General features: G+C 37.0%; 7 protein-coding genes across 9 annotated transcripts; 2 read left to right on the top strand and 5 right to left on the bottom strand.

Annotated features, from left to right (window-relative positions):
- Positions 1-52,186: 52,186 nt before the first annotated feature.
- Positions 52,187-63,348, top strand: LOC144363589 (uncharacterized). Its single transcript, XM_085502682.1, has 5 exons — positions 52,187-52,433; positions 53,094-54,833; positions 55,865-55,928; positions 56,127-56,255; positions 56,360-63,348. The coding sequence occupies exons 1-5, from the start codon at positions 52,187-52,189 to the stop codon at positions 61,665-61,667; spliced, it is 7,488 nt and encodes a 2,495-aa protein (XP_085358808.1). The 3' UTR covers positions 61,668-63,348.
- A 4,861-nt stretch (positions 63,349-68,209) lies between these two features.
- Positions 68,210-80,212, bottom strand: LOC100374346 (E3 ubiquitin-protein ligase CHIP-like). The gene is made up of 7 exons (XM_085502151.1): positions 79,986-80,212; positions 77,433-77,631; positions 73,765-73,930; positions 73,511-73,583; positions 69,172-69,228; positions 68,582-68,698; positions 68,210-68,460 (listed from the first exon to the last, which is right to left on the bottom strand). The coding sequence occupies exons 1-7, from the start codon at positions 80,154-80,156 to the stop codon at positions 68,335-68,337; spliced, it is 909 nt and encodes a 302-aa protein (XP_085358277.1). The 5' UTR covers positions 80,157-80,212; the 3' UTR covers positions 68,210-68,334.
- Positions 80,213-83,724: 3,512 nt separating this feature from the next.
- Positions 83,725-98,323, bottom strand: LOC100374198 (ATP-binding cassette sub-family C member 5-like). Its single transcript, XM_085502681.1, has 24 exons — positions 98,164-98,323; positions 97,555-97,714; positions 97,225-97,372; positions 96,002-96,232; positions 94,979-95,152; positions 94,629-94,776; positions 93,931-94,079; positions 93,606-93,713; positions 93,224-93,445; positions 92,007-92,288; positions 91,252-91,455; positions 89,765-90,059; positions 89,406-89,611; positions 89,156-89,293; positions 88,790-88,919; positions 88,363-88,645; positions 87,725-87,911; positions 87,359-87,448; positions 86,983-87,169; positions 86,508-86,667; positions 85,964-86,042; positions 85,513-85,626; positions 84,518-84,682; positions 83,725-83,883 (listed from the first exon to the last, which is right to left on the bottom strand). Exons 1-24 carry the CDS (start codon positions 98,321-98,323, stop codon positions 83,797-83,799), a joined length of 4,107 nt encoding a protein of 1,368 aa, XP_085358807.1. The 3' UTR covers positions 83,725-83,796.
- A 7,022-nt stretch (positions 98,324-105,345) lies between these two features.
- On the top strand, positions 105,346-114,245 carry LOC102809074 (uncharacterized). Of its 2 annotated transcripts, XM_078014214.2 has the most exons (3): positions 105,346-105,483; positions 106,584-106,706; positions 110,076-114,245. In XM_078014214.2, exon 3 carries the CDS (start codon positions 110,098-110,100, stop codon positions 112,849-112,851), a length of 2,754 nt encoding a protein of 917 aa, XP_077870340.2. In that variant the 5' UTR covers positions 105,346-105,483; positions 106,584-106,706; positions 110,076-110,097; the 3' UTR covers positions 112,852-114,245. The 2 variants fall into 2 exon arrangements, with proteins under 2 accessions (XP_077870340.2, XP_006823842.2); XM_006823779.3 differs by lacking the exons at positions 105,346-105,483; positions 106,584-106,706 and adding an exon at positions 107,342-107,555.
- An 857-nt stretch (positions 114,246-115,102) lies between these two features.
- Positions 115,103-119,167, bottom strand: LOC146739300 (uncharacterized). 2 transcript variants are annotated; one of them, XM_085502150.1, is made up of 6 exons: positions 118,981-119,167; positions 118,236-118,291; positions 117,357-117,407; positions 116,867-116,981; positions 116,466-116,496; positions 115,103-115,689 (listed from the first exon to the last, which is right to left on the bottom strand). In XM_085502150.1, the coding sequence occupies exons 3-6, from the start codon at positions 117,391-117,393 to the stop codon at positions 115,636-115,638; spliced, it is 237 nt and encodes a 78-aa protein (XP_085358276.1). In that variant the 5' UTR covers positions 117,394-117,407; positions 118,236-118,291; positions 118,981-119,167; the 3' UTR covers positions 115,103-115,635. The 2 variants fall into 2 exon arrangements, with proteins under 2 accessions (XP_085358276.1, XP_085358275.1); XM_085502149.1 differs by lacking the exon at positions 116,466-116,496 and having other exon boundaries at positions 115,449-115,689.
- A 16,130-nt stretch (positions 119,168-135,297) lies between these two features.
- On the bottom strand, positions 135,298-135,720 carry LOC102804101 (fatty acid-binding protein-like). Its single transcript, XM_006821501.1, has one exon. The coding sequence runs from the start codon at positions 135,718-135,720 to the stop codon at positions 135,298-135,300; it is 423 nt and encodes a 140-aa protein (XP_006821564.1).
- A 6,572-nt stretch (positions 135,721-142,292) lies between these two features.
- Positions 142,293-143,635, bottom strand: LOC102802630 (fatty acid-binding protein-like). Its single transcript, XM_006818932.3, has one exon. It carries the CDS (start codon positions 143,399-143,401, stop codon positions 142,994-142,996), a length of 408 nt encoding a protein of 135 aa, XP_006818995.1. The 5' UTR covers positions 143,402-143,635; the 3' UTR covers positions 142,293-142,993.
- Positions 143,636-144,179: the final 544 nt, after the last annotated feature.

Below are 144,179 nucleotides of genomic sequence, written 5' to 3'. Positions count from 1 at the left end.
TATGGTTGAGAGGTATGTGTCATCAGAGCATAGTGACATGGTATACAACACATTACATAACATATGGTTGAGAGTTATGTGTCATCCGTGCATAGTGACATGGAATACAACAGATTACACAGCATATGGTTGAGAGTTATGTGTCATCCGTGCATAGTGATAAAGTATACAACACATTACACACGTAGAGCATATGGTTAAAAGGTATGTGTCATCAGTGCATAGTGACGTGGTATACAACACATCATACAGCATATGGTTGAAAAGTATGTGTCATCAGTGTACAGTGACACGGTATACAACACATTACACAGCATATGGTTGAGAGTTATGTGTCATTAGTGAATAGTGACATGGTATACAATACATTACACAGCACATTGTTGAGAGTTATGTGTCATTTGTACATAGTGATATGGTATACAACACATTACACAGAATATGGTTGAGAGGTATGTGTCATTAGTGAATAGTGACATAGTATACAATACATTACAGGGAATATGATTGAAAGGTATGTCATCAGTGTATAGTGACACGGTATACAACACGTTACACAGCATATGGTTGAGAGTTGTGTCATCAGTGCATAGTGACATGGTATACAACACATTACACAACATATGGTTGAGAGTTATGTGTCATCCGTGCATAGTGACATGGTATACAACACATTACACAGCATATGGTTGAGAGTTATGTGTCATCCGTGCATAGTGACATAGTATACAACACATTACACACGTACAGCATATGGGTGAAAGGTATGTGTCATCAGTGCACAGTGACATGGTATACAACACATTACACAGCATACGGTTGAGTTATGTGTCATCAGTGAATAGTGACATGGTATACAATACATTACACAGCACATGGTTGAGAGTTATGTGTCATTAGTACATAGTGATATGGTATACAACACATTACACAGCATATGGTTGAGAGGTATGTCTCATTAGTGAATAGTGACATGGTATACAACACATTACACAACATATGGTTGAGAGGTATGTATCATCAGAGCATAGTGACATGGTATGAAACACATTACACACGTACAGCATATGGTTGAAAGGTATGTGTCATCAGTATACAGTCACACGGTATACAACACATTACACAGCATATGGTTGAGAGGTATGTGTCAGTGAGTAGTGACATGGTATACAATACATTACACAGCATATGGTTGAAAGGTATGTGTCATTAGTACATAGTGATATGGTATACAACACATTACACATCACATGGTTGAGAGGTATGTGTCATCAGTGTATAGTGACACGGTATACAACACATTACACAGCATATGGTTGAGAGGTATGTGTCATTAGTACATACTGATATTATATACAACACATTACACAGCATATGGTTGAGAGGTATGTGTCATTAGTGAATAGTGACATGGTATACAACACATTATACAGCATATGGTTGAGAGTTATGTGTCATCCGTGCATAGTGACATAGTATACAATACATTACACACGTACAGCATATGGTTGAAAGGTATGTGTCATCAGTGTATAGTGACATGGTATACAACACATTACACAGCATATGGTTGAGAGTTATGTGTCATTAGTGAATAGTGACAGGGTATACAATACATTACACACCACATGGTTGAGAGTTATGTGTCATTAGTACATAGTGATATGGTATACAATACATTACACACGTACAGTATATGCTTGAAAGGTATGTGTCATTAGTGAATAGTGACATGGTATACAATACATTACACAGAATTTGGTTGAAAGGTATGTGTCATCAGTGTATAGTGACACGGTATACAACACATTACACAGCATATGGTTGAGAGTTATGTGTCATCCGTGCATAGTGACATGGTATACAACACATTACACAGCATATGGTTGAGAGTTATGTGTCATCCGTGCATAGTGATATAGTATACAACACATTACACACGTAGAGCATATGGTTGAAAGGTATGTGTCATCAGTGTATAGTGACACGGTATACAACACATTACACATAATATGGTTGAAAAGTATGTGTCATCAGTGTACAGTGACACGGTATACAACACATTACACAGCATATGGTTGAGAGGTATGTGTCATCAGTGCATAGTGACATGGTATACATTACATTACACAGCACATTGTTGAGAGTTATGTGTCATTAGTACATAGTGATATGGTATACAACACATTACACAGAATATGGTTGAGAGGTATGTGTCATTAGTGAATAGTGACATAGTATACAATTCATTACAGGGAATATGGTTGAAAGGTATGTCATCAGTGTATAGTGACACGGTATACAACACGTTACACAGCATATGGTTGAGAGGTATGTGTCATCAGTGCATAGTGACGTGGTATACAATACATTATACAGCATATGGTTGAGAGGTATGTGTCATCAGAGCATAGTGACATGGTATACAACACATTACACAGCATATGGTTGAGAGTTATGTGTCATACAACAAATTACACAGCATATGTTTGAGAGGTATGTGTCATTAGTGAATAGTGACATGGTATACAATACATTACACAGAATATGGTTGAAAGGTATGTGTCATCAGTGTATAGTGACACGGTATACAACACATTACACAGCATATGGTTGATAGGTATGTGTCATCAGTGCATAGTGACATGGTATACAACACATTACATAACATATGGTTGAGAGTTATGTGTCATCCGTGCATAGTGACATGGTATACAACAGATTACACAGCATATGGTTGAGAGTTATGTGTCATCCGTGCATAGTGATATAGTATACAACACATTACACACGTAGAGCATATGGTTAAAAGGTATGTGTCATCAGTGCATAGTGACGTGGTATACAACACATCATACAGCATATGGTTGAAAAGTATGTGTCATCAGTGTACAGTGACACGGTATACAACACATTACACAGCATATGGTTGAGAGGTATGTGTCATCAGTGCATAGTGACATGGTATACAACACATTACACAGCATATGGTTGAGAGTTATGTGTCATTAGTGAATAGTGACATGGTATACAATACATTACACAGCACATTGTTGAGAGTTATGTGTCATTAGTATATAGTGATATGGTATACAACACATTACACAGAATATGGTTGAGAGGTATGTGTCATTAGTGAATAGTGACATAGTATACAATACATTACAGGGAATATGGTTGAAAGGTATGTCATCAGTGTATAGTGACACGGTATACAACACGTTACACAGCATATGGTTGAGAGTTGTGTCATCAGTGCATAGTGACATGGTATACAACACATTACACAACATATGGTTGAGAGTTATGTGTCATCCGTGCATAGTGACATGGTATACAACACATTACACAGCATATGGTTGAGAGTTATGTGTCATCCGTGCATAGTGACATAGTATACAACACATTACACACGTACAGCATATGGGTGAAAGGTATGTGTCATCAGTGCATAGTGACATGGTATACAACACATTACACAGCATACGGTTGAGTTATGTGTCATCAGTGAATAGTGACATGGTATACAATACATTACACAGCACATGGTTGAGAGTTATGTGTCATTAGTACATAGTGATATGGTATACAACACATTACACAGCATATGGTTGAGAGGTATGTCTCATTAGTGAATAGTGACATGGTATACAACACATTACACAGCATATGGTTGAGAGTTATGTGTCATCCGTGCATAGTGACATAGTATACAACACATTACACACGTACAGCATATGGTTGAAAGGTATGTGTCATCAGTGTATAGTGACATGGTATACAACACATTACACAGCATATGGTTGAGAGTTATGTGTCATTAGTGAATAGTGACATGGTATACAATACATTACACAGCTCATGGTTGAGAGTTATGTGTCATTAGTACGTAGTGATATGGTATACAACACATTACACACGTACAGCATATGGTTGAAGGGTATGTGTCATTAGTGAATAGTGACATGGTATACAATACATTACACAGAATATGGTTGAAAGGTATGTGTCACCAGTGTATAGTGACACGGTATACAACACATTACACAGCGTATGGTTGAGAGTTATGTGTCATCCGTGCATAGTGACATGGTATACAACACATTACACAGCATATGGTTGAGAGGTATGTGTCAGTGAGTAGTGACATGGTATACAATACATTACACAGAATATGGTTGAAAGGTATGTGTCATTAGTACATAGTGATATGGTATACAACACATTACACAGCATATGGTTGAGAGTTATGCGTCATCCGTGCATAGTGACATAGTATACAACACATTACACACGTACAGCATATGGTTGAAAGGTATGTGTCATCAGTGTACAGTGACACGGTATACAACACATTACACAGCATATGGTTGAGAGGTATGTATCATCAGAGTATAGTGACATGGTATACAACACATTACACAGCATATGGTTGAGAGGTATGCGTCATTCGTGCATAGTGACATAGTATACAACACATTACACACGTACAGCATATGGTTGAAAGGTATGTGTCATCAGTGTACAGTGACACGGTATACAACACATTACACAGCATATGGTTGAGAGGTATGTGTCATCAGTGCATAGTGACGTGGTATACAACACATTATACAGCATATGGTTGAGAGGTATGTGTCATCAGAGCATAGTGACATGGTATACAACACATTACACAGCATATGGTTGTGAGTTATGTGTCATACAACAAATTACACAGCATATGTTTGAGAGGTATGTGTCATTAGTGAATAGTGACATGGTATACAATACATTACACAGAATATGGTTGAAAGGTATGTGTCATCAGTGTATAGTGACACGGTATACAACACATTACACAGCATATGGTTGATAGGTATGTGTCATCAGTGCATAGTGACATGGTATACAACACATTACATAACATATGGTTGAGAGTTATGTGTCATCCGTGCATAGTGACATGGTATACAACACATTACACAGCATATGGTTGAGAGTTATGTGTCATCCGTGCATAGTGACATAGTATACAACACATTACACAGCATATGGTTGAGAGATATGTGTCATCAGAGCATAGTGACATGGTATACAACACATTACACAGCATATGGTTGAGAGTTATGTGTCATCCGTGCATAGTGACATAGTATACAACACATTACACACGTACAGCATATGGTTGAAAGGTATGTGTCATCAGTGTACAGTGACACGGTATACAACACATTACACAGCATATGGTTGAGAGGTATGTGTCATCAGTGCATAGTGACGTGGTATACAACACATTACACAGCATATGGTTGAGAGGTATGTATCATCAGAGCATAGTGACATGGTATGCAACACATTACACACGTACAGCATATGGTTGAAAGGTATGTGTCATCAGTATACAGTCACACGGTATACAACACATTACACAGCATATGGTTGAGAGGTATGTGTCAGTGAGTAGTGACATGGTATACAATACATTACACAGCATATGGTTGAAAGGTATGTGTCATTGGTACATAGTGATATGGTATACAACACATTACACATCACATGGTTGAGAGGTATGTGTCATCAGTGTATAGTGACACGGTATACAACACATTACACAGCATATGGTTGAGAGGTATGTGTCATTAGTACATACTGATATGGTATACAACACATTACACAGCATATGGTTGAGAGGTATGTGTCATTAGTGAATAGTGACATGGTATACAACACATTATACAGCATATGGTTGAGAGTTATGTGTCATCCGTGCATAGTGACATAGTATACAATACATTACACACGTACAGCATATGGTTGAAAGGTATGTGTCATCAGTGTATAGTGACATGGTATACAACACATTACACAGCATATGGTTGAGAGTTATGTGTCATTAGTGAATAGTGACATGGTATACAATACATTACACACCACATGGTTGAGAGTTATGTGTCATTAGTACATAGTGATATGGTATACAACACATTACACACGTACAGTATATGCTTGAAAGGTATGTGTCATTAGTGAATAGTGACATGGTATACAATACATTACACAGAATTTGGTTGAAAGGTATGTGTCATCAGAGTATAGTGACACGGTATACAACACATTACACAGCATATGGTTGAGAGTTATGTGTCATCCGTGCATAGTGACATGGTATACAACACATTACACAGCATATGGTTGAGAGTTATGTGTCATCCGTGCATAGTGATATAGTATACAACACATTACACACGTAGAGCATATGGTTGAAAGGTATGTGTCATCAGTGTATAGTGATACGGTATACAACACATTACACATAATATGGTTGAAAAGTATGTGTCATCAGTGTACAGTGACACGGTATACAACACATTACACAGCATATGGTTGAGAGGTATGTGTCATCAGTGCATAGTGACATGGTATAGAACACATTACACAGCATATGGTTGAGAGGTATGTGTCATCAGAGCATAGTGACATGGTATACAACACATTACACAGAATATGGTTGAGAGGTATGTGTCATTAGTGAATAATGACATAGTATACAATACATTACAGGGAATATGGTTGAAAGGTATGTGTCATCAGTATACAGTGACACGGTATACAACACGTTACACAGCATATGGTTGAGAGTTATGTGTCATCAGTGCATAGTGACATAGTATACAACACATTACACAACATATGGTTGAGAGTTATGTGTCATCCGTGCATAGTGACATGGTATACAACACATTACACAGCATATGGTTGAGAGGTATGTATCATCAGAGTATAGTGACATGGTATACAACACATTACACAGCATATGGTTGAGAGGTATGCGTCATTCGTGCATAGTGACATAGTATACAACACATTACACACGTACAGCATATGGTTGAAAGGTATGTGTCATCAGTGTACAGTGACACGGTATACAACACATTACACAGCATATGGTTGAGAGGTATGTGTCATCAGTGCATAGTGACGTGGTATACAACACATTATACAGCATATGGTTGAGAGGTATGTGTCATCAGAGCATAGTGACATGGTATACAACACATTACACAGCATATGGTTGTGAGTTATGTGTCATACAACAAATTACACAGCATATGTTTGAGAGGTATGTGTCATTAGTGAATAGTGACATGGTATACAATACATTACACAGAATATGGTTGAAAGGTATGTGTCATCTGTGTATAGTGACACGGTATACAACACATTACACAGCATATGGTTGATAGGTATGTGTCATCAGTGCATAGTGACATGGTATACAACACATTACATAACATATGGTTGAGAGTTATGTGTCATCCGTGCATAGTGACATGGTATACAACACATTACACAGCATATGGTTGAGAGTTATGTGTCATCCGTGCATAGTGACATAGTATACAACACATTACACAGCATATGGTTGAGAGATATGTGTCATCAGAGCATAGTGACATGGTATACAACACATTACACAGCATATGGTTGAGAGTTATGTGTCATCCGTGCATAGTGACATAGTATACAACACATTACACACGTACAGCATATGGTTGAAAGGTATGTGTCATCAGTGTACAGTGACACGGTATACAACACATTACACAGCATATGGTTGAGAGGTATGTGTCATCAGTGCATAGTGACGTGGTATACAACACATTACACAGCATATGGTTGAGAGGTATGTATCATCAGAGCATAGTGACATGGTATGCAACACATTACACACGTACAGCATATGGTTGAAAGGTATGTGTCATCAGTATACAGTCACACGGTATACAACACATTACACAGCATATGGTTGAGAGGTATGTGTCAGTGAGTAGTGACATGGTATACAATACATTACACAGCATATGGTTGAAAGGTATGTGTCATTGGTACATAGTGATATGGTATACAACACATTACACATCACATGGTTGAGAGGTATGTGTCATCAGTGTATAGTGACACGGTATACAACACATTACACAGCATATGGTTGAGAGGTATGTGTCATTATTACATACTGATATGGTATACAACACATTACACAGCATATGGTTGAGAGGTATGTGTCATTAGTGAATCGTGACATGGTATACAACACATTATACAGCATATGGTTGAGAGTTATGTGTCATCCGTGCATAGTGACATAGTATACAATACATTACACACGTACAGCATATGGTTGAAAGGTATGTGTCATCAGTGTATAGTGACATGGTATACAACACATTACACAGCATATGGTTGAGAGTTATGTGTCATTAGTGAATAGTGACATGGTATACAATACATTACACACCACATGGTTGAGAGTTATGTGTCATTAGTACATAGTGATATGGTATACAACACATTACACACGTACAGTATATGCTTGAAAGGTATGTGTCATTAGTGAATAGTGACATGGTATACAATACATTACACAGAATTTGGTTGAAAGGTATGTGTCATCAGTGTATAGTGACACGGTATACAACACATTACACAGCATATGGTTGAGAGTTATGTGTCATCCGTGCATAGTGACATGGTATACAACACATTACACAGCATATGGTTGAGAGTTATGTGTCATCCGTGCATAGTGATATAGTATACAACACATTACACACGTAGAGCATATGGTTGAAAGGTATGTGTCATCAGTGTATAGTGATACGGTATACAACACATTACACATAATATGGTTGAAAAGTATGTGTCATCAGTGTACAGTGACACGGTATACAACACATTACACAGCATATGGTTGAGAGGTATGTGTCATCAGTGCATAGTGACATGGTATAGAACACATTACACAGCATATGGTTGAGAGGTATGTGTCATCAGAGCATAGTGACATGGTATACAACACATTACACAGAATATGGTTGAGAGGTATGTGTCATTAGTGAATAATGACATAGTATACAATACATTACAGGGAATATGGTTGAAAGGTATGTGTCATCAGTATACAGTGACACGGTATACAACACGTTACACAGCATATGGTTGAGAGTTATGTGTCATCAGTGCATAGTGACATAGTATACAACACATTACACAACATATGGTTGAGAGTTATGTGTCATCCGTGCATAGTGACATGGTATACAACACATTACACAGCATATGGTTGAGAATTATGTGTCATCCGTGCATAGTGACATAGTATACAACACATTACACACGTACAGCATATGGTTGAAAGGTATGTGTTATCAGTGCACAGTGACACGGTATACAACACATTACACAGCATACGGTTGAGAGTTATGTGTCATCAGTGAATAGTGACATAGTATACAACACATTACACACGTACAGCATATGGTTGAAAGGTATGTGTCATCAGTGCATAGTGACATGGTATACAATACATTACACAGCACAAGGTTGAGAGTTATGTGTCATTAGTACATAGTGATATGGTATACAACACATTACACAGCATATGGTTGAGAGGTATGTCTCATTAGTGAATAGTGACATGGTATACAACACATTACACAGCATATGGTTGAGAGTTATGTGTCATCCGTGCATAGCGACATAGTATACAACACATTACACACGTACAGCATATGGTTGAAAGGTATGTGTCATCAGTGTATAGTGGCATGGTATACAACACATTACACAGCATATGGTTGAGAGTTATGTGTCATTAGTGAATAGTGACATGGTATACAATACATTACACAGCTCATGGTTGAGAGTTATGTGTCATTAGTACGTAGTGATATGGTATACAACACATTACACACGTACAGCATATGGTGGAAGGGTATGTGTCATTAGTGAATAGTGACATGGTATACAATACATTACACAGAATATGGTTGAAAGGTATGTGTCATCAGTGTATAGTGACACGGCATACAACACATTACACAGCGTATGGTTGAGAGTTATGTGTCATCCGTGCATAGTGACATGGTATACAACACAGTACACAGCATATGGTTGAGAGCTATGTGTCATCCGTGCATAGTGACATAGGATACAACACATTACACACGTACAGCATATGGTTGAAAGGTATGTGTCATCAGTGTATAGTGACACGGTATACAACACATTACACAGCATATGGTTGAGAGGTATGTGTCATTCGTGCATAGTGACATAGTATACAACACATTACACACGTACAGCATATGGTTGAAAGGTATGTGTTATCAGTGTATAGTGACACGGTATACAACACATTACACAGAATATGGTTGAGCGGTATGTGTCATTCGTGCATAGTGACATAGTATACAACACATTATACACGTACAGCATATGGTTGAAAGATATTTGTCATCAGTGTACAGTGACACGGTATACATGACATTACACAGCATATGGTTGATAGGTATGTGTCATCCGTGCATAGTGACATGGTATACAACACATTACACAGCATATGGTTGAGAGGTATGTGTCATTAGTGCATAGTGACAAGGTACACAACACATTACACAGCATATGGTTGAGAGATATGTGTCAGTGAGTAGTGACATGGTATACAATACATTACACAGAATATGGTTGAAAGGTATGTGTCATTAGTACATAGTGATATGGTATACAACACATTACACAGCATATGGTTGAGAGTTATGCGTCATCCGTGCATAGTGACATAGTATACAACACATTACACACGTACAGCATATGGTTGAAAGGTGTGTGTCATCAGTGTACAGTGACACGGTATACAACACATTACACAGCATATGGTTGAGAGGTATGTATCATCAGAACATAGTGACATGGTATACAACACATTCCACAGAATATGGTTGGAAGGTATGTGTCATTAGTACATAGTGATATGGTATACAACACATTACACATCACATGGTTGAGAGGTATGTGTCATCAGTGCATAGTGACACGGTATACAACACATTACACAGCATATTGTTGAGAGGTATGTGTCATTCGTGCATAGTGACATAGTATACAACACATTACACACGTACAGCATATGGTTGAAAGGTATGTGTCATCAGTGTATAGTGACACGGTATACAACACATTACACAGCATATGGTTGAGAGGTATGTGTCATCAGTGCATAGTGACGTGGTATACAACACATTACACAGCATATGGTTGAGAGGTATGTATCATCATAGCATAGTGACATGGTATACAATACATTACACATCACATGCTTGAGAGTTATGTGTCATTAGTAAATTGTGATATGGTATACAACACATTACACAGCATATGTTTGAAAGGTATGTGTCATTAGTGAATAGTGACATGGTATACAATACATTACACAGAATATGGTTGAAAGGTATGTGTCATCAGTGTATAGTGACACGGTATACAACACATTACACAGCATATGGTTGATAGGTATGTGTCATCAGTGCATAGTGACATGGTATACAACACATTACACACGTAAAGCATATGGTTGAAAGGTATGTATCATCAGTGCATAGTGACATGTTATACAACACATTACACAGCATATGGTTGAGAGTTATGTGTCATTAGTGAATAGTGACATGGTATACAATACATTACACAGCACATGGTTGAGAGTTATGTGTCATTAGTACATAGTGATATGGTATACAATAAATTACACAGAATATGGTTGAAAGGTATGTGTCATCAGTGTATAGTGACACGGTATACAACACATTACAGGGCATATGGTTGAGAGTTATGTGTCATCCGTGCATAGTGACATGGTATACAACACATTACACTGCATATGGTTGAGAGTTATGTGTCATCCGTGCATAGTGACATGGTATACAACACATTACACTGCATATGGTTGAGAGTTATGTGTCATCCGTGCATAGTGACATGGTATACAACACATTACACATAATATGGTTGAAAGGTATGTGTCATCAGTGTACAGTGACACGGTATACAACACATTACACAGCGTATGGTTGAGAGGTATGTGTCATTCGTGCATAGTGACATAGTATACAGCACATTACACACGTACAGCATATGGTTGAAAGGTATGTGTCATCAGTGTATAGTGACACGGTATACAACACATTACACAGAATATGGTTGAAAGGTATGTGTCATCAGTGTATAGTGACACGGTATACAACACATTACACAGAATATGTTTGAAAGGTATGTGTCATCAGTGTATAGTGACACGGTATACAACACATTACACAGCATATGGTTGAGAGGTATGTGTCATCAGTGCATAGTGACATGGTATACAACACATTACACAGCATATGGTTGAGAGGTATGTGTCATCAGTGCATAGTGACATGGTATACAAGACATTACACAGCATATGGTTGATAGGTATGTGTCATTAGTGCATAGTGACATGGAAGACGATACATTACACACGTACAGCATATGGTTGGAAGGTATGTGTCATCAGTATACAGTCACACGGTATACAACACATTACACAGCATATGGTTGAGAGTTATGTGTCAGTGAGTAGTGACATGGTATACAATACATTACACAGAATATTGTTGGAAGGTATGTGTCATTAGTACATAGTGATATGGTATACAACACATTACACATCACATGGTTGAGAGGTATGTGTCATCAGTGCATAGTGACACGGTATACAACACATTACACAGCATATTGTTGAGAGGTATGTGTCATTCGTGCATAGTGACATAGTATACAACACATTACACACGTACAGCATATGGTTGAAAGGTATGTGTCATCAGTGTATAGTGACACGGTATACAACACATTACACAGCATATGGTTGAGAGGTATGTGTCATCAGTGCATAGTGACGTGGTATACAACACATTACACAGCATATGGTTGAGAGGTATGTATCATCATAGCATAGTGACATGGTATACAATACATTACACATCACATGCTTGAGAGTTATGTGTCATTAGTAAATTGTGATATGGTATACAACACATTACACAGCATATGTTTGAAAGGTATGTGTCATTAGTGAATAGTGACATGGTATACAATACATTACACAGAATATGGTTGAAAGGTATGTGTCATCAGTGTATAGTGACACGGTATACAACACATTACACAGCATATGGTTGATAGGTATGTGTCATCAGTGCATAGTGACATGGTATACAACACATTACACACGTACAGCATATGGTTGAAAGGTATGTATCATCAGTGCATAGTGACATGTTATACAACACATTACACAGCATATGGTTGAGAGTTATGTGTCATTAGTGAATAGTGACATGGTATACAATACATTACACAGCACATGGTTGAGAGTTATGTGTCATTAGTACATAGTGATATGGTATACAATAAATTACACAGAATATGGTTGAAAGGTATGTGTCATCAGTGTATAGTGACACGGTATACAACACATTACAGGGCATATGGTTGAGAGTTATGTGTCATCCGTGCATAGTGACATGGTATACAACACATTACACTGCATATGGTTGAGAGTTATGTGTCATCCGTGCATAGTGACATGGTATACAACACATTACACTGCATATGGTTGAGAGTTATGTGTCATCCGTGCATAGTGACATGGTATACAACACATTACACATAATATGGTTGAAAGGTATGTGTCATCAGTGTACAGTGACACGGTATACAACACATTACACAGCGTATGGTTGAGAGGTATGTGTCATTCGTGCATAGTGACATAGTATACAGCACATTACACACGTACAGCATATGGTTGAAAGGTATGTGTCATCAGTGTATAGTGACACGGTATACAACACATTACACAGAATATGGTTGAAAGGTATGTGTCATCAGTGTATAGTGACACGGTATACAACACATTACACAGAATATGTTTGAAAGGTATGTGTCATCAGTGTATAGTGACACGGTATACAACACATTACACAGCATATGGTTGAGAGGTATGTGTCATCAGTGCATAGTGACATGGTATACAACACATTACACAGCATATGGTTGAGAGGTATGTGTCATCAGTGCATAGTGACATGGTATACAAGACATTACACAGCATATGGTTGATAGGTATGTGTCATTAGTGCATAGTGACATGGAAGACGATACATTACACACGTACAGCATATGGTTGGAAGGTATGTGTCATCAGTATACAGTCACACGGTATACAACACATTACACAGCATATGGTTGAGAGTTATGTGTCAGTGAGTAGTGACATGGTATACAATACATTACACAGAATATTGTTGGAAGGTATGTGTCATTAGTACATAGTGATATGGTATACAACACATTACACATCACATGGTTGAGAGGTATGTGTCATCAGTGCATAGTGACGCGGTATACAACACATTACACAGCATATTGTTGAGAGGTATGTGTCATTCGTGCATAGTGACATAGTATACAACACATTACACACGTACAGCATATAGTTGAAAGGTATGTGTCACCAGTGTACAGTGACACGGTATACAACACATTACACAGCATATGGTTGAGAGGTATGTGTCATCAGTGCATAGTGACGTGGTATACAACACATTACACAGCATATGGTTGAGAAGTATGTATCATCAGAGCATAGTGACATGGTATACAACACATTACACAGCATATGGCTGAGAGGTATTTGTCATTCGTGCATAGTGACATAGTATACAACACATTACACACGTACAGCATATGGTTGGAAGGTATGTGTCATCAGTATACAGTCACACGGTATACAACACATTACACAGCATATGGTTGAGAGTTATGTGTCAGTGAGTAGTGACATGGTATACAATACATTACACAGAATATGGTTGGAAGGTATGTGTCATTAGTACATAGTGATATGGTATACAACACATTACACATCACATGGTTGAGAGGTATGTGTCATCAGTGCATAGTGACACGGTATACAACACATTACACAGCATATTGTTGAGAGGTATGTGTCATTCGTGCATAGTGACATAGTATACAACACATTACACACGTACAGCATATGGTTGAAAGATATGTGTCATCAGTGTACAGTGACACGGTATACAACACATTACACAGCATATGGTTGAGAGGTATGTGTCATCAGTGCATAGTGACGTGGTATACAACACATTACACAGCATATGGTTGAGAGGTATGTATCATCATAGCATAGTGACATGGTATACAATACATTACACATCACATGCTTGAGAGTTATGTGTCATTAGTAAATTGTGATATGGTATACAACACATTACACAGCATATGTTTGAAAGGTATGTGTCATTAGTGAATAGTGACATGGTATACAATACATTACACAGAATATGGTTGAAAGGTATGTGTCATCAGTGTATAGTGACACGGTATACAACACATTACACAGCATATGGTTGATAGGTATGTGTCATCAGTGCATAGTGACATGGTATACAACACATTACACACGTACAGCATATGGTTGAAAGGTATGTATCATCAGTGCATAGTGACATGTTATACAACACATTACACAGCATATGGTTGAGAGTTATGTGTCATTAGTGAATAGTGACATGGTATACAATACATTACACAGCACATGGTTGAGAGTTATGTGTCATTAGTACATAGTGATATGGTATACAATAAATTACACAGAATATGGTTGAAAGGTATGTGTCATCAGTGTATAGTGACACGGTATACAACACATTACAGGGCATATGGTTGAGAGTTATGTGTCATCCGTGCATAGTGACATGGTATACAACACATTACACTGCATATGGTTGAGAGTTATGTGTCATCCGTGCATAGTGACATGGTATACAACACATTACACTGCATATGGTTGAGAGTTATGTGTCATCCGTGCATAGTGACATGGTATACAACACATTACACATAATATGGTTGAAAGGTATGTGTCATCAGTGTACAGTGACACGGTATACAACACATTACACAGCATATGGTTGAGAGGTATGTGTCATCAGTGCATAGTGACGTGGTATACAACACATTACACAGCATATGGTTGAGAAGTATGTATCATCAGAGCATAGTGACATGGTATACAACACATTACACAGCATATGGCTGAGAGGTATTTGTCATTCGTGCATAGTGACATAGTATACAACACATTACACACGTACAGCATATGGTTGGAAGGTATGTGTCATCAGTATACAGTCACACGGTATACAACACATTACACAGCATATGGTTGAGAGTTATGTGTCAGTGAGTAGTGACATGGTATACAATACATTACACAGAATATGGTTGGAAGGTATGTGTCATTAGTACATAGTGATATGGTATACAACACATTACACATCACATGGTTGAGAGGTATGTGTCATCAGTGCATAGTGACACGGTATACAACACATTACACAGCATATTGTTGAGAGGTATGTGTCATTCGTGCATAGTGACATAGTATACAACACATTACACACGTACAGCATATGGTTGAAAGATATGTGTCATCAGTGTACAGTGACACGGTATACAACACATTACACAGCATATGGTTGAGAGGTATGTGTCATCAGTGCATAGTGACGTGGTATACAACACATTACACAGCATATGGTTAAGAGGTATGTATCATCAGAGCATAGTGACATGGTATACAATACATTACACATCACATGCTTGAGAGTTATGTGTCATTAGTACATTGTGATATGGTATACAACACATTACACAGCATATGTTTGAGAGGTATGTGTCATTAGTGAATAGTGACATGGTATACAATACATTACACAGAATATGGTTGAAAGGTATGTGTCATCAGTGTATAGTGACACGGTATACAACACATTACACAGCATATGGTTGATAGGTATGTGTCATCAGTGCATAGTGACATGGTATACAACACATTACACACGTACAGCATATGGTTGAAAGGTATGTATCATCAGTGCATAGTGACATGTTATACAACACATTACACAGCATATGGTTGAGAGTTATGTGTCATTAGTGAATAGTGACATGGTATACAATACATTACACAGCACATGGTTGAGAGTTATGTGTCATTAGTACATAGTGATATGGTATACAATAAATTACACAGAATATGGTTGAGAGTTATGTGTCATCCGTGCATAGTGACATGGTATACAACACATTACACTGCATATGGTTGAGAGTTATGTGTCATCCGTGCATAGTGACATGGTATACAACACATTACACTGCATATGGTTGAGAGTTATGTGTCATCCGTGCATAGTGACATGGTATACAACACATTACACATAATATGGTTGAAAGGTATGTGTCATCAGTGTACAGTGACACGGTATACAACACATTACACAGCGTATGGTTGAGAGGTATGTGTCATCAGTGTATAGTGACACGGTATACAACACATTACACAGCATATGGTTGAGAGGTATGTGTCATCAGTGCATAGTGACATGGTATACAAGACATTACACAGCATATGGTTGAGAGGTATGTGACATCAGTGCATAGTGACATGGAAGACGACACATTACACAGCATATGGTTGAGAGGTATGTGTTATCAGTACATTGTGACATGGTATACAACACATTACACATAATATGGTTGAAAGGTATGTGTCATTCGTGGATAGTGACAAGGTATACAACACATTACACAGCATATGATTGAGAGGTATGTGTCATCAGTGCATAGTGACATGGTATACAAGACATTACACAGCATATGGTTGAGAGGTATGTGACATCAGTGCATAGTGACATGGAAGACGACACATTACACAGCATATGGTTGAGAGGTATGTGTTATCAGTACATTGTGACATGGTATACAACACATTACACATAATATGGTTGAAAGGGATGTGTCATTAGTGCACAGTGACATGGTATACAACACATTATACAGCATATGGTTGAGAGTTATGTGTCATCCGTGCATAGTGACATAGTATACAACACATTACACACGCACAGCATATGGTTGAAAGGTATGTGCCATCAGTGTATAGTGACATGGTATACAACATATTACACAGCATATGGTTGAGAGTTATGTGTCATTAGTGAATAGTGACATGGTATACAATACATTACACAGCACATGGTTGAGAGTAATGTGTCATTAGTACAGCATATGGTATACAACACATTACACAGCATATGGTTGAAAGGTATGTGTCATAATTGTATAGTGACATTGTATACAACACATGACACAGCATATGGTTGAGAGTTATGTGTCATTAGTGAATATTGACATGGTATACAATACATTACACAGCACATGGTTCAGAGTTATGTGTCATTAGTACATAGTGATAAGGTATACAACACATTACACACGTACAGCATATGGTTGAAGGGTATGTGTCATTAGTGAATAGTGAAATGGTATACAATAAATTACACAGAATATGGTTGAAAGGTACGTGTATTCAGTGTATAGTGACACGGTATACAACACATTATACAGCACATGGTTCAGAGTTATGTGTCATCCGTGCATAGTGACATAGTATACAGCACATTACACACGTACAGCATATGGTTGAAAGGTATGTGTCATCAGTGTATAGTGACACGGTATACAACACATTACACAGAATATGGTTGAAAGGTATGTGTCATCAGTGCATAGTGACATGGTATACAACACGTGGTGTACAATGACACGGTATACAACACATTACACAGCATATGGTTGAGAGGTATGTGTCATTAGTGCATTGTGACATGGTATACAATACATTTCACAGCATATGGTTGAGAGGTATGTGTCATCAGTGCATAGTGACATGGTATACAACACATTATACAGCATATGGTTGAGAGGTATGTGTCATTCGTGCAGAGTGATAAGGTATACAACACATTACACAGCATATGGTTGAGAGGTATGTGTCATCAGTGCATAGTGACATGGTATACAAGACATTACACAGCATATGGTTGAGAGGTATGTGACATCAGTGCATAGTGACATGGAAGACGACACATTACACAGCATATGGTTGAGAGGTATGTGTTATCAGTACATTGTGACATGGTATACAACACATTACACATAATATGGTTGAAAGGTATGTGTCATTCGTGGATAGTGACAAGGTATACAACACATTACACAGCATATGATTGAGAGGTATGTGTCATCAGTGCATAGTGACATGGTATACAAGACATTACACAGCATATGGTTGAGAGGTATGTGACATCAGTGCATAGTGACATGGAAGACGACACATTACACAGCATATGGTTGAGAGGTATGTGTTATCAGTACATTGTGACATGGTATACAACACATTACACATAATATGGTTGAAAGGGATGTGTCATTAGTGCACAGTGACATGGTATACAACACATTATACAGCATATGGTTGAGAGTTATGTGTCATCCGTGCATAGTGACATAGTATACAACACATTACACACGCACAGCATATGGTTGAAAGGTATGTGTCATCAGTGTATAGTGACATGGTATACAACATATTACACAGCATATGGTTGAGAGTTATGTGTCATTAGTGAATAGTGACATGGTATACAATACATTACACAGCACATGGTTGAGAGTTATGTGTCATTAGTACAGCATATGGTATACAACACATTACACAGCATATGGTTGAAAGGTATGTGTCATAATTGTATAGTGACATTGTATACAACACATGACACAGCATATGGTTGAGAGTTATGTGTCATTAGTGAATATTGACATGGTATACAATACATTACACAACACATGGTTCAGAGTTATGTGTCATTAGTACATAGTGATAAGGTATACAACACATTACACACGTACAGCATATGGTTGAAGGGTATGTGTCATTAGTGAATAGTGAAATGGTATACAATAAATTACACAGAATATGGTTGAAAGGTACGTGTATTCAGTGTATAGTGACACGGTATACAACACATTATACAGCACATGGTTCAGAGTTATGTGTCATCCGTGCATAGTGACATAGTATACAACACATTACACACGTAAAGTATATGGTTGAAAGGTATGTGTCATCAGTGTATAGTGACATGGTATACAACACATTACACAGCATATGGTTGAGAGTTATGTATCATTAGTGAATAGTGACATGGTATACAATACATTACACAGCACATGGTTGAGGGTTATGTGTCATTAGTACATAGTGATATGGTATACAACACATTACACAGCATATGGTTGAGAGGTATGTGTCATTAGTGAATAGTGACATGGTATACAACACATTACACAGCATATGGTTGAGAGTTATGTTTCATTAGTGAATAGTGACATGGTATACAATACATTACACAGCACATGGTTGAGAGTTATGTGTCATTAGTACATAGTGATGTGGTATACAACACATTACACACGTACAGCATATGGTTGAAGGGTATGTGTCATTAGTGAATAGTGACATGGTATACAATAAATTACACAGAATATGGTTGAGAGGTATGTGTCATCAGTGTATAGTGACACGGTATACAACACATTACAGAGCGTATGGTTGAGAGGTATGTGTCATTCCTGCATAGTGACATAGTATACAACACATTACACACGTACAGCATATGGTTGAAAGGTATGTGTCATCAGTGTATAGTGACACAGTATACAACACATTACACAGAATATGGTTGAAAGGTATGTGTCATCAGTGTATATTGACACGGTATACAACACATTACACAGAATATGTTTGAAAGGTATGTGTTATCAGTGTATAGTGACACGGTATACAACACATTACACAGCATATGGTTGAGAGGTATGTGTCATCAGTGCATAGTGACATGGTATACAACACATTACACAGCATATGGTTGAGAGGTATGTGTCATCAGTGCATAGTGACATGGTATACAGCACATTACACAGCATATGGTTGAGAGGTATGTGTCATTCGTGTATAGTGACATGGTATACAACACATTACACACGTACAGCATATGGTTGAAAGGTATGTGTCATCAGTGTATAGTGACACGGTATACAACACATTACACAGAATATGGTTGAAAGGTATGTGTCATCAGTGTATAGTGACATGGTATACAACACATTATACAGCATATGGTTGAGAGGTATGTGTCATTCGTGCATAGTGACATAGTATACAACACATTACACACGTACAGCATATGGTTGAAAGGTATGTGTCATCAGTGTATAGTGACACGGTATACAACACATTACACAGAATATGGTTGAAAGGTATGTGTCATCAGTGTATAGTGACATGGTATACAACACATTATACAGTATATGGTTGAGAGGTATGTGTCATCAGTGTATACTGACACGGTATACAACACATTACACACGTACAGCATATGGTTGAGAGGTATGTGTCATCAGTACATTGTGACATGGTATACAGTACATTACACAGCATATGGTTGAGAGGTATGTGTCATCCGTGCATAGTGATATGGTATACAACACATTACACAGCATATGGTTGAGAGTTATGTGTCATCCGTGCCAAGTGACATAGTATACAACACATTACACACGTACAGCATATGGTTGAAAGGTATGTGTCATCAGTGTACAGTGACACGGTATACAACACATTACACAGCATATGGTTGAGAGGTATGTGTCATCAGTGCATCGTGACATGGTATACAACATTACACAGCATATGGTTGAGAGGTATGTGTCATCAGTGTATAGTGACAAGGTATACAACACATTACACAGCATATGGTTGAGAGGTATGTGTCATCAGTGCATAGTGACATGGTATAGGACATTACACAGCATATGGTTGAGAGGTATGTGTCATCAGTGTATAGTGACAAGGTATACAATACATTACACAGAATATGGTTGAAAAGTATGTCTCATCAGTGTATAGTGACACGGTATACAACACATTACACAGCATATGGTTGATAGGTATGTGTCATCAGTGCATAGTGACATGGTATACAATACATTACACAGCATATGGTTGAGAGTTATGTGTCATCCGTGCATAGCGACATGGTATACAATACATTACACAGCATATGGTTGAGAAGTATGTGTCATCAGAGCATAGTGACATGGTATACAACACATTACACAGCATATGGTTGAGAATTATGTGTCATTAGTGAATAGTGACATGGTATACAATACATTACACAGCACATGGTTGAGAGTTATGTGTCATTAGCACATAGTGATATGGTATACAACACATTACACAGCATATGGTTGATAGGAAGGTGTCATCAGTACATTGTGACATGGTATACAACACATTGCACATAATATGGTTGAAAGGTATGTGTCATTAGTACATAGTGATATGGTATACAACACATTACACAGCACATGGTTGAGAGGTGGCATCAGTGCATAGTGACATGGTATACAACACATTACACAGCATATGGTTGAGAGTTATGTTTCATTAGTGAATAGTGACATGGTATACAATACATTACACAGCACATGGTTAAGAGGTATGTGTCATCAGTGCATAGTGACGCGGTATACAACACATTACACTGCATATGGTTGAGAGTTATGTGTCATCCGTGCATAGTGACATGGTATACAACACATTACACATAATATGGTTGAAAGGTATGTGTCATCAGTGTACAGTGACACGGTATACAACACATTACACAGCGTATGGTTGAGAGGTATGTGTCATTCGTGCATAGTGACATAGTATACAGCACATTACACACGTACAGCATATGGTTGAAAGGTATGTGTCATCAGTGTATAGTGACACGGTATACAACACATTACACAGAATATGGTTGAAAGGTATGTGTCATCAGTGTATAGTGACACGGTATACAACACATTACACAGAATATGTTTGAAAGGTATGTGTCATCAGTGTATAGTGACACGGTATACAACACATTACACAGCATATGGTTGAGAGGTATGTGTCATCAGTGCATAGTGACATGGTATACAACACATTACACAGCATATGGTTGAGAGGTATGTGTCATCAGTGCATAGTGACATGGTATACAAGACATTACACAGCATATGGTTGATAGGTATGTGTCATTAGTGCATAGTGACATGGAAGACGATACATTACACACGTACAGCATATGGTTGGAAGGTATGTGTCATCAGTATACAGTCACACGGTATACAACACATTACACAGCATATGGTTGAGAGTTATGTGTCAGTGAGTAGTGACATGGTATACAATACATTACACAGAATATTGTTGGAAGGTATGTGTCATTAGTACATAGTGATATGGTATACAACACTTTACACATCACATGGTTGAGAGGTATGTGTCATCAGTGCATAGTGACGCGGTATACAACACATTACACAGCATATTGTTGAGAGGTATGTGTCATTCGTGCATAGTGACATAGTATACAACACATTACACACGTACAGCATATAGTTGAAAGGTATGTGTCACCAGTGTACAGTGACACGGTATACAACACATTACACAGCATATGGTTGAGAGGTATGTGTCATCAGTGCATAGTGACGTGGTATACAACACATTACACAGCATATGGTTGAGAAGTATGTATCATCAGAGCATAGTGACATGGTATACAACACATTACACAGCATATGGCTGAGAGGTATTTGTCATTCGTGCATAGTGACATAGTATACAACACATTACACACGTACAGCATATGGTTGGAAGGTATGTGTCATCAGTATACAGTCACACGGTATACAACACATTACACAGCATATGGTTGAGAGTTATGTGTCAGTGAGTAGTGACATGGTATACAATACATTACACAGAATATGGTTGGAAGGTATGTGTCATTAGTACATAGTGATATGGTATACAACACATTACACATCACATGGTTGAGAGGTATGTGTCATCAGTGCATAGTGACACGGTATACAACACATTACACAGCATATTGTTGAGAGGTATGTGTCATTCGTGCATAGTGACATAGTATACAACACATTACACACGTACAGCATATGGTTGAAAGATATGTGTCATCAGTGTACAGTGACACGGTATACAACACATTACACAGCATATGGTTGAGAGGTATGTGTCATCAGTGCATAGTGACGTGGTATACAACACATTACACAGCATATGGTTGAGAGGTATGTATCATCATAGCATAGTGACATGGTATACAATACATTACACATCACATGCTTGAGAGTTATGTGTCATTAGTAAATTGTGATATGGTATACAACACATTACACAGCATATGTTTGAAAGGTATGTGTCATTAGTGAATAGTGACATGGTATACAATACATTACACAGAATATGGTTGAAAGGTATGTGTCATCAGTGTATAGTGACACGGTATACAACACATTACACAGCATATGGTTGATAGGTATGTGTCATCAGTGCATAGTGACATGGTATACAACACATTACACACGTACAGCATATGGTTGAAAGGTATGTATCATCAGTGCATAGTGACATGTTATACAACACATTACACAGCATATGGTTGAGAGTTATGTGTCATTAGTGAATAGTGACATGGTATACAATACATTACACAGCACATGGTTGAGAGTTATGTGTCATTAGTACATAGTGATATGGTATACAATAAATTACACAGAATATGGTTGAAAGGTATGTGTCATCAGTGTATAGTGACACGGTATACAACACATTACAGGGCATATGGTTGAGAGTTATGTGTCATCCGTGCATAGTGACATGGTATACAACACATTACACTGCATATGGTTGAGAGTTATGTGTCATCCGTGCATAGTGACATGGTATACAACACATTACACTGCATATGGTTGAGAGTTATGTGTCATCCGTGCATAGTGACATGGTATACAACACATTACACATAATATGGTTGAAAGGTATGTGTCATCAGTGTACAGTGACACGGTATACAACACATTACACAGCATATGGTTGAGAGGTATGTGTCATCAGTGCATAGTGACGTGGTATACAACACATTACACAGCATATGGTTGAGAAGTATGTATCATCAGAGCATAGTGACATGGTATACAACACATTACACAGCATATGGCTGAGAGGTATTTGTCATTCGTGCATAGTGACATAGTATACAACACATTACACACGTACAGCATATGGTTGGAAGGTATGTGTCATCAGTATACAGTCACACGGTATACAACACATTACACAGCATATGGTTGAGAGTTATGTGTCAGTGAGTAGTGACATGGTATACAATACATTACACAGAATATGGTTGGAAGGTATGTGTCATTAGTACATAGTGATATGGTATACAACACATTACACATCACATGGTTGAGAGGTATGTGTCATCAGTGCATAGTGACACGGTATACAACACATTACACAGCATATTGTTGAGAGGTATGTGTCATTCGTGCATAGTGACATAGTATACAACACATTACACACGTACAGCATATGGTTGAAAGATATGTGTCATCAGTGTACAGTGACACGGTATACAACACATTACACAGCATATGGTTGAGAGGTATGTGTCATCAGTGCATAGTGACGTGGTATACAACACATTACACAGCATATGGTTAAGAGGTATGTATCATCAGAGCATAGTGACATGGTATACAATACATTACACATCACATGCTTGAGAGTTATGTGTCATTAGTACATTGTGATATGGTATACAACACATTACACAGCATATGTTTGAGAGGTATGTGTCATTAGTGAATAGTGACATGGTATACAATACATTACACAGAATATGGTTGAAAGGTATGTGTCATCAGTGTATAGTGACACGGTATACAACACATTACACAGCATATGGTTGATAGGTATGTGTCATCAGTGCATAGTGACATGGTATACAACACATTACACACGTACAGCATATGGTTGAAAGGTATGTATCATCAGTGCATAGTGACATGTTATACAACACATTACACAGCATATGGTTGAGAGTTATGTGTCATTAGTGAATAGTGACATGGTATACAATACATTACACAGCACATGGTTGAGAGTTATGTGTCATTAGTACATAGTGATATGGTATACAATAAATTACACAGAATATGGTTGAGAGTTATGTGTCATCCGTGCATAGTGACATGGTATACAACACATTACACTGCATATGGTTGAGAGTTATGTGTCATCCGTGCATAGTGACATGGTATACAACACATTACACTGCATATGGTTGAGAGTTATGTGTCATCCGTGCATAGTGACATGGTATACAACACATTACACATAATATGGTTGAAAGGTATGTGTCATCAGTGTACAGTGACACGGTATACAACACATTACACAGCGTATGGTTGAGAGGTATGTGTCATCAGTGTATAGTGACACGGTATACAACACATTACACAGCATATGGTTGAGAGGTATGTGTCATCAGTGCATAGTGACATGGTATACAAGACATTACACAGCATATGGTTGAGAGGTATGTGACATCAGTGCATAGTGACATGGAAGACGACACATTACACAGCATATGGTTGAGAGGTATGTGTTATCAGTACATTGTGACATGGTATACAACACATTACACATAATATGGTTGAAAGGTATGTGTCATTCGTGGATAGTGACAAGGTATACAACACATTACACAGCATATGATTGAGAGGTATGTGTCATCAGTGCATAGTGACATGGTATACAAGACATTACACAGCATATGGTTGAGAGGTATGTGACATCAGTGCATAGTGACATGGAAGACGACACATTACACAGCATATGGTTGAGAGGTATGTGTTATCAGTACATTGTGACATGGTATACAACACATTACACATAATATGGTTGAAAGGGATGTGTCATTAGTGCACAGTGACATGGTATACAACACATTATACAGCATATGGTTGAGAGTTATGTGTCATCCGTGCATAGTGACATAGTATACAACACATTACACACGCACAGCATATGGTTGAAAGGTATGTGCCATCAGTGTATAGTGACATGGTATACAACATATTACACAGCATATGGTTGAGAGTTATGTGTCATTAGTGAATAGTGACATGGTATACAATACATTACACAGCACATGGTTGAGAGTAATGTGTCATTAGTACAGCATATGGTATACAACACATTACACAGCATATGGTTGAAAGGTATGTGTCATAATTGTATAGTGACATTGTATACAACACATGACACAGCATATGGTTGAGAGTTATGTGTCATTAGTGAATATTGACATGGTATACAATACATTACACAGCACATGGTTCAGAGTTATGTGTCATTAGTACATAGTGATAAGGTATACAACACATTACACACGTACAGCATATGGTTGAAGGGTATGTGTCATTAGTGAATAGTGAAATGGTATACAATAAATTACACAGAATATGGTTGAAAGGTACGTGTATTCAGTGTATAGTGACACGGTATACAACACATTATACAGCACATGGTTCAGAGTTATGTGTCATCCGTGCATAGTGACATAGTATACAGCACATTACACACGTACAGCATATGGTTGAAAGGTATGTGTCATCAGTGTATAGTGACACGGTATACAACACATTACACAGAATATGGTTGAAAGGTATGTGTCATCAGTGCATAGTGACATGGTATACAACACGTGGTGTACAATGACACGGTATACAACACATTACACAGCATATGGTTGAGAGGTATGTGTCATTAGTGCATTGTGACATGGTATACAATACATTTCACAGCATATGGTTGAGAGGTATGTGTCATCAGTGCATAGTGACATGGTATACAACACATTATACAGCATATGGTTGAGAGGTATGTGTCATTCGTGCAGAGTGATAAGGTATACAACACATTACACAGCATATGGTTGAGAGGTATGTGTCATCAGTGCATAGTGACATGGTATACAAGACATTACACAGCATATGGTTGAGAGGTATGTGACATCAGTGCATAGTGACATGGAAGACGACACATTACACAGCATATGGTTGAGAGGTATGTGTTATCAGTACATTGTGACATGGTATACAACACATTACACATAATATGGTTGAAAGGTATGTGTCATTCGTGGATAGTGACAAGGTATACAACACATTACACAGCATATGATTGAGAGGTATGTGTCATCAGTGCATAGTGACATGGTATACAAGACATTACACAGCATATGGTTGAGAGGTATGTGACATCAGTGCATAGTGACATGGAAGACGACACATTACACAGCATATGGTTGAGAGGTATGTGTTATCAGTACATTGTGACATGGTATACAACACATTACACATAATATGGTTGAAAGGGATGTGTCATTAGTGCACAGTGACATGGTATACAACACATTATACAGCATATGGTTGAGAGTTATGTGTCATCCGTGCATAGTGACATAGTATACAACACATTACACACGCACAGCATATGGTTGAAAGGTATGTGTCATCAGTGTATAGTGACATGGTATACAACATATTACACAGCATATGGTTGAGAGTTATGTGTCATTAGTGAATAGTGACATGGTATACAATACATTACACAGCACATGGTTGAGAGTTATGTGTCATTAGTACAGCATATGGTATACAACACATTACACAGCATATGGTTGAAAGGTATGTGTCATAATTGTATAGTGACATTGTATACAACACATGACACAGCATATGGTTGAGAGTTATGTGTCATTAGTGAATATTGACATGGTATACAATACATTACACAACACATGGTTCAGAGTTATGTGTCATTAGTACATAGTGATAAGGTATACAACACATTACACACGTACAGCATATGGTTGAAGGGTATGTGTCATTAGTGAATAGTGAAATGGTATACAATAAATTACACAGAATATGGTTGAAAGGTACGTGTATTCAGTGTATAGTGACACGGTATACAACACATTATACAGCACATGGTTCAGAGTTATGTGTCATCCGTGCATAGTGACATAGTATACAACACATTACACACGTAAAGTATATGGTTGAAAGGTATGTGTCATCAGTGTATAGTGACATGGTATACAACACATTACACAGCATATGGTTGAGAGTTATGTATCATTAGTGAATAGTGACATGGTATACAATACATTACACAGCACATGGTTGAGGGTTATGTGTCATTAGTACATAGTGATATGGTATACAACACATTACACAGCATATGGTTGAGAGGTATGTGTCATTAGTGAATAGTGACATGGTATACAACACATTACACAGCATATGGTTGAGAGTTATGTTTCATTAGTGAATAGTGACATGGTATACAATACATTACACAGCACATGGTTGAGAGTTATGTGTCATTAGTACATAGTGATGTGGTATACAACACATTACACACGTACAGCATATGGTTGAAGGGTATGTGTCATTAGTGAATAGTGACATGGTATACAATAAATTACACAGAATATGGTTGAGAGGTATGTGTCATCAGTGTATAGTGACACGGTATACAACACATTACAGAGCGTATGGTTGAGAGGTATGTGTCATTCCTGCATAGTGACATAGTATACAACACATTACACACGTACAGCATATGGTTGAAAGGTATGTGTCATCAGTGTATAGTGACACAGTATACAACACATTACACAGAATATGGTTGAAAGGTATGTGTCATCAGTGTATATTGACACGGTATACAACACATTACACAGAATATGTTTGAAAGGTATGTGTTATCAGTGTATAGTGACACGGTATACAACACATTACACAGCATATGGTTGAGAGGTATGTGTCATCAGTGCATAGTGACATGGTATACAACACATTACACAGCATATGGTTGAGAGGTATGTGTCATCAGTGCATAGTGACATGGTATACAGCACATTACACAGCATATGGTTGAGAGGTATGTGTCATTCGTGTATAGTGACATGGTATACAACACATTACACACGTACAGCATATGGTTGAAAGGTATGTGTCATCAGTGTATAGTGACACGGTATACAACACATTACACAGAATATGGTTGAAAGGTATGTGTCATCAGTGTATAGTGACATGGTATACAACACATTATACAGCATATGGTTGAGAGGTATGTGTCATTCGTGCATAGTGACATAGTATACAACACATTACACACGTACAGCATATGGTTGAAAGGTATGTGTCATCAGTGTATAGTGACACGGTATACAACACATTACACAGAATATGGTTGAAAGGTATGTGTCATCAGTGTATAGTGACATGGTATACAACACATTATACAGTATATGGTTGAGAGGTATGTGTCATCAGTGTATACTGACACGGTATACAACACATTACACACGTACAGCATATGGTTGAGAGGTATGTGTCATCAGTACATTGTGACATGGTATACAGTACATTACACAGCATATGGTTGAGAGGTATGTGTCATCCGTGCATAGTGATATGGTATACAACACATTACACAGCATATGGTTGAGAGTTATGTGTCATCCGTGCCAAGTGACATAGTATACAACACATTACACACGTACAGCATATGGTTGAAAGGTATGTGTCATCAGTGTACAGTGACACGGTATACAACACATTACACAGCATATGGTTGAGAGGTATGTGTCATCAGTGCATCGTGACATGGTATACAACATTACACAGCATATGGTTGAGAGGTATGTGTCATCAGTGTATAGTGACAAGGTATACAACACATTACACAGCATATGGTTGAGAGGTATGTGTCATCAGTGCATAGTGACATGGTATAGGACATTACACAGCATATGGTTGAGAGGTATGTGTCATCAGTGTATAGTGACAAGGTATACAATACATTACACAGAATATGGTTGAAAAGTATGTGTCATCAGTGTATAGTGACACGGTATACAACACATTACACAGCATATGGTTGATAGGTATGTGTCATCAGTGCATAGTGACATGGTATACAATACATTACACAGCATATGGTTGAGAGTTATGTGTCATCCGTGCATAGCGACATGGTATACAATACATTACACAGCATATGGTTGAGAAGTATGTGTCATCAGAGCATAGTGACATGGTATACAACACATTACACAGCATATGGTTGAGAATTATGTGTCATTAGTGAATAGTGACATGGTATACAATACATTACACAGCACATGGTTGAGAGTTATGTGTCATTAGCACATAGTGATATGGTATACAACACATTACACAGCATATGGTTGATAGGAAGGTGTCATCAGTACATTGTGACATGGTATACAACACATTGCACATAATATGGTTGAAAGGTATGTGTCATTAGTACATAGTGATATGGTATACAACACATTACACAGCACATGGTTGAGAGGTGGCATCAGTGCATAGTGACATGGTATACAACACATTACACAGCATATGGTTGAGAGTTATGTTTCATTAGTGAATAGTGACATGGTATACAATACATTACACAGCACATGGTTGAGAGTTATGTGTCATTAGTACATAGTGATGTGGTATACAACACATTACACACGTACAGCATATGGTTGAAGGGTATGTGTCATTAGTGCATAGTGACAAGGTATACAACACTTTACACAGCATATGGTTGAGAGGTATGTGACATCAGTGCATAGTGACATGGAAGACGACACATTACACAGCATATGGTTGAGAGGTACGTGTTATCAGTACATTGTGACATGGTATACAACACATTGCACATAATATGGTTGAAAGGTATGTGTCATTAGTGCACAGTGACATGGTATACAACACATTATACAGCATATGGTTGAGAGTTATGTGTCATCCGTGCATAGTGACATAGTATACAACACATTACACACGTACAGCATATGGTTGAGAGGTATGTGTCATCAGTGTATAGTGACAAGGTATACAATACACAGCACATGGTTGAGAGTTATGTGTCATTAGTACATAGTGATATGGTATACAACACATTATACAGCATATGGTTGAGAGGTATGTGTCATTAGTGAATAGTGACATGGTATACAACACATTACACAGCATATGGTTGAGAATTATGTGTCATCCGTGCATAGTGACATAGTATACAGCACATTACACACGTACAGCATATGGTTGAAAGGTATGTGTCATCAGTGTATAGTGACATTGTATACAACACATTACACAGCATATGGTTGAGAGTTATGTGTCATTAGTGAATAGTGACATGGTATACAATACATTACACAGCACATGGTTGAGAGTTATGTGTCATTAGTACACAGTGATATGGTATACAACACATTACACATGTACAACATATGGTTGAAGGGTATGTGTCATTAGTGAATAGTGACATGATATACAATAAATTACACAGAATATGGTTGAAAGGTATGTGTCATAGGGGTATAGTGACACGGTATACAACACATTACAGAGCATATGGTTGAGAGTTATGTGTCATCCGTGCATAGTGACATGGTATACAACACATTACACAGCATATGGTTGAGAGGTATGTGTCATCAGTGTATAGTAACACGGTATACAACATTACACAGCATATGGTTGAGAGGTATGTGCCATCAGTGTATAGTGACAAGGCATACAACACATTACACAGCATATGGTTGAGAGGTATGTGTCATCAGTGCATAGTGACATGGTATACAATACATTACACAGCACATGGTTGAGAGTTATGTGTCATTAGTACATAGTGACATAGTATACAAAACATTACACACGTACAACATATGGTTGAAAGGTATGTGTCATCAGTGTATAGTGACACGGTATACAACACATTACATAGCATATGGTTGAGAGGTATGTGTCATTCGTGCACAGTGACATAGTATACAACACATTACAGACGTACAGCATATGGTTGAAAGGTATGTGTCATCAGTGTATAGTGACACGGTATACAACACATTACACAGAATATGGTTGAAAGGTATGTGTCATCAGTGTATAGTGACACGGTATACAACACATTACACAGAATATGGTTGAAAGCTATGTGTCATCAGTGTATAGTGACACGGTATACAACACATTACACAGCATATGGTTGAGAGGTATGTGTTATCAGTGCATAGTGACATGGTATACAACACATTATACAGCATATGGTTGAGAGTTATGTGTCATCAGTGTATAGTGACAAGGTATACAACACATTACACAGCATATGGTTGAGAGGTATATGTCATTAGTACATAGTGACATGGTATACAACACACTACACAGCATATGGTTGAGAGGTATGTGTCATCAGTGCATAGTGACATGGTATACAACATTACACAGCAAATGGTTGAGAGTTATGTGTCAATAGTGAATAGTGACACGATATACAACACATTACATAGCATATGGTTGAGAGGTATGTGTCATCAGTGCATAGTGACATGGCATACAATACATTACACAGCATATGGTTGAGAGGTATGTGTCATCCGTGCATAGTGACATGGTAGACGACTCATTACACAGCATATGGTTGAGAGGTATGTGTCATCAGTGCATAGTGACATGGTGTACAACACATTACACAGCAAATGGTTGAGAGTTATGTGTCAATAGTGAATAGTGACACGATATACAACACATTACATAGCATATGGTTGAGAGGTATGTGTCATCAGTGCATAGTGACATGGCATACAATACATTACACAGCATATGGTTGAGAGGTATGTGTCATCAGTGCATAGTGACATGGTGTACAACACATTACACAACATATGGTTGAGAGGTATGTGTAATTAGTGCATAGTGACATGGTATACAACACATTACACAGCATATGGTTGACAGATATGTGTCATCAGTGCATAGTGACATGGTATACAACACACTACACAGCATATAGTTGAGGGTTGTGTGTCATTCTAAATAGACACGCAATGCCCCCCCCCCAAAAGACTAAATTACATGCACTCTTACATATATGAAATAGCCTCAGATGCAATCAGATCATGGTGTAGATTGGAATAGAATATGTGTCAACACCGCATAATGGCATAGTATGGATCACCATTGTACTCCATATAGTTGAATGGTATATGACATCAGTTCAAATTTCAAATGCGTGTATCATATAAGTGGATGATGATATATCACAGAGACATTACAAACCTACACGCGCACCACATCATTCTGTATACATCATCAATTCATGAAGGAATGATATAGGTCACCAGAGCGCACACATCACGTGAGAAAGTGGTATGCCGTATGGGAATGGTATGACACAAGTGAATAGTGTATGATGAAAGCATATTTGTTATCAATAATATCATCTACGAGTGTGCAGATAAGTACAAATGCATAGTAATGCAGAATTGATGTATATTATCCGTGTAAGGTGGAATAGATGAGCTCGAGGTTACCAGTGTCCAGTGTATGATGCAATATACCATGGGACGATATATGCCATATATAGAGGATCGAAATAAAGTTCGACGTTTGACACTCTTTTCAAAATACTGTGCACGTGCAGGTTCACATAATATTTTTGTGAGGGCGCAATTCTGTGTTATAACCATTAGTCTCCGCGCATGCGCACTTCTTTCGTTTTCCGCCATATTTGTTTACCAAAAGATTTTACTAACTTTATTGCAAGATTATATCCGCTGTAATCTGATTGTCATCTTTGCCATCCAGCCGTATTATTGTTGAATTTGTATCTGGTAAGATTTGATTCTTTTGTATATTAAGTATACTTGTCATTTTGTATACATTTTTGTATTTCGTGTATTGAGCTGACGACTGTATTTATGATCACAAATTTCTTTGTTCGGTATTTTATGCGTTACTGCTTACAAAAAATTGAGTCGATTGCTCATGAAATGACACCCTGTCATAGTGATTCTGTGTGTGATATTTTCGTGACATTTTGCAAATTGTAAAGAGGTATTTTCACTTATTTCATTTCATGCACTGTTTATCTGTAAAAGTCATACTTATCTGCACTTAAGTTTACAATACACTAAGATTCTTACACTACTGCTTTATTACTAAACAGGTGTTAAGATCTGATATGTTCTGATATTTTGAAGCTAGAAATTGTGAATTTAGAACAGAAATTTCTTTGTTGCGTCCTGTCGGGGTGAGTGATATACATTTATAGTACATGAGCCTGTTTAAATATAATACAACAAATCTTTGCAAATGTTTCTTCATACTGTAGTGTATATAAACACCTCGTTTGTGCATTATTTCAGTATTTTATCTCTCTGATATGACATTGTATTGATTTTGTATAGTTTGACAATAATAATGTGCAATTTGGGTTGCTTGAGTGTATTTGACTGTTAACTCGAAATGTTTCAGTTATTAATAGAAATGTATTTTGTATCCCACGAACGATGTCATCATTTTAAGGCCAACTGATATTATTTATTTTTAACAGTGTTTTCTATACTTCTGTATGCAGGTTTCTGTAGTATATCTTTGTTATATGCACACAGAATTAGGAAATAAAAAGAACCGGATATGTGATTGGACTCGATACCGTTGTCTATGTGTCATATATTCCAAGCGTTACACATGGCGTAGTCGGCAGGATTTCCTTATCAAAGTTCTCCATTGAAACCCTGACTGTTCCAAGATGCTGATCTGGATGAATTTTTGTGGACAGAATTCTCGAAGTTGTGATGTGTCTTCTTGTATGCAGACAAAGATTCAAGTCAGAATTAAATTACTGAGACTTTTCCTTTGAACATTTTCCCAGTATTTAAGCAATAATTAATATTTTTAGTGGTGGTATTAGGCATTTTTGTAGCTCTAGTTGTATACATTTGTAGCCTTGTATAGTTGTGTATGCTACTTTAGGTTGTATCTGTCTACTGTTTTGATATATATTGCTACCTTAGTGTACTTTTCAGGTCACACTGGTATCCAACATGTCTGGCACTGAAGGAAATGCAGTTGTCACTGAACAGGAAGTGGAAGAGATGCGTCAGGCTATGGCTATTCTAAAAGCAACAGTAGCTAGGAAAGAAGAGGAGACTGAAACAGCATTGGCCAACACTAGGGAAGCAGAGAAGGAGATAAAGAGTTTGATATCAGAGCAGAGGTTGTCCAAGGCTGAACCCCCTTCAATCAGTCCACCTGGTCGTATGGTATATGTGTCTCCCAATAGAAAACATGACAGATTCACCGGTAAGCTTGATAGTTCTGAACCTTTGATTGTAGATTGGATAGAAGATGCGAAAGCAGTCATGGCATGAAGAGGTCTTAGTTCTCAAGAGCAAGCCACCTTTCTTATAGAAAATCTGTCTGGTAAAGCTCGACGTGAGATACTTGGTAGAAGTGAAAATGTGAGTACTGATGCCAGTCAGATATTCACTGTATTAACTAAAGTGTTTGGGGATGGCGATGGATTGCCACAATTGCAACAGCGCTTTTTTGCATACCGTCAAAGGGAAAATGAAGATTTAATATCATGCTCGTTGGAGTTGGTGAGTTTGTATGACAGTATTATTCGCCTGGATTCATCATTCAAAGCAGGACGAGAGGTCCAGTTAAAAAACCGCTTAGCTGAGGCAGTCATCGATGACAACTTAAGAACATAGTTCAGATGACTAAATGCTGATCAGCCTGGGCTGATGAGGTCAGGTGAAAGGCGACCAAAACCTAAACATGCTGCCACAGTATGTGAAGTAGCAGTTGATAAGGACTTGCGTGAATTGATTTCGAAACAGAGTGAGCAGATAGCAGCACAACAAAAGCAGTTGGAATTACTGACATCAATGATGCAGACCCGGCCTAGAGAAAGAAAACCCACGATATCCAAAGATGGTAAAAAGCGATGCTGGAATTGTGATGCAGTGGGACATTTCAGACATGACTGTCCTAAAAGAAATTGTGGTGATGCTAACAAAACATCTGAGAAGACGAAGACTGAAAATTTAAACTAGAATGGCCTGCTGCAGAGAGCCATGTGGTAGGCAAGACCATGAATAATGGAGGCTCAATAATAAGGCTGTAGGAGATTGTCCAGAAGCTGTTGTGAAATTAGGGGATAAAGATATAGTGTGTTTGATTGACACTGGAGCTGAAGTGTCAACCATTACTGAGAGATTTTTCAATGAGCATTTCGCTTGTGATGGAGGCCTTGTTGATGTATCTTCGTTTATCCGCATTTCTGCTTCACAGGGATTAGAAATCCCCTACATTGGTTATGTTGAGCTTTCAGTGACAGCATTTAACATGAGGTTTAATGGTCTTGGTTTTCTGGTTGTGAAAGATCCTGTCAATACCCTAGTTGAAGATAGAAAAAAGAGAATTCCTGGTGTTCTTGGATCAAATGTATTTAGAGACATTAGGGAAAAACTTGTTTGTCAGTATGGCGATAGTTACAGAGAGAAATTGTCAAAGTCTTTAAGTTTTAGTGATGTTAGACTCCTGCATGCTGTTGAGTTGTATCGACCAGTGGTGATAAATCAAGAAGCGTTTGCTACTATTCCTGAGGTTAGGTGTGTACGTGTTGCTGGTAGAAAACCTATTTTGATACCAGCTCGCTCACTTAATGTTGTTGAAGGTTCTGTTCATCCTGCTGCCATAGGGCAAGTATACCATGCTTTACTAGAGAGACATCAGGCTAATGTTGCTGAGTTGCAATCGGGAGTCACACTCGGAGCGACATATGTGTCGATAGACCATAAAGGCAGAGTTCCCATGCAAGTTGCTAACTTCAGTGACATTGATATTTACTTACAACCTCGTACACCAGTTGGCATAGTTCAGTCTGCCACATTAAAGCCTACAGTTGAATTTCATACAATCAGCGAAAATTCTGTGCATGTACAAATGGTGCTTGAAAGCGAGACAAATCCCTCTATAGTAAAAGACATAGTATCAAAGATAGATATCGGTGAACTCAATGATTCAGAACAGCGAGACTTGTATGATGTGATAGGGAGATATAGCCATGCGTTTAGTAAGCATGAAAACGATATTGGGTCATGTGATTTGGTTGAACATAGATTAGCCACAGTAGATGATGTGCCAGTAAAGATACCTTACCGTAGGGTACCACCACATCAGTGGGACGAGGTGAGAGAGTACCTACACAAGTCTTGGAACTTGGTATAATAAGAGAGTCATGCAGTCCTTATGCCTCTCCTGTGGTTCTTGTGAAGAAAAAAGATGAAAGTTTGCGCTTGTGTGTTGACTATCGTGCATTGAATGCTAAAACCCATAAAGATGCATATCCTCTGCCCAGAATCGATGAAGCGTTAGACGTATTGAGTGGTGCTAGGTACTTTTGCAGCCTTGATCTGGCTCATGGTTTTCATCAGTTACCAGTCACAGAGAAAGATATAGAAAAAACGGCTTTTCTCTCAGGCACGGGTGGTCACTACGAGTATGTAAAGATGCCTATGAGCTTATCAGGAGCTTCAGCAACTTTCATGAAATTAATGGATAGGGTGTTTGGTGATCAGAATTTCCAGACTCTACTTGTTTATTTGGATGATATTCTGGTGCTTGGGTCGACATTTGAAGAAACACTGCAACGACTAGAAATGGTTCTTTCATGCCTGACAAAACTCAATCTGAAATTAAAACCAAGCAAGTGTCAATTATTTCGCTCTTCTGTTCGTTACCTTGGTCACATCGTTAGTGCTGATGGCACTTCTCCTTTACCTGAGAAAGTACAAGCAGTACAGAATTGGCCAAGACCACAAACTGAGCGTGAAATACGTGGTTTCCTAGGTCTTTCCGGATATTACAGGAGATTTATACCGAATTACGCTAAATTAGCTGCATCCTTGCAGAACCTACTCAGAAAACCTGATAACATATCCAGTCAGAAAAAAGGCAAGCAGAAGCATTACGTCAAGTCTAACCTGCATCGCCAGATCACAGAATCATGGGATCAGTGGTGTGAGAATTCTTTTCTCTGTTTAAAACAAGCTCTTGTATCGCCACCTGTGTTAAGTTATCCAAATTTTAAATCACCTTTTATTTTGGAGACTGATGCCAGTTATAAAGGGTTAGGGGCAGTATTATCACAGAAACAGGGTGACAAAGTAGTAGTCTTGGGTTATGCTAGTAGAGGTCTTAAACCGAATGAGCGAGATATGCAAAATTACTCTAGTATGAAATTAGAATTGTTAGCATTGTATTGGGGAATTACTCGGAAATACCGTGACATTCTAATAGGTGCTGAATTTACTGTTTTCACAGACAACAACCCTTTAAGTTATTTGTTAACAACTGCTAAGTTAGGAGCCATAGAAACTAAGTGGGCAGCCAATTTAGCCCAGTTTAACTTTTCTATAAAGTATAGGTCTGGTAGAAGTAACCAAAATGCAGACGCGTTGAGTAGAAAGGAGAGTCACAGTGACAAGGCAAAGTATGCTAGACTTGAGGAGACCTCAGTAGACATTCTTACTCACAAATTTCCAATTCAAAAACTCTCTACTTCGTTACCTAAACCAACTTGCATCCAAGCACAAGCAACTGCAAAAGTGTTACTAAATGAGATACGAGCAAAATCAAGTAAAATCGAACCACAAGCAATTTCAACATTTCCATCTATTTCAAAAAGAGACTTGAAACAGATGCAGTTAGCTGACAAAACAACTGCTAAGTTATGAGCCATATAAACTAGGTGGGCAGCCAATTTAGCCCAGTTTAACTTTTCTATAAAGTATAGGTCTGGTAGAAGTAACCAAAATGCAGACGCGTTGAGTAGAAAGGAGAGTCACAGTGACAAGGCAAAGTATGCTATACTTGAGGAGACCTCAGTAGACATTCTTGCTCACAAATTTCCAATTCAAAAACTCTCTACTTCGTTATCTAAACCAACTTGCATCCAAGCACAAGCAACTGCAAAAGTGTTACTAAATGAGATACGAGCAAAATCAAGTAAAATCGAACCACAAGCAATTTCAACATTTCCATCTATTTCAAAAACAGACTTGAAACAGATGCAGTTAGCTGACAAAACAACTGCTAAGTTAGGAGCCATAGAAACTAGGTGGGCAGCCAATTTAGCCCAGTTTAACTTTTCTATAAAGTATAGGTCTGGTAGAAGTAACCAAAATGCAGACGCGTTGAGTAGAAAGGAGAGTCACAGTAACAAGGCAAAGTATGCTAGACTTGAGGAAACCTCAGTAGACATTCTTACTCACAAATTTCCAATTCAAAAACTCTCTACTTCGTTACCTAAACCAACTTGCATCCAAGCACAACAAGCAACTGCAAAAGTGTTACTAAATGAGATACAAGCAAAATCAAGTAAAATCGAACCACAAGCAATTTCAACATTTCCATTTATTTCAAAAACAGACTTGAAACAGATGCAGTTAGCTGACGAAACAACTGCTAAGTTAGGAGCCATAGAAACTAGGTGGGCAGCCAATTTAGCCCAGTTTAACTTTTCTATAAAGTAAAGGTCTGGTAGAAGTAACCAAAATGCAGACGCGTTGAGTAGAAAGGAGAGTCACAGTGACAAGGCAAAGTATGCTAGACTTGAGGAGACCTCAGTAGACATTCTTACTCACAAATTTCCAATTCAAAAACTCTCTACTTCGTTACCTAAACCAACTACTTGCATCCAAGCACAACAAGCAACTGCAAAAGTGTTACTAAATGAGATACGAGCAAAATCAAGTAAAATCGAACCACAAGCAATTTCAACATTTCCATCTATTTCAAAAACAGACTTGAAACAGATGCAGTTAGCTGACAAAACAACTGCTAAGTTAGGAGCCATAGAAACTAGGTGGGCAGCCAATTTAGCCCAGTTTAACTTTTCTATAAAGTATAGGTCTGGTAGAAGTAACCAAAATGCAGACGCGTTGAGTAGAAAGGAGAGTCACAGTAACAAGGCAAAGTATGCTAGACTTGAGGAGACCTCAGTAGACATTCTTACTCACAAATTTCCAATTCAAAAACAAAATCAAGTAAAATCGAACCACAAGCAATTTCAACATTTCCATCTATTTCAAAAACAGACTTGAAACAGATGCAGTTAGCTGACAAAACTGTAGGAAGGCTTTGGTACTACTGGTATTCTACTCACCCGCCCACTAATCATCAACTGATGAAAGAAACTAAGTCGGTGCGCAAACTACTTCGCAATTGGAAACGGATCCATGAAGAAGATGGTGTCCTGTATTGTGTTGTATATGATGCAGGAAATAAAATTAAGCAACTGATCCTTCCAAGTATGTTGAAAGAGAAAGTCTTGAATGCTGTACATGACCAAGTGGGTCATCAAGGTGCCGAGAAAACTACTGCGCTAGTTAGAAGTCGATGTTATTGGCCAAGTATGCTAACTGAAGTCGCTGCCTGTTGTAAATCATGTCAGAGATGTACAATAGCCAAAGCAGGGAAGCGATTACATCCAACAATGGGTTCCCTAGTTGCTTCCAGACCACTTGAGATACTAGCCATGGATTTTACATTTCTGGAACCCAGCTCAAACGGTACTGAAAATGTTCTTGTTATGACGGATATGTTCACTAAATTTACTCAGGCTATTCCCACAAAAGACCAAAAAGCTATTACAGTTGCCCGTGTACTTGTCCGTGATTGGTTCACACGATTTGGTGTACCTCAGCGCATTCACTCTGATCAAGGACGCAACTTTGAGAGCAAAATGATTCAAGAACTCTGCAAAATTCACGGTGTAAGAAAGAGTCATACCACACCCACAGTCAGCTGGCGCACACGTGATAATAAAATAAATACGATATTTAGTATATGGGGGCCGCCATCTTGAATGACGCATAAAACTAAATAAGAGACAAGTTGTGAAACGCGTTTTTCAGATTCCTACAAATCAGGACATAAATACCAATCTTTCACAAAAATACGGTCCGTTGGGGTTATATTAAGCCAACCGATAACAAAATTCGGCCGAATTCGTCGTTTTTGTGTGGAAAAATCCCTTGCATACAAACACCTAATTACGCGAAGAACATAGAACACTAAGCCGGGGTATTTTTCTATACTTCTGTGTGCAGGTTTCTGTAGTATATCTTTGTTATATACACACAGAATTAGGAAATAAAAAAAAACGGATATGTGATTGGACTCGATACCGTTGTCTATGTGTCATATATTCCAAGCGTTACATTTTGAACTGTATAATAATAACACAATTGGAACTATTTTGGGATAATTGGATTCGCTTAAAATGTGCTACTGTAGGGTAGTATTGTTCTTAATTTCCTCATTTCTGATATCAATGCAAGAAATTATCAGAAAAAAATCTAAAACGAACAAATAAAATATTTTGGTGAAAACAAACCATTACAGTAGCACATATTAAGCGAATCCAATTATCCCGAAATAGTTCCAATTGTGTTATATATAAATTACATAGATGAATGTACACACTCCCGTCAATTCAGTTACTATATGAACTACCTTACAAGTTAGAAAAAATATTGATAAAGTGCGAAAACTTGTACTTTGTAGTCCTGTATTATATCTGTCATTATGAATCAATACATGAGTACACCAGAAGACAAAGTGCAATATATAATGTTAGCTATTCTAAAGTGGATAAATAACGATAGGCTTTGTATAAAAATATACATGTCCAGGTGTATATTATGCCTATAAATCAATCATCATATACACTCGCCATAACCATAAACGAACTTATATTTTTAAGCACATATTGCATGGCCATGAGGGCCTGCGACCTGGTGAAATAGCAGGTATTGTTGGTACCTCTTAACCCCTCGGGGAAATAGACTTATACTAGTGCCCGAATGAGATCATGCAATATGTGTTTTATAACACATTACACGTTCTTACTGTACCAGTAATGGTAAACACACTGCATGTCTTCTTCTCGACGTCTGCTAGCGGTGTCCCGATTTCTTCACACAACTATGTAAAGACGCTTCTAGAAAACCTGATTGCGTCCTTCGTTTTTCTGTGCATCTTTATTTTCTACTAGTGCGTCAAGTTCTTCTTCTGAACTGAAGCTAAATCGTCCAGTCTTTCGAGGCGGACCATCGATATCAGCGACCGAACTAGCAGACGACATATTGGAAATCACACGACCAGGTGACGAGTGACATCATCCCCCGGGCACCAGTTGATGTACTTGTCTCCCTAGGAAACTAGTAGTTTGCCTGGCGCTACTATGGTAATTTAGCCGATAACACGTGATCATGTTTTGACCAATTGCAGTACAGTATTAACGAGTGATGTGTTATAATATAATTTAGGACCAACAAATATTTGTTGAAAAGATGAAGTCGATAATCTCAGTTAAATTTGTCGTTGCATATATTACAGAATAAATTTGCTTCCTGAAAATCACATATTAAAATGTGCATTAAAGGAAATACAAAATAATTCTACCTGGATTACTCAAATAAAAACAATTTTTGGAGAAAAAAACTTGTCTAAAATAAAAGAAACTAACAAGATCAATAATATTAATCAACTAACTAATGTTGTAAAAACAAAGCTATCAAATGGAGAAATCATGGAGAAAACAAATAAATAAAAAAGAGAGGAACAAACTTAGAACATATAGTATATTTAAACAAAAATTTGAATTAGAAAACTATCTAAATGAAATGAAAAACTTCAGCCAACGTAGAGTTTTAGTAAAGTTTAGGCTCAGTGACCACAACCTTGAAATTGAATTGGGAAGGAAGAGTAAACCAAAAACCCAAGAAAATGAAAGAACGTGCAAAAAATGAAGATGAAATGCATTTCATCTTAGATTGCAATTTCTATGAAGTAGAGAGAAAACATGTCTTGGAGTATTTTAAAATAAAAATTAATGACTTGTCCAGAATGGAAAGCTTTGTGAAAATAATGGGAAATAATATGGCTTTGTCATATTATTTAAAAAATACAATTTTCTAAAAGATAAATATGTAACTGTAGTCTGGGAGAACCTTGCTTTTGTTTAATCAATTTTTCAGAGATTTTCTAATTTGTATTTCTTTCTTTGTTGAATTTCAGTGTATTTTAATTTTAGTGTGTCTTATTTTATTTGTCTTTTGTATTCATTTTTGTGTTATTATTATAAAGTTATTATTATTATTATTATTATTAAAGTCATTTGTGGAATATTTTTTTCATTGCAATAGATAGTAAGATCTACTAGTTTATTAATCACAGTTAAGGCAGACAGCGAAATATTATTGTTTTTTGTGTGCACAAAAGATGTAATTATGTGTTTAATTATTCTCGTAGTGTAAAATGCTAACAGCCCAGAGGTAGAATTGATAGCCCCGAATTCGGCGCATTTAACACTATATATACAAATAGGTGGGGTCGGGCTACGTGAATTAGATGACGTCTCTGGATTTCACTGAATAAATATATGGGTGATGAATGTAACAATGGTTGAAGACAAAATATCGAACGGAATTCTTAAATATGGACGTCTTACCCCAGTAATGCTTTATATAAATTTTTCAACATTTTTATCGATCTCAAAAGGTGCAAAAGAATGATCAACAAATTCCAAAAATGTCAACAAAGAGAAACATATTATCAACTCGTACAGGTAGGCCAACTAGTGGCATGTCAAGAATTACTATTTTGATTAACTTACTTCATAAGGATGACATATACCACTCACCTAGAGCACACAAAAGATGGTAAATGGGGTTAAATGTCATCACAGAGAAACCCACACGTTGTGAAATACGCCATCACAAGTAAACTCAGTAAAACTTTTGTTTTTGTTAAATACAATAATTTCAAATAGATAACAAGGTTGTGTACCGTGAACTTTTGTCACACAAGAGGTAATTAATAAGGAACATTCAATCATAAAACTAATGTATTACATGAACATTGGTCACATTATAATTGTATTTGTTGTTATTGTTCGTATATTATTCGTTATTGTTCGTAAATTGTTGTGAGTTTTGTTAGTTAGTGTTTATTTTGTTGAGTAATTATTTTAATTCTTTTCGAGGACATTTAAACGTTCTTAATAATTTGGTAAATTGGTAAAGCGCCGTCCGCCAATTTGTACTAATCCAGTAAGTCCGCGATTTCCGGTTTCTGGTGTATGGTCATGAATATGCACGCAATAATTAATATCAATATTCCCTTATTTGTAGATGCATCGAATTCGATATTCGGGATAATACAGTTTACTCCACTCCAAGGACTCGCCAAACTCCAACTCCGTCAGTGTTTCGCGCGAAAGACTATGGAGGCAGTATCGACTAAGAGAACCCTCTATGCGAAAGTTATTTCTTCGGCAGACTCTTCGTACATCAGCTGGATGTATGTTTCCAAACATGTAGAATCTTTGCACAAAAATGTTCGCCTCATCTGAGCTTGTATATCTTTCTAACAGTTCTTCGTGCATTTCAACGTACCATACCGTGTATGTATGTGTCTAACCAAACTGCGTGCGCTCAATCTGAGCATGTTTATTTTTCTAACCGGTCCGCTATGCATTTCGTCGAATCGAGCCCTGTGAGTATTTAGACTACACTAACACCCAGTAAATAAAATAAAATGTGTCCAACCACATCTTTCTGTATAACTATTTTTTTTAAACAATTTACACTGGATATATATTTCTAATCCGACCACATATGTATATTCTCCCAATTTCGTAACAAAACAAAACCAATCGCATATGTTTAATTTCCTATTCCAGCCATCTTGTTTTCATGTAAGCAAAGCATGTATACGTATACCACACCTCATTGAATTTCCACACCATACCTATACATGCAGTTTCAGATGAGACAGTACATAATGTCAAAGCAAACACTATGTATATAATATTTATTTAAACAAAGGAGATGTATATTTTTCCTACTAGACGCTTCTACGTATACAGAATTCTCCAAACCATGTAGTACATATAATGTGTATGTCATGACTACATATATATATATTATTTCTGCTAACCACATTTATATACTACTATGACTAGCTTTTCTATGCATTTTACAATATGATGTGTATATGCAGGTATATTGTCAAGCCAATGCTATTGTTACTTAAATTAACAGACTGTACAAATATTCTTTTTTTAAATATCAACTACCAATGTATATTTTATTTCTACAAACTGTGTACACTGTCAATATATACGGCGATAGAGTAACTAAGACAAAACTACATGAATACTGAGACAGCACAGTATAATAACTGTTTCGTAAGATACAAGTACTTCATTCACCAGGAGCTTCACGTACTTTAATAATTCACTGCACCAACGAGCATACATCATAAACTTCACAAATTAACATACCATTTAAAATTGTATAAAAGTGCCATTGATCTGTGTCAGCATGATGACACGGGCTCATTGTCCAGTGTGGAGTGGTGGGGTCTAACAATTATGATAGATTTTGTCTTCAAACTTAAAATGCAGCATTTGAAAGTGATATTGTATGGGCTACCATGAGCAAGAATTATTCTATGCTCAATACTATTACTTAGTTCTGTCGCATTTCTAAAGGCCTGATTACGAAAAGAGCCGTGTGGTTTCTGTATGGTTTTAAATTCATTTCCAGTGAGTCCGACATATATTTCGCTGGTTTTGTTGTCTAATCGCTTATAGGCTGTAAACACAGTGGGCATTGCCTTTCCTTCTTACAATTACTTATTTACTTTCGTGTTGTCTGCCATAATGTTCTTATTGGTCACAAGTTGGCGTTTATTTTTACAGTTAATTGTATCTTTTATATTTTTTATACAAACTATAGCTGACTTTGATGGTATTTATGTTGACAATGTTCATGAAATTGTCGATTAGAGCATATATATATATATATGTATTTTGAATATTGTAGAAGGTATTTTTCACAAAACTATATATAAAATGGTTATATCATGTAAATTGGTTAGTTTACAAACGGCGTCTCGTATTGGATGCCGTTTTTCCACAAGGTTTTTGCTGTCTATGTTTTTGCCCAGTGAATAGGGTCCACGCCTTGAGGGACAATTAAATCTGATAAGCGAATCTACAGACTACATAGCCGAACTCAGCGTTTAACATCAAAGTCTGAAAGGTCTGAAATCAAACTTGGAAGGAAGCCTGGTGATACAATGTTGAAGGTAGAGTTCTACACTTCAATTCGTGAACTCTACTGGCTATGTCAAATTCGCTGGGTTGACCAACTCCGCTACGACATGACCAACAATATACAATTTCAGGTACCGAAAATTCCTATACTCGCACTCGTTAGTCAAGGGCTTCAGTTATTATACTAAGCTTGTTAATTTATAAAATGTATAGTTTTCCTTCCCCAGTTTATTTATGGGATATTTTACAAAAATATATAAGAAACGTATTGAATGTTGTTTTATTCTCTTTTTGCTTTGTCGTTACTGGGATGGTTTCAAGAGATGGGGTTTTGAGGGACCTTGCCTCTGGACCGTGATTTTTACTAAATGCTCGTGCCACGCCTACCCGTATATAAATAATATAAGTGCCCCCCTTGGGTGTAAGCCTTCTCTAAAAAACTTCCATTTGAAGCCTGTCTAGTTACGTCATGACACGACCTCGCCGAAAGGTAAAACTACTTTGATACCCAGATCCGATCTGAGTCAAATTATAAACAGGCTATAGGTCCAGCGTGGTTCATACAATTGCACTGTAATCAGCACCAATCCCGCTGGCGTGGGTCATACAATTGTACTGTAATCAGCACCAATCCCGCTGGCGTGGTTCATACAATTGCACTGTAATCAGCACCAATCCCGCTGGCGTGGGTCATACAATTGTACTGTAATCAGCACCAATCCCGCTGGCGTGGGTCATACAATTGTACTGTAATCAGCACCAATCCCGCTGGCGTGGGTCATACAATTGTACTGTAATCAGCACCAATCCCGCTGGCGTGGGTCATACAATTGTACTGTAATCAGCACCAATCCCGCTGGCGTGGGTCATACAATTGTACTGTAATCAGCACCAATCCCGCTGGCGTGGGTCATACAATTGTACTGTAATCAGCACCAATCCCGCTGGCGTGGGTCATACAATTGTACTGTAATCAGCACCAATCCCGCTGGCGTGGGTCATACAATTGTACTGTAATCAGCACCAATCCCGCTGGCGTGGGTCATACAATTGTACTGTAATCAGCACCAATCCCGCTGGCGTGGGTCATACAATTGTACTGTAATCAGCACCAATCCCGCTGGCGTGGGTCATACAATTGTACTGTAATCAGCACCAATCCCGCTGGCGTGGGTCATACAATTGTACTGTAATCATGATCAGCACCAATCCCGCTGGCGTGGGTCATACAATTGTACTGTAATCATGATCAGCACCAATCCCGTTCTACGGTTTCATACGAGTGCAGATAGTCCGCCGTCTCCCCCAGTTTGAACCTCACAAAACACAAAAAATAAAATAGCTTCCACACTCCTTCAATGCACCCACAAGTTATCAAGCTTATGGGTACCTAGGAGAGGCCAAAATGGCAAAGATTGTTTTGCCTTAAATTGTACGGAAACCTAATCTCAAGGGGGTTCCAGTAGGTGATATACATCTGTGGAAAAAACTACCCATGGCTTACTGCATGGCGCTACTATCGGTCCATTTCCTGCGTATTCATTGTTATGGGCCTGGTGGTCTCGCCAAATGATGTGTTGTGTAGAATCAGCCTTGCGGGATATACGTAATCGGGGAAAATTACCATTTGCTTAGACTGGAACAGTCTGGGCGATTTATTTCTTTTTAAATTTAAAATTAAATAATAAAAAAAGCGTAATGGAGGTGTTTACGCGAAATCCCCTGTAACCGCGAAATCACCCAAATCATGTGGTGGTTTCGCGTTCACCCCCTACCTTTCTCAAAACTATTTTTTTTCATACATATTTTTTTTAAATCACCACTGCTTGATTATTCTTACATTTGTTGTAAGTTCATCAGGAGAGCAGTATTTTTTAAATGACTGATTTAATGAAATGAAGATTTTCATGTATGGCTCTGCTATGCATATTTGTGTTGCGTAGCGTTTTACAAGTCGTGCATGTCCAACGTTTTCGATATTTCTTAAAAAAAAAATATAACTATGTGCACATTCTCTACTTACGTTTGTAGAACTACTTTTAATTTCTAATAATACAGGCGGGACATGCTCACAGCCATTCTTTAACCTGAACAGTGGCGATACATTTGGGGACATTAATAACTTGCCCGAGGGTGTTTATGTGCTGGCGCGGCTGTATACGTCTGTACAGTGTGATGAAATGTGGCACCGCTAACAATTAAAATGGAGTTTGAATATATTCTTTTTATTTTATTTAACTGTTTTTTTTTTTATTTTCTCAGTCAACATTGCCGTCGATCCCGGTATATGTTACCTCACATGTTCTAAAAATAGGAAACTACATGATAAAATCTAATGACCCCCACCCAACATGTCCCGTGGTTCGTCCCTTGACCAATTTGTTATTGCCCTAACTGGCGTTGCCTTGACAATTACGCGTATATGTATATATACGAACCTGGTTGCCTTGGGTCACTACTCGCCGTTTGTCGATTGATCTGATATGAGTGAAGCATACGTTCTTAAAAACACGAGGTTACTCAGAGGAACGTTTATATTCTGCGCATTATCATTAAACTAGTATGGGGTGTAAGTCATCGAAGGTATCGCCGTCTGTACGCGGAAACTCTGGCAGTGGCTCAACAGGGAAAGGTGAGGCATCTTATTACTTACACTAATAAACCCCTCAACATTTTACACCAGTTTAGCATTACATTCAGTGTACTCTTTGGTCTCAGATTTTCAAATCTATGAATTTCAAAGTCAACTAATAATAATCACTCAAAATTATATTTGTGCTATTTTAGATATCCGTTAGGGTTGCAGTTGCAATAACCATTGTATGTTGATTCATATTATTATTTACAAGAGATTTAACTTATGTAAACCCAAGCTACATAAATACGCTTATATTCTTTATCCCTAGGTTTGAGTGCAAGGCGAGAAGCATGGGGCGGAGAGCTTACGCAAGTACAGTCGACAGGTATTTATAAGAGAATACATATGTGTCTGTACTTGTCCTCAACAACCACAGTATGCGATTCACGCTCCTCGTATTGATTTGCTATAAGGAATCGCCATTTATTGATTGAGTCGGCTACACCTGTTACAATCACGTGCATATTTAGACAATGTCATTTTCACCCATGACAACAATCTCTGGCAACGGCATTACAATACTATCGCACTATGTTTACAACTATGTCACCATGGTGTTCAAATAATATAAGATTAAAAGTCCTAAATCATACTGTTTACCAGTCTGCAATATCGTAACGATTTTTCATTGTCATGGTGTTTAATTATTTGAACAAGGTTTCGCAGATTGCCTGTCATGCGATACGTATCACGACTAGAACAGGATATGTCCTTTACACATCCTGAACAGTACGTGAATGCATCATGACGTCACTGGTAACAATGAATTATGGGTTTAAAAGTATTATAAAAGTCTGGCGTCGTGCCAAGACTACATGTCTACTTGTTCGTTGTACCCGTGTTACCTTGGCTGCCGTGAATGCCTTCCAAACTATTGATTTACGATATACATGTTACAAGATTTATATGGGTCATTTTCTTACATAAATTCGAAATCTAAGATTTATTTATTTTTTAGAGAGACTTTTCCGTACCGTATTTATTGTTCACAATATTTGTGTTGGTGGTTGAATTACATACAAGTAACCCACATATAGATAATATTGAAACTATCATTTTGTATTAACTATAAAAGATATAGTTATGAAGTATCTGGCGATAATTAAAATAATACAAAATAAGTTCTTAGATATCAATACAAAATCATAAAAAATATAGTAATACATGAATAAAATCAAACATAACAATTAAAAAAAATACTTGCCGTAAAGTACATCAGATTATTTCACCAAATATTTGGTTTACCTAGGAGAGAGTATTCTCGATGATATGAGGGTAACTAGTATAAAACGCGAATGTTTTAAAAACTCTACAACCATGTTATATTTTGACTGACGATAGATATAAATATATAAATGAGATATAAGAGGGGTAACGCACTAGGTTCCTTTGCGATTTTTCTTAGTATTTATTAGGGTACTCTAGTAGCCATTTTGATTTGATAATTGGTCAAAATACACACAACTTTGGTTCATAGTTTTGGGACCAAAAGTTCTTTGAACTTTTAAATATATCCTTGGTGAATTGCATTTTTATTTTTTTCAATAGATTACTTTGTGTGTAAAGTATAACTCTCTGCATTCTTTATCCGGGGTGGGTACAATTTCCACCCAATCCCGGTCATAAAATTGAGACTTCTTGAAACGTCCTTAAAGTAGTGCAGGGGTATTTTGCAATTGGACTGTTTACATAATAATAACTCGTATCTGGAAATTATACAAATTCCAACGTTGATGGCCTCCACTCAACAGTAAAACAACCTGTATTACAGTCTCAAAAGCACTGCCCATATATTTTCTTGTTACTTAGTTTCATTTTGCATGGGTTTTCAGCAGTTGAAAAGTTTTTAGAAATTATGAAATTATGCGGGCCGCCGGGGTCCCCATCCGACAAGCAAACACAATATAAACATAAAGCATATTCGTGGCTATTTTACAACAGAAAACAATGTGAGCCGGTGTAGATTGTAAACGTGAATACTAAACATTTTCAAAGGAGTACATTTAAATAAGAAAATCACACCCGTGAACTTATAGTCACTAAACACCGAACTTAATCACATGGTTTCAGAGACACCACTAGAATGTTTAGGGAAACTGCTGCTGGTCCCGGAGTTGCGAAAAATCTTACCAAAGGATAAGTTGACATCATCGTCCTATACAATGTAATTAGAGAACTGATTAGTTATCTAACATTTCAATTGATGCCAGAACTCGTTTAACAACATATTCACATATTCTAACACAATGTAGATATACCAACTAGCATTAACACACTGTTTGTACTTTGTAACCGTGCGTTTTACATTTAAACGATGTTATTTTATATCAACAGGAGTAGCTGGCAATGTCAGCGAGTCGCATGCATCCAATGACTATAATAATACGGCGAACAAGACTAGTAAAAAACCAGAAGCCGCTAAAAGCCATAAAAATATCCCTGTCAACTTTCGTATTCTTCGTTTGGAAACTACACAAGCTGATAAGCTTGAGCAACCAACAAATGTAGATAACACTAACGATGATGATGATGATGTTGGCGACCATAGTGATGATGTACAGGAGCCTGTTGCCAGGAAACTAACCCAGGAGGACGTTGTCTTGCCAATTTGTGAAACAACTACCTTGGAAGAATGTAGGAAAAAATTGACTCTCAAAATAGCAGACAATCTAATTATATTCCTTCAAAAATCCAAGGTGATAACCAGGAGTAGCGAATCAGATTTAAAGGTGTTTCAAATTCTTCACAAATTGCCAAAAAGTATGAAAAGCGCCCCAAATTTAGGTTTCAGGCATAAGGACGTTGAATACCATACGACACGATGGGGAAAGGATAACGTAACATTTGCTGCAGTAGTATACACTGTAGCCGTTCCCAAAGGTCAATCTATAACGAATGTTATCAACAGTCTTGGTCCATCAGTAATAGAAGGCGATGATATACCAACAGGAGGCTTTGAATTCATACCATTCAATAAATACACAGTCATGACAACCAACACTATACAGGGTAAGTAAAATGATTAGTTTGCTGTAGTATCGATTGCCCTATTAAGATGTCATATATGCAATACGATAATTGTTCGCTACTTAATTATATCACACACCATGTCTACCAAATGTCGACTTCTATGTATCTTATGTATCGATCCTAACAGCTTTTATCATGTCCCTCGGCACAGAGCTTTCATATTGTACTTTTATTGACTATTGCCACAAATTGAAGATGTACAATTTGATTTATACATGGGAAGAGATATTATATGTCACTGGCGCCCGTATGAATTAATTACAGTCAATGAAACTAGATAAATAATCTAATTCGAATTCATACCGTCCATTGAAATGGAATAAATTAAATATTTCCTTTTTTCAATAGAAAAAAAACGCTGTCACAATATTCATAAATGTATTTCATACAATTAATCATATGTTCTATTTTATCTGATGGCTACCCGTTTGGTTTGCAATGTTGAAAACTGTTGTTTAGTACTTGAAAAAAAAATGTTCTATCCATAAAATACTCATGACAAATAAATACCCAACACATAATTATTTATTTTATTACACTTCCTAATACACACCTTTGATTAATTAAGACAATGTTGGAATGAGTACTTGCGAATGTCATTGTTCAGTAGAATAAAATAGGGTTTACTTATGGTTGCAGGTTTACACGAATCTGCTGCTTTTGGTAAAACCGAGGTGGTTGATTATATCTTGTCTTCCAGTGAACCAGTACCTATCACAAGTCTGACTGACAGACGATATTCAACACCGCTGCATTATGCTGCATCAAATGGACACCTACAAACAGTAAAGAAACTGCTTGAGTTTAGTTTTGGTTCAGACATCTTAAATATGCAAGACATTAATGGCAAAACCGCTTTACATTTGGCACTTTATCGTAAACAGTACTCCACTATCTCGTATCTTCTGAAACATGATGTAGCCATCAATGACCATGACGACGCCAATGGTTACACACCACTTCACCTGTTGAAACAACTTCCCATTGAATTTTGGGAAACCTGCCTTCCACAACTTATTAAAATACCAGATGAACTAGCCAAGCATCTAAGCGTGCTTTTAGCAGGGAATGGTAGACTAGACCTACTGTCTAACATAGTCGATGATAAACTACTTGTTCAGCTTGCCAACACGCCAAATTTGCTACAACGAACTCTAATCCACGAATGTGCTGAAAACAATGACATCTCCTCACTACAAGTTTTATTTTCTAAACCTGGTGTCAAGTGGTTTATGGAAGATGGGAGTGGAAATACACCACTGAGCATTGCATGTCGAAAAGAAAATATGGATATTATCGAGCTGATACTATCACATGATAGCATGAAAAGTTACCATACATTACGGCCATTATTTGAAGCTTTGAAAAAGAAAAGTGCTGAGGTTATTATTAGGTTGCTTCGCCAATTTAAGGACATATCGTTTGATAAAGACTTAAGGGCCATATTTGTGAATGAACTTGAAAAACTAAATACTGATAAAAAGCTGAGGATTTTATCGGAATGTCAAGACAAAATAATAATGCAACGCTTTCTATCTTGGGCTGTATATACTGGAAAGCTGGAATTAGTCAAAACATTTACAGAAAAAGGTACAAACACATCACTTGCCGATTATATGGGACGGACACCTCTACATGAGGCATGTCAAGCTGGGGACTTTGAAACAGTACAATACCTTTTGGAATCTGGAAATGTGAACCCGAATGTGCCTGACTTAAGAGGTTCAACACCATTTCACTATGCATGTGGAAATGGGAACAAAGATATCGTTCAGTACTTTCTGCAGAAGGACAATGTACGTGCAGATATTCAAGACTGCAATGGAAGAACACCTCTACTTGTTGCACTATATAAGAAACACACAGAAATGGCATTCATGATGATAGAGAAATACATTGATAAAGTTAATATTTCAGCTGAAGACATTCTTGGATTCACTGCTCTGCATTTCACATTTCTTTACAACACAGACATTCACAGTTATGTATCACGGATTACACAATCACTCAGATCATTAGAAACACAATCAAATACTATCAATGATTGGTCAGTGCCATTGCTTTCTTCCTCGGATTATGATCTAGTAAATGACACCTGGGGAGCACATCTTGGAAGCGTGGAAATGAGTAAACGTGTTAAAAAGAAGAGTAAACACAAAACCGCGTTTCAGTTGAACCGCCGCCAATCACTGAGATGCTTCGAAACACCGCTCAGTTTGGCAGTTACCAGTGAGAATGTAGAAGCTATTAAAGTTCTTGCAGTAAGTGAAGAAGTTCTTATTCAGACAGACAATTTTTCGCGTACACAACTGGAAGTTGCGATTGATGGTAAGAGAACGAAATCTGTTACAGCACTGATTGAAAGTTACAGAACTCTTGGTAAGTTTATTGTTAAATAATTTGAGGTTATTACGAGGATACCGCAAAGTATGCACGAATACAGTACAGCGCGTCTGTTGATATGCGCCCGCGTACTGTCTGAGCGAATACTTTGCAGTAACCTCGTAATAACCTTATTAATATACATCTTTTCCTCCCAGGGATACATCATGGAAATATACAACCCAAAACGTGTTTAAGCCTCTTTCGTGAATGAAATGCAGAAGTGAAAATGTCAAATGAAGTACCTTTGCATCGTCCGAATCGCACGGTCCGGTGTCTTCGATCTATAGGCCTCTACACGATACCGTGCGGCGTCGCATAGGCTAATTGCGTATCTTAAGCAGTGAGAACTGATTGGGCGCGCCTCGAAACAAGGCGCCCAATCAGCTTGGACGTACCAAATTATAGAACAAAATTCTATTTCCTGTTTTTGTGGCTATGAAGAAATCCTTCCAACGCAAAACTGCGTTGATTGCCTGTACCTGATGAGGCTTGAGGACAACTTTCGCAATTTTATCATCAAAAAATCACGATTCATGGGCACCGCCATTTTGTTTAAAATGAAACGCCAAAGAGGGATTTGTAACACGCAAACTGATTGGACAATGATTAGCCGCAACTGACTACGATAGAATATGCATATTTTATGGTCGTTCTGCCAAGGTCTGTTTAGAGGCTTGGCCAAATAAACTTAGACCTTGGCGAGCGAAGATGGTACTCTTGGGGCTGCAATTAGAGAACGCTTATGAACGTAATCATTCCATATTTGGAATTCGCGTTTCCTAATATAGTAGGATGCAAATATCCAGTGCAACAATTCAAATTTACGGTATGCTGTAATTGATGAAGTTACAGTGACAGATGTATAATAATGTTGTGCATTATTGAATCAACCTACACAATACAAAATATGTGATTATTTTTGCAAACTCTTTATTCGTTTAACAGTTAGTTGGTTATCCTCACATTATATCTATTGCTAATTCAATATGTCTGTTCACATGCTAAATACAGCGTCATTATTGCAGGCATTAATTTACCTGAGATGTCAGACATTCGACAGTACAACTTAGAAGATATAATAAAAACAAAGTAAGCACACTGTATATTCATATTAGAATGCACTAAATATGTTCTTATTGTTTCAACTGTCTATTTTTCGATATTATGTACAACTGTTGTCTAAACCCTGTTTAAACCATTAAGAAAAACAAATATGGAGGTGGAGGAGCAGTCATTACTGAAGAAGGCATAATTTTTCAGACAATGTTCACATTTTTGTTACTGTAGAGGTGAATATGACGAAGATCATCCCCAACTTGGGCCAGCAATATTTAGAGTATGCAAAGATGGTGAAATTGAAGAAGTAAAAAGACTTATAAATCGTGGAGATGATTTATCTGTTAAGTTTGAGGGAAGGTGAGCACAAATTGTATTTATCATTAAACGGTTTTGTATTGTATTAATTATAAAATATCGTTCACAGTTAGATAATATTTCACATTTCTATTATTTTGCTTTAGGACCACTCTTGAAGTTGCATTGGAAAACGGACATTGTGATGTGTCCCTCGAAATCTTACAATGGTGTGTTAGGGAGAAGAATTTTTTAGATGTTTTTGGAAGCATTGTCAAATTTGCACTGATAGCTGCTGTCCTAAATCAGTGGAAAGTGGTCAAAGAAATGCTGAAGATGAGTGAGTTTTCTAGCCTTGAACATGAAGAAAAGTTGGTGACAGATGCTCATGGTCAGTCACTCATACATCATATTGCAAGACATGGTGAGGTTGAATTATTGCTGATGATAGTTGATGTAGAGTTGGGAAGCAAGTTAGATAGATTGGACCGAAGCAATCGTACACCACTCTGGTATGCAGTTGCTTATCAAAATTGGGACATGGCAAAAACATTATTGTTACATAACTCAAATCCACTAAAGTCACGCAGCTCTATGATTCCATTCATATACCACAAGAGAGTGGTGACCAAGTTGGAACGGCAGCATGAAGAATATTTTATGTATCCTCAACACAGGCATACACGTTCCTGGTATAATCAGTTTACTACCCAAAAGTGGTATATGAAACAAACAAGATCAAACAAGAGTCTAATGTTACAGGAAACTATCATGAACCGCTGGAGTAGTGATGCTGTTAAAGAGTGCATGTCTGAGGAGGTCACACCAACATCCAATAATGGAGAAGCGACTGTGTTGATATACAGGTTACTACATGGCACATATGATAGCAGTGCAGTCATGGAAACAGTTTTTCAGCGACATGACAAGCTTGGATCCCTCCTTCAAGGAGTTTCTGGAAGGAAGTCAAATGAAAAGAAAGAGGAAAACAATGAAGTAAGAAAGACAAGCCAGGTGTCTCAGAATATCCAGGAAGAAATAAATCCGGTAACTTGGAAACAACAATCTGAAACTAAAGAACACTTGAAGAAGAGAAAGGAAATTCAATACCTGTTCAACTTGGCAATATTTGCAAATGCACAGCAAAGGCAAGCTACAATTCTTCACATGGTTGCAACATTTGGTTCTCTTGAATATGCCAAGTTAATACTGAAATGCAGACCAGATTTAATATCAGCATCTGATGTTGGCGGAAGAACTCCATTATTTTATGCTGCTCAAGCAGGCAACACTGAAATGGTTTTGCAGTTAATAAATGGGAACCATGTAAATCGACCATCTCCATTACTTGCAGCCATAATATCCTGGTGTTACCACTCACAGCATAATATAAAGACTGATGTTCTTTTTCATGAATATCTCAAAATACACAGATGTAGTTTTATGCCAAATGAATGCAATTGGAAAAATGTAGTTCTGTTATTATGCAAGACAGATCATATAGGTAGATGTGAAGATAAGAAGTTGCTGCAGTATGCCATCTGTACACTTCAGGATGAAACTCTTTTCAGAGAGATCATAGGGAGTGAACTCCATAAAGAACCAGTCCTAGCCAGTACAGATGTATCAACAATCTTAAATGAGATGCTATTAGCCAGCTGCTCAAACAAACGTGCCAACTTACAAGGAGTAATAGAGTGTTTGCTGATTGTATCTGAGGTGGACAAAGCCAACTCCGGCATTAGAAGTCTTATTCAAATAATCTTGTTAGCTGCAGAGCGATGCCAATGGCAAATAGTTGAATATGCAATGACGACAAAACTTTATCAAGAGGCTGCTCCTAGTGACATAGTCATCACAAACAGAAGTGGACAAACAATATTTCATCACCTTGCAAGATCAGGACAATTCAATATTATGAATGGCATATTAGCAATATTGGATGATGATACACGCAATGCATTTGATGGTAAAGATAAAAGTGGGAGAACATCATTATGGTTTGCTATTGCAAATGGGCATTGGAAACTTGCAGAAAGATTACTTCTTCATGGCGCTAATCCTAGGTGTAGAGTTTCCATGAATAGGTTTATGTATAATCCTCCTGACACCAATCCATCTCTGAGAAACACATATATATGTTATGAACTTGATGGTTTCCTTGGACCACTTGAATCTCGCAGTTCGATTTTGAAATACACTCAGACTCCAAACTGTAGCAAGAATATGAAAACGATATTACAACCAAACAATGGGAATGGTATCCAATATAAAATATCAGAAAATAGACGAATCTTATACATGCAGAGAAATAACAGCTGTGGCGTGTTAGAGGCAATCTTCAATCGCAAAGAAGAATCTAACAAAAATAAGAGAAACAGAGATGAAAATATGAATGATGTGAATGTAAAGCAATCAACTAATGATGAAGTTCAAAAAGTGAGCATGAAGTCAATAAATGAGAACAGTAGTGTAATAGAAACCACATGCCTGCCAAAATTACACAGGTCAAAACAAGATGTTGATAACATGAAACAGACACGAATAATGTACAACATTTCAATGGTTGCATTATCAAAAGAATCTTCCATTCTACACGCTGTTTGTGCTATGGGACAATTACAATTTGTAAAGCAAGTACTGACTTATAGACCAGACCTTGTGAACAAACTAGACAGCAACAACAGGTCACCTTTATTCTATGCAGCTCAGGCGGGCAACCCCGATATTGTGAAAATGTTGATACATAAAGGAGCAAATTTAAATAATGGTATTTCTCCATTAGTGGCTTTGCTTCTTTCATTATGTGCAGACAAACTACCCAATGTTATGCGACAACTTGTACATTTGGATGATCCTCACCTGTTTTTCATTCCAAAACGAGAGCAGCTTATAACACAAGTTTTGTCAACACATGCTGGGTACATCTTGCATGAAAATATATTTCATCACCACATAGGGACCATGTCGGTCCCGTCCCCTGAAGGTTTGAAACAATCCATTTCATTAATAATGGCCAAAAGCTGTCTCAAGGCATGTGACTATTCTCAATTACTAGCGGTACAAGTTCTCATAGGAATTCTTCAAGATGAGACTGTGTTAGGCTATGCACTGAAGATGGGCCTTGAAGTTGAGACGAGTAAGAATAGAGAGAGTGAAGATGCCAATCAATCAAGTGCCACGGCCATTGATTTGGTAGAAATTATAATAAACTTCGCAGCAGAAAGATCTGAAACTCAAGAAGTTGTGAAATGTGTTGAAGCAATAGTAAAGAATAGGGAATACAGCCCCAGCAAGAATACACTTTTGACATGTGCCAGTCACCAACTGTGGACAATTATAGAAGTGTTTATTGATCACCTTGACATTGAATTGAATTATTTCCTTCCAATCCTTTTAAAAGCCTGTGAGCAAGAACAAGTGTCAGTCTTCAAAAAACTACTGAACAAGATCTGTTCTAACGATGCATTTTCCGATGATCTAAAACATGTATTAACAATTCTCCTTCATTGTGCATGCAGAAAAGGTAATGAAATAATTGTTGAATCGTTAATACAAATTGGTGCTGACATGTATGAAAGATATGACTACATAACTGATCAGGCAGAACCTATTACAAAGTACATACCTGAAAGGTACAGGAAACCAAACTGGACTGCTTTTCATTGGGCATGTCGCCATGGACAAGCCTCTATTCTGAAGCTATTGGTGAAGCTAGCTGGTGGTGTAATGCAAGTGCAGAATTTACTTGCAAAAGTGTGTAATGTAACTGAATTAGTGTATCTTGCTACAATGAATGGACATGTCACAGCTGTGAAAGAAATATTTGACAATTGGCAATTACCCCAGGACACAATGAAAACGATGCTTAGACTAGCTGTGGCCCGAAGTCATCGCAGTACAATTGTTTACCTGCTAGAATTCATGAAACAACAAGGTGGTTTGACTTCTCTAAATGATCTTCAGCTATCCCATAAAATGACAATTTTTCATGTAGCAGGCTATCATGGTTGGGTGAATGTGATACAGCTACTTAAAGAGCTTGGTGTGACTGGTGTATCTACCACTGACCTGGACGGGATCAGTGCCACAGAGTATGCTATGGCTCAAGGAAAACACAAGAGTTACTACAACTTGGCACATTTGGAATTACAAGAAACTGGCACTTTAAGAAATCACCTTCAAAATCTGGCGAATGCAACTGGGACGTGGAGGCAGAATGTTGGTTGGTTTCACAGCCTAATGAAAGCAAACACATCATCAAAGGTCATCCAAGATAACAATCTTGATTTTCATAAAGAAATATTTGCACATTCCAAACAATACCTGGATGCACCAGATCTCGCTTTCCTTCTTGGATCATATGGTTTTGCAGAGTGGCACATGCAATCAGCACTACACCTTGAAATTCAACCCACTCATCAATTCGATTTCAGAAGAATCCTGTATGGAGCTGTTTCTATTGGACGTAATGTCATAGTTGACCTTATACTCACTAATCACACAGCAGATGCCAGAGAGATGTTGATAAATTACAGAAAAAATGTTGAATTTTCGATTCTTGCTACAGCAGTTATACATAGCCAGCTAGAAAGCGTGGAGAAACTTCTCCAGTATGGTACAAAGGTTGCAGGCATTCATGGTCCTCTTGGTCTAAACATTATGCACTGTGCAGTCATGTTTTGCAGAAACAAAGTAATATTTGAACTTCTTAATAACAAGATATCCATGGAAGATCGTCAATCACCTGATTGTGGAAACATGTCACCAGCAGATTATGCATGTGCTTTAGGGAGAAGCCATCTCTTGCCATATCTGACAGATATGTCAACAGCAGAGGATTGTGTTGACAAAAATGACCACTACAGCTACCATATGGATAATGAAGATGCCACATGTTTTCATTGCCTTAGAATTAGAAGCTTTGGGTGGTTCCACAAATTTATCACTCATCAATCAGCTACAGAATATGCGAGAACATCCACAGAAAAGATTCAAAAATCGGATATACTTCACATCACTGATATGTATAGATGGATCCTAAAAAAGCCACTTAATTCAACATCAATACAAATGATTGAAACCATCTTCTTCAACTCTGCATCCACACTTGAAGGTACTAGATTGAAGGGTAGTAGTATTGCTTCATTCCTAAAAGCTATCTGCCATTACCCTTCAAACCCAGCATTAGTGAGTCTTGAAACGGTTTTGTCACAAAGTGATATCACAGGTCGATGTGAAATAGTATTGTTATTCATCTCAATGACAGGCATATACAGACAAGAACTCCTGCACACAGCTGTAATTCTGAAACTTCCTTACACCTCTGAAACACTGTACCAGCTTTGCTATAATGATAGTGAGTGTGCGGGATACTCAATAGAAGAAACTGCTAAAGCATTTGGATTTCCATTAAATGAAATTCAAAAGTACAGTTCGGTCAGTGAACAGAACATTACCAGTACTTTGTTATAGGATCATGACGTCACATCGGTTAAAACAACATTACATAGTATGATTAGAAAGAATCATGACGATCATGCAATAGTTGACATTAGTGAGTTGTATGTATTGTTTCAGTAGTATCCATTATTACTGAGATTACTGAAGATTTCTTCTACAAAGTAACTACTTCCAAACGTGATGAATTGAACAGCAATACGGCTGATAAATCAAGAATTGCAAGGGAATGAATCCGTACATCCTTCAATTACATAACAATGTACTGTTTTGCGCAATGGTTAGCTTATTCGTTCAAGAAAGGAACTTTGAATCACATGGTTCGCTGAACCTTTATCAGTTGGGAAATAAAATACGTTCTGCCTACTTAAGCCATTCATACTTTGGAGAATAACATCATTTCAGGGAGGAAGTAAAATGGTGTACTGTTCCTGTTCGCATTGCATGTAAAAGATGCAGTTGTTTTTGTCAAACATTACTGTGCTGACAAATAGACAGAGCATACAACATTTTTGTAACTTTCAATTGAAAATGTTTTTTAATCACTTAATAGCATTTAGTGCTTATTGCCTTCTGTTCCATTAGGGGCAATTCAAGCGTTCTTGCACAAAACATATTTCAAAAATCAGAATTTCTGCTACAGACACAGCTTAGTTCCTTTGTACTGTGATTATAGGGACATGATGATTTGTAGTTATAAATAGCTGCAACAGAATGTTGTATTAGAGTTATTAGGTATTAGTGGTAGTTTGTATTATTTGTTGTGACCATTACTGCAATAAGAATAATATATAGTGCATTAAATTGAATGTACATTTAATTATTGAAGATTTGATATAAAGAATATATGGGCATCATTATATGACAAAAGTTTTTTAGGACTTTCTATAACTCAATTGTGATTGACGCGCAATCACAGTGTGAACACATCTTGTGGATTAGATCAATCCTCATATATACGTGTAAATAATATCATATTCCATCACAGGTTTAAACTCATTCCTTGGAGTATCTACATCATGACTTGAGGTAGAGTTACCCATACTTATGGAGAAAATTTGCCGTATTTGCATTACAATTCACCAAACTAATAGATCCCCAACCTTGTCTACAGTACATCTAATTTTCATTCATAAAAAAATACAGTAAAGATCTACATTTGTGAATTAATAATAAGGCTATGTAGACTTGTTTTAGATAAAAATGAGTGTTAGTTTGTATTACAGGCTATGATGAAGACTTAATTTAGCTTGAAATTATATAATACAAAAACATATTTGAACTCTGGTGACCTTGCCCTATGTTATATAATATTATTCCCTTTATTATAGTTTGTTTCAATAAGAATATGTCTTGTCATAATTAATTTTGAATACAAACAAGTTTTAGGGTTGAAACAACAGTGGGAAAGCAGTTTGTTCTTGATAGATGTAAATATCTTACAAAAACATTGGTGCCTGATTTGTTTAATTATTTTAAGGGACATAATTTTCAGCTTCATTCAGATTTTTTATTATAAAAACAAATGTCGCATCTCAGAAAAAAAGTGCTGCATTTATACGTGAATAGATTCATAAACCATGCAAGATACCAGAAAATCTTAGCTGGCTTTTGCCCAAAGTATTTTGTACAGGTGTCTGTCAAAAATTAATGATTCACCGAGACAAATATAAACTGCCTTATTATATTCATTGTATGACTACTGTATTATTTGAAAAGTAAAAAAAAAACGCCCTCTATGAATAGCTATCATGTTGCAAGCTCTGCTTTGTAATGCAAATCAACTTAAATAGTTAGTTGGTGTTCAGGGGGGAGAGAAGTGAACAGTACTTCCAGAGAATCTACATCTTCAAACACTGCAATCATTGTTTTTAAAGTGCATTTTTAAATTATTCTTATAAAAGCTCTATCATTCTGTTCTAATAGCTGAAACAAATTCCTGTGAATTTTTATTTGTCGAATACAGAATACCTAATTTTTGAGTACAATTTTCTTTTCAAAATGTGGATGCAACGTTTTGCTTTTTATGTATTGTTTTTTATTTGATAACTTTGGACTAAACAGATTTTCTATTAGCTTCAGATCTTGATCAAAGTTTGGCACCCAATTCATAGGAGTGCTTATATTAATTTTTGCACATCTTGTTTTCCGAAAAGATTTTAGGTTTGCAAATGTGTATCAGACTGTGCAAAAACTCTCTCCATGAGTTGGTTTTGAAACCCAGTCTAGTATTTCCATAGGATTTGGGAGATACATTACCAAAGATATTATTACAAGACAAATGATTTGCTTCATTGAACATTGACAACAATGCATATTTCCACAGAGATCAGTGACCTTTGAATGTGTATCACCAGTGATCAGTCGCAATTTTTGCATGATATTTTCATACAGGACATCTGTTCATACTCGGGGAACACATTATACTGATGAATAAGGTGACCACATTTGATAAAGTTTGGAATAGAATTATTAAAGTTATTGTGCACACAATAATAATTATTAACGACGACGATACTCAACAGAAATTTGTCCCTTAATACCTTTCCCTTCCATCTTTGATGTTACGGGCGAGGTAAAAAAATTACATTTACAGTCCTTGCAATAGAGGAAGTGTATAATTTGTTAAGACCAGCCATCTGCTTATGCATCATTCAAGACAAAATGCATTTCAAAGTGGACTACAAATTCCACTAAGTTACAAAACTCTGCATACGTTTTCTAAATCAATCATTTGAAGTGTTCTCAAATACATTTTTGAGAAATACTTTTACTGCTTCTGTAGGGAATCTAAATACATTTTGTAATTGTAATTTCAAGTTATAAGCAAAAATGAACAAATACAAGTATTTTTGATGAATAAAATTTTTAGGCTATTTTTGTTTGGGCCAAATATGGCCACCAGTCAGCCATTTTGTATCACAACAGAAAGTTACAAAATCTGGGCCATATGTAATGCATCATGATTTAACTATGTAGCAAGTTCGAGAAAAATTGATACATAAACTTTTGCAATGGACGAAGGGAAAGAAGGTGACCAATTCTTCAGCTTCCTGGTTTGTGTCCAGTTGGGCAGATGGCCAAAAGTGTATGAAAGTCTTGGGATATTTATGAAGACAAAGATTTGACCTGTGAAAATTAATTACCGGTAGACTCAAAAATAGTACATTTAGACTACATTCATTAATGAACAACCATCAATTTGCCAATAATGGTACTCCACTCTAACTTTAGATTGACTAGGGATACAATTTATTGTAAAATAAATATATCCTGGGTATTTTCATTCGTAAGTAGGCTTTTACAAGACAAGGTTCAAATCATATCTGCTTTAAAGCTAGAAGAATCACAACGTGAAATTAAAACTTCAATTTACTAAACAGTATTTGTGCATTCCTTTTTGATGAGAAAGAAACAAACAGGAATAAATCATAGTGGTATACGACCAACAATTTATAAGAATATTTAACTGGTGTAATATGCAATTTGAGGCAACGCAAATTGAGAGACGATCACAATATTACTGGTAAATGCAAATAAATGAGTCTGTGAAAGAACTGGTGAGCATTTGTGTTTGACAGTTTTTGTTAGTGTATTTATTAGTCAAGACCTTTTTGAATATCATGATATTCTTTCTCAATTCTGTTAACAAAAAAATGATTTCAGGCACCATTCACAAAAAGAGTTCAATTTTTAGGCAGCAAATGCTGATGAAAATTTCAAATTTTTGGCTCAAAAACTAGAAGCATTGTCACATTTTGCCTGCCTTCATCGCCTATCACCATATATGGATTGCTATTTTGCATACACTCTATGTATATACCGGGGTAATAACCATTGGTTACAGACAAGGTGGTTGAGTGGGGTAAACGAAAAAACTCCTTACAGGAGAAGAGTTGTGTTTTTCTATTTTTTTTCATTCAAGAAGGAAACTTTTTTCCCTTCTGCTTACATTGGTTTCAACACAACAAGAATCCCCAGTATCCTTCCAATCTCATGGTTGTCAACAAAACAAACATTAGTATAGTAAATATAATGCTTTTAATTCAACCAAATATACAACAAAAGAACATTAATCAGTTCAAATATTGCATGATATCAACACCAAACACTTTATTTTCTATTTGATAGCACAATACCTTACTACAGTGGCATTCACGTTAGAGATCACAGCATGTCCCGAGACTCGGGACCGAGTTGGCACGTGACAAAATTTGTGTGTGAATGGTCGGGACCGAGTCGGGACGTGCCGAAAACAACTTGATCTCAGTCGCAATAGATGCTTAGGACCGAAACCCTGCACGTGCCTAGATTTGCAGCATGAACGCTCGGCACAAGCCAAAATCACGCCCTCGGTGGTAAATTTCAGAGAACATAGTAGTATGCTGATTCATACTGGTATGAAATGACGATGACAGGAAATGCAGATATACTAGTATATGGTTGGATGCTGTAGTAATGAAAGAAATGTATGCAAACCGTCGTCAGCGATGCATATTTATGTGCTGCTGCAACCGCTATTTTCTTGCAATGCTACATTGACGTGAAAAAATAAGTGTTTTTCGAATCATCTTTGCTGTTCATGTGCATCGTAACTTGTAATATATACCTTAACAACAAATGGATATAATTTCAATGTAGCAATTATTATTATCATCGTATGCGTATCATTTTCCATGTTTGGGCCAAATAACAGATTGACGAATGAGGGAGTGATTTCGGCACGAGCCGAGTCGGCCCTAAGTGGGTCCCAGACAACGTGAACGCAACTGCTGTAATCCCTCTGAAACGAAAAGGATTAAAATTGCCGGCACGTGCCGAGATTCCATAACGTGAACGTAGTATACATCAACAGCAACTATAAATGATTAAATGAAGAATTAAAGTATTGAAAGAAATGTTTATAATATTGCTCCTTGGTGTATTAAACGAAAAACAGTGTGGATCACAATTGATCACAAAAAATTTATTAATAAATAAAATAAATTATTATTATATCCATTGAGTTACAGTATACTATTGGGTGACTTTCGAACACTGGATACATAATATAGAATAGCATGGTTTGCACTCATATATGTATCATACAGACTATACAGGGGTTATGCAGTATAAGATCACAAATATGTACATCAATTGATTGTACACGTTAAATCTAAATGACAAAACAAAACTTTCTCAAAAGTGAAAATGTTTAAGGTTGTACACTGGCATTTGACCTATTAAAGAAACAATCACTTTTTATTAGCCACTACAAAATGTTTTGTTTTAAAACATGCAAAAATTGGCCTTTTTGTAATTATTTCCATAAGAATTCATATATTAATTCAAGTTTTATTTTCTAAAAAAATGATTATTCCGTTAATATTCATCATAATTTCCTCATAAACAACCATAAGTAACTATTTGTATAGGAATTTTGAGATGAAACTTAATTACCATAGAAACCAATGATAAAGACTAAAATTAACAATTTCATGTGTTGTAAATTCTTAAGAAGAAGCCATATGGTAAAAATTGAGGAAATAGGGCAAAAGTATGTTAATACCTTGATATTAATCTAAGAGAAAATTTTCACCATATTTTTTGACAAAAAAATTACATATTTTAACCCAACAAGTCAGTGTCAATGTCAGTCCCAGTTTGTATATTATAAATATTGCATCACTACTTAGGTGATATTCATAATGTAGACTGACATGTATGAGATATAGCTTCATGGAACTGCTATCATTTGAACAAGATGACTGCCAGTTAGCCTTTTTGGATTTGATGGTCCGATATGACGTATGATGTCTGATGTATGCGTGGAGTTTGAACGTGGATCGGCCCAGGTACATGTATGTCAAAGGTGTAATATTTAAAGAAAAAAATGGCCGCCAGTCAACTATTTTGAACCAAATAAAATGAAGTACATCATTATGTTCTATGTAGGTATACCAAGTTGAAACCAAATCCGTCAACACACAACTGAGATGCCATTCTTAGTATACACGTATGTCTGATATAATGTCTGATGTATGTGCATAGTTTAAACTTAATCAGTCCAAGCATGTGCGCGATATGGCTGGATATGAACAAATGAATGCACAGAGGTCAATTCATAAGTTTTTTGACTTTGTCCCAACAGGAACTAAAAAGACCCCCTTCATAGCCTTTGATTGTGAAATTATGTAATGAGACCAGTTCTACCTGTAGTTAAACAGCTTCCATTAAGTTAATATCAAAGCATTTTTAACAAAAAAATGTCAAAGACGGTGGTTTAAGAGTTATATTAATTTCAATAAAAGATACACACTTTATATGTAAAGATACATACACATATACAGCAGTCACTCTGTTAGAAGTTCACTACCAATAGAAGTGAACATAAATCAAAAATTTAATGTTTGATCATTACAATTTTGACCATAAATGTACTATATACCTCTGTCATTCACATGTGCTACTAATACTATAGCATATACAATACTTGCTTTCAGCATGAAAAAGCAGTTCAAAGTTATTATAACTTGAATCTCCATCGGAAGATTATATCAAATTAAATGTTAAAGCGCTTTTTATTAATTAAAAATGCTGTCAGTTGAAGAGTTTATTTACACAATGTGCAGCAAATTTACATAGTCATAATAAGATGATAAGACTCCATCCAGTAAGGGTGCTCACTCCAGGAAAATGCATTTTAGAATTCTTCAACCCACTCATTTTCCGATATAAAGGTATCAATAACTTCTTTCATGGCAAGATTTGGAATGAGCTGATCTTGAGTAAGATCTGTTCTCGTCACAGGATCAAAATGTCCAACACGCTATATATAATAAAACAAAAAAATGAATCATTACAAGTCATGAGCCATACAATCCCAATGAGTTTTCATATAGAATTGTATGTCTAATGTTTTTAATAATAAAATATGATGGTCTGTTTACCTGTAAATGTTCTTCTATATCTTTTCTGTCATAGGTTATTCCACTTGGTGTAATTACTGGTTCTCTCATTAATTCAAAACTTATTTTACCACACAGATAGTCTGGAACTTCTCTCTTCTGTTGAGTAAAAACAAACATTGTACTGCAGTCAATATTTGTATCAAACACACCATTTGCACAAGTGACATACTGTTCAGTCTAAACATGTATTTTGGTAAACTCACACTTGTCTGTAAGTAGATTATACATCCACCTAAAGGTTGTATTCATAAAAAGATCATAATGACTGTTCTTCTTAACACATAAAATAATATGACAAAATCTTCAATGCTATTTTCAATTTTTGCATCTTTTATAATTATATGGTTTATGTAGCTATAGTTTTGCGAAACTTGTTCTATTTTTTTGTTTATAAACAATGACCAATGAATGTCAAAAAGCAACCAAGTTTGTTTGGGTCTGTATGATGGACTGGTTTGATTCCTGAGCTAAGCCTAGCCAATGAGTTTGAAAATGGTTATCCTAACATCAACACTATCAGAGTGCAATTAACCTTCATCTGAATCACTTTCACTCTAAAACTAACTTACCTTTCGCCTTTCATCCACTGCTGCAAATACAGCGTTAAGTTCTTTTAAATGTTTTTCCTGAAATATAAATAAAAAAAAAACTTATATCAACGCATACCAATTGATGTGTTATAGGCTGTAATTCATTAAAAGCCAATGTCTTGTTGCAAGAATATTCCTAATGACACCACTGTGTCTTCCACTGAATTAAAAACCTAGAATTGACATGGGCCTTTAATGCTAGTAAATGAATCTATCTGCCCCTACCACAGATAAGTATGCTTTATATGCCGCTACCACAGATAAGTATGCTTTATATGCCGCTACCACAGATAAGTATGCTTTATATGCCCCAACCACAGATAAATTTGCTTTATCTGCCCCTACCACAGATAAGTATGCTTTATATGCCGCTACCACAGATAAGTATGCTTTATATGCCCCAACCACAGATAAGTATGCTTTATATGCCCCAACCACAGATAAATATGCTTTATCTGCCCCTACCACAGATAAGTATGTTTTATCAGCCCCTACCACAGATAAGTATGCTTTGTCTGCCCCTACCACAGATAAGTATGCTTTATATGCCCCAAACACAGATAAATATGCTTTATCTGCCCCTACCACAGATAAGTATGTTTCATCTGCCCCTACCACAGATAAGTATGCTTTATCTGCCCCTACCACAGATAAGTATGTTTTATCAGCCCTACCACAGATAAGTACATTTTTGTATGCTTTGTCTGCCCCTACCACAGATAAGTATGCTTTATTTGCCCCTACCACAGATAAGTATGCTTTATATGCCCCAACCACAGATAAATATGCTTTATCTGCCCCTACCACAGATAAGTATGTTTTATCAGCCCCTACCACAGATAAGTATGCTTTATCAGCCCCTACCACAGATCAGTATGCTTTGTCTGCCCCTACCACAGATAATTATGCATTATCTGCCCCTACCACAGATCAGTATGCTTTATCTGCCCCTACCACAGATAAGTATGCTTTATCTGCCCCTACCAAAAATAAGTATGTTTTATCTGCCCCTACCACAGATAAGTATGCTTTATTAGCTCCTACCACAGATAAGTATGCTTTATCTGCCTCTACCACAGATAAGTATGCTTTATCTGCCCCTACCACAGATAAGTATGCTTTATCTGCCCCTACCACAGATAAGTATGCTTTATCTGCCCCTACCACAGATAAGTATGCTTTATCTGCCCCTACCACAGATAAGTATGCTTTATCAGCCCCTACCACAGATAATTATGCTTTATCAGCCCCTACCACAGATAAGTATGCTTTATTTGCCCCTACCACAGATAAGTATGCTTTATCTGCCCCTACCACAGATAAGTATGCTTTATCTGCCCCTACCACAGATAAGTATGCTTTATCTGCCCCTACCACAGATAAGTATGCTTTATCTGCCCCTACCACAGATAAGTATGCTTTATCTGCCCCTACCACAGATAAGTATGCTTTATCAGCCCCTACCACAGATAAGTATGCTTTATCTGCCCCTACCATAGATAAGTATGCTTTATCTGCCCCTACCACAGATAAGTATGCTTTATTAGCCCCTACCACAGATAAGTAAGCTTTATCTGCCCCTACCACAGATTAGTATGCTTTATCAGCCCCTACCACAGATAAGTATGCTTTATCTGCCCCTACCACAGATAAGTATGCTTTATTAGCCCCTGCCACAGATAAGTAAGCTTTATCTGCCCCTACCACAGATAAGTATGCTTTATCAGCCCCTACCACAGATAAGTATGCTTTATCTGCCCCTACCACAGATAAGTATGCTTTATCAGCCCCTACCACAGATAAGTATGCTTTATCTGCCCCTACCATAGATAAGTATGCTTTATCTGCCCCTACCACAGATAAGTATGCTTTATCTGCCCCTACTACAGCTACCACAGATAAGTATGCTTTATCTGCCCCTACTACAGATAAGTATGCTTTATCTGCCCCTACCACAGATAAGTAAGCTTTATCTGCCCCTACCACAGATTAGTATGCTTTATCTGCCCCTACCACAGATAAGTATGCTTTATTAGCCCCTACCACAGATAAGTAAGCTTTATTAGCCCCTACCACAGATAAGTATGCTTTATCAGCCCCTACCACAGATAAGTATGCTTTATCTGCCCCTACCACAGATAAGTATGCTTTATCTGCCCCTACCACAGATATGTATGCTTTATCTGCCCCTACCACAGATAAGTATGCTTTCTCTGCCCCTACCACAGATAAGTAAGCTTTCTCTGCCCCTATCACAGATAAGTATGCTTTATCTGCCCCTACTACAGATAAGTATGCTTTATCTGCCCCTACCACAGATAAGTATGCTTTATCTGCCCCTACCACAGATAAGTATGCTTTATCTGCCCCTACCACAGATAAGTATGCTTTATCAGCCCCTACCACAGATAAGTATGCTTTATCGGCCTCTACCACAGATAAGTATGCTTTATCTGCCCCTACCACAGATAAGTATGCTTTATCTGCCCCTACCACAGATAAGTATGCTTTATCTGCCCCTACCACAGATAAGTATGCTTTATCTGCCCCTACCACAGATAAGTATGCTTTATCTGCCCCTACCACAGATAAGTATGCTTTATCTGCCCCTACCAAAGATAAGTATGCTTTATCTGCCCCTACCAAAGATAAGTATGTTTTATCAGCCCCTACCACAGATAAGTATGCTTTATCTGCCCCTACCACAGATAAGTATGCTTTATCTGCCCCTACCACAGATAAGTATGCTTTCTCTGCCCCTACCACAGATAAGTAAGCTTTCTCTGCCCCTATCACAGATAAGTATGCTTTATTAGCCCCTACCACAGATAAGTATGCTTTCTCTGCCCCTACCACAGATAAGTATGCTTTATTTGCCCCTACCACAGATAAGTATGCTTTATCTGCCCCTACCACAGATAAGTATGCTTTATCAGCCCCTACCACAGATAAGTATGCTTTCTCTGCCCCTACCAGATATGTATGCTTTATCAGCCCCTACCACAGATAAGTATGCTTTATCTGCCCCTACCACAGATTAGTATGCTTTATCTGCCCCTACCAAAGATAAGTATGCTTTATCTGCCCCTACCACAGATAAGTATGCTTTATTAGCCCCTACCACAGATTAGTATGCTTTATCTGCCCCTACCACAGATAAGTATGCTTTATCTGCCCCTACCACAGATAAGTATGCTTTCTCTGCCCCTACCAGATATGTATGCTTTATCAGCCCCTACCACAGATAAGTATGCTTTATCTGCCCCTACCACAGATTAGTATGCTTTATCTGCCCCTACCACAGATAAGTATGCTTTATCAGCCCCTACCACAGATAATTATGCTTTATCTGCCCCTACCACAGATAAGTATGCTTTATCTGCCCCTACCACAGATAAGTATGCTTTATCTGCCCCTACCACAGATAAGTATGCTTTATTAGCCCCTACCACAGATAAGTATGCTTTATCTGCCCCTACCACAGATAAGTATGCTTCATCTGCCCCTACCACAGATAAGTATGCTTTATCAGCCCCTACCACAGATAAGTATGCTTTATCTGCCCCTACCACAGATAAGTATGCTTTATCTGCCCCTACCACAGATAAGTATGCTTTATCTGCCCCTACCACAGATAAGTATGCTTTATCTGCCCCTACCACAGATAAGTATGCTTCATCTGCCCCTACCACAGATAAGTATGCTTCATCTGCCCCTACCACAGATAAGTATGCTTTATCTGCCCCTACCACAGATAAGTATGCTTTATCTGCCCCTACCACAGATAAGTATGCTTTATCAGCCCCTACCACAGATAAGTATGCTTTATCTGCCCCTACTACAGATAAGTATGCTTTATCTGCCCCTACCACAGATAAGTATGCTTTATCTGCCCCTACCACAGATAAGTATGCTTTATCTGCCCCTACCACAGATAAGTATGCTTCATCTGCCCCTACCACAGATAAGTATGCTTCATCTGCCCCTACCACAGATAAGTATGCTTTATCTGCCCCTACCACAGATAAGTATGCTTCATCTGCCCCTACCACAGATAAGTATGCTTCATCTGCCCCTACCACAGATAAGTATGCTTCATCTGCCCCTACCACAGATATGTATGCTTATAACCCTTTGATTGAGTATGCCCCCAAGTCATACTTGAATTCTAGATCTACCAACCATGGGTCCAATGCAACAACCACTACGTTACTCGTGAACGGTACACATATACTTGACAGTATTTTAGAGAAACTAATTTATTTGTTATTTCATTTGATGCATTGTGTGTCAACTGAGCACTGGCAACACTACTTACATACTCTTCATCCACAGCGTCAGCATCATGCTTGTTATCTGAATCAGGATTCTCAAGTGCTTCATCCGTTCTCCTACAAAGGATGAAGACAAACACTTAATAAGAACATCAATTGTTATGCATGAATTTAAACTTAAAACTATACCAAATTTCATCAAAATTTGATATGTGGTAATCAAATTCAACTCCTTCTAGAATTTAAAAAAAAAAAATCGTGTGTTTATGAGTTTATGAGAGTACATACATTTACTCACCTATTTCTATCTTCTAACATTAATTTATTTAAATAAGCTTGTAGTTCTATTTCCTGTGATATTCTTTTTTCTTCTAGATGAGTCCACCTTCTTTTCTTTACTGATCTTAAGGCACTTCCAATGTCATCTCCAAAATTGAGTTTCTGTTCTTTAGCAAGGTCAAATGCTATAGAAACAATAATTGTATATTACAATTTATCCCATATATCATGGCAGTTCAGCGTATTAAAGTAGTGTAATAATTGTCTTATCCCATATATCATGGCAGTTCAGCGTATTAAAGTAGTGTAATAATTGTCTTCAATATCCCATATATCATGGCAGTTCAGTGTAATAAAGTAGTGTAATAATTGTCTTATCCCATATATCATGGCAGTTCAGTGTAATAAAGCAGTGTAATAATTGTCTTCAATATCCCATATATCATGGCAGTTCAGTGTAATAAAGTAGTGTAATAATTGTCTTATCCCATATATCATGGCAGTTCAGTGTAATAAAGCAGTGTAATAATTGTCTTATCCCATAGATCATAGTAGTTCAGTGTAATAAAGTAGTGTAATAATTGTTTTATCCCATATATCATGGTAGTTCAGTGTAATAAAGTAGTGTAATAATTGTCTTATCCCATAGATCATGGCAGTTCAGTGTAATAAAGCAGTGTAATAATTGTCTTATCCCATATATCATGGCAGTTCAGTGTAATAAAGTAGTGTAATAATTGTCTTATCCCATAGATCATGGCAGTTCAGTGTAATAAAGTAGTGTAATAATTGTCTTATCCCATAGATCATGGCAGTTCAGTGTAATAAAGCAGTGTAATAATTGTCTTATCCCATATATCATAGTAGTTCAGTGTAATAAAGCAGTGTAATAATTGTCTTATCCCATATATCATGGTAGTTCAGTGTAATAAAGTAGTGTAATAATTGTTTTATCCCATAGATCATGGTAATTCAGTGTAATAAAGTAGTGTAATAATTGTCTTATCCCATAGATCATGGCAGTTCAGTGTAATAAAGCAGTGTAATAATTGTCTTATCCCATATATCATGGTAGTTCAGTGTAATAAAGTAGTGTAAAAATTGTCTTATCCCATATATCATGGCAGTTCAGTGTAATAAAGCAGTGTAATAATTGTTTTATCCCATAGATCATGGTAGTTCAGTGGGATAAAGCAGTGTAATAATTGTCTTATCCCATAGATCATGGTAGTTCAGTGTAATAAAGCAGTGTAATAATTGTCTTATCCCATATATCATGGCAGTTCAGTGTAATACAGCAGTGTAATAATTGTCTTATCCCATATATCATGGTAGTTCAGTGTAATAAAGTAGTGTAATAATTGTCTTATCCCATATATCATGGCAGTTCTGTGTAATAAAGCAGTGTAATAATTGTCTTATCCCATATATCATGGTAGTTCAGTGTAATAAAGCAGTGTAATAATTGTCTTATCCCATATATCATGGCAGTTCAGTGGGATAAAGCAGTGTAATAATTGTCTTATCCCATATATCATGGCAGTTCAGTGTAATAAAGCAGTGTAATAATTGTCTTTATCCCATATATCATGGCAGATCAGTGTAATGATTGTCTTATCCCATATATCATGGCAGTTCAGTGTAATAAAGTAGTGTAATAATTGTCTTATCCCATATATCATGGCAGTTCAGTGTAATAAAGTAGTGTAATAATTGTCTTATCCCATATATCATGGTAGTTCAGTGTAATAAAGTAGTGTAATAATTGTCTTATCCCATATATCATGGCAGATCAGTGTAATAAAGTAGTGTAATAATTGTCTTATCCCATATATCATGGCAGTTCAGTGTAATAAAGTATTGTAATAATTGTCTTATTCCATATATCATGGCAGTTCAGTATAATAAAGCAGTGTAATAATTGTTTTATCCATATATCATGGTAGTTCAGTGGGATAAAGCATTGTAATAATTGTCTTATCCCATAGATCATGGTAGTTCAGTGTAATAAAGCAGTGTAATAATTGTCTTATCCCATATATCATGGCAGTTCAGTGTAATACAGCAGTGTAATAATTGTCTTATCCCATATATCATGGTAGTTCAGTGTAATAAAGTAGTGTAATAATTGTCTTATCCCATATATCATGGCAGTTCTGTGTAATAAAGCAGTGTAATAATTGTCTTATCCCATATATCATGGTAGTTCAGTGTAATAAAGCAGTGTAATAATTGTCTTATCCCATATATCATGGCAGTTCAGTGGGATAAAGCAGTGTAATAATTGTCTTATCCCATATATCATGGCAGTTCAGTGTAATAAAGCAGTGTAATAATTGTCTTTATCCCATATATCATGGCAGATCAGTGTAATGATTGTCTTATCCCATATATCATGGCAGTTCAGTGTAATAAAGTAGTGTAATAATTGTCTTATCCCATATATCATGGCAGTTCAGTGTAATAAAGTAGTGTAATAGTTGTCCTATCCCATATATCATGGTAGTTCAGTGTAATAAAGTAGTGTAATAATTGTCTTATCCCATATATCATGGTAGTTCAGTGTAATAAAGTAGTGTAATAATTGTCTTATCCCATATATCATGGCAGTTCAGTGTAATAAAGTAGTGTAATAATTGTCTTATCCCATATATCATGGCAGTTCAGTGTAATAAAGTAGTGTAATAATTGTCTTACCCATATATCATGGTAGTTCAGTGTAATAAAGTAGTGTAATAATTGTCTTATCCCATATATCATGGTAGTTCAGTGTAATAAAGTAGTGTAATAATTGTCTTATCCCATATATCATGGCAGATCAGTGTAATAAAGTAGTGTAATAATTGTCTTATCCCATATATCATGGTAGTTCAGTGTAATAAAGTAGTGTAATAATTGTCTTATCCCATATATCATGGCAGTTCTGTGTAATAAAGCAGTGTAATAATTGTCTTATCCCATATATCATGGTAGTTCAGTGTAATAAAGTAGTGTAATAATTGTCTTATCCCATATACCTTGGTAGTTCAGTGTAATAAAGTAGTGTAATAATTGTCTTATCCCATATATCATGGTAGTTCAGTGTAATAAAGCAGTGTAATAATTGTCTTATCCCATATATCATGGTAGTTCAGTGTAATAAAGTAGTGTAATAATTGTCTTATCCCATATATCATGGTAGTTCAGTGTAATAAAGTAGTGTAATAATTGTCTTATCCCATATATCATGGTAGTTCAGTGTAATAAAGTAGTGTAATAATTGTCTTATCCCATATATCATGGCAGATCAGTGTAATAAAGTATTGTAATAATTGTCTTATTCCATATATCATGGCAGTTCAGTATAATAAAGCAGTGTAATAATTGTCTTATCCCATATATCATGGCAGTTCAGTGTAATAAAGCAGTGTAATAATTGTCTTATCCCATATATCATGGCAGTTCAGTGTAATAAAGCAGTGTAATAATTGTCTTTGTCACATAGATCATGGCAATTCAGTGTATTAATATGACAGAACCCTACACCCTCCCTGTGGCTTTCGTTGCATATGGAAGTTATATTCACGAGTGATGCGGTGTATCCTGCGGCCATACTTTCACGAGCGAAGCGATCTCGAGTCAATCAATCGAGTACTGACGGAATTAAGGCAAATTTTAGCTGAGATAAAATCTACATTGTATGCCTACCTCTTTTAAGACTTGCAATGGCTTCATCGTAGCACCCAACTTCCACAGAAGCTTGGCCTAAAAAGAAATGACCTTTAACTAAAGCCGTGTCTATCTCTATCGCATGTTTGCAGTCTTGCATGGCCAGTTCCCACTGCTGTAGTTTGAGATAGCACAGAGCACGGTTGGTGTAAAAGGTGGCGGTGTTTGCATTTCGCAACTGAAAACAAAGAAAACAGCCAAATTTATATTATGAATAGTATCTGCTAGTACTGACCAATCCTATGTTCTATGTTCTCTCAGGAATTTTGAATATGACAGTATTGCCATGATCAGCCACAGAAATGACATGTTTACGCAAAAACAGAAAGGTTACCAATTATTTCTATTGCAACAAAATTGATATGCAAATTAGACATTATACAGATATTAGCTATTAGGCCTACCATAGTAATTACCGGGGTATATGTCTTTTTGAAGTGTATGGTGGCCCTGATAATGGCCATTTGGATTGTGCTTTTATGCATTTCACATGACCTGTTGCGACCGTTAAAGGTGTTAAAAACTTCCTCCACACTCAGTTCACCTTTCGAAAATTGAGTCTTTTCGTCAAAATCAGAAGTAACACAATGTCTTTTAAGATTGCAGTAATTCACTTCTACATTACATCATCAATCATTGGAAAATTTCATCAGTACGACATTGATTGGTTAACGACAGACTTGACCTGTTAGGTCAGAGGACGTTGTTTCAGGTCAAGTCATGTTGAAAAACATCATGGTGGAAATTGCTTTGCATCAAGAGTTTGCGTACGATCGAAAACATCCCACAACGAAGATAATGATAAAGATCTTGCATTCAACTGTTTTCCCATACACCTTAATTAATTTTACATCTTAATTTCAGACGATATGAAATTCCGCATTTCGCATTTTTTTTCTTGAATAAGATGCTTCCCCTAGCCCGGCATGGTGAAAGAAAGATGTAATTTGGATAATTTTTCGAGGGTAGTAATTATGGTTACAATGTTAAGGAAACAAACAAATTCATCTTTCCTGAGGTGGTCACTGGGTACATGTACTTATAAGTCCACCCCTTATTTTCCCCAATTTTACATGCTGAGGCCGCTGGCTTATGACCTGAGAAGTACGGTAAAAGTGATATATTTTTTTGCAACATTAAAGGGCCAGGTATACTATAAATATGCTTCTAAACAATAGGAATTATTTCCTTGAAAGTTATACTGTAGTAAACAGCTCCAGCCACACTCCTGTTAAAGACGTGTTTTCTCGAACTTACAGATTGATTATGTCGTGCCAATGACTATGCAGTGATATATACAATGTAGTATTTATGACAATAAATAGTATAGGAGTTGAGATTTTGTCAGAGAAACGTCAAAAACACTAACCAGAAAAAGGGATACGCTACTACGGTAAGCTTGAATAAGTAACTGCTGGAACAGGTTGCATCATCTAATCTCCTAAAACATTTACACAGTTTCTAATATTTTTCTCATTATCACATAGCGGATTCAGCGAAGACAATGAAAATCGTGTTCACAAATTTAAAAAGTCGCCACAGAGAGTACAAGACAGAAATATCGTAGAAAATAATAGTGTTTTACTGAAATGAATACTGTGTTTAGTTTTGTTTACTGTTACTGTTACTTGGTAATAAAAAGTGAATTTGAGAAATAGCGCAGCATATAACGGTAAATGGAACAAAAATGAGACTTGGACCAGATAATATCTAGAGTTGCAGGTGATGGACAAATAATGTTACATGCGACTCAGTACGATTAATTTACTTGCTTCCTCATGGCTTTTTTACAGTTGTTTAAGAAAATGGCAAATTCACGCCCACGCGCCAGCACATAGCTAAATCGTGACAATTTTTGTTTTCTCTTAACGTAAAACGTAACTACATGTACTAAATCTAGCCTTCACAGTCACACTAACAGTAGGTGAACAAATGACTAAAAAATATTTATTTTAGATAATACAAGTTTCTTGTAAGAACCTTGTTTCGTTGATTACAGATTTCTGGTTATCTGTAATTAATGAAACGAGCCATTTACTAATTAAAATCCCGTTATTGTCAGCAAATGTTTTATGTAGTTATATACACGACTGAAAGGTAAATATACTGGTCAAGTTTTGACAACAATTGTGAATATTGTACGTGTAAGACCCTTGTTTCGTGATTACAGATTTCCGATTATCTGTAACTGGCGAAACGAATGTTTTATGTCGTTATATACACTACTGAAAGGTGAATATACTAGTCAAGTTTCGACGGACAGTTGTAAATATTGTACGTGTATTACCTTGTTTCGCTGATTACAGATTTTGGATTATCTGTAATTAGCGAAACGAACCATTTACTTTATTTTAAATGTTGTTATTTTCGGCAAATATGTTGTAAATACTGTGCGTATAAAACCCATTTTCTCTTATTACATTAAAATTTTTATTATGTGTGTCACCCCGTTTCGTTTCGTTTCTTTGATTACAATAAGCCTCAATACAACAACAATTCACATGTGGGAAAACAAAAACGTTCATAACTTACGATAGCCTTTGTGTAACAATTTATTGCGTCGTCATATTTTCTAGCAGAAAAGAACCGGTTGCCCTGGTCTTTCAGTTCCATTGCACACATTTCTGTGCATTTAGAAGGTGATTTGCGACCACAACAGGACAGAATATTCGGTTGTTTCCGACGACGACTACGTCGAAGCATTAACAGATCAACAAACAAAATGGCTGACTGAATTGTATTTACTCGTATCTGCGCGTGACCTTTACTCCAAACGATTTGATATAATAGAGGGCGCTTCACGGATTGTCCTTCAGTGTCAGGGCTCATATCACTAATTGAATTTCCATAGACGACAATGTTAACATATGACGAGATTGTTATATATGAAAATGATGAAGAAAGTTGAAAACATGGCTCAAAAATGGGAAATCAACATGCCAGTAATCAACCATATGAAAAAAACTAACACGTTGGCCAGCTCAAACTCTTGCAAATATCAGGTAAACAAGACACACCTACTGTATTTGGGCCGCACCAAGAGAAATCACTGGAAAAACACCAAGATTAGAACACCCAAATACACACAGAATAAGCCCACAGGTACACAGCCGCTAGTAGTAAACAAACGACCACATGTTGGTCTCACCTTTGACCCTGGGAGCACCTGAGAAAAAAAAAAATATTTAAAAAAATTCATTGGTTCTTGCAAGGCAACCATTGGTTGATTAGTGGCATGAGACCTGTAACAAATTCACGTCAAATCGTTGAATGTAGAATGTATTGTAATTTACAAGTAGTAAATAATAATCAGTGTATCAGTGATTTGTATTTTTTGCATTGTCGGCAAATCACCCCGATATACTATAATAAACAGCAGTATTTACAATATATTCGCGTCAGTTTCTTGCCAATCCTTGGGGCGGAGCTACGTCACCAGACGTTCAACGTTGCTAAGACGCGCATACTGTACCATGTATTTTAATAAATTAATAAACGCTGCTTGGACTGATAAATGTGATATATAGAAGATAATATTTGGTAATTGTAGTTCTAAGTAACTATTAAAAATAGCTAGATGTTCAAGTTTCGAGCAATGGCTCTTTATCGATAGCATAGAAGATATCTCAATCAATGGCTCTTTATCGATAGCATAGAAGATATCTCAATCAATGGCTCTTTATCGATAGCATAGAAGATATCTCAATCAATGGCTCTTTATCGATAGCATAGAAGATATCTCAATCAATGGCTCTTTATCGATAGCATAGAAGATATCTCAATCAATGGCTCTTTATCGATAGCATAGAAGATATCTCAATCAATGGCTCTTTATCGATAGCATAGAAGATATCTCAATCAATGGCTCTTTATCGATAGCATAGAAGATATCTCAATCAATGGCTCTTTATCGATAGCATAGAAGATATCTCAATCAATGGCTCTTTATCGATAGCATAGATCATTTTCTTCTATGCTATCGATAAAAAGCCATTGCTCGAAACGTCTAGCTATTTTTAATAGTGACTTGGGACTACGATTACCAAATATTATCTTCTATATATCACATGTATTTTTATGGGCTCTGCACGAGCTGTTGTGGAACGCCGGTCGAAGAGACGATGAAAATAGCTAAATTCAAGAAAACAACACAAACTCAACCTACAAGTAATCCTGAACAACCAAATTTATAATAATAATAATAATCTTTATTACATAATCGTATCCTTATTTGAATATTGACTCAGAAAAAGAAAAAGAAAATTACAATATAGACGAAAAACTGAGTAAGTAACAAAAATGAAAGCACTAAAATTGGAAAGAATAATAATAATAAAAAAAGAAATAGTTTATTTATTTAGGGGCAGCTGATTTTTTGAAATAATTTTCTCTGGCACTGAAAAATTATAGAAGTAGCTTGCTAGTTTTGTTGTTTTTTGGCTGTTATTGCTTGTTATCAATTTATTAGTATTTGTTTTGTTGCAATGTATTAAATTTATATCATTTGAGTTCTCTCATTTTCATACAGCTTTCTCTATTTTTAAATTATGGGCACTAATTCCCAATTTTGTTAATGCTGCTCTATGTTTTGCATTTGTTACTGTTAGATAATTTTCATACTGGCAATTTTTCTTTAGCAGTCTATATGTACGCAGCTTATTCGTTTTTTTTTATTATCATCATGCATTTGTTCTTGACTCTTGTTTTCAAATACTTTTTTAAGTTTAATGCAAATTGTGTTGATTAGATTGGTGTTATAATTTGGATCATCATTTCCCCATGACTTATCCATTCCATTAGTGCAAAATATTTTTGATACCAGATACAAAATTAAGTATGCCTTTATTTCCATCTCTGTGCTAAGTCTGTATACTTCATAGATTAGCGTGTTTACATTCTTTGTTTTTATTTTTAGTCAGTATTTAATCATTTGTCTTATACTAGTCAGTATATATGTTGCTCACGCAGGGGTAATCTTGTTACATTGTTCAGTGGAGTCTCAACAACCATCTCAAAGTACCGTTTTCGGCCTTTGGTTTCACCGTGATGGTTGCCAGGCGGTGAAAATCCCCGGATGTCCGCCCGGGAATAGCCGAACATCACTGAGTAGATCCGTGGATTCGATTGAATTTGAGTTTTCAGAACCTTAAAAGACGGTAGTCGTCGTGCTGCATGTGCGATATTTGTGTTGATAAACATTGATTTTCCCACAATTCAGTGCGCTCTTCTAATACAAATCTCAAGTACTAGTATGATGTTTGGTCTGGGCGTGATTTGCACTAATAATTACCACCGGTGACTCCTTCGTTACCTTCAATCACCTGACAATATACCCAGTTAGAGCGTGGTAACGTCTCAGTTTGTACTCGTTGATCTGCGCAACAGTCAAAGTCGCCATGTTTGTTTATATGAGACCCATATATCTCGCGCATGCGTGGTGCGACGACTACCGCCCTTTAAGGTTTCCACAAGTCACCAATCCTTCTTTATTTCAGGCATCAGATCACCACATGTTCGCTCACCTTTAATAGAAGTTGGAAACTCGAAACGCAATCGCATCCACGGAACTGATAGAGGATGTTATAACGAGCCAAATAACTCAATTGTTATGTTTATGTTTTCAAGTTGAGTTTAAGACGCAATTCGAGTACGTAGTAATTCATAATCGGTGTAATATTTTTTTTCGACACTGGTATCAGGTATTTTAAGTTTAAATAAAAAATAAAAAAAGGTTTAGTTCTAGCTCTCTCATTGAAGAAGCGGGAAACAGCTGATTATAACAGAGATTGTCGAGATGGGTCAAAGGTCACACAGTTTTACACCAACGCTTTTCATTTGTCAAATAATTGTGATACTGTTTCTGACAATTTTATCTATCAATATATTCTCGATCCCGGGCCTTCCGGGTATTGTACAACGAGCAACTCAACAAAATATAAGTTGTGATAATCTCCCGGCCCCCGAAATCACAGACCACAACTTTTCTATGCAATGTAAACAAATATCACCAAAACATTTTTGTCCTAAAATTGTAAATGCACAACCTCCCTATAGAATAGAGTAAATTACCCATTCGTGTTCGTGTTTCACTGGTAGAATTCACCGCACTTTTCGCGTGTGAAAGCCCCCCCCCCCCTCCCCCAAGACGATGAAAATCCGCGGTCAATCCGCGGACGGGAGTACAAGACAAAGGTTCGTTTGAGTCTGTGTCTGTGTCTGAGTCTGTAACACTTCGAATGATAATACATTTTGAGAACAAATATGCTTTAATTGGTGTAATATCTTGAAATGTGAAGAATTATAAAAAAAAGAAGATAAAAACGAAAAAGATGAAATATTTTTATCAGATTTTCTCAGCAGCCTCCATCATGGACGTGAAACGTGAATCTGGGTCTTGCAGAAGTGAAGAAGGTGTGTCAAACTCAACAACCTGCAATAAGTATACATACGAAAAACAAGTTAAGTATAAATAGTGTCTGTCGTGTTGCCCATAAAGTGTAAGTAGAGCGCATGTTTTAATTACAAGATGTGTACAATGCACATGCCTAAACAGGGTGCTACTAAAACCAAGGAGCGAAAGAACGTTTTTTAAACGGGACGCGTGACTATAAAATGCAGAACTATATTACTTCGGTGAAAAATTTAATTTAATTTGACGACCTTGAAGAAATGTGCAATTATCAGAGAGGGATACACATTTTCCATGCATATATAAACTATATATAAGGAGAGTTTTTCCGATACAATTATGGGCAAGGGAGAGAATATTCAGTACAATTATGGGCAAGGGAAAGAATATTCGTTACAATTATGGGCGAGGTAGATTATTCAGTACAATTATGGACGAGGGAGACAATATTCAGTACAATTATGGGCGAGGGAGAAAATATTCAGTACACAATTATTGGCGAGGGAGAGAATATTCAGTACAATTATGGGCGAGGGAGAGAATATTCAGTACAATTATGGGCAAGGAAGAGAATATTCTAATCAGTACAACTATGGGCGAGGGAGAGAATATTAAAACATCCTGCAATAAAGCTAGGAATAATGTCATATCTTACCATTCCTTTATCCATGACCATAATTTTATCACACTTTAGCACAGTGTTCAGTCGGTGGGCGATTATTAGCATAGTACACCCATGAAATGCATCGCGTATAGTTTGTTGTATTAGACTGTCAGTCTGAGTATCGATAGCAGCGGTGGCTTCATCTAATATTAGGATCTATAATGCGAATTCATCAAACAGTAGACAGTTACATTAAATATGCTTTATTGACGAAATGCGTTAATTTGTAACTATTCTGCCCTTCCAGAAACATCGTAGTTTTAGTCGAGAGCACTCGTATCTAGACAATGTGTTATCGGTACATATATCAAGTTGCCCAAAAAGAAATGTTCAAAATATCTCCATAACATTTTTTACAAACTATCATTATGCGTTTAATGCCACTCCTTCGACTAGGAATCTATGCTACTTCATAACAATTTAAATTGTGGTGAAAATAGATAAAAATACACAATGCAGTATATATGTTGTGCGAAACAACTCCCCGATAGTCAGTGGCGTTAGCCACATATACACTGGCTGGTTTTATTTAATTTAATTTAAAGTACTAGACAAGGTCGGCATTGTAATGTGTTTTTCTGAGAACCAACTGTGTTAAAAAGAGACTGGAATAATTACGTTGTAACACTAACGCCACATTTTCACCATCGACATTTGATTATAATGCATTGTGGGTAGAGGCGGAAATAAGTCAAGCCCAGCGTTGTGAGTTGGATAGTCTATATCAACCGACTATGCTTTATTCAAATGTACAGTTTATTTTAATTTAAATATACAATTAGTAAGAAAGTGTGTAAAGTAGATTTCCATGATTTCCTCCACATTAATTATTATCTTTATTATAATTATTCATGTTCCCGGCCCATTCACTTCAGCTACCTATCACCCGTTATATCGTGCAATAAATTAACTTCCCAAAGTACAAAAATGAGAAAATTCTCAACGTATTGGTGAAACTATCGAACAGTTTTAAACGGCTTTCATACCTTGCAATTTCTCAACAGCGCCCTTGCCATGCATAATAACTGTCTTTCCCCGACTGAGAAATTTCCTCCACATTCAACGACTTGACCATCGAGCTTTCCGTCAATGTCCCGAACCTGTGACACAAAAACAATTACAGGATAGCGGAGACAATCACTGAGATATACAAGTTGGACTAGATGAGCTACATCGTATTTCTTGTCACTCCAACCTTTCGGAAGCTAATTACAACATATCAAGTATATGATTCTTTACATACAAACTTTAGGAAGAAGTATTTGAAGAAAAAATATGGTCGGAGACATAATATTTACATGGTGGGCACGAGACATAACAGTGCCCTCAATATTATTTCGCGATATAATTTTATGGATGTCAAAATACTACGTTCACATCGACACTATTGTAACGTTCCTTTATCACGCCATCCACATCACACGTAATCACACTTACAGTATCTTTCATGTAACACTTTTCAAGAGCTGTCCACACGTCATCATCGGAATATTGGTTGAAGGGGTCTAAATTATATCTGAAAATATAACGTATAGCTTTGGATAAACATTATTAATTAGATATATTAGCTTGTCGGGTGGCGAAAGTAATATGCAAATTCGATTTTTCATTAATTAAGATTCAGTACTATATGTGAATAATTCGAATTATGTGTTTTACCGGACATCACATGTTTGGGTGGACTAGTGTCTATCTGTACTCTTATCAAGTCCACGCGCTGAGATGCCGAATTTTGCAAAACCACGCTCACAGTGTAACTCGATGTTCAATTAACAGTTCATTGAACGTTCACATTTAGAAACTTTAATCAACAGTTAACCGAAATTCGAGTCATGCCGGGCAACACTAAATTTCTGTTTTGTATATTTCCAGTATTTCGAGGTTCGGTTAACTGATAATTCAAATTCAAGTTACTAATTTGAAAGTTAAACAAACTTTTGAAAGTTAGTCAATAAATCTGTGATCAGACCGTTCTATTCACCTGATCGTTCCAACAAAAAGTGCGGGATCTTGTGGGATTATCGATATGCTAGATCGTAAATCGTGTAAGCCCAAAGTCTTTATATTCACGTCATCTATATAAATATCTCCAGATGTTGTATCCACGAGACGGAATAAGCATGTGCCAAGAGAGGATTTTCCTGGAAGGTAAACAGACGTATGTTCATAATGATTGAATTACACTACCGTAGAAGCCGATTGAAGTAGGTCGTGCTGCGCAATTGATAAATCCAATACATTTAACAGGGTACATAAGTCTTGTTGAATCTCAGACAATATAATTGAGTCAAATAGTTTTATTATCAGATAACACAAACTAGTAGAACTATGGGCACCATTATAAGTTTAGCTATAGACATCCATCTCTGAGAACGCAAAAACATGTGTAGATACATCCACGACTTCCATCATAAAAAAATTTGTACAATGGGCGAGGAAACAGGTAAATCTCGTACCAGCCCCTGTTCTTCCAACGACTCCTATTTTTTCCATTGTGTCAACTTTGAATGATATGCCATTTAGCGCAAGAGGTAAGTTATCACGGTAACGCATTTTCACTTCCTTCATCTCTAACACGCCTTGTTGTGGCCAGTCATCTGGAGGTCTGGGGTCAGTTATTGATGGCGCTTCTGCCAATAGATTCTATGATAAAGAGATTGAATATAAACTTACAGTGTAACAATATAGAGTGTTCACACAAATAATTTGGTATAATAAAATGTTTCACTCGAGATTAATGATCGTAGAAAAGTGTTGAATGAAGCATAACAAAATAACTAAATTATTCACTTAATCTGTAGGTGGCTATGTTGTAAATTAACGCAACGTTACCTTTATATAATACAGAATTCTTTCTACTGATGTGAACCTGGCCTCACATTCTGCCATTTCTCGTACCATTAACTGGAACGTTCCTGTAAACTATAAACATATAATGTATCAAACTAATCCACGCCAATAACGACTGATACAATTTATAGAAAGTAATAATTAGTCTGAAATTAGTAAATACACGCCCAAAAGTCTGGGTGAATCAGTCTACAAAAAAAGAACCAATGACGATATTAAAGCAACGTAACTGTAAATGTGTGGGCTTAAGCAGCAGTAGTTGCCATAGTTATTGTAAACTTATTGTAACACTTGAAATATTATTATGAAATCTTGTTATTATGATCACATTAAATATATCCCACTCACCTGTACAGAATATATAAGTGCTATACCACTGTATGAAGAGGGAATGTTACCATGAGAAAGAACTGTCATTAGAGCTGTTAGAAACGTACTTAAAATGGCAATGACATCCAGTCGAACAGCAACCCATCGACTTGAGAGGCAGAATAGAAGAAGGGAAACAGTGTTCGCATCGACCAACTCAGCATATCTATACAGGGATGAAAGTAGTGTCATACGTCATATATAAACAAATATAAAGGTACATTTATATAAATCAAAATGAATGTTAGAATTCAAATTTACCAATCTGATAATGGTATTGTGATATTAACGTTATTTCCAGTTAATACTAATGAGATTGAATTGAATATGTGGGCGATCGCTCTTGCCATGTCACGTGTAGACAATGTTCAGCTCTCGTGTTGAAACCATTGTTTTCTAATGTATGTCAAAATGGGAAGGGAATTTTATTGTTTCAACTGCATGCACGTGTAATCTGAATTAATCTAATTAAAAATAGCAGCGATTACAACCTATATAGTAAGTAAACATATCAAATTTCTTTGTTGTTTCCTATATACGGTATATTGTACTATACAGACCGACATTTTCCTGTCAATGCACTCACCCTGAACTTAATACACATATATTTCACTTACTTCCTAATAGACTGCGTTGTCCTTCCATACGCATGTATTGTTGACAACCCGTGAATCGTGGTGGTAATGTGTGAAATCCATGGTGATCGAGTGATATTATCAAGCCGTTTCAGCTCACGCAGAGCGTGGTGAAAATATAAGTAACATACGATAAAAATAACCGCAAATGCCAACAAAGCCAGTAAATACCATGGAAACACAATGATTATGGAGAAGAGGGAAAACAGAATTATAAATGCATAGTTCAGCATGCTTTCCATACACATTGGCAGCCTCACGTCAACTGTGGAAGAAATACAGACATTATGTTATTACACGATATCAAAAAGATCATACTGTTTAATTGCCAACTACGCAGATATACTACCGGTACCTCCACCTGTGTAGTACAATCGTCAATACGAGTGGTAATGTTCTGAATGCTCACCTTCATCTATGTCTTTAGAGAAACGGTTTAAGATTCTTCCTGATGGCGTAGCGTCGAAAAATTCCATAGGAGCACGAAATACCACTTTGAACACCTTGTTATGCAGACGAGTTGAAGCTCTCAAGGTTGTCTGCAACAACATTAAATCGGAAGGGCCGTCACCTGCGCACGCGCGGGAATTGAGTCCCAAGCGACGATAACAACACACGTTAAAAACGCAAAGGCTCATGGGTAACGGCACAATGACACGCTATAGCCACCTGGCGCAAGCGCAGGTGACGACTCTCCCGCTTTAATTAATGTGATTCATATATATACATATATATGTTTACAGACTCCAATGATATATTTTATGATCATACAAACCTTCACATAAATAAGCACCCTGACTATAGTAGAGACAATTAGAACTCCAAGTTTGATAAGGTATATGGAAACAAACACATTTGTTTCCGAGGTGTCTGTAATGATGTCAGTTGAATTTCCAGTCATATTACTGCTAGTCTGCAAAGTAAAATACATTAGTGTTTCAAAATCATGGTTTGCTAAAATGTATGAGATTGACAAATTACGAGAGGGATCACTTGTAATATGAATGTGTTTTGTTATGACTTACATAATTGAAAACTTCACTACCTGTACTCGTGTTCGCCATCCAATATCCTAACCACCAGTTGCTAGCAGTCATGCAGGCAAACACTGCTGCAAATGTAAACAGTGTAAATGACGCCAAGAGATATCCACCAGCATTCTGTATATACTCGTGATATGTCTTCCATTTTACATTACCTTCAGACTTGTCTTCTATGGTCATCAATGGATCTGTGATATGTTTATACAACAAAAAGTGTTTGTTTTCTCAATATAATTTCGATAAATTGTTGATGTACATATGAATTAATGCACGAAATATATAAAAGTAAAACATTCTCCAAATACAGGTGATGACGTAGTTACTGAACAATTATAACTTACCATAGTTACTATCTGTATCAGCAATAGAGGCAACCGAGTTTGATTTACCAATGATGGATTTTGCGTCTTGTCTTAAACTGCCGGAGGTATCCAAGTCCGGATGTTCCTCTGAAAACACTGAATCATTTTGGGCGCTGTGACCGTTTGTTAAATTGTTTGGTTCGGATGTCTCGCTTAGATAGCAGTTATATAGCTGTGCATAATCCAAGCCACTTGCCATCATCTGCTCATGTGTCCCGCATTCAACAATTTTACCATCCTTTAACACCAATATATGATCACAAACGCTCAAATACTAAAACGAATGAGACAATTGAATTAGACAGCATATTATATCAACATCAATAGCAGCTTAAGGTAGAAGCCTAGTCATAATTTTGACAAAATTGGTCATAAATCGCATGACAATGCTCATTAGTTTAGTATGTACAATCATGAAGCTAATGTCTCATGGTACAATGAAATAGAATTATTTTGTTTGTTACAGTTATGCTTTTTGAGGAATGTGTCCTAATATTTCTTGAAAATTGCTATTTTTAGAAAAATTCCATAGAATACAATGTTAAAGAAAAATTGCATTTTTTGTCACTTTTTAAAACCCAGATTTTTTAAATAATTCACAACAGCAAAAAGTACTCATCATTAACAATATATGATTTTTCAGCCTATGGCTCCAGGCTAGATTTGGAGATATTACATAATATCTCTGCCATAGGAACCTGTGGCGAAAGAGTTATAATAGTGTCAAAATGGCGACTTTCCACTAAAATACAACCAGCAATTTCTCGAAAAAAAGGCTGGTGACCCCCAACTTTTTCAGGTCAATATCCTTATATTGCCTTGGAGTACAATTTATTGCAAAAAGAATAAATTCTGGGTTTTTTAATTTATGAGTAGGCTTCTACATTAATTGCATGGGATCTGATACAGGAGTTTATGTTTAATTATTTTTACATTTTATGAAGTATGCTACAATTTTATTTTATAGTTTTATACACAATGCAATTGTGCTCAAAATGTGACATATGGTGATGTCGACAGAGTTATGTAAGGCCAGACTTTTTTTATTCCTTGTTTGTCGAGTTTTTATAGGCCGAATTTTTTGAGGAGGGCGGAAAAAAAATAAAATTTACTTTTTTTCCATTAGATTTGTGTGATTCTCAAAGAATTGTAAGAGAGATCATTGATCGGAGAGAAGAAATGAAATAAAATTTGTTTTGTTTATTTCTCATTTGCGCGAGACTTCGGTACTTTGATCATGATACTCCCATGAAAATGCAACTTGGATTTGTTATGCGGCGGACGGAAAAAAATGAAGATAAAAATATTTTTTTTAGTAATTTTTTGCACTTACAATACGGCGGGCGCGAGAAATTACGCTGAAATAAAATTTTATTTTTATGTCATTTTCGGCTCCTGTTCATTCGGCGGGTTCGCGAAACAAAGGATAATAAAAGTCTGGCCTAATGTCTGAACGTTTGGTATACCTGTAACTGGTGAGTTATAAACATTACTGTTTTACCACAAAGCCCTTCTTTGATAAAATACTTAAAGATGTGCTTCCCAACATGTGCGTCCACTGCACTCAGTGGGTCATCAAGTAGATAAATATCACGCCTGGCATACATTGCTCTAGCTAAGCTGATTCTCTGCTTCTGTCCACCACTTAATGTAACACCACGTTCTCCGATCTTAAAGAACATGTAAATGTTACAGATACAGAAGGTGTATTACGTAGCTACATAGCATTACACATCCTTTGCAACATTAATTTGCCTTAGTGAAGAACATATGGTCAATTACAAAAACAACACCGCCCGGTCCGGTAGTGTTAACCTCTATTGAAGAAACATCTAAATGTTCACGTGTTAGTATTTTTGAAATAGAAACTTGAAAATGAACAAAATTTTCAAGTCCCTAATTATCTGGCATTGAAAATACTTTTTTTTCATTTTTGCTTGATTTCTGTTTCCACATAATAACCAAAATCTGAAAAAGAGTATTTAATAAAACACACGACACATTACGTATGAACAGAGCCTTCAGTTGGTAGAGCGAGGGCATCAACTATGCCGTGGTCATTATATGCGCACAGTATTCGGGTGACATGCCGCCTTCCTTTCCTTACTGAGGACCATACTAGTGAATGACGATAAACAGTGCTTGTAAGAGCACAGCTTAACCAATCTATACCTGAATACATAACGCGTTTCCATGGACAGATGCCTTATATACAACCTACCTCAGTGTCGCTTCCACGTGGCAACAATTCTAAATCATCTTGAAGACATGCAGCAAATATTGATTTTTCATACCAATGCCGGTCATATGGAAGTCCAAACAAAATATTTTCCTTGATTGTGGCATTACAAATCCACGCTTGCTGTGACACATATGCAATGGAACCATCGATGGCAACTTTGCCTGATAATAATTGCATATGAGATAATATAGCGGATATGAGAGACGACTTCCCACTGCCAACACTGCCACACACACCAACTAAATTACCCTGCAAAACAATATTAATACACAACAACATTATTTATATCAGAGGTACATTACTTGGGGTTTGCAACTCGCATAGTACTGTATAGTGACATCATGTCAAGATCCCATTCAAGTCTCTTCTCGTAGATAGCGAGACTGAGGCTACGACCTTCTGATATGAAATATATCAATGGTCAAGGTTTGTAATGAAAAAATAAAACTTTTCTTGCCACTATCATAGTGAAAAATGTAATACATCGAAAATGTACAGAAAATATAGTTCTCGTAATCCGTCATATCGTGGGCAGCTATTTCGATCCACCTGGACATCTCAGTATCTTAGTTACCTCGGGCATGCGCATTCGCATTTTTCTGAGTTGGAACGCTTATGCGAGAGCGAGATTGTAACGGGATCTTGGTATCATGTCACAGTAGTTGCAAACCCCAAGGAATGTACCTCTGTTTATATTCAATGAATTTGCTTGTAATTATATTACATATTCTAAATCTGTCATCGCGAATATCTCACCCCTATTCATCCCTTGTCTAATTCAAAATATTTGTACATTCATATACACGTGAAAATCTGGTGTCATTTACTTCAATTATTAATATCGATTTATATGCGGTTAAGTAGTACATCGTGAATTTAACATGTTTGATGAATGTTTGTGGTCTTTAATTTTGAAGAGTCACCATTTTACTTCGAATGTGATCTTACTTGTGATTTACTTTATAAAGCTCTACTGTTACAGTAGTACTAGTAAATTTCATGGAAGCGGTTTCGGTGTGACTATGTAGTTGATTCCGATCAAACACAACATTGCCATTATTACTAGATTTTTATGTGTATAGACATTCAATCACACAATCTTTTATTTATTTTTGTTCAGTTTGTCAGCTGGTGATCTCAGTATACCTTTCACTAGAACTTACGTTTTGAACTGAAACGTTACAATAAAACATTACCTTTTTAAAAGTGCAGTCAATGTCAAATAATGCATTAGTTTTGTTTCCAGTGAACTCATCTAGCATCGCATTGGTTTCCTCCTTACCCATAGACGACAATGTATTGCAGCTTCTTTCATTCTGTGTATCCCATGAAAATGTTGCCTTGGTGATATCTATGGCAACACATTCATCAGTTGGTTTGTCTCTGTATGGTTTGATTTCATCCAGTAGCAAGAGTTTCTAAACATGTGAGGTGGTAGTGAAAAACATTACAATTATAGGTGATCGACTAGAGGCGTTCATATGTAAGGATGCTTTGAACGATGGCTGATTCTAAAGATGTGATGTAATGCTTGTAGTATTTGTGCTAAAGGTGAAAGCACAATTAAAATAAACTTACTTTTATCCTCTGAACTGCGACTGTTGACTCCGAAACAGCCTTCAAAGGTATTGCAATGTTAACAATAGTCAAACGGGCCAACGCATACATACCAACGACAGTGTATGTCTATTGTAACAAAGTAAACATAATTGTTTAAATCAAATTCAACTCAACGTAACACTTTAATCTAGTATTGACTGTTATGTTTAAAAAACAACCTATATTGCTTTGCTATTTTTGGCGTATTTGATTGCATGTAATATATTTACAAAATATAAATATGTTTGTGTAACATATTTTGAGAAAGAAAGGGCACGACATTTTTGTATAGACGATGACGTACCGTTGCTGGCGTGAGTTCATTGCCTGTCAAGACATACACTGAGAATGTGACAATTATTGCAGTGACTTGGATTACTGGACTAGTAGATACGTTTACACTGTGTGTGTAAGCAGCTTTCTCTAAGAACTGCTTCTCATTCGCCCTGATACCTGACATATTATGATATATATATATATTAGTTAAACATAACAATAATATAAACAACAATGCTAATTATGTTTGTACTCACAGTAAAAATAACGATTATATTATATTCCACATGCAAGTTCATTTTGCTATTACAATGAATGAATGAATGAATGAATAAACGAACGAACGAACAAACGAATAAATGAATGAATGAATGTAATCTTAAACAAACACGAACTTTCACAAGCGCTGAGAAAATATGAAAATATGAAGTATGCTTATTGTATTGATGTTCGTGAAAATAGTTCCTTTGAACTAGCCGAGTCATTATCCAATACTAGCCCTAAATAAACAAACAAACAAATAAATAAATAAATAAACAAACAAACAAACAAACAAACAAATAAATAAATAAATAAATAAATAAATAAACAAACAAACAAATAAATAAATAAATAAATAAATAAATAAATAAATAAATAAATAAATAAATAAATAAATAAATAAATAAATAAATAAATAAATAAATAAATAAATAAATAAAAAGTTATTGATATACACATACATACCTTTAACTTTTTCGGCAAATGGTATTTCCCATGCATACATTTTGATCAGTTTAATACACACTATCATCTCATTCACCACCCGAACTCGTTGGTCTGTTATCTTGATAGCTTTCGTTCTCAGTGAAGCAATCAATTTCGAAGTGTATAACTAGAAAAGTTTTAAAATACATGCAGCATGATTCAGAGTAATATTAGCTATAATAACATGATAGTTTCATCTTTATTTTAAAATTTTGCAATGTTTCACTTTTCTGCGTTTGGGTTCTAAAAACTTAATATCACTATCCAATAAATGATAACAAAACGTCACATCAGCTAATAAGTCACCTACATTATGAAACAAATCATACCTGAATCGGCAACATCAGAAAGAAGATTAAGCTTCCAATTAGTCCGGCTGGTCCAAGGAATACCGTTGTGTATATCATGATGATAATACCCATTATTGGACCTGCGATGAGCAAAACAGCAGAAGACACTGCCTCAAATATTCGCTGTGTGTCATTGGTAGATAAGTTGACGAACTGAAACATAAATGACAGTCTAATTGATTTTTTTAATTCAATCAAAGTCGGCGTACAACTTGTGTTCAAATATCATGCAAACAAAAATAATTTGACACCCACATGGGACACCGGGGGAAGGCGATTGTTTTTTATTCATAAATGCGTGTCGTCAAATGGTTCCCCTGTTTGAAAATGTCTGGAATGTTGTCTTTAATTTCATCATTTATTTATCAAAAAAATATCAATAAAATATAAGGGTGTTTATTTTTTGCAAATATAATATGTATCTATTTTGTATTTTAGTAGTAGTTTTAATTACGTCATAGTTTGACGTGTCAGAGAAATATCAAGTTTGAACGTCCCTGACAAAATTTAAACACGTGTTAATGAACTAATCATTGTCCCATTGCACATTTTACAATTGGTGTTGTGTACGTTCAACGAGTGAAGTACCTTAGAACAATTCTTATGACAAAATACACTTCTAGGTCTAGAAGGTTGGCCTGGCTAAATATGGTAAATATGATCATAACCACACCATATCCAGAATTTTTTTTTGCCCACTCCCAATATTTTTTGAAGGTTTTGTCCACACATTTTATTGACAAAGTATCCTTCAGTTTCGTGAATTCCCCACTCTACCAGAAAATGTGTAAGTATTCTTTAAATAGTGGTAACTCTAAAACAAATTATATAATTATTTTATATAGTTTTTAAAACAAATGCAAAAACGCAAATTTACCGTCATTTGATTGTTTTTTTTCGACAATTGACTGCTCTATACTTTCTATACATGAATTATCAATGTTGAAGAATATTTAATATTGTTAAAAAGTGTTCAAACAAAATATAGGAAATAATAATAACCTCGCCAACAGTCTGGTCGTGCAGGATACAAAAAGACATCATCTTTTTGTAAGATATCATAAGTATAGCACTTCTAAGTCTCACTGCAGCTCTCAGTGATATCACTGCGCCACATGACACCGATAGTGAGCGCACGACGTCAAATATAACCAGCAGTAAACAAAGACTCAGTGCGTATGGCATATTGAACTCTGTTCCTTGGATATAGTCCAGTAAAGCAAATATAAGTAACTGGTGAACAAAAATAAAGAACAGTGTATTAGAAGATGCTTCTATACTGGATTAATACTGTCGCCACATTTATTTTCCAGCACACGAATCAGTTGAAATGCTTTCAGAAATGGGTTTATTTTTCCGGCCGTGATATTATATAACTTGTCGATTCAGATAAAGATTTACGTTATGTGATACCTAAAAAAATTCATATGGTACATAGAAAACACAGCTGCATATAGTAAAAGTGTGTACGTTATGACTAATAGCATCTTCGCAAGCCAAGGAACGTTTGTTTAGGATCACCCCTCCAAACTAATTGTTGGCAGATTAAACCACTACAGTGTGTATTTAATATGCGCCCTTAACGACAAGGAGGGGAGATGCAACCAAAAAAACAGCCAATCAGCTATCTTGTATCAAAATGCAGGAGAGAGTTTTTTATATGGCGACCCAAGCAGAACAGATCCCGCAGTTTTTCAAGATAAAAAGCCTCACCGATCACTAAAACCACGCAATTGAGGCATTACCAGCTGAAAAAAAGATGAGTTTGTTGCAACGAGAACAGAAAGTGGCAATTCACGAATATTGTGTAACAGTTCAACTCTTGAATGATCAGTTGAGTAGAGTTTCTGAGATTTTCTTTCAGAGTTGACAGTTTCATTACTTTGTTAAAACATGGTCGACATAGATATTTTGTCACTTTGCTGACGAAGTATGCCACAAACAACCTGCACACTCTACACGCACGGTTACTAGAAGAATGTTGAAGTAACCGTGCTACACGTCTCCACTTCCGACATTATGTTCTTTAGCTTACCGCGCAATGTTACACAGCGTATGATTGAGCGCGCCTTTCCAACAGGTACATCCAATCGAACTTGACCATAAATACGCGTTTACCCAGGCTGAACCCGCACGGGTCGGTGGAGTCGGCAATGAGTCGGTACCAACAAACCTTGCAATTCGGACGATGAGCTAATAGTTACAATATAGGACCATATACTTACTGAAGTACTGAATATCGCCACGTCCAATATTACGAAGCTAAATGTAGCTTTGATAGCCTCTGTCTTAATAAACTTTAAAAAAACCTTTACTAAAGAAGCTTTCGCTGAACCTTTTATATCTAACTCATCGCTCCACAGTTTGTGCAATCTGTGAAAGTATGGTTTCAATTTAGGTTACAATTGTACAATAACATTTCTATTATATAGGTGCATTAATTGCATTCGTTTAATTTTGCTAGACGGATCACACTTCCTAAATCAATAAATGCAATATTGTATTACATGCTTGAAATTGACTTCATAAACTAAAAAGCAAAGACTTGTAAATACTTTTCACAATTGAACTCCGCTGAGTCAGATTCTGCACACCCCCAAAGATCGGTTACTTGCAAGCCTGTTTTGTAGGCTGTTTTCATCAACGGCGACATCCAGGTAAAATATAAATACGAGAATAATCCAGCATCATCTATTGGAAGGTCATAGTTTTTTTCTGAAAATCAAATGAACACGAAATCTAATGTCAGTAGATAAGCACAACTCACTTTAGCTATTATACTTCCATGTATATACGAAGTGGGTCCCATTCCATTAATGTAAAATATGCAAATAACAGAACTCACGCACATATACGAAGTGGTTCCCATTCCATTAATGTAAGATATGCAAATGACAGAACTCACGTACACACACGAAGTGGTTCCCATGTCATTAATGTAAGACATGCAAATAACAGAACTCACGTACATATACGAAGTGGTTCCCATGTCATTAATGTAAGATATGCAAATAACAGAACTCACGCACATATACGAAGTGGGTATATACTTAAAGATTGTCAAGGAAACGATTGTATGGCATATACACACGTTCTTCTGAAATTAATACTGATCTAGTACGCAATCACGGCATAATATATCTATACATTATGTGTTCACATACCTGTAGCATGTTTTATCGTTGGTTTGTATGCACTGACGTTAACATTTTGCGATGGTTCTGTTAAGTCAAAATCATGGCAATTCATTGCTTCTGCAAATGAATATGATCGATGATCAAGTCTGTAATAATGGTCGTCCTTAGTAGCGGCATAATCCCCCATAGTCAGTTAAGTTGATTATACCATCCTGTAGTAAATCAGATAAATGATGACTTGGGCAATACATTTATATATTTTTTTTCTGGATTGTATGTATATAAGTGTATTCATCTAAGGGAAAACTATACATCCCAAATAATGAACAAACCCCGAGTTTCAATGATTTTACGAATGTATTTATTCAAAACAAATTAAAACGATGTTCTATAAAATTAAATATAATTTTTTACAGATCATAATATTCGCAATATGTCAAATATTGGACCAAAAAAATACCCACAATATGAGTACACCGTTTGATTGTATACAAGTTCTGTATACATTGTTTGTAGATATTTGTCAGTTACATACTGTGACATATAATGCTGCCACCAGGATAATTTGGTATGACAGCATGCATGTGTATTTGGCCGGGTTAGTTTAGCTACAGTTTTTGTCATAACAACTTTTTTTTGAAATTTGCCACAAAATAAGAAGTTGAGACTACATTTTAAGTACTATAGCATTGCAAGTCGTGATTGTTATGACTCAAACTTTGGAAAGTAAAACATAATTTTAATTTGAAAGAAATCACTCAAATAAAGTGAAACAATCGGGCACGTAGTGATGTGAACAGTTAAGCAATCGTTTACAGCATAACTCACCTCAGGTATTTAAAATGCCAAAAAATGACCATGCTCACGTACGTGAGTTAGACCGGAAATCGGCCAAACTCACGCGTGCGCGTGAGAATGGGTGTTTTTACGTGTGTTCTCACGTAACACAGTACACTTCAAGGATTACAAAGATAAATGCGTGAACGTGCGTGAGAATGATTGTTTTTTTAGTGCGTTCTCACGTGGAGATCGAAAATGCGTTAGATCCCGATCTCACATGCGTGTAATAAACTGTCAAACTCCTGCACGAAAAAGTAATTACGTGACAATGGCTAATTTCCGGCCCAACTCACGTACGTGAGAAAAACGTGAGAATGGTCAAAATTTTGACCTATAAATAACTCCTCACCTATAATAACTGTACATAATGTAAATAATATATATAGGTATAAAGCTTAATATAACCTTCTTAAATATTAGTAAATCCGTCTCTGAGTAGTCAGGTTCTGGGAACAGTATAATATCGCAAAGAAATATAGTATATTATGCGCACCCCCCGTTATAATGATGTCATAGTTTTCAGCTTCCTGTGTCATATTCAGTGATTACTTTTTATTATAATATCCGGTCACGGTTATATAATATAATATAGGGATACTTATATTACCTACTTATATAATATAGGGATAGCATGGTTGCAGCGAAGTTGCAAACACTGTAACTCGTTGAGACATATCAGTGACCTCATTTTTAATCACCTTATATTATTGTTACTTATTAACCTAGGTGATTCAAGACCGAATACATAAAGGTCAGTCTGTTTCTGTATTTGTCTACTACATCGACCTAGTTTAATGGGATGAATGCATCATGGTTCTACAACAGTAATCTCGAAATTGTACTTACCAAACTGTAAAAGAGCATAAACAAACTAAAGATTGTTTCCAAATAAAACTCAAAATAGTTTTGTCCAGTATTTCGTGATGTATCCCGTTTTAAATTCTTGCTAGTTCTCTTCCCATTGCACGTTTCTGACACTAGTATATTCCTTGTTCCTGGTAGTCTTCACTCGTATGCATTTGGTGCGTCTTCTCGCTGTTTAAATTTGACAGTCACAGCATATGCCAACTGTGACTCACTCGGCTAAGTGGTCAAACACATAGGACAAAGTTCAATTAATTGTGACCTGTGATCCTATTGGCGAACCGCTTGTAAGATGTTAAATTTTGCATAGATTGAAAATACAAGAACCATATCGAAAGAATAGAGAATGCGCATTTTACTGTATTTCCACTAGAAAGAGTAATACTGATGTAAGTTGCGCCAGCTATTAAAAAGATAAGTATCTCATAATATTCTCGCGTTCATTCCACCGTTTCTTACAGGAGGCTTGAATATAACAGCCAATGAAAAATGCACACAATTGCACTTATTCCGTAGATAGGCAATGTTTCAAAAGAGCAATACTATCTGGTTAATGTAACATATCATAGTTTTGGGCCACTATTGATATAGTTCAGACTCTTCCACTTTTCTTTTCGTCCGCCGATTTCTCCATCTAGCCGTTTGAGAAAAATACTGAGAGTAATGGTCCGCATTTTTGATATACCCTAGTGTGAACTGGTGTACCTGAATTTCAGAATGTTGGTAGATTAATTGGTTTGGATTAAATACAAGCAGAAAGTATTGATAAATCCTCTAACCTCCTTTCGTGTTACAAACCTGAAATATGTGTAAACATCTGAGCCAATAAAACAGTGCAAAATATGGCTATTACCTGGACTCCTGCTTGCACCTTCAATAATAAACATACATTTACACCTGCTGGAACACCTGTCCAGCTCCATATAGCAAACAGAAGCAGAATGATGCGGGTTTAATAACGTATAGAGGTCAACATAACAACTTAAAACTACTTCAATATTTGAATCTACATACTTTGATGAAATAGTGTAAACGTACATACAGTTGACAATTACACCTATCAATTTAGGACACCAATGTAACAGTCTTTGCGTATGGTCGCCGATGTTCCCCCCTTCCATGTGGGTCCAAACTCTGCACATACGTAACGTGTTGACGTCTTATTTTTTCTCTTACGCTAAGTAACTTGTGTCGTCTTAAAGCCACACAAACACCGAAATGTCATGAAATTATTTCACAAAAAATGTTTTACTAATTCTTTGGTTCTTCCAAACCAAGAGCCAGTAAACAACCCCTTAATGCGAGATTTTAATCACCAGATGCAGTCCACACCGACGAAACTTGTTATAGTCAGAGCACGGTATATGTCTCTAATGTTGTGCCCTTTGTCTATTAGGCGTGGATTGAAGTGACTAATCGGCCCTCTTCCCAATTAGAGTAAAATTACAACAATACAGAGTAATTCGAGGCGTGTACATCTGATCACGTCTGATTTAGGAGGATAGGAATTAGTGCTTGATTTTTTATGTTTGGTCAGCATGTAGCAGCATCTAACTTTTACCCATCATACTTTGCAAAATGTTAGTTTGTCTTCTAATTTGTGTTAGATAATCAAATGTTCCTTTTAAACATTCGTGCATTTATCTTCTAGCTTACATGTATGCTAAATTTTGTGTTGGCTCAGAAAGTAAGCCGGTAAATTTGAGAGACAAGTTTTTGAAAATGAATGGCGACAGAAACCCCTGCACTAATTTCCGACTTGAAAAGTAAGTTATAGCCATTCAACGAGTAGACATGTTATGCTGTTTGAAAATAAACTATGAAAATTGAGGATGAGATTAATTCCCCTTCCGGTTGTCCGATGCATAACACACAAAGATAACGACTATATAGTAATTCAGCTTTCAAATAAAATAAAATAATAAGACTACTTGAATATCGACAAACTCAATTTGTAATAATTAATAATTCATTTTACTTTTACGTTCAAAAAATAACGTGTAATACACGTTTTAACAATGATGGGTTAGTACAATATTAAAAAAAAACAATCAGACAAACAGACGATTGTTTTAAACTAACAAAAGTATACTGAACATTTGATACTTTTGTCTGTAACGATAATTTCACCAGACGACGTTGTTCGTTGTTGTTGTTGATCTCATAATCAGGTTGTTTATTACAAAGACATCTGAAGATACGAAGTAGATACTGGTAATGGTACATAGCGTGGTTGGTCTCCATAGGTCGCTATAGTGGTTTCGCGCAGATGCATACATTGTAGTTCAAGTCTGTCTGATTAACTAATGTTAACTATACCTATGTAAAAATAGATATGTGCTGTTTCAGTGCATATTTCCTTGTGGGATCATGTGGTACAAAACATGTAATTATAAATGGCTCAATACTTTCAAATCGATGCAATACATGGGTGGCCGACAATGTTTTACGCTCAATAAAAACTGGAAGCAGTTAAATTATCTGGACGATTGTAGTTAGGTGAGAGAGTTTCTATGGCGAAACATGGTTCTAGTCTGGAAGATTAGTGGAACACATGGGTGTGTTTTCCTATTCGAGTGTAGAGACCATTTCAGACTTATATCATCAATTTCACTTTGTGTGTATGTGAAATATTGTGGATAGAATCGTGTAAATTGTTATTAGATACCATTATACTAAGAATAGAGTGGTTTGGATGGAGCTTGAAATTAATGATATGCATTATGTTTATGGCACTAGAATACAAAAATAATGCGACTAAAATATCATTTTGAACATTATGACAAATAACTATCAAATCAATTATAGAAAAAATATTTATTCATATTATATTTATATTTCTGTGAGATTGTCAATTCTTAAACAAATGTTGAATAAAGCAAAAACGTGCCGTACATTATCTGTAATCTGCGTGTGTGTATGGGTTATAATATGACGCACACATCGCGATAGGAACAGTATATCTATGTTTGGTCGTGGATCTTCAAGTAAGTCATGCTTATTCTCAGTAAAATAAAACTATCTGTAAAAATGCGCAGTGCAAGTGATTAATAACAATCGCCAATAAACAACCGCACGGATTGCACGGGCGACGACTGAATTGGGCATTTAAACAGTTGACAGCGCCACCAATGGCGAAATCGTGAGTGAACTGCTGTCGCGTGCAGCTCACTTGTACAGTACATGTAAAATATTAAAAATTAAAAGCTGGAATTTAGAAATACTAAGTTCAACTCTTGCACCTTATTCCACTGAAGTAAATTCGGCCGATTTTGTGATATTTACTATCAAATAGTTTTGGATGAACAAAAGATAACAACACAATTAAGTGTGAAGGCGCTATTCACAGACACCGTGCTTGCAGAACAGATACGCAAGCATCAAATAAAGATACAGATTATTTAAAGTTTGATTATCCACCTGTCTATTTTGATAGATCGACCGCGATTTTGCCTTCTCCTGTACTTTGTAACATTCAATCCAATATAATAACCCTGTAATATGTTCACGTAATATGTTTAATCTGATACAGGCCCTGAGACATATTACGAGTAACATAAACAACCACTAGGATCAAACGAGGACAACATCAACGATTACAACAAACAAACATTACACGTTCATGAATTCTTTCGCAGATTCTCCTGGGAAAACCACTTAAAATGTGTTTATTTCAATAAACATAGTTTATAGGTTGTGACGAACTCTTTTAAAGAGGAATTCTATACCTCGATAATAAACTCTTTTTAAAAGACATTTTATTAAGCTCCGCCAAGTTTTGTAAAGGTGTCGGAGCTTTGTTTGCTAAACCCTGGCGGCACCCAACATAGCTCTGCAGCCGGTGTATTCAGCGTCCACGCCTCAGTGGTATTCTTTATTACTATCGAAACTTTAACAAAAGGTTATTTGCCGAAGTTAATACCCTCGGTATTTTGGGGTCACCGTGAGGAGTGCCTAGTACGTCGCCGGGGGCAATGGACTTCTCTGATATATATATACAATACTATAACACTATCGGTATTACGGCGAAAGGTGATGAGAATAGTAACAGGGAGACACGTGCTGGCTGGAAAACTGCATTCACACTGTTACAAAGAGAATCGTTAAACACTAGTATTCATTCGTAAAATTGTTACGTACAGTCTTATATGAAATTATTCGAACTCTGAGATCGTACTACTATACCTACTTTTTTTCAGAACAAATATACACGGATTTTTTAAATTTTTTCTCAGCTTTTGATGAAAAGTATTTGTGACATATATGATCTGAGTCGCTAACTCTATGGCGAGTTTCAATTTTTTGCTCATCACAAAAAAGTTACAGTGAATATATATATAGTTTACCTTCATACCTATACGACTAATAGTCACGATTATACCGATCCATTCTGTGATGACAGTTGTCTGTATTCACCAAGTGGTTGCTTGGAAACGAGGTATAAGGTGTAACTATAAGTCACGTAATGAACAATAGTCCATTTGTATACAGTGACCTCACCGCTTATATACGGATTAAGCTACACAGTACGCAATTATTTGTTTTTGGACATCTTAATCTTAATATTGGTAAGATTCTGATATCTTTGCCACACGTTTACGTCTCCAAGCACTACAAGGTTGACGCATGCGCAGTACCCAGACGAATATACATCGACATGCTAATGACCGTGACGCGCCATGGATGGGCATTGCCATCGCCAGGAACAAACGGTCAATTCTCAAGTACGTTCCTCTAAAGTGATTTGTAAAGATACATCGCTAATTGGCTATAAATTGAATGCAGACGTCACGTGTATTGTCAGTTATCGATCAACTTGACTGAGTTTGCGAACCATGTGAGCTAAAGAACTACAATAAGAACTGCTTAGTGGTTAAAACCACAATGTTTTGTTATCGTGAACTTGTGTGAACTCGGGATACTTACATATCCTGTATTAAGTTCGACCCCAATTGTTACCTAAACTTACCTCATGGTTGTTAAGTTATTATTAAACATTATTCAGCGGAGGACACGATGATTAAGACTAATAGTCAGATCACATCCACATTATCCAGAAAAGTGCACCTGCTAGGTCGGTTGTTCACTTAATATTCATAATTTAGAGTAATTTCGAATCATCGTGAAATCAAATTGATAAAACCAGGTACACTCAATAATAATAATAATAATAATAATAATAATAATAATAATAATAATAATAATAATAATAATAATAATAATAATAATAATGATTTTACTAACACATAACAACCCTGGGAATGGATGAAAAGGGGAACAATTGAGATGCAAAAAAGGGGAAGGTAAGTGAACGGCGAGAGACCCTAGTGACAAGAGAAAACAAGCGTAAGTGATATGTGTAGGATTCAGTACAATTCTATAGAAAACCGGACTTTGCATTCAGTGACAATGAACGATTTAGAGCGTTTTATCTCATTGTACAAGTATGTGTGCAAACAGGGTGACCTGTCCGTGACGTCACGATAGATGGAGGTCATCGAGGTATATTACAATACAATACTTGTTTGTCCAATACTGAGACATGTTCTGCCTGCATCAGCGGTGTCGTTTTACCAATATCTCGCGAGTGTGTATTATTGATGTTTATCTCGAGAGAAGAACTGTCACCCTTTAAACGGCTAAGTAAGTATTCAATCGTACCAGTGTATTTATTACGGCGTTGATTACGAGAATGATCCATCATATCGCTGTCTCAGTTTTGAATGGGCGTCGACGTCATATTATAAATTATTCGATCACTCTAGTTAATACGCAGCTACGGTTCATTCTGTGCATATAAACTGTGCCGACATCTGACACCGTTGCAGTGTTGTCATGTTATGTTGTCATGTGTTCAAGTAAATAGCTGCCAGGAATGTGTCGATAGCGATGCTTTATTGGCGCAGCCATCCCATATCTGCATGCTTCAGATATTGCATTGTTTTTGTACAAAGGGATGTCTATATAATAAAATCATATGAATAGATATTGCAAACATGTTTGTTTCTACATGCCCACGATCGCGCCATTAAACTGTGGCGTCATTTATTATAAAATACGCTATATTTCGCAAAAAAAAACCGGACATTCATTTTCCGAATAAACATCGAATTCTGAGTGGCATGCCCGCGGTGAATGAACTGTATATTGCTTCGAACTGATTTTTTTTGAAACGGCGAAAATATACATACGTTGCTTAGGCTACCAATAACCGAATAATCAAGTTGATCATGGCTAACACGTTAAGAGAGTGAGACGAATCCTGACACCGACCCACCCGTAAAATTATCACGGCTCGTGAACAAAATTTAATTGCGCCGATGCAGATAGCAACACTACCTGCTAATCCTAAAGACATGTTCCATAGTGTGTCAGTCGTCCAATAATTTCAGTTCCAAAAAAAAAATGCTTACATGTTTACGACTTTGACCGCATGTTGACCCTGTCGTGTTAAATGTACACATTTGACACAATATTATATACTTCAAAATCACATTGCACAATAATGAGACAACATACTACACAGACTATTTCGTTCGGCTTGGTCGCGTTTTTCAATAAATCTCTTTTTAAGTAGCCAATCTTAATAGCGGCCGCCCACTACCCCTCTTGGTACACAGTTTCCACCGAAATGGGCGTGGTGTTTTGACGCAACATATGACTCACCATTGCTTTCTGGTCCACCTTACCCGCCAATCATTCGCCGTAATTCACTCCGTAATATTTTCGTTTTGTTTTGATAGGCTGTGACTGTGTTTTGAGTATTGCCTGGACTTACGTCAACAGGCTGAGTTTGATCAAGCTCCAAGGACGGTGGCAGTCGAAGTGCGACCTTCAGTGGTATTGCGAAAAGTACTAGTACCCAGGTATGTTAATTTCATAACAATTGTTAATATCTTTGGAAACGCACACAAGTGAGAATCAATATTAATGTGAGAATAATGTTCCATTTCAGAATTGGTACACAATTCGGCTAATTAATTCTGATGGAAATGTGCGTCGATTTATTACCCACTTATGATGAACACAATTTCGAGAATATTAATTTTTTAAGACATGCAACTTTTGGTGTTACTTGCATGCTATTGTAAGTGGTCCCGCACTTTTGGCAGCAATAATTATGACACAAACAATTCATGGAAGCAAACACATTTACCCATACCCGCCAACATCATGATGGGTGATCCGGGCTATTTGGGCCCGGGACGGGGTCTTGAAAGTAGTTGCGTTCCAGGTTATTAGTTAAAATGGTTGGTATACATCAATAAAACATATGACATGGTCGGAAATGAAATGTGTACTTTTACGAGCGCCAAAAAAGGTTATGGGAATCCATTGATTATGTATGCTCTTGCAAATCAATGATGGTGATGCTTAAAAACACCCCTCCCGTTTTTCAAAGCCGCTTCCTTTTTACGTCCCGCATGGTGAAAGCAGTGCATATTGGTTATGAATACTCAGTAGATTGGGATTTCTATAGGCATTGTTATACAGTCGCATGACCTTCCCGCCTGTGGATCGGGCGAGCACAGTCTGCGATCCATTTAGACAGCGTCTGTACGCCATCTTGTTATACAAATCCGGTTACTGCCTGTGATGAGACACGGATATTGACATTCAGCTACTCAAGGGACATTTCATCATTCGATTGTATTTCTACACCTTATTGCAGAGATCGCGGTAATAGGCGGTCCCCTCATTGTCTTATGTGTCTGGTGAGTATTATAGTATGGCAGAGCGTGCCGCTGTTTAATAATTATACACGGTAACGCACATGTGTAGCGAAGGCTTGGGCATATTCATTTTGACGGCGGTAGAAAATATGACATGACTGCCGATCCGGTCTCACATCATGGGTGTCCTACGTGGATGTAAAATTGTATTAGATATGTATCGGTATGGACACCATAATAGAACAGACTGCGTGATCAATGACTCTCCAATTTTGCTCAGTTGACAGCTGGTTAATGAGAGCTACATATCAGCCATTTTTTATGTCCGGTCGAAGCTACGGTAATCTGATCTTGAATTGATTAAATCATAGCGACAGTTTCACATGGTGATCCCGGACAATGTAACACTAAACCTGGGCGTCACGTCACACGGCGAAGATTGAGTGTCTAATTCCGTTTGTAGTGCATTCGAAATTAATATATAGGGCAATTAAATTTTTAAATTAAAAAAAAAATAGGAAAAACTCATGTTTAGGTTTGTGACGATTGATGAAATAATATACATTATTCTCACGGGAAAATAAATAATTGCGAATCACCTTGCACAATGTAGAAATAGCAGATTTCACATCCATCAAAGCCATAGGGAGCGCATTACAAATTCATGTCATTCAATACAGGCACACAAAACAACAGTGGCTGAGTGATCAGCGCATGGTTTGACAACTCGCTACCAGGCTAGCCTATTCATGACTAACGTGTTCGGTGCTACCGCTAAACAGCAATGCTGACCCAAGGTCTGTGAACACTTAATACCATACAATGGTTATTGAAAATGGCATTTGGGGGTACTATTCACGTGGCTTCTAAAACGTCGAACTTAAATGAATGCGAAGGTCACATGAGGTTATATTATCACTGTTTGGAGTGGTGTGTACGCGATTATAACAAGTCTGTTATCACCTGATACCATACTTACATCGCGTTTATCACGTGTAAAATAAAAAAAAAAATAATTATAAAAAACAATAATAATTAATAATCTGTGCATAATAAATACTACTAATTTAGATGCAAGTAAGGTATTGAATTAACATGGATTGAACTTGACCGTGTGGAGGTTATAAATAGCTAGTTGCAGAGCAATGCATCGTTTATGGCCCTATACAACGGTGCACATACCCCACTAGTTTACCACGTTCTTTTGGATGGGGGTTATATCGTGGTCGACTCAAGTCATAACAATTGAGTAGAAGTCGTTTAACACAAGACCTATAATCCCAGAGTGTCGCACACAATCGCATTCATCTATCAGACAAAGCCAAGGTGTGTTTGTACGACAAGACTGGTACAATGCGTTGGACTTGTTGACGACAATTTGGTATACTATTATTCCCAACCATTGTATGTTTTAGGTAAAAAAAAAAAAAATACACACATTGCCATATATGGTCATTTATTTACTTAATGATGGTGACTGGTGGAAGTCAAGGTAGCGGATTCATCAGTACATGCTCGTATACATGAGTTTGACCATCATAATTTGAATTAACAAATGAATGACATAACGTGTCTAAATATCTTTGCCTGATATGGGGGCCCCTCTTACCATAGAACTATTGATTTCTGACCCACATGTATATATCATATATTATTCATGCAAACTACATTATAATGAAGTGGATCTGGGAAATAAAGAAAGGTCATGTCAATTGAAAACTATCCGTTTTGCCGTAATAATACATCATATAATGCAACGATTATCTTTTTGTAAAATAAAACAGTTTTCTTCCGAAATTGATTGTTTCTTTAAGGGAAAAAAACTTGAAATAACTTTAGGATTGCCAGTGATGGCAAGATGTTGTTATGTATTGTGTTACACAGAATAAAAGTGATTCGCCTATTACAGGTCAAAAGTAGATGAAATCTGTGCATGATCGAAAATATACTATACAGCGGTCGTTAGTTTGTAATCACAGTCCTTAGTGAGTATCCCGGGGGGGGGGGGGCTACTTCCACATTAAGTGGGTAGTGAGTATCCGGGGGGGGGGGGGCTACTTCCACATTAAGTGGGTAAGGGTGTGCAGCCCACCTCTCGTGAACCATACTCACTTCTAAACCATGTTTTTCTATTTATGTACCCACTTCTAAAGAAAAGTGTTTTCAGCAAAAAAACACACACAAAAAAACACTCAGCTCACAACTTTCGCAACCAGTGAGCGCATCCGGGCGATGCATTTTATTCAGCCTTTTCCGGTATTTGGCTTTGAATATAAGGACATGTGTAAAAGTAAATAAATGCTACACACTTCTTAACCGAAACATTGATAAATGACCACCCACCTCTAAACAAAATAACGTGGTGATTATACCAATAAAGCCCAATGCAAAATGACTGATTATGTAGAACTACCACTTTTAATAAGTCTATATGGTTATAATAATAATAATTACTGTGAGATTTACCTTTTTTCTTCAATGAAAAGACTTGCACATTTCTGACCATATCTTATATGATACCCTGACAAAGGAATGACGCATATATTTTGTTTGATTCCACAGGCTCATTGAATAACAACTAAATATGGAAAACGAAGCCAATGGTCTGGAGGTTGAAACAGCTCCTGCCCCAACTCAGCCATGTGTAACTGCAGAAAGTATGAACGAAATACACTCTTCTAAACTGAACTCAATGTCCTCAAATGAGGTCACAGACAAACTAATTAATGGACAATTGGGACAAGAAAATGATGACAGGGTTTTAGAAGGGGCTGCGGATAATGGTGATGCAATTCCTGTTCGTGGCGCCGACAGCGGTGATCAGATGAACGAAGCTGTGAAGAACGAGAATGGTATAAAAGAAAAAGAAGATGGTCCCGAAACTAGTGTCCAGTTAGAGAAGAATGAAGTAGATATAAAGAGAATAAATGAGAGTGACCAGTCAACTATAACTGAGACTACCATGCAAGACGACCTAATTGTTAACAACTTGAAAACACACTCGGATATCAAACCTACGGAAGAAAGTGCAGCAATCACAAAGGAAGTCTCATCTACCAAAAAAACTGCTACAGCTAACACTGTGGGATCAACACACGATTCATCGACATCCAAAGGAAAGAAAGCATCACCCACTAAGACAGTTTCATCTCGATTATTTGCCCCAACTGCAAGTTCTCAAAACAAACTCAGAGACAAGATCGACAGAGAAGGGCATCCTGAACCAGTTAAAAAAGCAGGTGAACGAACAAGACCTCTCAGTGCCCCACCAAATACATTGTCCAGAACAAGTACACCAAGAACCAGACCAACCACTGCACGCACAGCTCCAGTGTCCCCTACAAAGTCAACAACCAAGAAAACAACTGGTACATGGGGAACTCCACCACCAAGAAAAGCAACCAGTACATGGGGAAAACCACCCCCTCCAAAACAAGCACACGATAAAACACCCCAAACAAAGCCAACGGGTCGCCCATCAAGTGCACATAAAACCGATCGATCTACTAAATGGGAAAGGGAAGTGACTAATGGTAAATCGAAGGTTGGGTCTACTGTGACCAAAAGTTCTGCTACAACAGTCAATGGCTCACCGTCTAGAATTAGTTCTGCAACAACAAAAAGAACTGTAACGACCACACCCACACAGCGAGTTAGTTCCACTCCAACCACAGTCAGAACCAAGACTCTGACAACGCAATCAGAAATGGGACCAGATGGAAAAGTGCGTAACACAAAAACCACCAGTTTAACAAAGGGTGGGCCTCCACGAAAGGCAGGCAGCATAACTACTACCCGAACTGTCATAACGAAGGAAAGTCAAGGACCACAAACAGTAACCACAACCCAAAAAGGAGTGATGTCTCCCAGACACAAATCCTCGCTTTCATCCCCAAGGAAAATGCCTCCTCAAAGTCCATCACACAATAAAAGTGATTTCCACCCAGAGTCATTGACGCTTTCTCCAAGACATGCAGTCAAGTCAGAACCAGGATCTCCCAAACCATCTATGTCACCAGGAAGATATCCAATTCATGAGTATCATGAGTTAGGACGCTCTGATGCAATTGTCAATAAATTGAATGAGTTTCGAAACAACAAAATATTTACTGATCTTATTCTTAAAGTTGGTAAAAATGATATATACTGTCATCGCATGATGATGGCTGCCTGCAGTGACTACTTCAGAGAGACACTTTCGTGTACTTTCTCCGCGAGTACAGATATCATTGACATAAGGGGTGTTCAAGGAAGTGTTTTACAGACTATAGTTGACTATGCTTATACATCCAAGGTTTCTGTTCCAAAACGAGAAGTGAATTCAATTCTAGAGGCAGCAAACCTGTTTCAGATTGATACACTCAGCGAGGCTTGTAATGATTTTGTTACCAATGGTGAACTAGCACAGATAATGAACCAACCAAAACCCACAGTGCCAGAGATAGTTAAACAGGCAGAATGTCTTGTTCCTGAAGCAGAATATAAAGATGGTAGTAAAAAGGAAGTAGATGTACCTGTAGTTGAAATGTCTAGAAGATCACCCACCTTCGATTTCTATGACCATCACCACAACAATAAAATTCTACACACATTGCATGAATTCCGGCCAACTAGTCAATTTGCTGATGTTATCTTAAAGTCTGGCCATGAAATTCTACCATGTCACAGGGCGTTGCTGTCAGCGTGTAGTGATTATTTCTTATCTATGTTCACAGAAAAAAAGAGATCTGATACTGTGGCCATTACAGAGATCAAAGGTGATGTGCTTAAGAAACTCATTGATTACATTTATACATCCAAGATTGCCTTCACTGAAAGGGATTTATACAGGGTCTTTGAAGCGGCAAAGAAGTTGCTAATCAGTGATGCATCTCAAGCCTGCTTCTCTGTAATGGCTAAAATACTGAATTCCTCAACTTGTCTCAAGACCTTAAAAGTAGCTGACACAGCTGGAAACACTGACTTAGCGCATAAGTCTCGCGAATATGCACTTTCGCGTTTTGTGGAAGCATGCCAGTTTGAGTACTTTCCACACATTAGCAAAGAGCGATTGGTCGACCTTGTTTCATCAGATGAGCTATGTGTTCCAAAAGAAGAATTAGTGTTTGTAGCAATCATGAGCTGGGTAGATCACGATGCTGAGAATCGTCAAACACTCTTGCCAGAGCTCTTGCCATTAATCAGATTCAAGCATATTTCCGAATCATTCATTTCTGATGACATACTTGTTCATCAATACATTAAGAACAATGCTGAACTAATGGACCAGATAGAGAAGTTAAAGATGGTGGACTCTGGGCAGCGCAAATATGGTGGCTCTATGCTAAAAACTGATTGAAAGAATTAACTTTGTGTGCTCACTAGTAAAGGAACTCACAATATGATTCGATGAATCGGCCGTCTTTGATTTACCCAAATACTAATGTGCTATGTTCTTTAGTTCATTGCTATTGGGGACACATTTCTTAATTTAACTGATTGTCGTTTGGGTGAACAACTGTTTTGGATTAGTAATAGTAGCCGTGTTACATGTATGAAGTAGATCAATGATATTGCTCCATGTGATTTCAATAGTTTCAACTACTGTAACTGTTTTCGATAAATTTAGATGCACAGATTAGGCAGTTGTGGATGTCACAAGCGGTATACGGCTTTGTGTAAATATATAACTATAACATTTTGTAAATTGTAACTGATTCTGCTTATCATTATCATTGAAATCGCACATGGTAACCACTCTATTTTGTCGAGACGAAAACACAAACAAACACAAAACTCTGATTCCAATTACTTATCTTGTATTATACATTTGTGGGCATAAGCAGCCCTAATTTACACTTGAAAATTATCTGTCTTAGCGAAATCATGAATCTTCATTCCATTTTATTTTTTAATTGGTTGAGCAATTTAAATAATTGTTTACATTATTATAACATAGAGAATTGTTCGATGTTTGAGTGTGGTTTCCCACTCTGATTTGTGATGAATCTTTACATTTTCATTTAAAACAGGAACACTGATTTTAGTGTAGGGAATGCCAATAGTTTTCGTTGTACGTTACATAGACATTGCATTGGGAATTAAAAAAATATATGAATCATTAATCATACAAAAAAAAACACTTCTTAATTAAAATATACATCACGCTACCTTTGGTGTCGATTCGATCGAATTTTATAAAATTATTATTAAACCGGTATTAGTGAGTTACGCATGGAAATTTCAAACTTTGCTGTAATATCGGATCGGATCGTAAATTTCAGTGTAATATAAAATAACGACGACTCTCCAAAGTTCTAATTAAAATCCCATTCTACTGGGACGTTGAAGAGTTGTTATTATTTTTTACTACACTGAAAGTATTAAACCAGTAATTTAATTAACCGTGACGATCTCGTTTACCCCTTATGAGGCAAAGTCAATGTAAAATGTCATGGGGATGACGGGATTAGGTTTAAATTGTCAGTGAATTGAGTTAATCGCGTCTGTCAATTCATTAAACACATATCGTAGTAGCATTTAAATGTTACAGTAAAATGTATTTCACGCATTTAGTAAATGAATGAAGCTAGCACCGAGAAAAATATCCTATCATCATGGAAATGTATTTGTATATGTTCAAGTTGTATCCTTTTCTCATTGGAATCGTATATGTAACTATTTGAATCTTTTCAAGTGTATGTAAAGAACTGTTATTGTGGTTGCAAATGTAGAATACATTATTTTTGGTTACCTAGTTTTGCTTTAAGTAGTATGAGTGCGATGAAAACAAAATTAATGATATGCATGTCCGATAGAGGGAGACAACCCCACTCCCATCCCATGACTTCTAATATAAGAACCTCTTGCTCAGCCTTCAAACTTAGCGTGGTATTACAATACTATGGTGTACTTGCAAGCTTCACCCAGAGATACGTTGTGCTATATTCTAATTTACCGGCACCACTTCCATGTACAATAGTAATCTCAATAATCAAAAAAATCCCAGACCCAATGTGCTACAATGTTTCCTTTGTCCATGGCTGAGCTGTTCACTTAGAGTAAATGTGATATCCAAGAACAAGAGCGGCATACCGAAAGTGTAATTTTGTTTTGGTGGCATTTTGACAAGTATCTTGTTTCACGTAACAACTACCCTAATTAGTCATATAACTAATTAATTAATTATGATTTTATTTTATGTTTGACATTATCCCCGACTATATATTTATTACGAATGTTTCACTTGAAACAGCGTTACGGACATTCACAATCTAACATCAATCACAGTTTCTAAAAATATAAACAGCTAATTTGCACAAAGAATAAATTCGTAAATAAATGGTTATCAAAAGCTACCAAACCCGCGTAGAAATTTGAGCCGAAATTTAATTGCGGGTGAAAACAACATACAAACACAGGACTAAATATTAAGGTTGTATTGACTGTATAAGTCATCTAAAATTATTCAAATGAAGTCGAATCGATGATGATGTGCACAATTCGCACGATATAATGTTCCGAGGCCAAGGTTCAGGTGGTTCGATAAAAGAAATATGATACAACTAGAATACAATTGGGATTAAACAACAACTTTTCTGTACGATACATTGTGATTCTTATATTTTATTTTATGCTATGAAATATGTAATCCAAAATTCACATTCACCATGATTAACTCTACAAGCCCGTCTATAATCCGAAATATTATAAATTGTAAATGTTTACACAATTAACGTTATGTCGCTATGTTGAAACATATAACATAATGATAGAAATCTGTTTATATCCGTTAGCAAAAGCGACGAAAAACTGTAGAAATATAATTTCCGCCAAACCATTCTTTGAGTCACAATATACGCCCTCAACGGTATACCATGTCAGTAAAGTGATTGCACTACATTTGGGAGTGCCCTGCTCCCTGATACTACATGTATAAGAACAAAAACTACATAATTCCGTAAATATCAATGCAGTTTATACGGTCATTCCATTGGAGTAAGTCGAATGCTTTACCCCGAGATCCCGAAAACTTGGTAAAATTGCTTTATCTTCTCCGGAACCCTTGATTCGTGTTCTTTTTGTTTTCATATAATGGCGACGCATTCGTGACGATATCCACTCGTTCCGTTCCCGATCTGCTCTAGCTTCGACTCTTATGGTCCAACTGATCTTTGAAATTGGCGTACGAGACAAACTGAAAAAAAGACACCAAGAAATACATTATACAATGTCAGTGCTGTTGTGAAAAATGCATCACACCTCAGTATTTTTTTACTCGCGGAGTAACGAATTATGTCATAGTGACGTTACAGAGTTAGGTATATAAATGGGGTAATACTATTTCATAGTACGATGCAATATGGGCCGAATGACTGACACATGTAATATATCTACTATGGTTCTACTATGGTACTTATATAATCATAACAAAAAAAGTAATTATATTTTATATTCTACGGCCAGCATGATTTCAATTGTTATATCATAAATGTAATTCGACATGAATAACATAACATAATTATTCTCTGACATACATTTAAATTCCCTGAAGGATATTCTCGTTTCAAATTATCAATATATCGCATGTCTAGCACGTACTTCTATAAAACAGGTTATGAATGCATAACGGGTCGAGCTCGAGGGAACATAATCTGCTCAAATGTGAGCATTTTATTCCACATCCGTAAACTGAACGAGCATGTGGATCAGGTTCAACGCACTCTGAGAACGAAGGGTAATATTATGCGGCCTCAAGGGGGCGCTATGCCATAAACGAAGTTATCTCGCTGGGCACTCGTACTATTCTTACAGATCTGCTCATGACTTGAGATATAATTATGAGCCGAGTTTTATTTAACTCTTATGTATATTATGTGATTAAAAGTTAATGCTACTACAACAATTAAAACAAATTCACGTCAAAAACATTTGTGTGCAAGTAGATATAGTTATATGTGCTTTATACGTTACCTTCTTTCGATTTAATGATACGTTCGCCACACTGGATAGAAGAAGATTAACAAAACAGAAGCAACATTAACATAACAATGCATTAAGACAGCTCATATTTACACATACAAAAACACCGTGACGTCATCAGCAATAAGGCGAAGCCAAGTGCATGATTAAAATATAACCTTGACTTATTAAACCTTACGTTTCGCATGGAAGTTGAACATGCACTGTAATTACTACATTATGATTTATTTATCTGTAATTATTTACAATCAAACTATGAATGACTGGTGCAATTAATATATTTTCTCCTCGTTAATCATCACTGAAACCCTATATAACCACACATAATGTGGCACTGTACATGAGCACGTGGTTATATGTCAAAGTATGGCAACTCGAAGGTGGAAAAATACCGTTTAAGATTGTAAAATAACGCCATGGCCACCAAAATTAGGAGTCCAAGGCCTATGGCCCCAGCTATCAGCTGACTGGTTCGGCTATCCACGCCCAGTGCACTACTGAGACTATCTACAAAATGAATAAATAAATAAATAAATACATAAACAAATAAATAAAGAAAGAAAGAAAGAAAGAAAGAAAGAAAGAAAGAAAGAAAGAAAGAAAGAAAGAAAGAAAGAAAGAAAGAAAGAAAGAAAGAAAGAAAGAAAGAAAGAAAGAAAGAAAGAAAGAAAGAAAGAAAGAAAGAAAGAAAGAAAGAAAGAAAAAAAATAGTACGTCGCTTTGAACGTTGATGGCGCTATGACCCCGAAATTAAGACCAAACTCATACTACATTATTAACAGTTCCAAATGTACATTACACTTGAATAACAGAAAACGCATTCTCAGTGTTGATTGCTTTATACTGAGGACCATTTTCAGCCATTTAAATTAAATCACCTACCTGCGCCTTGGGTGACAGTCGGACTCGTTGTCGCCATGGCGACGATAATCTCTAAGAAAAATAAGAGTAAACATGAGCATATAACAAAGAAGTAGGCCAACCCTACAATATTTACTATTAATAGGCACCCGAAGCAGGACACTGCATTGTGAAATTTGTTGTTTGTGGTTCAATAGAATGTCATGTTGTCATGTTTATCGTGTTTCAATCCTCACGTGTCATACCATATACTTAAAAAAATGTAGCACGACATTAAAATATTTGACTTTTAAATTATTTGTAAATGTAATAGCGCACAAAACCGTGACCCGATATTACGTTGAACAGTTGTTCCAAGTATTACTTTACAACTTTTAATAACTATTCTAGATGTTGTCATTCTAGATTAATTGTAAAATAATCTAAACTTGATTACAATACTGTGTATATCTGTAACATAGCAATCACTGAGTTTTTGAAATGCTCGCAAAAATATGAGTAAAAGAATCGTCCAGTACAAACCGAATTCTTCCAATACCAAGACGTTGGCATGAAGACGACTCTGAGGGTTGCCAAACTGAATTTTACTGACAGACTGACAGTGCCTCACTCAATCACCGACTGACTCAAATCATTGTTTTGAAACCTGATAACGCTTTTAATTTAGCGGTGTTCCAATACAGTTGACTGCCACACATTGGGGAATGTAGACTAATTTCTAAATCACATACGGCAAATCTAAAACTGGCAAGCATTTTATTTATAGATTGTCTCCAAAATAATATTTTTAAATCGCACAAAGCGCCTTTCCCTCAATCTACACCTTATACAAATACAATTTCAAGTCAATAAGGGTGTGCCACACATAATTACGGTGACCTGAAACTATGTGTAACAAACCTTTTCTGCACTTTCTTATTTCTGACGCAGCTTACAATAAAACGACAAATGGTGACCTAGAAATAAAATATAAAAAGGTTAGAGATCTCAACATATGGCACAATAAGAGCGTTTAAGCGAAATATACGTGTTTTTTTTTAAAGACTTACATGAGACTATATATGTTTGGCATTACAGGTGATAGTATGAATTGCAAAGATAAAAATCGGTAGTGTTTACAACCTGAGATTTTATTTTGAGATTATGTCGAATAGAGACATGCGCGTTGGAAAATATGATGAATTAATTGACAGCTGTTGGCGGTGTGTCATGCATAAAACGATGAAATAAGGTCACGCTGTGAGTGTGAATAATTGGGGTAAAACATCACGTTTATAAAATATACATCAAATATTGTATGAATTACAATCGCGGTGACAACATGGTAAAAATCATAATATATTTGCCATTACTATACACTGACCGTGTACGAGAATGCGCATGCTTCTGTCGTATGTCGTTTATGGGCAGTTGACATTGTTTCTATGGTTACTACTCATATACATTAGTTCACATTGAATGATTTATTTTCGTTGGATGCATTTAATTCACGTGTCTCATTTCTCTGCTTGAAACACAGCGACTAAATTGCTGAATTACAATGGAATCAATCTAATAGCGACAATGCAACTAGTCTTTACTGTTCGGAATATCATGTTATAGCACTAGATAATGAGTCTTCGAGAGTTGTCAGCTATGTACTCACCGTAATTGCGTCGTTAGTGTCGTTACTGTCGAAAATCCCACGCAGCGCACTAGCAATCGTATATGATATAAAGAAAGACACTTGTTCGAGTGTTCGTCATGGTAGAGAGGTCACATGACAAATACATAACAGGCAACGTTGGTACTTTGATAAATCTCCTATTGGGTGGTATTAGATTTGAACAGCCTTTAGATACAGCGGGTTTCAAATGAAATACACACTAAAGGAGGTCACGCAAACATACGTCAGCCATTCATGGCGCTGCATGTGACCTTAGAGAAAACAGCCATGTATTGATGAATTCACAATGGCAGGGATTTTTACTGAATAAAACTAAATTCAATTCAAAGTGGCAGTGTGAAGTAAAATACGCTAAAATAACAATAGAACACATTGATTCCGCTAGCGTGAACGTAAAACCAAAGAATATATGCTCAAAATAATGAAATTAACTTCAGTAAAAATAGTTTTACAATATATTAACTCCCAGTGCCCGATAGGTCGTTGCGACGGCGTACTGTCTGATCCAAAATCCAAAAGGTTTAGAACAGAATCAGCGAACTTCTTTGTGTGGAGTCCGGTCAAACCCTGATGACAGCCATGTTTGTTTTTTCATCTTATTTGTTTTTTAATATATTATTAGAATATATCAAAACGGAGCGATAGAAGTAGCTATACGATCTTCAATAGACCAATTACATTAAACAGCGTTTTGACAATTCTTACACACTGGAAAAAATGACTTAGAATGACAAAATAAAGAATTAACATATATTACAGCACAGTAAGCCCGGTTATAACATACTGCTGAAAGTAAAATGGCGATGTGCCTTAATTATGAGGTGACCATGATGTAATAAATAATTTATAGCATTATGAGTTGTTCGTTAGTATCACCCCAGGATAAGGTGTATAACCAAAGAAATTCTATAACGCCCATCAAATGTCAGCCGTGGTAACAAAATGTGTTTTTGGTATCGGGTACACGTGGAAATAGCAACTGGAAATGTCGACATCTTAAAACGAAAAAGAGAACAAATGTAACTGCACTGTCCTATTATAGGCATTACTATTTCGATATTATTGAGTTCACATTAGCGCAGCGCCCTCTCGAGTTCATTATAGTTATTGTATCCTCGGGGGGGGGGGGGCGGACATCCGGGCATTTTCTACCGCCTGGCATCCTTCGCGGTAAAAACAAAGACCACAAACTCACAGAAAACGGTACTTTGCGATGGTTGTTGAGAGTGCCCTGAACAGTGTAACAAGATTAGCCCTACGTGTGTAACATATATGAATTTGGTTGTTCTGGATTACTTCAAAGTTGAGTTTGTTTTGTTTTCTCGAGTTTTCACTGGCTCCACAGGCGTTCCACAGCAGTGCGCACAAAGCCCATAGAAATACGTGGTACAGTGGTGCGCGTCTTAGCAACGTAGAACGTCCGTGACGTAGCTCCGCCCCTCTCTCGTTGTTGTTATTGTTACTTCTTCAGCCATGTTATTAATAAACCAGTAGTGGCATTGTTACACATAGTTATTGCCTCTATCGCCTGTCACAGTAACAATACGGCGCCGCTACCAACAAGGTAACTCTGTATCTGATTAATCAATCTGATTAAGTCAAGCTTAGCGCCCTCTTACTTCACTTGTTTTTGGCTGGTAAACTAAAATAAATGTGCGCGATAGCGCCCTCTGTGTTGGTATAATGAACTTTTCTTGGACTGGGTTGGTTTCAGGAGTGTAAATTCGTCGTTATATTAAGGCTGTACAGCACTAAAACGTTACCATACATCAGTAATATCCATATGACAGTTTGTTATCAGTTGGAATTGAGAGTCATTGTCGGCAATATTGTAGTCACATAGTTTTATTTTTTATTTGAAGGCCAACATAGAGAAAATTGCAAAAACTCTTCTCATTTAGACGTCAACCGCCAACTACCTGTTGAATATTTCAAAATATTCACTTCCGCCAACTGACTACCTGTTGAATGTTTCAAAATATTCACTTCCGCCAACTGACTACCTGTTGAATGTTTCAAAATATTCACTTCTGCCAACTGACTACCTGTTGAATATTTCAAACTATTCACTTTCGCCAACTGACTAACTGTTGAATGTTTCAAAATATTCACTTCTGCCAACTGACTACCTGTTGAATATTTCAAACTATTCACTTTCGCCAACTGACTACCTGTTGAATGTTTCAAAATATTCACTTCCGCCAACTGACTACCTGTTGAATGTTTCAAAATATTCACTTCCGCCAACTGACTACCTGTTGAATGTTTCAAAATATTCACTTTCGCCAACTGACTACCTGTTGAATATTTCAAACTATTCACTTTCGCCAACTGACTACCTGTTGAATGTTTCAAAATATTCACTTCCGCCAACTGACTACCTGTTGAATGTTTCAAAATATTCACTTTCGCCAACTGACTACCTGTTGAATATTTCAAACTATTCACTTTCGCCAACTGACTACCTGTTGAATATTTCAAACTATTCACTTTCGCCAACTGACTACCTGTTGAATGTTTCAAAATATTCACTTCCGCCAACTGACTACCTGTTGAATGTTTCAAAATATTCACTTCCGCCAACTGACTACCTGTTGAATGTTTCAAAATATTCACTTTCGCCAACTGACTACCTGTTGAATATTTCAAACTATTCACTTTCGCCAACTGACTACCTGTTGAATGTTTCAAAATATTCACTTCCGCCAACTGACTACCTGTTGAATGTTTCAAAATATTCACTTTCGCCAACTGACTACCTGTTGAATATTTCAAACTATTCACTTTCGCCAACTGACTACCTGTTGAATGTTTCAAAATATTCACTTCCGCCAACTGACTACCTGTTGAATGTTTCAAAATATTCACTTCCGCCAACTGACTACCTGTTGAATGTTTCAAAATATTCGCTTTCGCCAACTGACTACCTGTTGAATGTTTCAAAATATTCACTTTCGCCAACTGACTACCTGTTGAATGTTTCAAAATATTCACTTTCGCCAACTGACTACCTGTTGAATATTTCAAACTATTCACTTTCGCCAACTGACTACCTGTTGAATGTTTCAAAATATTCACTTCCGCCAACTGACTACCTGTTGAATGTTTCAAAATATTCACTTCCGCCAACTGACTACCTGTTGAATGTTTCAAAATATTCACTTTCGCCAACTGACTACCTGTTGAATGTTTCAAAATATTCACTTTCGCCAACTGACTACCTGTTGAATGTTTCAAAATACTCACTTTCGCCAACTGACTACCTGTTGAATGTTTCAAAATATTCACTTTCGCCAACTGACTACCTGTTGAATGTTTCAAAATATTCACTTCCGCCAACTGACTACCTGTTGAATGTTTCAAAATATTCACTTCCGCCAACTGACTACCTGTTGAATGTTTCAAAATATTCACTTCCGCCAACTGACTACCTGTTGAATGTTTCAAAATATTCACTTCCGCCAACTGACTACCTGTTGAATGTTTCAAAATATTCACTTCCGCCAACTGACTACCTGTTGAATGTTTCAAAATATTCACTTCCGCCAACTGACTACCTGTTGAATGTTTCAAAATATTCACTTCCGCCAACTAACTCCCTGTTGAATGTTTCAAAATATTCACTTCCGCCAACTGACTACCTGTTGAATGTTTCAAAATATTCACTTCCGCCAACTGACTACCTGTTGAATGTTTCAAAATATTCACTTCCGCCAACTGACTACCTGTTGAATGTTTCAAAATATTCACTTTCGCCAACTGACTACCTGTTGAATATTTCAAACTATTCACTTTCGCCAACTGACTACCTGTTGAATGTTTCAAAATATTCACTTCCGCCAACTGACTCCCTGTTGAATATTTCAAAATATTCACTTCCGCCAACTGGCTACCTGTTGAATATTTCAAAATATTCACTTCCGCCAACTAACTCCCTGTTGAATGTTTAAAAATATTCACTTCCGCCAACTGACTACCTGTTGAATGTTTCAAAATATTCACTTCCGCCAACTGACTACCTGTTGAATATTTCAAACTATTCACTTTCGCCAACTGACTACCTGTTGAATGTTTCAAAATATTCACTTCCGCCAACTGACTACCTGTTGAATGTTTCAAAATATTCACTTTCGCCAACTGACTACCTGTTGAATGTTTCAAAATATTCACTTTCGCCAACTGACTACCTGTTGAATATTTCAAAATATTCACTTCCGCCAACTGACTACCTGTTGAATGTTTCAAAATATTCACTTCCGCCAACTGACTACCTGTTGAATATTTCAAAATATTCACTTTCGCCAACTGACTACCTGTTGAATATTTCAAACTATTCACTTTCGCCAACTGACTACCTGTTGAATGTTTCAAAATATTCACTTCCGCCAACTGACTACCTGTTGAATGTTTCAAAATATTCACTTTCGCCAACTGACTACCTGTTGAATATTTCAAACTATTCACTTTCGCCAACTGACTACCTGTTGAATGTTTCAAAATATTCACTTCCGCCAACTGACTACCTGTTGAATATTTCAAACTATTCACTTTCGCCAACTGACTACCTGTTGAATGTTTCAAACTATTCACTTTCGCCAACTGACTACCTGTTGAATGTTTCAAACTATTCACTTTCGCCAACTGACTACCTGTTGAATGTTTCAAAATATTCACTTTCGCCAACTGACTACCTGTTGAATGTTTCAAAATATTCACTTCCGCCAACTGACTACCTGTTGAATGTTTCAAAATATTCACTTCCGCCAACTAACTCCCTGTTGAATGTTTCAAAATATTCACTTCCGCCAACTGACTACCTGTTGAATGTTTCAAAATATTCACTTTCGCCAACTGACTACCTGTTGAATGTTTCAAAATATTCACTTCCGCCAACTAACTCCCTGTTGAATGTTTCAAAATATTCACTTCCGCCAACTGACTACCTGTTGAATGTTTCAAAATATTCACTTCCGCCAACTGACTACCTGTTGAATGTTTCAAAATATTCACTTCCGCCAACTGACTACCTGTTCAATGTTTCAAAATATTCACTTCCGCCAACTGACTACCTGTTGAATGTTTCAAAATATTCACTTCCGCCAACTGACTACCTGTTGAATGTTTCAAAATATTCACTTCCGCCAACTGACTACCTGTTGAATGTTTCAAAATATTCACTTCCGCCAACTGACTACCTGTTGTATGTTTCAAAATATTCACTTCCGCCAACTGACTACCTGTTGAATGTTTCAAAATATTCACTTCCGCCAACTGACTACCTGTTGAATGTTTCAAAATATTCACTTCCGCCAACTGACTACCTGTTGAATGTTTCAAAATATTCACTTCCGCCAACTGACTACCTGTTGAATATTTCAAAATATTCACTTCCGCCAACTGACTACCTGTTGAATGTTTCAAAATATTCACTTCCGCCAACTGACTACCTGTTGAATGTTTCAAAATATTCACTTCCGCCAACTGACTACCTGTTGAATATTTCAAAATATTCACTTCCGCCAACTGACTACCTGTTGAATGTTTCAAAATATTCACTTTCGCCAACTGACTACCTGTTGAATATTTCAAAATATTCACTTCCGCCAACTGACTACCTGTTGAATGTTTCAAAATATTCACTTCCGCCAACTGACTACCTGTTGAATGTTTCAAAATATTCACTTTCGCGAGACAGCGGATAGTAGTTGTCGGCATATATAACATTGTGAATTACAGTAAGCAGCTTCTTGACAGCAACACGTTGACAACAAGTTCCGAGGCCGCATCTGCTCCAATTGAAAACACCAGTAGTTTATAACACCCTGGTTCACTGCTTTCTTGTAACATTGTAAAGTAATGGTTGTTTACGAATTATTTTATGGCAATGCGAAACTCTAAACCTTGACCTGAACCCTGAATCTATTATGAGAACACCATTACTGAGTTTATTTCTATACTGACAAACCTGCACGAGGTGTTCCAATCTATCAGTACATGATTATATTCCCTGACATTGTTCCTTTTACAACAGTCTAAAATCTAAACTCGGCGTTTTTGTTGAAATTCATCAAGTTTAAAAGGCAATGTATAGTATGATAATACCATGGACAGACAAACTTGCCATTTACTAAACCCTAAACAACACACACAAATGCTCATCAAATGACTTTCCACTAAAGAACACACTATCTTTTTACGTTTATACACGCACGGCAAGGTGATATGTTCATGGATGTGTAACAGTTGAAAAAGTAACATAACATAGCTCTGTTGTTCTAGGAGAACATTGTGGAAAACAATGTACACCAATAAGACAAAACGCAATTACCCCCCCCCCCCAATAGTTTGGTTCTTGCTATTATGAACATGCCAACCGAACTTCCTCAAACAAATTGTCCACAAAAACGATGTATACCACAAACATTATAGCAATCGAACTAATAGTTTAAAAGAAGAATTTGAAAAAAAAAATGACCGCAAATGATATTGAAAAATATTCGCTTAAAATGAAAAATTGAGAATATCGTCACGAAATGAACAAATCTGACAGAGGTCCACCCAAGGTACCTACGTATAAAATAACGAATAAATCTGGCTTGTAGCTTTCAAGAAGAGGTCGAAAATGCAATTATTGAAGGACGAACGACAGATGACAACATACATTTAACTATATGAAAAGCTCCGCTCTGCCATGGAATTAGGCTCAAAGATAAACAAAATGTCTACTGTAAGTACAGATATCTGAAATTCAGTCTTCAAATACACTCAAACTATAAAATTTTGCATTGAGAAACCTATTAAACATTGAAGATGAAAATATGCCCTATGCATTCATTATGAAGTTAAAGGGGCTTGTAAGCAGTTATTCAGAAAATACCCATAATACTCTGCTTCATTTTACATGTTGCTTTTTTTCTATTAGGTACATTATATTGTGAACAAATAGTTAAACTGCTGCACGAGTACAAAACGATGTCACGGCGATATTGGTGATTGTTTGCTTGCTGACTAGCTGGCAGTGAATGACTTGGATTGTTTTTTCTTGGATATAAACATTGCCTTTCATTGCCGTTTTGACACCCCCCCCCCTCCCACGATTGAGAATACCCATTATACTTTCGGTATAGTGCTTTCATCTTTTTATTTTACACACATTATCGCTAGATCGTAAATCAAGTGCTAATCTACCAGCACACCTCGTTATTCAATTTAGCGTACACATAGCGTATTTTTTATTATCCGAACGAAGCAGCGTAAAGATGCGAAAAGAGACAAAAACTGCATACATGTCACTGATAACCAAGAAGAACAGGCACAGTTAACATAATAAACCCTTTTGTAAAATGGTTGCATTTATAGTGCTGACAATTGCCATCCCAGTTGGTGGTCACAGCTCGCAACGCACGATATCGCTTCATCCAGGCACCAGTGCTCACACGCAATTGTAACCTCAACATGGGTGCCCAGATGGAATTTATTCGGAGTAGTATTTTCCTGATTAAAATATAAATTTCAGTCTCGTAAAATAATAATATATAATGTCACTGTATTCACAAGAAAACAGGTGGTTGGATGACGAATGAAGGGCGTCCCAAATATAGAGTTGCAAGGCCCGTTGTGAGTCGATATGTGGCTAGACATATTCATGTATACACAGATAAAAGGTAGCACAAATATGTCAATATATTGTTTTTTTGGAAAAGCCATCTGGTTCACATAACTTATATTTGTCTCTAGGGTTCACAGCTGCATACCATATCATGTTGTTGTTCTTGACGTCGTGGATTTTTTGTTCAGAATATAATTTTTTTTATTATGCTCAATACAGCTTTGCGAAGTGGGTTCAATATACATTCTCTCAAACACAGTCACAGAGAGCGAGGTTACAATATTGAATCTACTATTAAGGGCACTGGCGGATCCAGAAATCCGGTAAGGGGGGAGGGGGCGTTCCCATTAACGTGGCCTCCGGTGGGCTGGGTTTGTCAATTTTTTTTCCGGGCTGAAGGGGGAGCGCGCCTTAAATCCGAGCCTGGCGCGAAGGGTGAGAATTATTGTTCGCGTCGTGCGGAAGCATTAAGATTACGATATTATTTGTACCATACTGATGTTGTAGTGACCTTTCATCATATCTCACGAAAAAAAGCATACATTCCATGAACGTACATCTTTATTCCATAGAAACAGAACATAAAGCGGAAATTTCTACATTGAGATGTCAACACACTGGTGCATCGTCTGCTATAATCATTAACTATTTTATTATATTGATATATAAATTTATAGTGTTAGATAGTATATTATCATGAATCTTTGATAATCATTACATTATGATAGCATTTTGACAGCATTTCTTAGATAATTACGACATGTTATTTTAAAAGGAGTACTTATTACGACATAAAATTACGACATAGTATATGGAAAATTCTCATATAATTACGAGAAAGTATATATGTAGGAAATTCTTATATAATCATTGCAGAGTTAATTGACATTAATTATTATATAATAATTTCACAGTATATTACATAGTTACTTCACGGTATATTAAAGGACTGTGGTCGTCGCGCCACGCATGCGCGAGATATATTGGTCTCATATATACAAAGATGGCGACTTTGACTGTTGCGCAGACCAATGAGTCAAACTATGACGTTATCAAGCTTTAATTAAGTATTTTCTTTTGGTGATTAGAAGGTATCGAAAAAATCACGGGCGGTAATTAGTACAAGTCGCGTCCAGATCAAACCTCATACTTGTGATTTCCATTAGAAAAGCGTATTGGATTGTGGGAAAATCAATGTTTATCAACACAAATGTCGCACATGCACATACATATATATAGTTACTACATGGTATATTGACAGCAATTCTTATATAGTTACTACATGGTATATTGACAGCAATTCTTATATAGTTACTACACGGTATATTGACAGCAATTCTTATATAGTTACTACACGGTATATTGACAGCAATTCTTATATAGTTACTACAAGGTATATTGACAGCAATTCTTATATAGTTACTACACGGTATATTGACAGCAATTCTTATATAGTTACAACACGGTATATTGACAGCAATTCTTATATAGTTACTACACGGTATATTGACAGCAATTCTTATATAGTTACTACACGGTATATTGACAGCAATTCTTATATAGTTACTACACGGTATATTGACAGCAATTCTTATATAGTTACTACACGGTATATTGACAGCAATTCTTATATAGTTACTACATGGTATATTGACAGCAATTCTTATATAGTTACTACACGGTATATTGACAGCAATTCTTATATAGTTACTACACGGTATATTGACAGCAATTCTTATATAGTTACTACACGGTATATTGACAGCAATTCTTATATAGTTACTACATGGTATATTGACAGCAATTCTTATATAGTTACTACACGGTGTGCTGACAGCAATTCTTATATAGTTACTACAAGGTATATTGACAGCAATTCTTATATAGTTACTACATGGCATATTGACAGCAATTCTTATATAGTTACAACACGGTATATTGACAGCAATTCTTATATAGTTACTACAAGGTATATTGACAGCAATTCTTATATAGTTACTACATGGTATATTGACAGCAATTCTTATATAGTTACTACACGGTATATTGACAGCAATTCTTATATAGTTACTACATGGTATATTGACAGCAATTCTTATATAGTTACTACACGGTATATTGACAGCAATTCTTATATAGTTACTACATGGTATATTAACAGCAATTTTTATATAGTTACTACACGGTATATTGACAGCAATTCTTATATAGTTACTACATGGTATATTGACAGCAATTCTTATATTGTTACTACACGGTATATTGACAGCAATTCTTATATAGTTACTACATGGTATATTGACAGCAATTTTTATATAGTTACTACACGGTATATTGACAACAATTCTTATATAGTTACTACATGGTATATTGACAGCAATTCTTATATAGTTACTACACGGTATATTGACAGCAATTCTTATATAGTTACTACACGGTATATTGACAACAAATCTTATATAGTTACTACACGGTATATTTACAGGAATTCTTATATAGTTACAAGAATGTGTGGCACGGCAGTGCACATCAATGCGTGTGGCGAACCAGTGGGTTTGGTAGCGTATGGCATGGTAGTGCACATCAAAGTGTGGTGAACCAGTGGCTTCGATAGCGTGTGGCATTGCAGTGCGCATCAACGCATGTGGCGAACCAGTGGGTTCTTAGCGTATGGCATGGTAGTGCACATCAAAGTGTGTGGCGAACCAGTAGGTTGGATAGCGTGTGGCATTAGTGCACATCAACGCGTGAGGTGAACCAGTAGGTTTGATCGCGTGTGGCATTGCAGTGCACATCAACGCGTGTGGCGAACCAGTGTGTTTCATAACGTGGCATTGCAGTGCACATCAACGCGTATGGCGAACAAGTGGGTTTGATAATGTGTGGCATTGCAGTGCACAACGACGCGTGTGGGGAAACCAGTGGGTTTGATAGCGTGTGGTATTGCAGTGCATAACGACGCGTGTGGCAAACCAGTGGGTTTGATAGTGTGTGGCATGGTAGTGCACATTAACGCGTGTGGCGAACCAGCGGGTTCGATAGCGTGTGGCATTGCAGTGCACATCAACGCGTGTGGCGAACCAGTGGATTTGATAGCGTGTGGCATTGCAGTGCACATCAACGCGTGTGGCGAACCAGTGTGTTTCATAGCATGTGGCATTGCAGTGCACATCAACGCGTATGGCGAACAAGTGAGTTTGATAATGTGTGGCATTGCAGTGCACAACGACGCGTGTGGGGGAACCAGTGGGTTTGATAGCGTGTGGCATTGCAGTGCACATCAACGCGTGTGGCGAACCAGTGGATTTGATAGCGCATGGTATTGCAGTGAACAACGACGCGTGTGGGGAACCAGCGGGTTTGATAGCATGTGGCATTGCAGTGCACATCAACGCGTATGGCGAACAAGTGGGTTTGATAATGTGTGGCATTGCAGTGCACAACGACGCGTGTGGGGGAACCAGTGGGTTTGATAGCGTGTGGCATTGCAGTGCATAACGACGCGTGTGGCGAACCAGTGGGTTTGATAGTGTGTGGCATTGCAGTGCACATCAACGCGTGTGGCGAACCAGTGGATTTGATAGCGCATGGTATTGCAGTGAACAACGACGCGTGTGGGGAACCAGTGGGTTTGATAGCATGTGGCATTGCAGTGCACATCAACGCGTATGGCAAACCAATGTGTTTGATAGCGAGTGGTATTGCAGTGCACATCAACGCGTGCGGCGAACCAGTGGATTTGATAGCGCGTGGTATTGCTGTGCACATCAACGCGTGTGGCGAACCAGTGTGTTTCATAACGTGGCATTGCAGTGCACATCAACGCGTATGGCGAACAAGTGGGTTTGATAATGTGTGGCATTGCAGTGCACAACGACGCGTGTGGGGAAACCAGTGGGTTTGATAGCGTGTGGTATTGCAGTGCATAACGACGCGTGTGGCAAACCAGTGGGTTTGATAGTGTGTGGCATGGTAGTGCACATTAACGCGTGTGGCGAACCAGCGGGTTCGATAGCGTGTGGCATTGCAGTGCACATCAACGCGTGTGGCGAACCAGTGGATTTGATAGCGTGTGGCATTGCAGTGCACATCAACGCGTGTGGCGAACCAGTGTGTTTCATAGCATGTGGCATTGCAGTGCACATCAACGCGTATGGCGAACAAGTGAGTTTGATAATGTGTGGCATTGCAGTGCACAACGACGCGTGTGGGGGAACCAGTGGGTTTGATAGCGTGTGGCATTGCAGTGCACATCAACGCATGTGGCGAACCAGTGGATTTGATAGCGCATGGTATTGCAGTGAACAACGACGCGTGTGGGGAACCAGCGGGTTTGATAGCATGTGGCATTGCAGTGCACATCAACGCGTATGGCGAACAAGTGGGTTTGATAATGTGTGGCATTGCAGTGCACAACGACGCGTGTGGGGGAACCAGTGGGTTTGATAGCGTGTGGCATTGCAGTGCATAACGACGCGTGTGGCGAACCAGTGGGTTTGATAGTGTGTGGCATTGCAGTGCACATCAACGCGTGTGGCGAACCAGTGGATTTGATAGCGCATGGTATTGCAGTGAACAACGACGCGTGTGGCGAACCAGTGGGTTTGATAGCATGTGGCATTGCAGTGCACATCAACGCGTATGGCGAACCAATGTGTTTGATAGCGAGTGGAATTGCAGTGCACATCAATGCGTGCGGCGAACCAGTGGATTTGATAGCGCGTGGTATTGCTGTGCACATCAACGCGTGTGGTGAACCAGTGAATTTGATAGCGTGTGGTATTGCAGTGCACATCAACGCGTGTGGTGAACCAGTGGATTTGATAGCGCGTGGCATTGCAGTGCACATCAACGCGTGTGGTGAACCAGTGGATTTGATAGCGTCTGGTATTGCAGTGCACATCGACGCCTGTGGTGAACCAGTGGGTTTGATAGCGTGTGGCATTGCAGTGCACATCAACGCGTGTGGCGAACCAGTAGATTTGATAGCGTGTGGCATTGCAGTGTACATCAACGCGTGTGGTGAACCAGTGTGTTTGATAGCGTGTGGCATGGCAGTGCACATCAACGCGTATGGCGAACCAGTGGGTTTGATAGCGTGTGGCATGGCAGTGCACATCAACGCGTGAAGCGAACCAGTAGGTTTGATAGCGTGTGGCATTGCAGTGCACATCAATGCGTGTGACGAACCAGCGGGTTTGATAGCGTGTGGCATTGCACATCAACGCGTGAAGCGAACCAGTAGGTTTGATAGCGTGTGGCATTACAGTGCACGTCAACGCGTGTGGCGTACCAGTGGGTTTGATAGCGTGTGGCATTGCAGTGCGTAACGACGCGTGTGGCGAACCAGTGGGTTTTTATAGCGCGTGGCATTGCAGTACACATCAACGCGTATGGCGGACCAGTGCGTTTGATAGCGTGTGGCATTGCAGTGCACATCAACGCGTGTGGCGAACCAGTGGGTTTTATAGCGCGTGGCATTGCAGTGCACATCAACGCGTATGGCGAACCAGTGGATTTGATAGCGTGTGGCATTGCAGTGCACATCAACGCGTGTTGTGAAACAGTGGGTTTGATAGCGTATGGCATTGCAGTGCACATCAACGCGTGAAGCGAACCAGTAGGTTTGATAGCGTGTGGCATTGCAGTGCACATCAATACGTGTGACGAAACAGCGGGTTTGATAGCGTGTGGCATTGCACATCAACCCGTGGAGCGAACCAGTAGGTTTGATAGTGTGTGGCATTACAGTGCACGTCAACGCGTGTGGCGTACCAGTGGGTTTGATAGCGTGTGGCATTGCAGTGCACATCAACGTGTGTGGCGTACCAGTGGGCTTGATAGCGTATGGCATTGCAGTGCATATCAAGGCGTGTGGCGAACCAGTGGGTTTTATAGCGCGTGGCATTGCAGTGCACATCAACGCGTATGGCGGACCAGTGGATTTGATAGCGTGTGGCATTGTAGTGCACATCAACGCGTGTGGCGAAACAGTGGGTTTGATAGCGTGTGGCGAACCAGTGGGTTTGATAGCATGTGGCATTGTAGTCGTTTTTGTCCATGTTGTGATGTTCTGTCCCCAAGTTCTTCTAGGTCGTCCTCTGCCTCGATTTCTCTCTATTGTATATTCAATTACAAAACTAGCAAGCCCTCCATTAGAACCTCTAAAAACATGTCCTGCAAACCTAGCTTTCCTTTGACACAACCTTGTTGTCAATTTCAGTTGACATCCAATACGTTTTTCAACCTTTTCATTTGTTAAATGATCCTTCTAGCTCATTCTCAAAATTCTCCCGTAGCACCGGTATAAACAGTATATTGATATTAATAGATGCACGCGTGCGTGCATGAATCGACGTCCAATAATAAACCACAAGAGTGGTTGGTTGGGAAAAAAAATGCCTTGCCCGCATCTAACAAAAAATGCGTACATCTAGGAAGCATACGTTGCATCTAAGTGTGTGCGCATAGTACAATGTATTAATATGATGTGTGTTACTTTGAATAAAATATTGTACAAAGTGATAGCACACGTAAACGTACTTATACATAAATGACCTTTCATAATTACTAGAGAAATGCATTTCGAAAATGTGAATGAACCACGTTGTAAATTGTATATACTATATAGTGATCTTGTTTACGACCGAGTGAATGAAAACATATAATAGAGTCTCTGTGATCACTTTGATGGTCACCGGTGAGGGAAAATAAATAAGCATCGCATATGAACCTGTATATGAAAATACCAGTAAAGAAAACGAGCGAATTCTAATTATAATTACTGACTTCAAAATAAACCGCGGTTTAAAATACCGGTAGTTATACCCTCTTTGTCATCAATCATTAAGACTCTCGTTGTTTTATCTTCGGCGTTTCTTTTGAATAAATTAACCCACCAGTAACAATAATGAGATCCTATATTCAGCTTACCGGTAGAGTACGTCACGTCAATTTATATTGAATTCTACTGGCCATGCATCTTGCACGAAAATAACAGCCGGCGTCCCCATTGTTATATCACCAAGAAACAGTAAGTCGAAAATGTGCAGCAGATCACACAAAGCAAATTACGGCTCACATGTCACTGCGTTGTATCTTACCTGTCATACCTGACAATGTGGTATTATGAATATTTGTACCCATTACGGATATAAATGTAACTATTACCCCTAACGTTCAGTCAATATTATTGGTCAAAAACGGTTATTACATGATCATTTGATAAATATTAAGATTGGCCTCGGTTAGCGTATTCCTTGTCTCTGACACGTGCAGGACACGGGATATTTTCATCCTAATTCCAAATATGGAACGATTACGCGCGTAAGCGTCCTCTAATAATAAAACACAAACATGGCTGCCTCCAGGGTTGGACCGGACTCCATACAAAGAAGTTCGCTCAATCAGATGTATAATATACATTAAGGTTATCATAGCAGTCATCGGACAGTACGCGGTCGCTACCTCCTCTGTACTGTCTTCGTGCATACTTTTTGGTATCCTCGTAATAGCGTCGTATTATCGTCCCCAATGGGTTGTTATTGGTTTCAGCCTTTGATAATAACAGACACTCGGGGACGATTAAACGAGCCCAATAGCTGTATAATACTAACAGTCTATACAGACTTGTCAACAAGTTCCGTTTGAATGCACTCATAGATTGTGAAAAAAAAATGTCAAAAACTGTCACCGCAATTGTGAAAAGACTATGTCACATGAAATGAAAAAAGGTCAATGTCCCGTTAACGCATCACATGTGACACTACGATTGTATCTTGGTCTCCATTACGTAGCAACCAATCAATTTATTTCATTGTGTGCATCTATTCTTTATTTTCGACTGGATATAACAATGACTTGGGGGGGGGGGACTGCACCAGCCGTACAGTTAACACGCCATACTTAATAAACACGCGCGCACACAATGAACATAAGGTATATTTGAATTTATTGCAGCCAGATTATTCGGTACAAACATTAACATTATAATTTTTTATAGTTATAGAAAGAAGAAATGAATAATGCACGAATCATTAGTAAAGCCTAACCAGTGGGTCATATTATACTTATGCACTAAATTACCGAACAAGATCATTCTGAACGTTGGAAGCTGTTTACATAAAGTTCGTTGTAATTAGTATTTCTCCTCCACGTCAATCAGAGAAATGGAACTCAGATGAAATATATATATTATTAACAATAACATCTAACAAACTGAATACCACAATTAAGATTGTTCTATTAAATGGAAATATTATGAATGAAAAAACAAACAAACGTGTTTTAAATGCAAAAATGCCATGAAAACAAAAACACAAAAAACGGTCCGAAGAGGACTATTTCAGTTAGCATGTCCATGTAAAACGGAGTCTGGAGGCTGCAACTATTTTTAGTTGAAAGCATCCCAATGTGTAATAATATAATTGTTGTTAATGCATGCATTCACCAAGTGCGTATACAAGTAGTCTGGTAGAGAGCGTCGCTGATGGTGTGAATGCAAACACAGCGCAGTTCTGTTGACGATACACGTATCGCTACGGTCACGCCTAGTGTTATTAGTGAGATTGCTGGTTGGACAACGTGATGCGATAAGGGCGGTGAGAACACCATGTTATGATGACATGGCATGCTAAAAGACTATACTAAATGTCACGACGACGGAGGCGGTAACGGCGTCAGTTCTACTATTCAGTGACTTTCTTGAAAAATCTCTTACAGCTGACGGTTCCATATGTGATGGTGTTCGTCATTTCTCCCTCGCCAACGACTTCTCTCACTTCACTTATATCAGGGGTCCCAGAAGTTGTCTTGAGCTCAACCGCTGTGTCGGACAAAATCTTTGCGACGACCTTGCGGGTTTCACCTGGTGCGATGATGCTAGCTGGATGGTCGAATTCTTCACCATCCTTGAATTTGCATTCGCGAGTGGTTGGACCGCCGAACCCAACGAATCGCATGATATATGTATCGCCGTCCTTCTCATACTCGAAAGTAGGGTGAATTTCTTTGGCTACCTTCTTCGCCAAAGCATTGGCACCCAGAGCATCTAAGAAAGCATCGAATTGGTCGTCGTCGTTTACGTGTTTCCATTTGCCTTGAAAAGCCATATTGTAGTGTAGGATATGTCTAGCAGCAGTTCACAGTGCGCAGCGAAGGTTTATTTCAGCAACGAATGAAAATTTAGCCAGGCACCAAAAGCTTTATCAAGAGCGATGCTTGCAGGCGTTCGTTTGGATATCAGCCTTCAGCCTTTCTATTGGTCAGGAGAACTCAGTCAACGCATTGCATCCTTAAACCAGTTGATCTGATTGGCAGAATTCTAGATGCCGGCATAATTATATGTTTCGCTTTGTTGTTTATTACCTGTCACCCTAGCCTCATTATATATGCAACATTGAACAATTGATGATACTGTACGCCCGATATTACTGAGCTTATATAGTGCTTCGTGTGCTATAAAAGCGCCACACTGTCTGTGGTGTACGTGACATGTTCAACAATTATTAGTTATGGGAACAGACGGTTTCGATAAAATAAAAATCAGACCTTCTGTAAAAATTAAAAAAAATGACAGTTTCATGTTGAACTAGTATATTTATTTGGTGTTGCGGTTATAATGTAACTGATAGCACGCTTGCAAATGAGCGGCACTCCTTTCACACAAATATTTGTATTTTGTTCCAGTCAAACGTGTCCACCAGTATTCACTTGTATGTTATCCTGAGGCTGAAATGGGGGTGACCATTACTTGTTGTGAAAAGTGTTAGTTGCTTGAATTGTTTTAACCTTTAATCTCTTGCACAAATAGTTATAACCACCACTCTACCCACATGTCACATTGTACGGGTACGCACCAAATACAAATACAAAAAAATGGCAGAGGTCGTACAAATGTCAATAAACTGTCAGGGACATCTACATCCGGGGCATGCTCTCCCTAACAAATTTTAAATCTAGACCTTCTGAATTACTATTTCCTGCATTTTGCTGACACAAAGGGTTTCAGCTTGATTTTGGAGAGGTGACGCCCCAACATTTTTTGAGGGTCGACCGCCGCCACTGGCGTTTAAGCTGCCATAATTACCAGTTAACAATGACTTTACATAAGCAAAATATCTGTTAAATGTACACGTGGTTTGTGCAATATAGTGCATAAGGCCAACCATAACGTTGCAATGTAAAAAAAATCTAGTTGCAAATCACAATTGGAAGTATAAACAGAAATGATAATACACATACACAAAGCTCCTATTGACCTCTTTGAAACAAGCGTCACATGAAAGCATACATTCTATATACAACCATTGCGCTAAAAAGAAGTATGTATTAAATGTGATTGCGGGTGTAGTTCCCAGGGACCACTGCTACACAACCACCGCCGTATTTATCATCATGTGACAGTCATCATGTAGACGGGATATTTTGGATGTCTACGTGGCACTGCGTGATATGTAGAGCATGGTCTATGAAAATGTCAAATATAATTTAAAATAACAATTTAGTTTTTGTTTGCGCGGCTGTCTCTAATTTGCCAATTACCAATGCCAAGTTTCTGAATTTGTTCAAGGTATTTTACACTTTATGTATACATTACCACATAATTCACAGTAAATACCAACAAGTATATTAATATAATGTTACTTTTTAATTGCATTATTTATAAAGCCCGCGTCATTGCATATGCAAGTTATTTATAGAATTCCAATTAGTACTTGTGATGGAATGTGTTTTAACTACACGGTTTTTCATATGGCTGAACAGTGACGTAAAATAAAAACATACCATTGCATACAAATGTAAACAAATGCATACAAATGTCATAAACATTTGGGGTACACATGCTAATCGTCAGAATAATTTAATATATGTCTGTTTCTTTATTTACATTTGAATGTAGTAATTAAGTGTAGTGACTGTTAATTGTCATTAACCTTCGTTACTATATTTTCATCAATAGAATCATTCATTATTATAATATGTTTTATGAATATTATTATGTAGCAGATTAATGTTTATGGAACAGCTGTGACAAGAGATCTTAGATTATGAGAACAAAATTTTCAAGCCTTGAATTTAATTGAATGAAATGTGTCAAAAAACAACGTTACATACAGTACAGATATTGTGTACCGAGTACCATAAGTGAAGTAAGTACTGATTCTGGATGTTACGGTGTATTATAAACAGCTTGAGTTATGCTCATGTTATAGCTATTATGTTTTTATATAGTGGTCATTTTCAATAGAGATTGAAATTCAATATTTAAAACCACTGAAACGTAAACTCTTTGTTTAAGGTAGAGATGCAGTTTTGTGGGCACTTGGGAGTGAATTTTTTGTTGTTGCTTTTTATTATCCAAACCGTCCTGGCTATAGACTGTTAAAATTTTGTAGAATTGTGAATAGTAGAACATACTCAAAAAAGATTTTAAAATATAGATAACAGGTGCAAACATTCTCTCTTTTGAATGCCTAGCAAGATTTAGCAAGGTTGTACATAAATAATCGAAAAGAAACATGGGGATCTCCATATTATGCACTATATTTAACTTTTAGCAAAACGATAACACATTTACATATGGAACTGTTACACCCATTTTAATTATGAGCATTAGTAAACTTCTTACTGAGTGAATTGTTATACAAATTAGCAATTATCTCAGCTTCTTTTTAGTGCACATCCCAGAACTTTAAAAAAATAGCTCCTAGACGCGTACGCTTTGACCTTTTGTTTTGAAATTTTCACAAATGATTGACAATGTGTTTATCTTCAAAACGCCGTCGAGGTATTGTTTTGGGTTGAACAGTGTTACAACAATCGTACAGCCAACTAGCCTGGGTGTTAATTTATGCATAAACTTGAAGTAGTGAAATTTGAGCTGCTGCCCTGCAAAATTGACAACTGGTAGACAGTTTTCAAGACGGCACTTTCTTCATAGTAAACAGATGTACCCATAAACCAATTTTGACAGGAAACAGAAGCATGGTGTAGAAGCTATTTTTTTTAAATCACCTTTGACCAAAAAAGCACATTTGTGTGCATATTCAAAACTACATTGTCCATGAAAAAAAAATACTAACAACATTTTAAAATGCATACATAAGCTTTCCGAAAATATATAGTTTTGTGGACAAGGGAGGTCATCTTGGTTTCCTAATTAACTAATTAAAATACTTGTCAGGTAAACTGCATCTCTACATTAAGGTTGTTTTCGTCGCCCTGGGTGGAGATCATAAATGGCATTGTATGTTATTGTAGTTATAATATTAATGGGAGGAGAAATGTAAACGTACATTTACATTGTTAATTCAATCTGTTAATGAAACGGTCATACACTTAAAGTTGAATAAATAAGTAACTAAATAACTAGATCAATAACTAAATAAAGTAAGTAAGTAAATAAAATAAATAAATGAATAAATAAATAAATAAATTTAAAAATAAATAAATAATGATAATCTTTCATGACTGGCATTCATGATTGTATACGTAAAAATCGTTATTAATTATCATCTGAATAGCACGGCTTTGCTTAATGTTACCAATCCTGCCATCCCTCAATGTCTATGTCTGATAACGATGTGCGCAATGTAATATAATGATAAATGGTTCTGAAATTGAGTACAGCGAAAGGCCTTAAGTTAAAGGCATGCCATTGTATGTCAGTCATTCCTACTTATGTATGGCGACATATGGTAGTATTGTTAAACGCTGTAATAGACAGTTGACATGAAATATGGTATTTAAGCATTGTTATAAAACAATTTTGATTAAATTTGCAATTTAAATTCAACAGCACGATCTAACAAATATGCACAGTTTCGTGTAAACATCAGGTTGATGGGTAAATAAGCACCCAAAAGTTGTTTTACTAGTGGATTACTAAACCCATAAAAAAAATAAACATCACTTTATTTATAAATATTTTTTTTTCATTTTACTGACTTATTAACCTCACATATTTAATGTGATCTCCGCGACAACCTCACGTATTGACGTATTTTTTAAGCAGCGCCACCTACGCTGAAGGCCATTGAAAGATAGAAGGTAGACTGGCTAGCACTTAGAACTGACAATCATAGAGTCTGAGCTCGAATCCTAGTTTATACCGTGGTGCTGTATTTTTACTGAGTTTCGCAAACGGGGAATAAATAAGAATCTGGCATGGAATAATTGTATATGGCACTCAGGAAGATGAGATCATGGCTAAATAAATTTGATAAGGGTAACTCTGTGTATGCATCATTAACGAATAACAGCCGATACATATTTACTCACTAATTATATTAGTTCACTGTTGGTCTGGGATAATTTAAGCTTTACGCTATTTGATTTGCTTAAATATTATTTTTCTCGGAAAATACAAACCATAGTTTTCTCTGTAGGAGGGCAACTGCATATTATACAATTTCTGATTTGATCTGGTCGTTCCTGAAATAGATATAAATATGCCACAGGTTAGAAATCGCACCAAAGCGGATTGAGGGCGCATACCGGATCACAACTGAGTCGTGCTATTTGCGGTCATTCCATCACTTTGTATTTGCTTTTTTATTAATTTATATTTTCGCTAAACAATGAAACGTGTAAGCAAGTCTAAACTCGTACTGAAATAGATTTAATGCAAACGATGTAACACGAATACCATGTCACATGAGTATGCAAATGATCGCATTTGCTACTTACATAGAGAACCTCTCCTTTGTATATCACTACATAGATACAAGTTAAGGGGTATCAAAATATACTACAGTGTTGTTTATAAATGACAACAACAATCATATGAGAGTAAATAAACTCAAGTTTTGTAGAGCATTTTAAATATATATGATATCGTAATAATGTTTACTTCTACTACGAGATCTCGCGTCACGTCTGCCGCAATACTTTGACAAAAGGTGACCCCCTTTTAATAAAAAGTTATGTCTAATTAATTTTTGTTAGCCAAGCTCACGGTCTTAGCCATCAATTCATTCAAGTTGTCAGAATGGGTTTATTACAGGAAATAACACTTAAAACACCAGGTAAAGTTTCTTCCTGAAAAATCGTTGAAAAAGCTTTGTTCTAGCATCGAAAACCGAAGCAACGAAGAAAAACAATTATAAACAATTACAAATTTACCGTTCACACTCTGTCGACTATAGTTAGTCAACTTAAAATCGGACAGATTTATCGATCCTGTATGATCAATTAATTTGAATGTGTTTTTCAGGATAGGTCTACAACTGATCTTCCACGGGTTCCAGCTGATCAAAAATCACTGATGAGCAACACATTAGAGTTTGATGGCGCTGTTATGTTTCGAAGCTATCATTGTTATTTCATTGGTTAGCTGTAGTTCACTGCAATGCCAGCTTGAGTCGACTGTGGTTCACTGCAATGCCAGCATGAGTCGATTGTTGTTCGCCATACTACCAGCACTGCTAGTTCCAGTGCCTGCATGTGTTGGCTGTAGTTCACTGCAATGCCAGCTTGAGTCGACTGTTGCTCTCTGCAATGCCAGCATGAGTTGACTGTTGCTTGCTGCATTGTCAGCATGAGTTGAATGTGGCTCACTCCAAAACCATTCATGCAGTTAAAATCATTTCATTGTCGACCTAGCACAGAGAAGGGCAAGTTTCCCACGGCAACATTAAGGTTTTACCTTATAACAATACAGCGGTCTCTTTTGAAGTCATGGACAATTTTAATAAACCTTATCAAGGCTGTATTCTGTCGTCTATGTTGTAATGCACCTGTCAATATTTAATTAATATAAATGTACCGTGCTTGTAATGTGCGAGTTATTAGGTATAATATGCCATACTTGAACGTCTTATGTGTACAATACCAATATTCTCGTCCACCATTTTTGTAACTTTGGCTGAATTACACAAGAAAACTGAGAGATTTGGCTTTCGTAAAAAACTTATAAAACTAGACATTACAGGTCCTTTCTGACCATTTTTACTCAAGTACCAACCACCACCAAGCATGATATATTAAAGTATTCCTCACCTGATTTTAAGCTGTTAATCATAAATTATATAATGCAATGAACTACCTGAAAATTACAGCTAAATCAATACTGAATAGTTTTGGGTTTGTTTGTTAGGCTGTATCTGCTGATCGAAAGACATATGTTGAGGGCGATATTTTGTTGCCGACCGAATCATTCGATAACATTTTGCCTAAAACTGCGTACGGTCCTCACAATTTTCTGAATGGATAAATTACAGACTCGTAAATCCCGGGTACATATTTCACTACACCCAATTCTGTAGTTTCTGCCTAAATTTCGTTTCGACTATTTTGACTCAAAACTAAAACAAACTGGTACAGCCATGAGTTATTTAAACTTATTAGAAACCATCTTGATTGTCGCAAACGCAAAGCAAAAGCGGTCGACGTTCACTCCGAAGCTATCATTTTTATTGTAAACAACGCTCACTGCACTGCATCTGGTCGAATTTTAAGTAGAGTAGATAATTGTCAAACACCATGACAAATAACATCTTCAGTAATAACCGTGAGGTTTGGGCGATGGAAAATCCAGTAAATCGGAATGATTTTTAAAAAATGAGGAAAAAAGTAACCTTTGTCGGGTGAGTTGGTGATTGTGGATGAACATTATTATCTTGTTGATATTTAAAATTGATGAGTTAATAATAATATATTAAATATCATTTTGACACTTGAGTTACATGAAATGACTTATTTAATGATTGATTAGAACAAAGCAACTACGGAAGGCAATACACAATATATGTCAAAACAACACTAAATCAACATCGTCGTTTGTACTTGAATACTCAGACATACTAACATTCAAGATGGCTACGGGATAACACAGTTTATACCAGCACTGTCAGATAGACGTACGGAGTTGTTGAAATCATGGGACAGAAACTGTGCAGTCACGCATGATGGTAATTTTGGAATACAATGGTGGTACCTGGATAGGTCTCAATGGTCATTTCAATGTCGATCTATATTTAAATGATGGTCTTTTTCAATAAACCGGCTTTCAAACTATTCATAAGCACAGGTTGAGTAGTTCTTAAGTAGTCCTCACACTATTTCCCACGAACTACGCATGATATGGTAATTCAGTTCAGACGGTGTAACAATACAGCAGTCTATGCCTAGCATGACCGACAAATAACATTTTGAGTTACTATAAGTTAGTCTGGTTCTAATACAATCAACGCACTATCACATGTGTCGTGTTCTTAAATTGTGAATAAATCCATTTAATCTTCCAGACATGTTCATGAGTTATTAATATCAGTTCAGTTTCAAGAGTGGGCGTGACCTGCTTCTCCCAGACTATATTGATTAAACGAATTACGCAAATTCTACGTCAAAATCACGCGGATGCTACGGAGCTCGGAAACCATATTATACTTTCTTGAAGTATCTTTTACACGTAACGCTTCCATGTTCCAGGGTGGTTACCAACTCGCCGTCGATGACGTCACGAGTTTCAACACAATCGGGACTGCCAGACACGGTCTTGATTTGAAACTTGGAGTCGGACAACTGGGTGGCAACAACACGTCTTGTGTTTGAAGCATCGGCCACACTAGCGGGATGGTCGAACTCCTCTCCCTCTTTGAACCTGGACTCTCTGTCTGTGCCCCCGCTCTCGGTAAAACGAACCACATAGTAATCGCCGTCTCTGCTGAAATCGATCACGGGATGGCTGGCTAATGCAACTTTCTTTGCTTCTTCGGGTGTACCAATGGCGTCGAGAAATGCGTCGAAACCTTCATCTTTGTAGTGTTTCCACTTACCCTGAAAAGCCATGTTAGTTGTGATTGACAAAAATAGACTGTAGCAACTGCACCCACAATGTCCGGTCTACAGTGAAAATAGGAGATTGAAGTTCACTGGAGTGTATGCGGCGCCGTAATTCACACAGTATTCGTTATATTGTTGGTTTCTTTACACCGGGCACACACAAAAAAAAACGGAGTTGTTATTCGAAATCCAACCAATCAATGCCGTGATAACAGAGCAACTGAATGATATTCAATGTACTTGTATTACGTCATCGCACAGGAATCCAGTATTTGGTGACCTTATGACCTGTAAAAATGCATGTACATGTCAATGCCCAACTTTAACGCTTCAAGGTGGAAACATTACACGTTATCACATTGCCGTGCGGGCCAATACAAAACCTTTCTTTTCTTATCGTGAAGAATTGATTTAAAAATTTTCCCTCGTTTTATTATAGATTATACACTCCGATACCAATTAAAGTAATAAGTTTTTATTGAAATTATCAAAGGTTTAGTAATATAATATAATATACAATTTTGAAGTAAAGATACCAGTAGTAAACAAGGTGAAATGTGGCCCCGCTTGAAGTTCGCTGGTTTCCGACGTCTCTTCCGAATCGCAAGTAGGACGCAGGTAACTAGTATTCGCCATAATGTTCCACTGGGCCAGGATTCCAGCCCAAAGGCACGTGACTAAGTAACGTCATTTGAAAACAATTTAACATTCGTTTGCTGTAAACAAGTCTTTATTACGCCATGCCCATACATTCTGCCTGTTTGGACTTACATATTTGAGATGT

This window comes from Saccoglossus kowalevskii, chromosome 8 (genome assembly GCF_978046115.1).
Source record: "Saccoglossus kowalevskii chromosome 8, keSacKowa6.1, whole genome shotgun sequence".
In the NCBI taxonomy this organism is placed as follows: domain Eukaryota; kingdom Metazoa; phylum Hemichordata; class Enteropneusta; family Harrimaniidae; genus Saccoglossus; species Saccoglossus kowalevskii.
Note: the sequence above shows the minus strand (reverse complement) of the source record. Positions and strands in the feature narration are given on the sequence as shown.

Bases quoted from the DNA above. Each gene is read 5' to 3' on its own strand.
- LOC100374198 (XM_085502681.1), bottom strand. From the start codon at position 98,323: ATGGGGGATTATGCCGCTACTAAGGACGACCATTATTACAGACTTGAT. The intron at 87,449-87,724 runs GTGAGTGGGATA...ATATGTTTATAG, and splicing joins CACTTATATATTCTGTACAG to TTTACAGGAACGTTCCAGTT. The intron at 86,668-86,982 runs GTACGAGATTTA...TTTACCTTCCAG, and splicing joins CGTTGGAAGAACAGGGGCTG to GAAAATCCTCTCTTGGCACA.
- LOC144363589 (XM_085502682.1), top strand. From the start codon at position 52,187: ATGAAAAGCGCCCCAAATTTAGGTTTCAGGCATAAGGACGTTGAATAC. The intron at 55,929-56,126 runs GTAAGCACACTG...TTGTTACTGTAG, and splicing joins GAAGATATAATAAAAACAAA to AGGTGAATATGACGAAGATC. The intron at 56,256-56,359 runs GTGAGCACAAAT...ATTTTGCTTTAG, and splicing joins TCTGTTAAGTTTGAGGGAAG to GACCACTCTTGAAGTTGCAT.
- LOC100374346 (XM_085502151.1), bottom strand. From the start codon at position 80,156: ATGCTTCGACGTAGTCGTCGTCGGAAACAACCGAATATTCTGTCCTGT. The intron at 77,632-79,985 runs GTAAGTTATGAA...CTTTGTTTTCAG, and splicing joins ATTGTTACACAAAGGCTATC to TTGCGAAATGCAAACACCGC. The intron at 73,584-73,764 runs GTGAGTAAATGT...CATCCTTTGTAG, and splicing joins ATGTTAGAAGATAGAAATAG to GAGAACGGATGAAGCACTTG.
- LOC102809074 (XM_078014214.2), top strand. From the start codon at position 110,098: ATGGAAAACGAAGCCAATGGTCTGGAGGTTGAAACAGCTCCTGCCCCA.
- LOC102802630 (XM_006818932.3), bottom strand. From the start codon at position 143,401: ATGGCTTTTCAGGGTAAGTGGAAACACTACAAAGATGAAGGTTTCGAC.
- LOC102804101 (XM_006821501.1), bottom strand. From the start codon at position 135,720: ATGGCTTTTCAAGGCAAATGGAAACACGTAAACGACGACGACCAATTC.
- LOC146739300 (XM_085502149.1), bottom strand. From the start codon at position 117,393: ATGGCGACAACGAGTCCGACTGTCACCCAAGGCGCAG. The intron at 116,982-117,356 runs GTAGGTGATTTA...TTCATTTTGTAG, and splicing joins GACTGTCACCCAAGGCGCAG to ATAGTCTCAGTAGTGCACTG. The intron at 115,690-116,866 runs GTATTTTTCCAC...TCTTTTTTTCAG, and splicing joins TTATTTTACAATCTTAAACG to TTTGTCTCGTACGCCAATTT.